Here is a 143,856-nt window from a genome sequence, read left to right as displayed (position 1 = left end):
AGAGTCCCCTTGGGTCTTAAAAAATCTATGAGTGTAGTTAAGAGGACATGTACTTCTAGAGGCTAAGCATGAGGTCCTTAAAATTGTCAGGGATGTGTTTTCCCTCAAGGTTTTTCCTGAAGAAAGACTAAATTATTTCACCTAGAACTGGAAATTAAGCTGCAAAAGTGTCAAGTAACAAGCCCCCAAAAGATCAAATTTCCTCCTGATTTTCTGTTTTCCTTAACTCTAGGTGAAAATGTATACAGCCAATAGATGAACTTTGCTTTTTCAAGAAGGCTGAAAGGCTCCAGAGGCACACGGAAAGGAGGTCAGCACCCTCACAAGCAAATCTTATGAAAGGCAGATGCTGGCCACAGCCAGATTTACATGAGGGCTCTACAGAAATTGATTCTTCCAGGCTTTTCTGCTTTCAATAACCTATGTAGCCCTGTGACAGATGTGGTGTTGCACCACATTTCTGAGGGCTGGAATCTGGAGCAGTCTGTCCTGCTCTGTTCAGCCTCCTTCACTAACTAACTGGAGTTTGTCACTTTGACTGAATGTCAGGAGGTTTTTACAATGCGAGGCTCCAAAATCATGTCTTGTCTAGTCATTCTTGTTTCCTCAGCCAGCTTTCTCCATTCCTGCTGCTAGTCTTATAGCAGCATACAGAACATCAGCAATCCTCACAAAACTCATGCTCTAAGATTCGGTATTGCACATTTTCCAAGTGTATCATTTCAGATGGCAGTTTAAATCACTGGGAATAGAGCTGAGCTTCTTCATGAAATCATACTTGATTTGGTAAAGAGGAATTCCAGTAGAGTGAGGCTAGGATCACCTCTATGTCATTTACAGCAGAATTTCCATCTTCTGCACATCTTTGACAAGTGCCAGGACTTGATGACGAAGACCTTATTTTTCAGGTGGATCAATCCGCAGCTTCATCCTCTAGCTACCAATACCAAGAAGGTCTTCAGCTTGTATCTTTTAAGCACATTTTTGGTTTAGATGGGCAGAAAATATAGTGTGTTTATATGTATGAGCACTGCATAATTACTGAATAAACCTAACAGCAGTTTTTCACAGTACGCTGCCTTTGGGAAACAGTGACTTGATTTTCTTATGCTATCAGTCCTAGAAATCATTGTCCTCTCCCCCTCCCCGCAACAGGTATTTTTTTTGCATTCTTCTCTAACTCAATCTGCATTTAATTGGAACTTTTATCTCACTTTGCACTAATTCCTTACACATACAACTGATATCACCAGCTTTCCAAGTTCTCTCAGTGTTTTCCAGTTAGTCAGTAAAATGCTGTTGTTGAAACTAGCCTGGGAGGTGAATTCGTGGCAGAGAGGATACGACCAGTCTGTTTCAAATCCTGGACTTAGAGTTTTGAAAAACAAATTGTTAGGAAATTGTCAATTAATTCCTGTGCTTTGTTTTTTAATTTTATGATCTTAGAAGGAAATAGAGTTTAGTTTAAACTAAATTGCTGTTACTTTCCAACATACTTGAGTAAAGTCCCTGAGCTACAATAAAAATAATAAACATAAGCAGCTATTGCTAAACGAAAGTGAAGATTAAAGGTCGGATATCCTGACCTCTGCTTTGTGCTGACAAACTACACTGCCTGTGTTTTTTCGTTGTAGCCATCTATTACTCTGTAAAACCTAAGTAACTCTTTACTGTGTTGCAGTATCATTTTTTAGGACAGCCCAGTATATTTTTAGTGCAAAGAAAGATGCTGCCTTTGCCCAAGCCGGGTGATGCTGGGAAGCACGTTATCACATACAGAATGTTCATTAAAAGCGGATTAGGTGAAGATCTCATCAAACATACCGATTCCGCTTAAAATAAACGGCTTCTAAGCAGAGGAATTGTTAGAGGAATGGACGATCAGTACCGACTGGTTCGATCTGCATATTTTTGAGAGTATTATTGAGCTGGTGTGTGTGGAACTAGGCTCTTTACTTCAGCAGTTCTGCTTAGTTTACTCGAACAGAGGAGTAGCCATCCGTAAAAATGTTAGAGGTTATTTGATGATAAAATGTGGAGACTTAATAAAAAGATAACCCAGGCATGAAAAGTTAGAAGAACGCTGCTTAAAAATGAACTAATTAAAAAAAAATTTTAAATGAAATGCAGCTTTCACTGGTAGGTTCTAGATTTCTCTCCCCCAAACATTAGACGAAATTGCATTGTTTACAAAAATTTATTAATACAAACTTTACACACTTTAGATAACAGTTATCAAAGTCCTAGTTATAGATATCATGTGTGTAATAATACTTTAAGTTCTTTTTATATTCATTTGCACACAAAATAAGTTCTCCAAGACTAACATCTACCTACTATGACTGTATCTCAAATCTGCTCAAATTTTGGTAAGGCTGTTGGCGTTTCAAAAAAAAAAAAAAAAAAGACAAAAAACAAACCCAAAAACCATACAGAGGATAATAACCTAGGTGATAACTTCAAAATGCTTGCGAGTAGCCACTGAACTCTAACTGATAAGGTCATAAATAAAACGTCAAGAGAGCCCTATGTCATTATACCACAGCCGACACAAACACAGCCCATTGCCAAAGAACAGAAGTACGACTAAAACGCAAGCCGATGTGTTGCAGCATCGTAGGGCCACTAAATAGCCATCCGTGAACTCGTGGCAATTTACAAGGTGAAGAGAAGGCACGAAAGCTGCAAACTGCGCCCCGCGTCCCTCCGCCCCCGCAGCCCGCGCCGGCGGCAGGGCAGGCAGCGCGAGCTGCCCCGGCAGCCCGGGCGGGCACTGCCGGCGGCGCGGGCGGCCCGGCGGAGTGGTGCCGGCAGCGCGGGCAGCCCAGGCTGCCCGGCGGAGCGGAGCGGAGCAGAGCCGGCAGCGCCTGCCCGCTCCGCCGGGCTCTGCCCGCTCCTCCCGCTCCTCCTCCCCGGCGGCTATTCCCGGCCCGGGAAGGAGGTTTTTACCTGCCACTTTTTTTTTTTTTTTTTTTTAAGGTGGGGGGGGGGTGGTGGTGGTGTTGCTTTCCGACGTCTTGAATGCGGGGCTCGGTTTGTTTCTTTGGAAACACTCCTGTAAGGTTTGTGTGGTGAGCTGGAAGGAAGCAGGTACCTGCGTGTCCTCCTTCGCCACCTGCCCGGGCGGAGGGACGGGGCCAGCCCTCGGGCGGAAGGTAAGATAGGAGTCCGTACATAGAGAGATGAGGTGAAAATGGTTTATCTCGTTAGAAACCGGACCACAGGTGAACACTACACATTCTTTTATGACAAAAGTTTGTTTTATGAAATAAATTTTACTAAGCAATAAGCCAGAATGTAGAAAAATACATTTTACCTCCAAACTCAATAAACAAGGAACAAAAACTTTCGTAGTAGTGCATAATTCTTTAGTGGTAGCTACAACAGGGGTTCCTAAAGTCGTACAATAAGAGCTTGCATAAAACAGAACAAAGGAGTGAGAGAGCGTTCACAATCTTTTTTTTTTTTTTTTTCCCCCCCAAAAGAACACAACCCAAAAAGGTGACTCAGGTGGGTTAAACAGAGCTCGGAAAAGTGCGAAGAGAGGATGAGAGGCGGGAAGGTCTACAAGAAAAAAAAAAAAACAATCAAAGAAAAGAGCAACTCCGACCGAAAAAAGCAAAGGCGAGAACCCTGCTCATTACACATGATGAGAAGCATGGACAGCACTGGAGAGTAACACACTGTACTTTGCATCCAGGTCCAGTACCGAGCTGCCCGGGGCAGTTGGGTAGCGGATCGGAGGTGGGATCGTCTGTCTTCCCTCGACCCTGCCGCACCGGCTCCGGTACCGGCTCTGGCCGCCCCCGCTCACTTCCCCACTCTTCCCAAACGGGTCCTGTCTCCACTTTCGCTTTGTTCTGCAACTCTGCCCAGCCAGCCAGAAGAGCAGTGCACGGGGCTTAGTCCTTACTAAGCTTGCTGCTGGTTCTGGATTTAGGGGTTGGGGGTCGCGGTTTGGCTTTTTTTTGGTTTTGTTTTGATTTTTTGTTGTTGTTGTTATTTTCGTTTGGGGTTTTTTAACTATTTCTCCCTCCAACAGGCAACAGAGATGCACAATTTGGATCGAGCTGTTGTTTTCACATGAGAATTATCCTCTAAGCTCATTGTTTGAGGAGACACTAATACAGATACAACTGGAATCAAAGAAAGCAAGAGAAAAAAAATAATCGAAATCTAGAGGAAGGGGGATGCTGCCCCTTCAGAGAGGCTAGTGGCAAAGGAGCCTGCCTTGAGACTCACCGGGGGAAGAATCTGCTTCACCAATCCTCCCAAATCATTTTCCTCATAATCCCCTGGGAGCACGGCATCCTTCTCTATGTACAGTAGCAAATGGTGAAAATTAATGTCTTTGACCCTGTCGTGGATAAAAATACTATCCTTTTAATTTCCGTTACAAAAATAGGAGTAATATTCAAAACAATGATTGTCTTTTTTTTCTATTTATTTTATATAAAAACATAAACAGCTCAGGCAAATTCTTGTTCTTGTGCAGGCTTTATATGAAGAATTGTTCTTTAGTATTCGTAGTAGTCTTTATATATATATATTTATATATTATATATAACTTAATTATTGGTCCACAAAGTAGATCTGTGCGTTTCTCTAGTGCTTTGTACAAAAGAAAAACAATATTATTATCAAAATATTCATTTAATGGCTTTACTTCATACATAAATACATGTTTAGATAACACAGGAGCGGTGATTGTTCAGTCAGTTTGGAAATTACTTTTGTTTTTGTTTAGATTTTTTGTTGTTGTTGTCTCTCTCTCTCTCTCTCAGGACTTTGTATACACAGGAGTGGCTGGTTACTCATCGCTACAAATACGCTACTCGGCGTCCTTTGTTTTTAACTCTTTGTTTATACCTTTTCCCCAGGACGGCTGCTAAGTATTTCTTGACAGCCATTTGTTTCCGGTAGCGGCTGTAGCTGTCCGTGAAGATCCCGTCTATGTGCCGCTTGGTCAGCGGTTCCGACTCGTCCCCCAGGCCGCCGCTGGCACCGCTGCAAGCACCGAGAAGCACAGCTGCATCAGGGGGGGGGCCGCTCCGCCCCCTTCCGCACCCCTCCGCCCCCACCCCGGCTCCGCGCAGCCCCGCGGCTGCCGCTGTCCCCGGCGCAACACGTTGCGCGGAAGATGCGCGGGGAGACAAAGGCCGCGCCCACGCGGTGCGAGCAAGTGGCGGCGGCGGCGGCGGCGGCGGCGGCGGGAGAGACAATATCTCCCCTCCATGAATTATTCATTGCGGCAGGGAAAGCTGCTCTCCCCGGGGCTTTATTAACGTGTTACCTTCTGCCGAAGGGCGGCGGGTGGCAGCGGGCTCGCCCCTGCTCCGCCGCCGGCGGCGGGGGGGGAGCCCCGCCCGGCGCCTCGGGGTGCGCGGGGTTGCAGCCGAGCAAGCCCTCCTCCCACCCCCGCTTCAGCCGAGCCCTCGGTCATCGCTTCCGACAGACTGCTCCCCCCAGCAAACCGGGGAGGCTGCCCAACTACCTAGTTTTAAATCAGCCGATTGCACAAAATTAGAGACATATATACAAATATACATATACACACATATACATATACATATATATATGCCCGAGCGTCTTAAACCAAACGGACCTCCGTGAGCGCCGGCGCTGACGGCCGGGCTCACGCTGCGCCGGGAGCGAGCTGGGAGCCGCGGCCGGAGGCGGCTGAGGTTTGGGAAGCCGGACTCCCCCCGCCCCGCCGCCGGCACAACAAATTCCCAGCCCCGGCCGGGGCAGCTTTGTTCCCTCCAGCCGCGGCCTTTTAAGCGCCTCCGCTCCAGCAGCACCAACGCCCACCGCGGAAAAGAGCGAGCAGAAACCCTTACCCGACCCGCTTGGCCATCAGGGAGTGCAAATATTTCCTGGCGGATAACTGGCCCAGCAGTTTCCTGTAGGCTTTGTTGAAGATCCCATCGGCGTGCCTGGGCGGAGGAAAGAGCCCGCGGGTGAGCGGCGAGGCCCGGGAGCCGGCTGCGGCGGGGTGCGGCAGCCCGGGCGGCGGCGGTGGCCGTCCCTCCCCGCCGGCGAGCGGAGGGCGGCATCTCCCCGCGTCCCCCGGGACCCCTCTTCCCCACCCAGACCCCTCCCCGCCGCACTTGCTTGGCTCCGCGCTGGCTGGGCATTTCTGCTCCGTTTGCGGGAGCATCGCTAGCCCTCCCCGGCGCGGGCGGCTCCCCCGCTCCCTCCCCCGCGCTGCTGGAGGTAAGGCGGCTTTTCCCTTTCTTCTAGGCTTTGAACTGGGCACCGGGACCCGGGCAGCGTGGTCGTTTGTTTGGGTTCGGGTTTGGGGGTTTGGTTTTTTTTTTTTTTTTTTGGTTGCTGCTGCCTTCTTGGTTATTATTATTATTTTTTTCCCCCAATCGGCTCGGGCAGACCCGTTTTGCTTCCGGTCAAAATTCACGCCTGACACCCCGCGAGTTGCAGTCACCTCTTTTCCGGTGGGTAATACAAGGTGTACATCTCGCCGATCATGGAGGACGGATTCGCTATGCCGAGGGGCTCGTGGTCATAGGCGAAGTCCTGCAGGGTGTTTGCGTCCTCGTCGTAGACTTCATCCCCCAGCCTGGCAACGAGAGCAGCAAGGGGAAGGAGTCAGCCGGGCTCCGCGGGGCGCTCCGCTCCTCTCCCCGCCGCCGGCTCCCGGCTGCCTCGGTGACCACCGCCCGACGGAGCCGACCCGGGCGCCCCGGGAGCCCCGTCCGTCTGCCCCCATCCCCTCTCGGCGCCCGCCCGCTCCCCATCCCCGCCCTCCGCCTCCTCTGCGGGGCAGGACCACAGGGGGAGGGAACACACCACCCGCCGCCAGACGTGCTCCCAGAAAAGCCCCAGACACCCCCCCCCCGCCCCGGCCCAAGCAAGAGCCCCTCTCTGCCATAGCCACGGCTGGTGCCTCCCGAGCGGAGCGCACGCACGCACAGGCGTGCAGGCTGCCGCACACATACACACACGCGTTTGTGTGCCAGGGGCTGGGCGGGAGCCAAGCAGCCTCCCCGGCGGAGACGGGGCGGTGAGCGGCAGCCCCGCCGCCGGGGACGGGGGACGGGCCCCGCTCCTCCCCGCAGCGCCCGTCGGGCCGGGCCGGGGCTGGGCTGGGGCGGGGGGGGCTTCGCCTGTTGTTGTTTTTCGTTGAATGGTGCCTCAGCCCTTTGAGATCTCGCCAGTTTTGTTCCCCCCCCCCCCCTCCCCCCCCATCCCCACCCCCCCGCTCTCTGCCTCCCTCTCTGCAGTACGATGTAGGTCATTGTACGTTACAGGCAGCTATTTTTGTCTGTGAGCTTTAGCGGAGGTATTAATAATAGATGCCGCTAAAGTGTTTCACTCCTGCTAATTCAGGCGCTTGAATGAAGAGAGCCAGCTTGCTGCCGGCTAATGGCCCCGCAGGCCACCGACCCCGCTGCCCCGCAGCCCCGCTGCCCGGGGCGGGGAAAAGGGCTCTCTGAGCCAGCCCCGACGGGCTCCCGGTTCGTGCAAGGACACCTCGGAGCCCCAAAAAGGACACCTTCCTCGGACAGCCTTGCGCGCCCGGCATCGCCCCCCCGCTCACAGCTGAGCCGCACGGCGGTGACCCCGCAGGGCACCCCGGAATAGAGCCGAGCGCCGGTGGGGCAGGACAACAGCACCGAGCCCAAAACTCCCCCCAAGCCAAGCAACACCGGTCACCCAAGGAGCGTGGAACAAGCGGCCGTCCCTGACCAGGTACCCTGCGCCCCCAGCCACGGCCCAGCATGGGAAACTCGCTTGTGCCAACGCCCCTGGGGGTCCCCCAGTCCTGCCCCAAACACAGCGGGGTCCAAATGCCCCCGGCTCGCAGGTGGAAAGGGACAGCATGGGCAACAGCCTGCAGTGGAGCCCAGCAAGACAACTCCGATCAGACCCAGAAAACCAAACCACCTTGTGCCAGCCGCTCTCCCCCTTGAGAAGGGAGGTGGTATACAGACAGGTAAACAGGGGATGACACTGAATCCCCGCCAACTCCAATGCTGCTACACGAACCGTGACAGCTCTCACATGCTTGCAGCCAACGGCGCCCCAGCCCCGCTACCCCCAGGTCCGGACAGGCGATGCTCGCCGTTCACCCTGGGCGAGCTGCGGGCAACTGAAAGCGGCCGGGGCCCGCGCAGGACATGGGGCAGGAGGGGTGGGGGGAGCTTCTGGGCCATCGAGATGCGGCCGGGACCTCGGCCCCCTCCCGCAGCAGAGCAGGTCTCCCCCCTCCCCGGGGACAGGAGGCTGCATGTTAACCGCGCCGGGATCCCGGGGAGCGGCCCTGGGGGAAGCCAGTGCTGCAGCAGGGGGGGACCCCCCTCCCTGCCTGACCATCCCGGCGGCTCCCATCCCGAGGCGGAGAGGGTGGGCACACAGCCGAAGTGCAGGGGGGGGTTCGTTTGATGACTCCCCCCCACGTCCCCTTCCACCTTCCTCCCTGGTAAGATTCCCCTGCCCTTAGCAGATCCGAGGCAGTGGGGGCCTGAAGGAGTCCCGGCGGAGCCCCCGATCGGGGGACGGACCTACCTGAGCGCCGGGTACTGAAGTCCGGCCGCAGGTGAGCAGTAGACGCTGCAGTGCATTATTATGCCATAGATCAGGAGTGCTAGGATCGCTTTGCTACACATTGCCACTCTGTGCGGGAGGGAAAGGAAAACTGCTGTCAAAAAAAAAAAAAAAAAAAAGAAAAAAACCCCAAAATCAAAAAACGACCCCACGACCCACCAAGCCCCCTGCCGATCCTGCGGGGGAGGGAGGCAGCGCGGCCCCTGGGGGCGAGCGCCCTGGGCAGCCGGGTGCCGGCGCGGAGAGGCGCGGAGCGGTGCCCGGTGCAGAGCGCTGCCGCCGCCGCCCTCCAGCCCGCCGGCCCCGGGAGCGCTGCGGAAAGGCCCGGCGAGCCGCCTCGTGTCCTTACCATTAAACTCTAAACACCCGGCACTAAGAGCGTTTGGCTGCGAAACTGAAAGGGCAGGTCTTAAAAAAAAAAAAAAAAGAGGAACTAAAAAAAAAGACCCAAAATGGGAGGAAGGAGGGAATCGAGCTGTCTCCCAAGTTGCGGCCGAAAGGAGTTAAAACGCTCGTGGCATCGCCTCTCCGATGGGCAAAGGACCCGCGGGATGAAGAAGACGCAAAAGCAGCAGTTAGTTGTTTGCTGGTTTTAGGGTAATCCGCTCCAAAAAGAAAAAGAGAGGAGGGAAGGAAAAAAAAAGAAAAATATAAAGGAAAAAAAGTTTGTAGGTAGCAGCACAGATCTGGAGTGGAGTCTGCAAGGGAAAGGAGAAAGAGGGATGGAGCGCGCGATGTCGCCGGAGAAGGGAGCGCAAGGGGAAGGGGGAAGAGAGCGAGCGAGCCCGGCAGGGAGCGGAGGCGGGGAGCCTCGGGCTGGCTGCGTGCGATGTTGTCTTCCCCAGATCTCTCCCCTCACTGAGCGCCTTCAGCCTTCTCCTCTTCTTCTCTTCCCGCTCGGTGTCTCCAAACTTAACAGCCTTTCGCAGCCTTCCGTCTGATACGCAATTAGCAACAAAATCTTTGCAAACACCCCGCTTCAGCAAGAGCCCTCTTCGTAAACATTTGCCAGCTTGTTACCTTAGAAGACGGGCAATATTGTTTGTTGCTCCCGTGATGGTGTCCGGATTTTTATTCATGAATCAAATACCTTTTTTTTTCCCCCAGTCACGTAATAATCGGGTATCAGAAAAGACGTCACCACCCCAATTCCTCAAGGAACATAGTTCTGTGTCGTCCTCAAAGATGAGCTTATCAGGAGTCATAAAGCTTCTCATAAACACCAACTCACACTTCCCCCCCACAAAAAAGGAAAAAAAAAAAAAAAACCAAACCCAAAACCAACAAGCAAACAGCAACACACAGAAAGCCCCACAACCTATCCCACAAACCTAAAAGGATGCTCCCCACGGTCAAGTTTTGCCTGTCGTGGGAAGGGACTGGGAGGAGGAGGAGGGCGGCTTGGGGCGGGGTGGGGGTCCCCGTACTTGGCGGGCTCCCTCGCGGCTTTGCTCCGCGTCTCTCCGCGGGGCCACCTCACCCCGCGCCGGCGCCGGAGTCCGCCGCTGGGCGCGGGCCCCCGCGGAGCCGCCCAGGGCTGAGTGCGCAGGCGGAGCAGCCTTGGCACGGAACCCCCACTTCCACGGAGATTTGGGGATAGGAGTGCCCTTTTTTTTTTTCTTAGCCGCCCCCTTCTTTTCTTTTTCTCTTTATCTTTTTTCTTTTACTTTTTCTTTTTCAAGAATTGTTAGTATCGTTCTCCTTATGCATGCCCCCCCCGCCCCGGGGGACACCAGCAGCGCCGCAACAGCTCCGCGTGTGCCGCAGCCGCGGAGTGGGGGGGACGGTCCCTACTGTACCCCCGCGGGGAGGGTCCCACGCGCGGCCGCTGCGACCCAGGGGTGCTGGGGGCGACTTCCCCCCCCCCGCGTTGGCCCGTCCCTCTCCCCTCCCTGCCTAGTGCAGGGACAGATGTGCGACTCGCAGCGCTTGGCAGAGCGGGAGGGAAGAGGATCGCCATCAGAAAAACAAAGGGAAAAAGGAAAAAAAAAGTTGATTTGCCAGAGGAACTGGGAGGGAAATCCCTTCTCTGGGGACTTCCCCGCCGCCGGGATTATTTTACCCCAAGTAATGCGACAGGCGGCGAGCGCCGGGCGCGGAGCACCGGCGGGCTCCCAGCCGCTGCGCCTGGGCTCGTCTCCGCGCTCTCGTCCCTCAGCGGCCGAAAATCAGCCCTTCATTTCCGAGAATTACTCAAAGAAATACAGGCTGCAGGAGCCATTACCGCACATTTTAATTATTAGGATCATAAGCAGAGAGTTCAGGAAGCAGCAATAATATAGTTCTCCTGTTTCCTATTTGAATGGGTTTGGTGTAACACGCTTAGATGAGTTATTTGAGCCCAAATCGATTTCTCGAAAACAACAACAAAAAACACACCACACAATTACATTCCTATTATGGTCATTTAAGGTTTCAATATTTTCCGGAGAGAAAGGAAATTCAACGTGAATGAATTATTCCCGTACGAACGGCCACCGACGCGGGAAGACAGGACTCGGGATGCAGCAGGACGCTAGCTATCCCAGTCGTCGTCCCGTACCGGGCGTGTAGGACCGGGAAGGGTTCCCCAAGGACGGACACGATGGGCTTCCCCGCCGGCGGCCGCCGGCGCAGCTCCCGGACGCGGAGCGCGGGGAGCGGCGGGAGCTGCGCCAGCGCGGAGCGTCTCCGTGAGCGGACGGCGCCACCGCGCGGACAGCAGCGCGCCTGCGGCCGCCGCCGCGGAGCCACCCTGGAGCGGTGGGTGTCCGTGTGTGCCCAGTCCTCTCGGCTGGGGTGGGCTGGGGAGAACCCCCGCGGTCCTTGCTCCCGGTCCCGGCTGTGAAGGTGGCTTGCCGGGAAGGGTTTGTCCTCTGCCTTCCCTCGCTGCCAGCATCGGGCTTTGGGAGCTGTTGGGTTGTGGGGTTTTGGGTTTGGGGTTTTTTTTTGTTGTTGTTTCCTTTGAAATGACTCTGTGATAGTAGGTGTAAATACGGGCTTTTCTAGTAACTTCGGTTCGCAGGCTTGAACCACACAGCCTAAAGAAGTAAATATTCTGTCTTTCCAGAGAGACCAGAATCGCGGGCAATACGTTTTAAAGCTGTGGCTGGTTTTGCTTTAGAAAAGCCACTTTCAGCTACTTTTTATTTACACTGCCTCGTTTCCTCTCCTCCCTCCGCACTTCCCCAGATCCTTACAGAAAGAACCAGGATGCCTGAAATACTGGGCATCAGCAGCACAGAGACACAGATTCCCGTAAAACAGACCTGAAGCTCCAGACGCCATGTAGGGGCCCGGTGCCACCGCGGTGGTACTGAGCATACAGGCGTGATGTCAGGATGGTTTGCAAAAAATACAATTTCTAAGCTCTCATTTGGGATGAGTGAGTAACTCACACATGATTCATGCCAGTAAAAGTCTCATAGCATCTTAGTCTACTTCATGGGTGTGCATGTGCAACATGAATATGCATATGACATGATTGCGGTTTAGGCTGAATAAGTAAAGGTTTAAATCTGGTCTCCACGTGTAAGTAAATTTCCAGGTAACTCTGTCATGTCAAGGCTGAGAGGATTTAAGGTTTATAATACTTGCCTCTAAGGCAAACTCCTAAGACAGCCTCTGAAGAAAAGTAGGTTTTTTAACTGGCAGAATTTCCTTCATCTGTCTCCTACCAGCTTAAATTAGACCTTTTAATTTACCTGACTATGCTATTTTAAATATCTATTTTATTAACTAGAGCATTATAATTCTATAGATATTTCTAGGGGAGCTTACATCCTCTAAGCCTTGTTAAGCCTGACTGGGACTGGCTGCTTTAAAACCTACTGCCATAAGTTTAATTCAAAGGAACATATTTCATCATGTACCATGATGGGTATCTTTTCCACCGCCCAGAAAACCCCGGTTTTGCATATTTATGCATATTTTATAAAAAAAATGCGATAATCTATCAAACAGTCAGGAACTGTACTGGTCCATAAAGCCAGATGATACCTCATGCACACTTGTCGGATATCCAGCCACCATATTCATATTTTTTCACTATGTCCCACCTTAGCTGCATATTTTAAAAGGAACCTGGAAGATTGATGGACCTGAAATATGTAATTTTATCATGAAAGCGCACATGTTTTTCTGCCTATATAGAAAAGGATGAATACTCCTTTCTGAAAAGCAAACAATCCTGCCAGCCCAGCTGTCTCTCTCTCAGACACACACTATGGGTTTATCATTATCTCTCCCCAGGCCTCCTTTCTTACTGGGATGGCTTGGGGAACCCATTGCAGACCAGTCTGCCCATGAGTACATGTCTGCATTAGCTCTGTGAACGTAACACTATCCCTCATCTTTCCTTGACTTTCCAGCCTCCTCCTCCCCGAGAGCTAGCTCCCTAGGAAGGATGGACTTGTCAGAGGGGAGATTAACACATCCATGTAGCAGTGGTCATCTGATAATGGCTAATTAAGGATCGCCTGGCAGAAGAACAGAAGTTATTAAAGCTCAAGCAGGGGAAGCCAGGGCTTGGCGGACATTTCAGCACTTCCAGCTGAGACATGGCACCTGCAGCAGAGGCGGGAAAGCCCCGCTTTCCTCATGGAAGCTAGATCTCAATCAACTCAAGGACAGAGCTGAAGTTCTTCATTCACAGAGTTTTTCTTTTACTAAACCATCCCCTCTTGTGCTTTCCTTAAGTAAAAGCAGTGAAATGTTTAGGCACACTGTGGAAAACATACACATCTGTGTGCTTTCTCATGTCTGTCGCAGACTGAAGGAGCAGAGCTGTAATCCAGACATCTTGCTCACCCAGGGATGTTCTGGGCAGGAGATACAAACTACGGAAAAAATAGAGAGCAACAACCAGGGACAGTGCTAGGAGTGCAACTCTCTCAAGACATGAGAGAGGCAAGCCATGCCTGGTGGCTGGGACCCTTGCCAGCCTCTTCCCAGGTGACCACCAAGCAGTAGCAAAGTCTTTGTGAGGATTTTCCAGATAATTCCTTGCCACCTTTTATCACCTTAATTATATTTCCAAGCAAAGAGTTAAACAATATTCTTAAGTATATGCACTCTGAGGAAAAGGGCTGGGGTTTTTTTTCTTTTATTTTCTAAAGTGAGGAGGCAGGACAAGATTTTCCCAGGGCAGCAGCATGGGAGAACTAGGAGTGCAGCTCCTGCCCCTTCTTAGAGCTCATGGTGAGAGACAAGGCCAGTGGGTTGCCAGTGTCTTGTGGGATTGCCCACAAAGCAGCTCAGTGTTTGATCTTACGTGGTGGGTGTCCTCCTCCCCCTTTTCAGTAAATGAAGTCAGATGACTACGACAACACAGAGGCAAAGGAAAAGTCATTCCCATCCAAACACAAAGGCAAGAAAAGCACTTTCTAGATGAATGAAAGACCAAACGGTGGACTCGGTTCCTCAAGGAGGTACCTCTGCCCTATGCATGTGATAGATAATTTCCTTGGATCATCAGCATACACACTTATAATCTCCCATCTTTCACCCAAGTAAATTCATATTCTACAAAAGAAGAAAAAAATTTTCCTTGATGCTCTCTGACAATGGTTCTTTGATCAATCATTTTTATATGAAAAGTAGAGAAATAAATTATGAAAGGCAAACAAGAACAACAAAAAAATTACCTTTTGAAGCTTTAATATTCCAAAGGCCTACTCTACACTAAAGCCAGCAACCTAAAAAATGCCACTAAAGATCTTGCTAGTCCGCAGGGCAGAATAAAAGCCTTTAGCACTGGCAGCAGGTCTAGGTCTATTCTGACTCTCATTCCCATTTGGTCCGGTATTCAGGGGAGGGTAAATCCTTAAGCAGGTTGAATATACAAAGTTACACAGAATGCTGCCAAGCTACAATAATTTTTACTGGACAAATAATGGCCACAATATCTTTGTGTTCCAGATTGCTTTAGATGCAGCTGTAACCCAGTGTGAACAGCAAGTACTGGTTTTGTACACAAATATGACAGAATTTTGGGTACACTTTTAGAAACAGTGGGACTGCCATGTGCCTGTGTCCAGAAACTAAAATCCATCTGTAGTTCTGAGGTATTGCTAATGGCATAGCTAAAGTTATTCATAGTTTAGATTTACCAGAAATAGTTGGAACAAATTAATAATGAATTAGAACATTTCTTATCATTGCAGGAGCGAGAGGGAATAAATAGAATCATCTATATTTTCTTATTACAAAACAGTGTGCAGCCTATTACCAAACACTAATTTGGTGTTGCTTGTGCTGGAAAACTGTTGAAGGGTCCCTGGCTTCTAACAGTGCGGCTTAATTCAGTCTGACGGGAGCAAGGCTGCACAGAAGCAGTCCAGGGCGGGCAGGTGAGGACTGTCCCAACAGGGGTGAATCCCAGCCTGACAGAGCCGGGCGCTGCTCAATAATTCCAATTAACCACGCTAAAGACAGCTGAGACGGGTCACGCAGAGCCCAGTAAATAGCAAACAGAACCGCATATTGTGGTGAGAGAATAACAAAGTCTGTCCCATTAAGGAAAAGAGAAAAGACATTTGGGTGGGCGTAGAAGCCTGTTCTCAGTGGCTCGTGCACCCTGCAGTGCAGCATCTACCTCGTGGGGCTGCAGTCCGTGCTGGCCACAGCCAAAATTGTCCTGAGTGTGGAAGCCCTTCATGCCACTTAGCTCCCCATCTCATGTGTAGTGAGCAACAGGGAGAGCTCCCGCATCCCTTTGCAGCACAGGAGGGCCCCTGCTTGGCTAGATATGTAGCTCCAGAAAGACAAAGGGTGTGGAGTGAGACCAGGTAGCTGGGTTTGTTGGCCTCTGTGCCAGGAGTTGACTGGACAGCAGACACTAGGGCCATGAGCCAGACACCGGGGACGGGAGCCAGCACGTGGTTTTTGGTGGCTCTCATAATTGGGCTCGCGGAAAGCACTGGGACATTTGCATGGCAGCTGTCCCCAGCAAGGCCATGGGTTGGATTTCTCTATCAGCAGCCCGCACCGACAGCCACTTCTCTGGCTGTGTGAGACCAGGGGCTATTTTAGCACCCGATTGCTTTTAAATGCCAGTTTCTGGGCTTCCCGGGCTCTGAAACATGCCACAATCAAACAGCATGAAATGAATATCTTACTGCAGACATGACACACTGGGGGATGTTTAAGGTCCAAAGCCTGTAATTATAAGGCAGCGTCACTGTTTTTAAACATTTTTTTATTCATTTAATTTCAATAAAGTACTTGGGTCTACTTAGCCTAAAGGGAAATGGGTGATTCTTAGTTTTTATATTTAGAGATAGCACACAGAATTTCTTGTGTGTGGCCTTATGGCCTGATCCATCTCTATCCTCTAATAAAATGTATTTCTGTAACAGCTGAGGCAATTAATCACTTAAGCAGAATTGGATTACAATCTCCATTACTTGAAAATCTTTAAAGTCAGGCTTCCTGTCTTTCTAAAAGATTCCAAGCTATTGAGCCATTCTTTGCCCTGCTTTATGCAAAGGTCAGACTGGATGTTTGTAATGGTCTCTTGTAATGTCAAGAACTGGTCTCTGACCCTTGTAATGCCACAGGAAAGACTCTCACTGATTTCAGACAGAACTGCACTAGATTTATTGACCTTTCTCATTAGGAATGAAGATTGTCTGCAGAAACTCCTATGTGATCTCATAACTCCAGGTACGTGCCTATTGAGCTCATTATGTAAATACTGCTGCTTTTGGTCCTTTTTGAATTTCATAGATGTTTACAGAGCTCAACATAAGCAGAAGTTGCTAGGACATTGCAAGACTGAACCTCCACTTTTGACTCCCAAATCTGTGTTGAATCTCCAGAGGTAACTGGATTTGTCAAGACTAACAACAAAATAATAAACTATGATACTTTGTAGATATGTTTAAAATCGTAAAACTTTAATACAATATTTTTCCCTGCAGTGAAATTCCCTTTCCTGGGGCTTTCTTGCTACCAAGTGCAAGTATATTATTGACTTTGCATATGGGGTTTTAGAAAAAAGTAGTTAATTACATATAATTTGGGGTTATTCTCTGACATATTTTACTCTACAGCAAAAACCAGTTTTCTTCTAAGTCTCAGCAACACTTGAGATTGTTCTAAAATTTATATATTGGTTTTGTTTTAGCTGTCTGAAATGAATGTTTTACCATTGGGTAAAGAACTTTAGTTAGCTTCTCTCATTTAAAATCTGAGGGTGACAAGAATTTGCTCTGAAACACAATAGGCAAGAATTATGAGCAAGGAATTACAGAAATAACGTTATCTTATTATCTAATGCTAACAATTGAAGATGGCTTGGCTTGGCTTTTGGGTTTGTTTTGATTTTTTTTTTAATAAAGACTCCACAGGGAGATACCTTTATGTGTTTCACTTACCTCTCTGGGAAAATAAAAAAAATTTAATCCTGTTCAAAAGAAAGCCATTGTCAAGAACATAATTTATTCAAACCTTTCTTCTATGGAAAGTAAATAACTCTGTTCTGAATATATCTCCTGACCTTATCGCCTCAGATCAGTTCTACCAGTTCTGTTCTGAGCCAGGGATTGCTTCTGATGTACTGTTCATTTCCACATATCCTCTGTTTCTTTCCTCCCATTCCTAACGTGGAATATTTTTATATAATTACCCCAAAGCCTGAACTACAAGGTAAATACCAGAATATGGGTATAAAGTTCTATTTATGAAAGGGGCAACTATTTGTTCAGTACTGAGAAAAGTATGCTAAAACACCCACATCATAGATTTAGGAAAAAAACTTACCTTTTTTTCTAGATGAAAGATGAGCTGCATGTGGTCTGCTGCTGATATGCCTGTATTTATTGTGGGTTCTTCACATTTATAAAATATGAATAACTTTCAACCAAAAGCATTACTACTAATCTCACAATGCTCTTATAAGGCATATATTTATTAAAATGCTACATTTATTTTACCCAGTACAGTATGAAATACAGTAAATTCAGTGACTACCTTGGGAACACATAGCTAAAAACCAAAATAGATCTAAAATAAATACCTGACCCCATTGATGTCAAAGGCAAAGAACCTAATGACTTTAGTGGGGTTAGATGATCACTTTTAGTAATCTGACTCCAATTTTTTTACCAGTGATGGAGTTTTACTACTTAGGAGCGCCTCCAAACACTCAATGCTGTTAATCTATAAAGTAAATATCTGCTGATGAGTTCTGCCATGGATTCAGGGGGGCTCTAGTATTTAGTCTCTATGAAGAGTGCTTTTAGTTGAAGAAATTCCTGTCCCAGCCCCCCAGATAGTAGTCATTGGGTGATGGTCTCCACCAGTGCATGTAGAAATCAACATCACTTAAATGGCAAATAAAACTATGCTGCCAAAAAAGAAAATGTATAGCGAATGACATGAAACACTAGTGAATTCCTGTAGTTGTTGTTAGTTTGGAGATGATTAATAACATGGAACTAAACTAAAAACAACTAAAAACCCATTACTTATCCTCAGAGAACAAGGTAATCAAAGGAGACTTTGCAACTGAGCAAAAGATGTCTTTCAAAATAAATCTTTCCCCGTCTTCCAGTGTTGATTAGTGAACAATACTGCTAGTCATTACACTCAATATAGCTGGTGTCCTTCCTTGATTTTCCTGGGTGAAGAAGAAGCAGTAAGGAGAGATGAATCACAAGTTTTCCTCATATTTTTTCTTAACGAACAATAGTGTGCACTGCTGTTCTGGAACACAGCACCAGGTAATGTCAGCACGGTCACTGGAGTGCATTGGAAAGTTGACAAAAGTTCCCAAGCATTGAACCACAGACTAAAAGCATAAACTTGCTATTAGGATGTGAAGAGAAGTGTAATGTCTAATGATTCCTCCTGTTTCCAAAGTCTGCATTTGGTTTAAGTAGTTAAACCTTGTATTGGGTTTGTGTTGCAAGGTTTTGGTAGTGGGGGGCGTTACAGGGGTGGCTTCAGTGAGAAGCTGCTGGAAGCTTCCCCTATATCCTATGGAGCCAATGCCAGCCAGCTCCTAGATGGATCCGCTGCTGGCCAAGGCCAAGCCCATCAGCGACAGTGGTAGTGCCTCTAGGATAACATGTTTAAGAAGGGAAAAAAGTTGCTGTGGCACAGAAGCTGCAGCTGGAGAGAGGAGCGAGAACATGTGAGAGGAACAACCCTGCAGACACCAAGGTCAGTGAAGAAGGAGGGGGAGGAGGTGCTCCAGGTGCCAGAGCAGAGATTCCCCTGCAGCCTGTGGGGAAGACCATGGTGAGGCAGACTGTCCCCCTGCAGCCCGTGGAGGTCCACAGTGGAGCAGATATCCACCTGCAGCCCATGGAGGACCCCACGCCAGAGCAGGTGCATGCCTGAAGGATGCTGTAATGCCGTGGGAAGCCCGCGCTGGAGCAGGCTCCTGGCAGGACCTGTGGACCCATGGAGAGAGGAGCCCAGGCAGGAGCAGGTTTTCTGGCAGGACTTGTGACCCTGTGGGGGACCCACGCTGGAGCAGTCTGTGCCTGAAGGACTGCACCCCATGGGAGGGATCCACACTGGAGCAGTTCATGAAGAACTGCAGCCTGTGGGAAGGACCCACGTTGGAGAAGTTCGTGGAGGACTGTCTCCCGTGGGAGGGACCCCACACTGGAGCAGGGGAAGAGTGTGAGGAGTCCTGCCCCTGAGGAGGATGAAGCAGCAGAAATAATGTGTGATGAACTGACCGTAAACCCCATTCCCCATCACGCTGCGCTGCTGGTGGGGGGGGGGAGTTAGGCAGAGAGTCTGGGAGTGAAGTTGTGCCTGGGAAGAAGGGAGGGGTGAAGGGAAGGTGTTTTGAGATTTGGGTTTATTTCTCATTACCCTATTCTGGTTCAATTGGCAATAAATTAAGTTAATTTTCCCTAAGCTGAGTCTGTTTTGCCCATGACCGTAATTGGTGAGTGATCTCTCCCTGTCCTTATCTTGACCCATAAGCCTTTTGTTATATTTTCTCTCCCCTGTCCAGTTGAGGAGGGGGAGTGATAGATCAGCTTTGGTGGGCACCTGGTGTCCAGCTAGGGTCAACCCACCACAAACCTATAGTAAATACTTTCTGGGGATCATTACTCCCCATTTCTATAGATACCACAGGATGGGAGACAAACCACCCCAGAATGCCTGATTCATGGTTATAAAATTTAGGAATGGTTAACTGGGAACAGCACTGCAAAAGATCAAATCCTTGTGGTATTCTGTGCTGTGCTACATTAGTCCTAAGCCTAAATGAGCCTGCAATGAAAAGGAAGCTCATCTTGAAGAAGAAAATAGCTTCTCTGCTCCAGTTAGGTGATATAAAATTGAAAGGTCACAGAGATATTAAACTCAAATTTTTTGAACTAGTAAGAAATGGAGAAAAAGTGAGGGGGTTGTGGGTTTCTCTTGTCAGATGTTTTTGTGGAAGGAGCAAGGTGGAGTGAAGTCAGGTATGGCTCTTTAATTCCACAGAGTTCTGTGAGCAAAGCACTTACAGTTGCTTTAACTCACAGCTACTGCCTTTTGCTGAGCACTGCATACCTGCAACTCCCAGTGAACTATTACATGCTACTAATATCCTCATATGGCCTGGAGACCTCTTTAGAAATGCAGCAAGTTTTTAATATGTAAATACAATGAATGGGAGTGTTGAATGCTTGCCTTCAAGCCTTCTTACACCTTTAGATCGTCTTCTAAGCGAAATGTTAAGGCAGAGGTAAAAGGAAAACTTTCTAGGGGTGAGAGCTTTGCACTACTTTCCCAAGGCAACCAGCAGAAGCTGTACCTCCAACAGAAACTCTTAAACATTATTTGTACAAAGCACCTGAAATTATGTTGTAAGGAAAACCCTGGCTGTGAATGAAGCAGTATTGCACAAAGAACAGTAAAGTTCATATAAATGTATTTCAAAGAAGTCGTGTGATGCACTTATTAACCCAGCCTCAGATTCCCTCTCTTTCTATCACATCCAGCAGGTGCTGGGGCTCTGGCTAACTTAGCCAAGGGCTTGACGTTTTACTGTGTTTGCGAGGCGTCTTCAGGCACCACTGACCCTATAAGACAGAACGTGGTGGCCCTCCTGTAGGGCATCTGAGTGACTACAGGAAGGGAGGATTTGTGCTGGAGCAGGCGCATGCCCAGGCTGGTCTTTATTGAACCAGACTGAGAAATAGCAGCCCCAAGGACATAGCAGCCCCGGCTTTTGCACAACAATCCTTAGAGTCCCCATAAACAGCTCTGCAGATTGGGGGAGATTAGGTCACAGTGGGAGTGCGTGGCCAGATGCTACTTCACGGCAGACATTTCGCAGAGGCGGCGCAAAGCCGTCGTGCCACCTTGTGGCTGCCACATTACAGCAGGCACAGGAGGATGCCACCCTTCCTTCTGCTCCATAGACGTCCTCTTAGAACAAAAGCACTTTGCTTCCCTGCAAAGCACCGGGAGGTCAATCTATCACGTTCGTGCCGGTGTGAGCCCTCACCCCGAGTATGTCCTTCAGGCACATTAAGGGGCCTGAGTCATTCCGAGGAGCACTTGGAAGAAGCAAATGTGTCTCCAAGGTGAGTGGGGGCAGGCACGAGTGCCGATCCCACTGGCTCTGCCTGCGAGCCGCACAGAAAATCTCCTCCTGGTTTGGGTACGAGATGTTCTAAGTGATCTCCAAGGCTGGCCATGGTGAGAAAAACATTTTCTTGTTCTCTCCCGGTGCATTATGAAAACCCACTAAAAGGAGCTTTTCGCACCACAAAACCTTTTAAAAGGATTCTTTTAAAAGCAACAAAAGCAACATTGACAGCACTTGCCTTTAAAAGTACTTGAGTCTTCAAACTCTGAAAGAGCCTTCTTTATTTTTCTAAATTTTTGTTTCTTTTTTTTTCCAGACTTGGTCTACTCACAGGCTTCAGAGAAATGTTTTCTGTAATTGCATGAGTAAGAAAATGTATCGTGAGATTAATTCCCATAACAATTTTTAAAACAATTTGTAAACACATTCTTCACAAAATGGATATTCAGATACATGGATCTTTGCCTCAGCAATAATATAAAATTGCTGTAGCGAAAATTTACCAGAGATATTGAGAGGAGTACAAGTCCCATTAGCACGTGGTGCCCATGGCTTACGTCATGTCACCAAGCGGTCAATACTCTCTGCAGTATTTTCTTTCTCTTCTCCTTTACCCTTCATCCACATGTATCAGCATCCTGGCACTGGATGATAGGATGCACAAAGCTGATTTTTCTAACACAGATTTTCCTCTGCTTTTGATGGTATTAAGAGGCAAGTTGCCACACAGAGAGCAACGTGCCCATCTCATATTTTTCAAGTACAGTGCTACCATTGCTGTCTCTGGGAAAACCTATGGATGGGCCACCACTTTCATCTCTCAGCAATTAGAGAAGTCATTTTCCTAAAAATGGTTGGGTGCTCAGAGTTCTGTCTCCTCAAACTTCTCCCTTGGCTCTCATTCTGATCATCTCATTACCGTAAAACTTGTAATAATGCTTCCTATAGAGCAATTTCAGCACAGGAATTTGCAAGTCAAAAGAGCCAATTAGTTTATAAATTACCAGTCTTCCATATTTTGGAGATTGCTTACAGGTCTGGCCACTGCAGCTTGCAGTTAAGAAAGAAAAAAACTAGAAGATATTAGTGCTGGTACTGCTGAGAAGGAATCATGTGCTACAGTCAGTTTTTGTACAGAGAGAAACTAGTATTCCAGTAGAAAGAGCCCACTGTTTTGGAATAGTTCCAACCACCAGCTTATTTTGTGTTTAAAAAGGTTTTTACTTGTTCATTCAGTAGGAAGCATCAAAGATGTTAATAACTAAAAATTAATCACCCTGCACCAAAATATCCTGCTTCCAGAAATAATCACGCAAGTGATAAAACCATGGGTCAGCTGCTGCTTTGCAAAGAGTTTTTAGTCTCTAACAAGAGGGCAATCCACAGCTCGCACCAATCAGCCTGTAAAGACTTCGGAGCTCAGGTTGACAGCCAACCCTGACACCTGTCAATAACAGTTACTTTGCGACGTTATGCAGTAACAGATCCCAAAAGGGCTTTAATGTTTTGACCTTGTATCATGAACTCAGAGGCAATCACTGGAGAATATCCTTTCGTGAGACAGTTATAAAAAATGCAAAATGCATAATACAAAATTAAACTCTGGTAGTTTGGTGTTTTTTAGGATTAAAACAATGTGTCCAAAGAATAAGCAAAACCACTTCATCCGGTGCAATACTGAAGAACGATACAAGAACTGCAACATACTAACCTTTGAAGACTACAAAGGATCCATATGGAACATTCTGCACCTGAGGAACATTAACTGTGGATCATGTGGAAAAGTCTAAAATAAGGACGTGACTAAGCCGGCCTCTTTAAGGACTAGAAAAAGAAACAAAATATCCACCTTCCAGGCCTCACCCTGTGCAGTGACCTGGAAAGGAAACCCTGTTGGCACCAGCAATCAAGCTTTCCTGTATTATCTTCCCGGGGCGTTGATTACAATGTCCTAAATGTGGGTAACTACTTGATGTCCAAAATTCTTTACACTGTAGCTATTCCTCAGAAATCCAAATGTAATTAGAAAAGCAGAAATACATAGTGGTAGCCAGTATACAGTATGGCATACAGTAACAACAGTACAGAATGGCCCATCAGCAGGGGTAAGAAAACAAGGCTACCAGCATGCCAGCTGTGGTGTTTATGATTTTTAAGGCACCTTTTACAAAAGGAGCAGGAAAGTAGTGCAGAAATCAGAAAAGCACTGCAGTATCAGATCTGCTTATCCCAAATAGGCAATTTTCATAGTTATTTCCAGTGAAAAAAAATGCACATATTCTCAAAGTACCATTCACCGGAACTCATTCTCTTCTAATCTATTTTTAAGAAAAAGTTCTAGTCTTATCTTACACACATGATTTGATCAAAGGATGCTTGAAAAGTAGACTTCTGAAACCAGCAAAAGCCTTTAAGCATTGTAAATAGGTGATGGATATGTTTCATTCTCATTTCTAACTTACATTACTCTAAAACAAATGAAGAACAGCAAATGTTCTTCCAATATTAGCTTATTACACTGACAGAGAGTTTCAATGTTCCCCTCACATTTTTATTCATATTACGATCAAATCACAATGTACCGGCTAGTCCAGGCAGTGTATTATGCCAGGCACTGTATGCACCTGTTTGAAACGGCTCTCATCCAACGGCTTCACAATCTGAACAGAGAGGACAGGCATGAATGAGAAACTGTAGGCACAAGAGAGATTTCTTTCCCTGTGATTATACAGGGAAATTGGTCTCAAAGTGGGAGATAAACTCCACATCTCCAAGTCTGCTGTTCTGTCTCTTTCAGCACACTCCTTTGCAGTACACAACTGTTTTTTTCTCTTCTATTTTTTATGGTTTGGGGGTTTAATAAGGCTTGGTCTCACTGGCAAATTCCAGCTAGAGATCACGGGGAATGTTTTCTGTTAAATGCGAGTCCAATGTCTCTGGCCAAATTTGTGCCTGCCAGCTAACCCGCAATATTACTGTGGTGTTAACTACTTCACTTGCAGTGTTCACATTTGAAACAGAGGTCAAATTTTATGGACATTTTTTCCCTTCAACTTTGATAAACAAGCATTCCTGCTGCTTGCACTCCTGTGGGGAATTCACATTCAGCACTATCATTTCCAATTCCTCAGTCTATCAAGTACTGTTGACGTTTTATTTCATAGCAGGCAAAAGAGCATGAAGTGATTTTTTTTACCTATGAGCTTATAAAGCCTCTCAGAGGTGTTAAGGAGGAAACAATATCAAGCTATGTAAGAAAACAACAGTAAAATTCACATGAAATTTGCATATATCCTTATTTTTATAACTGCAGTGGAGGTCAGTTGGTATTAAAGATGACATATACTTATCCATCTTTCACTTTATATGCTAATTATACACACTTTTTTATTATAAGGTCTGGAAAAAATACTCTTCTGTAACAATATTTTGAACCTTCATCTTAATCACATAACTTTAGTTGGAAATTGTTCTCAGGAAAGGTTGGTTAATATTTATAAAGTGCTTTAAAGATGAAAGGGCTGCATACTTACACATTTCCTTGCATTCATGGCATTATTATAAGCTTAAACCTGAAGTGACCATTTCTTCTGTTGAACTGGAATCTGAAGTGAGAATCTTTTTAGAAGTAGATGTTTTTCTTCACTTCTACTGAACACTTCAGCCCTGAGGTGACGAAATCACCCTGAATGCCACATGGAGAGAATGCCATTCAGTAAGCAGTGATTTTCTAGCTGGAATGACCAAGAAAGTAATTTGTTGCCTTTTACATCTTTAATGCAGGACAGAGTTTAGTCATTTTGGACAGAGATAGATTAGATGTGTCTGGGTGAGTAACCTGAGGGCAATTCATTAATTAGGGACAACATGCAGCTGCGTATGGGTAAAATTAGGAAGGAAACACATTTGCAGATACATGAATGACAGCATCAACAATTCCTTCTCAATGCTCATGGTTATGCTGTCATAAAAGCTTGATATTATTCTGCAAATTGATGATTTATTTTTGGAGATTCTGGAGGTGCCTGTGTAAGTACAGGTGGATGAGCTCCACACAACTGAAATCCTGTTCCAGATTGCTTTTATCCAGCTCCTCACCATTCATTCCAGATCTGCAGTGTATGGTGTTTTGGCCAAGACAAAAAGTGTGGTTAATTGACATTGAAACTAGGTTTCATGGGTAGCTGTACCCAGAGCACAGGTGGTAGCTGATAAGCAAAATAAAAGATCAGACTCAGCAGTGAGAGAGAATAGGAAAGGAAATAACATTTATGAAGCTGTAAATATCTGGTGCTGTCTCTCAATTTGCAAATTTCTGATGAGTAAGAATGCTTAGAGAAATCCTATTTAAGCAAAATAATGAATGCCATTATACCACTCACCATTTCCCTGTTCTCCTGAGAAAATGGTTGTTTAGAGACTATAGATTGAGGCAGTCTGAAATCAGCTGTCCTTAAACATGATGGAAGAGGAGGGCGGGTTGACAGTGCAGTACATTCTCATTTAAAAGAAGATTTTTCTCTATACACTGTGCTTCAAAGATCACACATATAATTTCCATTTGCACTTAATTTCATTACTGACAGAATATACTGACAGAGGGGAAGAGAAAACAGCTAAGCAAGCAGAACTGCAAAATTCCCTGCTTAACATGAGAATTGAGCATATCAGTATTTTCCTCCACATGCTTTACAGATGAAGATGTACCAGTTCTCACATTTAGACCACCTGGAATCTGCTTTGAGGTTCTAAAATATTAAAAAGAAAAAATTATAATATGCTGAATTTTCTACTTGTATTTCATGCCTTGAAAATTTAGCCAAGGTGTATGAACTCAAAAGAATACAGCAAAGACCTTAGACATCAGATGCAGCAAGTGAAGTAGTTTTCTTTGTAGGTAAAGAAAGGAATGTAGCTTGGTGCTATTGGACTATTCTTCCCTAAAGTGATCAGGAGTAGCTCTGTTTGAGATAATTCTTCAATCCCCCACCAGCTCAACTCTCAATTCCCATTCATCCCCAAACAAAACAGTTTACAATGAAGACAGATCATGAAATTTAGAAAGGCAAATAGTGAGATTGACAGTAACACTGAGGAGCCACAACTGAAAAGGTAGGTGTTCTAAAGGCCAGGCTCAGGTCTGTTGCCAGAGTTGGAGTTTAAACAATAGACTCATTTGCCATATCTAGTGAAAGATTAACACTATTAATTTCTGTATTAGAAATCAGTCAGATGTAACACAGGCTTAGACTGTCAGAGCTTCGGGTGATTCCTGTGTATGGGAACAGATTTTTTTAATGGAATCCAGGACTTATTTTTACTGTGTTTAATTTAACATTGTAAGTCAACTTTCATTCAGGATTATACATTGTATTTTAGGAGCCTGATGTCAAAGAAAAGGCACATATGAATAGACTGTCAGAAATACCCATCTCCCACTTGGGCATCAGAAGAGGTACCCAGATTTTCACACACTTGGAATTGGGTGCCAAGTTTATTTGAAAATCTGGACTAACGTACTGCAAAGGTGAGCTCCTAAGGTCTTGAAAATCATTATCTTTTGCAGGTCGGTGCTGAGTCTTTTTGATAATCTGTCTCAGTAAGTAGTTGAAAACCAATACGTTCAATGGCATACAGAAGAAAAAATATGTCAGAAAAGATAAATCATAACACATTATTAGAGAAATAATTTGACATGGTCATGCGCTGAAAGCCTCTGTGACTCTTAAGCATCTGAACTGTCAGAAGTTAGCATTCCTTTTTTTGTACTGTTTTATCTTAATTGCACAATAAAAGCCTATAAAACATCACAGCAGTGTAAGTTAATGTTGGAATGGAAGCTACATATAAAAAAAGATGTAAAGAATCATAAAACAGAAATGCCTAAAAGGAAATCAGACACTATTAACAAATGAATTCTGTACGTGTCTGATGAGAAAAGGCACAAGAGAATTACTTATGTAATTTGTGCACATACTTATGGGAAAACAGATGCTTACAAACATTAAGATAGAAAACCAAGTATAAAATCCTTCAGCTACCATAGTTACTTAGGTACAGTTTGGATGGACCTCGGGTTAGCAATTTTGAATGTGACAGAGTGATAAATAAAATCTTTGGCAGAATGTAAAACTGTGATAGCTTAAAAGAGGAATTCCTTGAGGAAATCTGAAAGGCAGAACAGATGTTCCACTTTTCAGATAAAATGTATTCAGCAAACTCATGTATCCACTGTTGTTTAATTGAAGAACCAACCATACTCCATTTTCACAAGGTGAAGGAGATGTTTTTACTGATGGGAGTTAACAGTTACTCCTTCTTTTTCAATAAATATTTCATTATATAACTACAAAGAGTGACAAATGAAACCTCCAAACACAAGCTAATAGGTCCAAAGCTTAATGGTTCTTTACAAAGCAAAGGACACATGACAGTTCTTTCCCACATTTGCTTAAAATGAATAAGCACCATCATTCCGGGAAAAAAAAAAATCTTATTCTGGTAAATTACTTTCGCAACATCAGGAAAAATATAGACTTCTTTGCAGACATGTAATAGTCTCTAAAGACAAGAAATTTGTTTTCAAGTAAGTGTAAACAACAAGCTTGGAGTTCAGAAAATTCCCAGTTCATTTCAACTAACAAAGCCAGAGATGAGAGCAAAAAATAGTAATTGTCAGCTGACAGTATACCGTGTCTCACCTTGATTTGGAACTTTGGAAATTTAAGAACTAAGTTTTGAGAGAGGTTCTGCTTTCACCCAGGGGGCTGTATCCCTGCAGTCATGAGTGGTTTTTTTCAGCCCCCGCTTTATAAGGGAGCAAAGGACTGTGACACCAGTAGGCAGGAGGAACCACAGCTCTGCTCTCGGCAGTTCTGATCCACGTTTTTTAACACTTTTCATTTCACGCCAGAGGGGACAATTCAGTTGTTTAGTTTCATTTTTTCTGTCTCATTTAGCCAAATATTGAACCAAATAAGTTATGAGTTGACCAAACTTCACTTTGGCTAAAGAAACAGATAAGCCCCTGGGTTTGGTCTGAAGACATTCAGCAACATAAAACTTGCTGCCTTTTTGTCATGGCTTGTCCCAAAGATCCTGGCAAAACCTTGAAAGAAATCTGACACAACCTAAATATTATCCAGGCAACAGAGAGAAATGTGATGAGATTAATTCCTTACTACCTGAAGAACTCCTCATTTGACATTAGTTTCAGCAGTTTTTCATGCAGAGACATGGGGAGGAGACAACATCTGAGCAGTACACAGATAATTTTGAGATGAAGGTGACTGTCATGCCTTCAGATGTGCTTGGGATGTATGCTGCCAAGCCGCTTGCAACTGCCGCTCCGGCATTTTGCATGCTACTGAAATGTGACCCATCTCAAACAAAACATGGCTGTAAAGATATTTTACCAGCATGACATTTTTCAGCTTTCCATATCTTGTGACACATAGAAAGAGCTTTTGAACCAGTGTGCCTCGTGTTTTTCAAAGTTGGATTCACTTATTCATAACTCTGCACTGAAAGGGACCACATTTGCTGTCGACGTAAATCAAGCTCTCTGCCTCACGAAACATAGGTGAAAAGAGTGCACTGGTCATGGTGCTCGTGCCAAAGGATTGTATCAAACTGATTAATCTCAGGAGGCTTATGGTCAACCCCCTGTATCCACCAGATTCTAGTGCAAGAACTGTGACTAGTTGGGAAGGATGGAGAGGTGGGAAAGCTTGAAAATTCAAGTAGTGCCATGGCCCTGAGGCACCACCAGCCCTACCTGTCCCTGCCCACCCCCTCAGGACTCCCCTCACCCTGCCCACAGCCCAGGACCCCATATCAGTCCCGCAGGGCCTTCAGCCACTGCCCCAGCAACACCACAGCAGGACCAGTCTCCAGCTCCCCACAGCCCTGCCCTGCCTGGCCATGGACCTTGCTGACCGAGGCCCACCTGCAGGCTCATGTCCCAACCCAGTCTTGGTCTGTCCCTGTCCCCAGAGAGGTGCCTAATGCCTGGGGCTGGGGTGGCCGTGGTGCCCCCCGGCTGCCCCGATCCTGGCTGGGGCAGTGGGACAGGCCCCGACTGCCTGGCAGACCCCATGGGCAGTCCCCACAGTCCCCACAGTCCCCAGGGAGCCCCTGGCCTCTGCAGTGCCCTGACAGGAAGGGAGATAAACTGTACAGCTCCAGACAGATGAGTTGGACATTCTAACATGGACAAATCGCATTGGATTTTTCAACAGTTTTCCTTGAGGAAAGCTGCAATACACACCCGAGGCAAATGCTTTCAAGGGGTCTCTGTGTTGCCACTTCAGCAGCGTGTGCCGTGGCAGCAGTGCAACATCTGCACAGCCAGAGACCCTCCAAGCCTGCTTCTCCCACCTTTCTAGTTCCTCCCAAGGAAGCTAATGTTGAGCTTTTTCCGGTATCTGCAAGTCTTCTTGAACAATCTGTCTGACTGAAATGAACACACAGGGACCCTGAGGCTACAGCAGGAATGAGAAGCAGTCATGGAGCTCACAGAGATTCTCTGGTCCCCACAGGTGCTTCTGCAAGGGCTGAAGCCTCCCCTGGCTGACGAGCCCTTCACGGTGCTGGGGGCACTGGGGCAGTGTCAGTGTGTTGATGTAAGGTGACCGCAGAGCCTTATTTCTGGACTTACTGACTTTCCAAAGAAGAAAGACTGCATTCGCAGGTGGAGTACAGGGCAAGCTGTGACCTACTGTTCAGTGAAACAAGAGTGCTGTTGACCAGTTCAAAGAAGGTCAACAAGACATCACTTTGATATTCAGGAAAGATTAGCTATGTTAGATATGTGGGGGACCTTCTAACTGGACAGACAATGACTCTCAGGACCAAGGGGCAGAGAAATGCTGAGGGATCTCCTTCGTTCAAGGCATTTACAAATAATTTGACAAACATCTTTGCCAGTGGCCTAGACATACTTGATGCCTTTCACCAAAGAATTAGATTACATGATTTATTGAGGTCCTTAACACTTTAGATTACTATGATTTCTGTTTCTACTACTACTAAGAGCAAGGTATTTTTGTACTATAGAACTATGAACAGTATCTTATCCATATTTCTTACGCAGTATCTAACCACGTGTATTCTGCAGCATAAGCCCCTGGTGGCAGTCTGAAAAAAAAAAAAAACAAAACCCAACCCTGTATTTTGCTTCTGCTACTCCTAAAAGAAAGATTGTCTTTGATACCTTTGCATTAAAACAAAATTGTTAAAAGCAGAAAATTTTGCCAGTGCTTACCTGCAAAAAAAGAAAAACAAAATAAAATTCAGAGTGAGTTTGACTTATTCTTCCATTTAAAAGAAAAATAAAAGGAAGAAGAAATCATCTCTTCTGAAACTGCTAATCCCAGTGGCATTGTAATAGCTGAAAAATATCTTCTTCACGTTCTCTATGCAAATAATCTTTATCCACTTTTAGATAATGACATTTAGGTAGAGAAGAATAGATTTCCTGTGGGAATGCTTTTATGTCACATATGTATTCAGTTCCTGAAAACAGCAATTGATCTGTGGGGGTCAAATCTACTTAAACCATGTTTAATATCACCAGAAATTAGTACCTCAATAGTCTCTTTTTCAGGCAAAATATCAATAATCAGCTGGCTTCTTTTCCGTACACACATAATACATACAATATTGCTGTTACTTTGCAGAGTTTGTATTTAGCATTTTTCCCATTTTTTGATTCACAGTTTTGTTGGTATTAATAGACATAAGCTCATAAAATGAATTTTCACCAAGATTAGTACAATCTACGTGGCCCCAGGCCTTCAGTTTTGGCAGTATTTATGCTACATTAGCAATGGGTCTCTTGTGAGAAAACTGCTGTGCAGAAATTTCACTGTGCTCATGTGATAGCTGTTCACTATGTGTTTGAAAGGAACTATGAGGTGTGTTTGTAATTAAAGTGTTTAAGGAATCATCAACAGAAAAGGGCAACTGTCAAAATCTAGGCTCTCCCCTACTCTAAGGCAAAGTTTTGGTGAGAGGAATTTACTGCAGAAAAGCTAATAGCAGACACTAATAACAGTTTGCTGAGATATAAGTTTGATACTCTGTTCTGGTTTTCTAGGACCACTCTGGTATTTGCTTGGGCAGCCATTGGAGGAGTTGCACAAGACCTTAGAGATGCTATAATTTTCTGTGTTTTCTTATGAAAACTGTTCTGCTTAGAATACTTGTACGAAAATGCATACAGGCCCATGTTTGAGGTGTCTGCAATGCAGGACACTCAGATTGAAGCCCCTGGGACTACAGGACCTAAGAGTTGTAGCGAACAGAGTTGGAGATGTAAGAGCATAAAAACAGCTGTATTGTCTCAGACCAGTGGTCCATCAAACCTGCTTGCTAACAGCAGCAGCTAGCAGATGCTTAGGAAAGAATATAAGAACAGAGCATACCTGTATTGATACCTCCTCCTCATGCACTTACAGCTTTTGGGTGTCCGTGGCTTACAGAATTATTGAGATATTAAGTGTATCCTCATTCTGATGTTCTGTTCTTGTTTGACTTTTCCCTATGAATGTGTCTAATTGCATTTTCAACTGTTTTATACCTTCAACTTGCTCTAGCTACGTGAAACGAGTTTCACAGCTTAATTATGAGTTGTGCCTAATGAAGTGTCTATTCTGGATTGGACTTTATGATTTCCACCTCCCCTGTCATCCCATCTTATTTCAAAGGCATCTTTAGTGTGACTAGAATTGCAAAGTTCAACACTTTTCATAAACCAGAACTTCTGCCCATTTCATCCCTTTGCTGTCATGCTCTGGTATACAGAGCAATACAAAATTTCCCTCTGTGGATGACAACTAAATTCTTCATCTGCATATTATTAGCATTAGCGACTTGTCCCTCAAATATAACCAGAGTCCATGGTGCAGCTTGGAGGCTGGGTATAGCAAAAGCTGGTGCCAGGCTCCCTGCAGGGGTCTAAAGACAAACATGCTCAGAACTTACTGCCAAGCAGGTTTAACTTAAACTACAGTTTTGCTAATGAGGCAGATGGGAAATAACAGAGCAGCTAATGTCCAAGCTTTCCACACTGATCTTGGCTACACTCCCCTTATCAGGCAAGAGGAAGACATAAGCTAGTTGTTTGATCAGGCTTAGCATTCTCAGTTAATACTGTCAGCAATGCCTGTTTATAAGCAATATTCAGTCAATAGTGTAGCTTATCATATTTACATATAAATATTTACAAAATATTAATTTACTCATTAATTACTGCTGTGAAAAAAAGAGGACTATTGTTATTCCACTTATGTACTATACAATATTCACCCTTGATGTTTATCTTACATCTATATAGCTGCGTAGCACAGAAACCAAGTGACTTGATGTAGATTAGCAGAGACTGTAGCAGTGTAGAAAATTGAAGCATAATATCCTGAATCCAAGGAACACATCAGTATTATGTATTTTTGAAGCAATGTAGCAACATAGCTGCAAACCTGCTTTCTTGCCTAGAATGAAGCTGGGCTTGCACTGAGGTGATCAACCACAGTATGAATACCTAAATTGCATTGGTTATAATACCATTTTACATGGAGGAGTGTGTTTCTCTGGCCACTTTGCTGATATTATGACCAAAGTACAAAATCCATCACCTTGACAAGCAGGCATAACTTTTGTATTTAAGTCACAAGTGACATTTTATAGTGGAGCCAAGAGTAAACACTTTTGATATTATTTGTTTCAAGGACTTTTTTATTTAAATATTATTTTTGCAAATGCAATATGGATTTTAAGCATCTTTTTTTTTGGTCTGTTCTTAGAACTTCATGGAGAAGGCTAAGGAAAGGACACTGTTGCACATACTATTTCACTTCATGAAGAAAATTGCGTACTGAAAAATGATACCCATTCTACACAAACGGAGCCAGGAAGAAGAAGGAAAAAAAGTAGTTTGGACTATCAGTGCTTGCCATTTTTATGTTCCTCCTCTGTTCAGTTCTTGACTAGCCAGCGATAGGAATGGCAAAGAGCTACATCTCAGTTTTTACTTCAGAGCAATATATTGTGCCTGCTTTATGCTGACAAGTCTGCCACCCTGGATCACATACAGGCATCTCTGACACACAGAAATTCCCTTCTCACAGTTTATAAGGACTCCTTGGAAGGCCCGGAGTTGATGTGGATCTGTCCACTGTTGTGTAGGTAAGGACAAGGTCTGAACAGCTCTTTCAGATGTATTACACCATTCATTTCAATGTTAGTGCTGGCTAGAAAGAAGATGATGGCCAAGAAGCACAGGGAATGAAACCAAAGAGAAGCCCTCAGGCCACAGCTCATCCTCTGCTGGAGCCCCTAGTACAACTGTTTCAGAACAGACAGATTTTGGTTTGTATGGTCTTTCTCTCTTGTCAGCCATTCCCAGCTGTTTCAGCAACCGAGAGGGGCAAATGCAGCAGACATTTAAAATAACTAAAGAGCCAGTACAGGCTTGGAGCTGTGGAGCTGTGGAGCAGCCTTGCTGAAAGGGACCTGGGGGTTCTAGTGGACAACAAGCCGAACGTGAGTCAGCAGAACACCACTGCAGCAACAAAGGCAAAGCAGATCCTGGGCTGCAACTGCAGGGCCGTTACTAGTGGAGATAGAGATGTGATCATCCCACTCAGCACAGATCAGGCTGCACCTGGAGTACTGTGTCCAGCTGTGGTCCCCACAATTCGAGAAAGACATGGACAGACTGGAGAGGGTCCAAAGGAGGGCCACAAAGATGATCAAAGGGCTGGAGAACCTGCCCCATGAGGAAAGACTGAAGGAGTTAGTTAGGTCTTTTCTCCATGGAGAAGAGAAGGCTCAGGGGGACCTCATCACAGTATTCGAGTACTCTAAGTGCTATAGCTTACAAAGCTACAGCTACAGCTGTAGCAGCTGCAAAGAGGACAGAGGGTTTCTCAGCTACAAAGTGGACAGAGGCTTTCTCTTCACAAGCAGCCACACATAGAAGACAAGGGGCAATGGGTACAAGTTGCACTGGGAGAGGTTTCATCTTGATACAAGAAAGAAATTTTTTACAGTGAGAACAACCAATCACTAGAACAACCTCCTCAGGGATGTGGTCAAGTCCCCATCATTGGGAGGTTTTCAAGACAAGAACAAGGGGCTAGATAATCTCATTGGGGCTTCCTTTCCCATGAAAGGTTGGTCCATATGACCTTTCAAGGTCCCTTCCAACCTGGGCTGTTCTATGGTTCTGTGATTCTATGACTTAAATCAGGGCAGGCTTACCCTGCACGTAGGGCCACAGTAAGCTCCAAGATTAGAAGGACCAGCTCGTGTTTGTGCCATTTCCCCAGTCTTGCTCCAAGAGGCTATCTTGCCAGAGATGTGCTGTCTCCCACATGTGTAGTTTGCATTCAGCTGCAGAAGGGCTGGTCTCTTTTGAGGCGGTGTGTGCAGAGCTGTTAACAGCTGTATACTGCTGAACCAAACATTAATTTTCTCAATTTTCAAGGAAGGGGACAAAATTTAGCTCTGAAATACAAGTGAGAGCTGGTTAATAGAGCTTGTTGGGAAAACAGTGTTGGAATAGAGAATTCACTTTCATGATCATTGACATATCCGCAAAATGGCATAATGTTCTCAGTAATTTCATTCAACAAAGGGGAAAGAAAAGGGAGAGGAGCTGTGAAAATTTTGCAGAATGCCCTTCTGTCACTTCTGAGGTTTGGGTGTTTTGTCTTTTTTTTCCAAAAGGACTGTCCATTTAATTTTATATTTTATTATAAAATCTGAAATGTCCACATCTCAAAATGAAATATCCAGGTAGACCTGACACTAATCCTTCATGAAATACCCTTCTGCATAGAACCTGTGAAGTTATTGGTGCCATAGCTAATGAGGACGAGTGGCCAGTCCTTTGCCAAATGGAACTTCCATCTTCTGCACTGTGACTTCGTGGGGGTCTGGAAAGTCGTGGTTTTTTTCATTGCACACTTGCGAGAATCAGATTTGCTCAGCATGGATAATAGCAGCTTGGGGACAAATGATAACTATACAGGCTCATTACCAGACTGCCTGGCCTGACGCAGCTTCTACTGAATGGTTTCTGTAGTCAGCTTTTGTTACGCATCTTCTAGGAGTTACCTTTGGCTGCTGCTATGGTTCCCAACTCACCTAGCATGGACACTCATTATTTCTCTGCTCTCTCACAAGGTTTTTAATAACACAGCATGGTATAGTGATAAATTTAGCATTGCACCTATCCTTTTATTACTGTTACCACATCTTTCATCACCCCATTACAATCCACTTATTTTTCTCATTCATCTACTCTATCTTGTCTTATAGCTGATAGTCTCTTTGAGGCAAGTACTGTCATTTTCTGTATATCTGAATGGCACCTACCACAGTGAAAGGCCAGGCCAGCTGAGAAATGCTGTTACATAATTGTGTAAAAATTATAATTATCATCAGAGATACCTATTACTAATCATAAAAATGTCTAAAACAGCCTTGTCTTTCTGCTTCCCTGTGGTGTTCTTATCTTCCTTCTTCTTGCTTTTCTTTATGCTTTTTTAATCTACTTTTTTCCTAAACAGATACCTTTACAAAACAGGCTTCCTCAGTGGAATTCCCCTCTGTATTTACCTGGTAGGAGCTCTGGGTAGCACCCTAATTCCACAAAGTTGTAAGTGAGATTTAGGTGATTGCATGAATATTGTCCATCTTCACAGTGTCACAGAAAAAATACTGTGCTGAAGTGAAATATGAATGCGTTCTCATTTGCTGTGCTTCGCTTCGTTTCCCGTGCTCTGCAGCATACTACGTCAGTGCTCCATGCCGGAGAGAGGTGGCTGCAAGTAAGCAGACACACAGTTAGCAAGGCCATCACCTCATCTAAGAAATATCTGACTCCAAGCAAGCTGCACCAGATTTCATAGGTCCTCCCTACAAAGAAGGCTGACAATGTCCCATGCGCTGCCTCCATAGCCTCAAAGCTCCTTTCTGCCCCAGCTCAGCCAGTCTGCCCTAGTTTAAAGAGCCCCTTCAGACAGATGGATAGCTTCCACTTGCCTTATTGCCTGGCAGTGAAAAGAAAACTAAACGCTTGGGAGGCAGTGCAAGTCTGATTACTCTCCTTTTCAGCCTCCACAGAAGACTATGCTCTGCGATTTTGCTTTTTGACCACAAGATGTCTCCTGCAGACCATGGAACTAGCAAAAAGCTGTCAAACTGGGGAGGTGGACACATGCACAATGCGCAGGCGTGGCACTTAGACTCAGTTTGTCGTACACCTGCCTGGTATGAAAATCCACTCAGATTTATCCAATTCGTTCCGGCAATTCCAACAAGAAGTTTGGAGCATGGAAAAGTTTTTTAAATTTTATTTTAACCCTCATACTAGTTTCTTATAAAAGTTTACAAATGTTACAAAAATTTCAGTATCCCCATGCAACAGTGGTAAAAAAAGAGCTTACCACACTAAGCCTGAGAGGAGCTTCCCAATGTCCCATCTCACCACGCAAGAGAATAGCCTCCCAGCGAGCAATGGTCAGCTTTGAAAGAAGAAGGAAAATCTACTTAAACTTCTCCTTGGAGAGACAGACTAACTAAAATAATCTGCAAGCATTCACAGAGACAATTTATAAATACCCCATGTGCAATAAGAGACCAAAAGACTGGCAGACACAAGGTACTGAGAAATGGCTGTGAAATAAATACAATGTGCACAGAAACAAGAACTTCCTTGAATTGCAACATTTCCAGGATAGATGCTTCAAAAACAGGCACAAGTTGGTTTGTGCAAACATAGCAAGTATTAGGCTTTTCTTTTAGCAGAGTTATTTTTAAGCTTGTCCAATACTAGTTATTGTCTTGGTCCACAGTGGAGTGACTGTGTGCACAGCCTGCATTCATTGTTTCCTTTCATGTCCAATGAGGTCCTCAGCATTTAGCCAATGTTTTCATTAATGCATTTCTTCATCCATACTCTAATGCGACATTAAAAAGCAGACTTGCCCTTGGACTGCTCTATTTCTGGTGTAGGTTCTCCTTTTAGAAATGTGAGCGGCCATAACTTGTAACTAGATTGTCCACTTACTGTTAGCAAACTGGAAGCCCTGTAGCTCTAGTCATCATGTTTCTGAAACTGAGCTAAGTCATATACTGACTCTGCACTGAGATAATACAACCAAGAGTCAGCTTGTACCTTTGGCAGAGTAAGCTTATATCTGCCTGTAAAAAGCTGTAGAGTTATCCCTTGAATGTTTTCCTGAAGGCTCTTAGTGTTGACGGCAACCAGGAAGCTAGTCAGGATGTTTGAGAATATTTGTTTCTAAAACTTTTCATTAAAAAAAAATGGGAAAAAACCCACTGTATTTAGAAATTCAGCACATTTATTTAAAAAAAAAAAAAAAAAAAAAAACCAAAAACAAAAACCAAAACCAACAACCAAACGAAAACCCCAAACCAAACATTTTATTTATTGATATTTTTTCAGCTTAAAGTTCGGGGGATTTTTACAAGAAACTGGGCAAATCTTTAGAGATCTTCTGACAAAACATATATTTTTGTCTTCATCAATTATCTTTTGCTGGAAGAAACCCATATTGAAATAAGTTCTTAAAATTGAAAGCGTCTGTTATATTAAATGATACACTCTTTTAAGTGTGTCATTCAATTGATATTTATAATTGCAGCTTGTAAGGCAGAGAGGCATGCAAAAAAAAATTAAGTAATACTAATTGCATCATTCAGATTGACAGAAGACCTCCCGTGACTTAAGCAAATCACAGACATGGAGGCAGGGAGGAAACCCTGCGCTTGGGATTACTGATGCTGTACCAGACCAAAGACCTGCACAGATTTCTGAATCAGGCTTCCCACCTGAAATCAGTGTCAGGGCGGTTGTCGTGGTACTTCCTCAGGCAGAAAGCTCTGCAGCGAAGGAGCCTTAAGGGATAAGTAGACGTTGGGAATGGTGGCCTGCAGTGTAACTCCCGAAGGCTGTGCTTAGAAATAGAGCCACTACAGACAGAAAGGAGGCTAGATTGTTCCCCCTTCCTCACAACCCCTGTTGCCTAGTACTAGAGCACCTATCTTAGCAATAGGCTGCTTCTTACTCCACGCTTAAAGATGTCAAAGGTCCCCCTCTCTCTTATGCATTTGTCTGCTATTTAGCTCTACAGGACAAGCACATGTGATACATGTAATGGTGTATTTGAAGGCAAAAGTACCTGTTGCAGTGAGGAGGAGAAGGGTGTAACTTCACTTCAGTACTTTCCAAGTTACATTCCTTTTCATTAAAGGGTATGCTCTCCTCAACAGCATTTTGTCTCATGAGCAGCTCCACTGAGGTCGGTGATACTGCTTTATAGGCTGTAGGATTTATCCACTGGTGAATGTAAGTCATTACCCCAAAAAGGCAAGTGAAAAATCCTACTGTCTTTTGAATAAAGGTTTTATAAGAAATCTAAATGATACCATGGGCTGTTCTGGGGTATAATACATAAACTGATTTGTGGTCTTCATGTGAAATTGAATATATACCTCCAAAGTGTACTATTAAATATTATAGTATGAAAGAATTGCTCTAAGCAAGTTTTGTAACTTGGTATTCTTGAAATATTGATTCAACAATTTTGAAGGTCCACTAGGATTTTCTATAAGTACCAAACCAAGTTAGCCATTAAATTTGTTGTATAAGTGCATAGGCTACTGCATTCCTCTATGCAATGTGCATTATGCAGTTTATTATTTATGTATGATACTTCTTATCCACCATGAATCATTGTTAAAAGGAGATGTAACTCAGAATACTTAGAAAGATGAGTGAATGTGTTTTAATTTCAAGTTAACTGTGGAAAATGTATAAATAATTTGGTAATTACTACTGTCTGAGTTCTATGATGGTAACTATGGGACTTAATGAGAATTTAATTGAGTAGTAGCCACTGTCTTTGCTAAAATTGGTAGCTAGGCCTTGAGCTGAAATATTCTGATTTTCTGAAACCCTTCCACAGTGATGCCTCAATTCCTCAACTTTCTTGGAGCCCATACAATTAACCATATGTTTGTGTGTAAATACGTGTGTGTATTTCCTGTATGGGACCCTGAGAACACTAGTTCATATTTGATTTGCACAAACACTTTTTATACAGGTGTGTTTGTTTTTCCTGCTGATCTTAGCCAGCATACCTGACATCTGACTAAAACCTTAGAACACTTAAGTGTTATTTATTGGTGGAGCCACAAACTATGTTCACTCAGAACCAGCTCTAGCTTTAAACTCATCAAAATCGGCTTTGTCCAACCTAATCCCTTCTCTCCTCCCCCAAAAATACAATAGCTGAACTCTCATTAGGAGGTCCCTGCTTCCCTTGTCAGAGCCAATATAGAATGAAGCAAACACTAACCAAAATAATCTTAAACTAGTCTAATACTTCTCATCTTAGCATCTACACATATCATGTTTAGCAAGAAACCAAACCCTTTTGTACCAAAGTAGCAAGAAATTAAGCCCTGCTGTACTTAAAGTCAAATGTAACTATAGAACTAAGCATAAATCATTCCTTTGCTTGAAATCAACTGCTGCACTTAACCTGAATTAAACTGAGTGCTTTAGCCCTTGGCGTCCTAATCCTTACACTAAACCATCATCCAGGAACTCCTAACTGACTCTGAATGAGCCATAATTTGCCAATAGAGATCGTGTTTTTCCTGTACATCTTGCAGAAGTCAGCAGTAAACTGAATCCTTCAATTCCTGTTTTCCTGAATCCAAACCTAATCTCAAATCCTTGATATAAGACTAATTTTATTCTACCCCAGAATAGATCAAGCTATCTAGCTTTTGTTACCCTGAACTTAAATCCAGCCTATCCTTGCTTCATGCCTCATCAAAGTCCTACAGCTCTTAGAAGATCCTGAATTTTCCTGAGTTCTTCAGACCACTGTGAACCAAACATTAACCCTAAACTAACAACAGCATTTACATGTATTGTACCAATCCCCTCCAACACCAGCCCAAACAGTGAGCTGTTTCCCCCTGCCAGGATCAGTCCGCAGATTAACTCTGTGTGTCTTTTGGATCCAGCAGTGATCTTTTCAGCCCCCTTAAGCCCTGGGTTAGGGCCAAAATCTAACCCTAGCTTCAATCAGAGCTCAGAATTTAACCTGCTGTTGTGGCTAGCATCTCCATCCCCTGCTACCTTTCTGGATCAGCTCTTTCCTTCTGAACCTCTAGCTGCAACTCCAGCCTTCACTGCAAGGACCCACATCCTATCCAGTCTTGTTACCCTGAAATGTCCCCTACCAGCAGTAGTCCCCATTCTAGCTTTAATGGTCTTGTAGGAATACACAATAAACACAGATTTTCATGCTTTCTTTTTCAAAACCCAAATCTTGTTGTAGTTTAAGCCCAGCCAGCAACAAAGCACCACAAAGCCTCTTGCTCACTCCTCCCCCCCAGCCCTGGGATGGGATGAGGAGGAGAAAATATAAAGAAACGCTCATGGGTTGAGACAAGGACAGGGAGGGATCACTCACCACTTATGGTCACGGGCAAAAGACAGACTCAGCTTGCGGAAAAAACAAAGTCAATTTAATTTACTACCAATCAAATCAAAACAAGGAAACTGAGAAGCGAAACCCAAACCTTAAAACACCTTCTCCCCACTCCTCCCTCCTTCCCGGCTCAACTCTACTTCTGATTTCTCTACCTTCTCTGCCCAAGTGGCGCAGGGGGACGGGGAATGGGGGTTGGGCTCAGTTAATCAAACTGCGTCTCTGCCCCTCCTTCCTCCTCAGGGGGAGGACTCCTCACTCTTCCCCTGCTCCAGCGTGGGGATCCTCCCACAGGAGACAGTCCTCCATGAACTTCTCTGGCATGGGTCCTTCCCATTGGCTGCAGTCCTTCACCAACTTCCCTGGCGTGTGTCCTTTCCACGGGCCAATCTTCAGTCACAGACTGCCCCAGTGCGGGCTTTCCCATGGAGTCACGGCCATCTTCAGGGGCATCCCCCTGCTCCAGCATGGGCTCCTCCCTGGGCTGCAGGTGGGCATCTGCTCCCCTGCTCACCTCCATGGGCTGGGGGGGACAGCCTGCCGTCTCACCACAGGCTGCAGGGGCATGCCCTCCTCCAGTGCACCTCCTCCCCCTCCTTCCTCACTGACCTTGGTGCCTGCAGAGGGGTTGCTCTCACATTCCAACCTCCTCCCCCACTGCAGGTTCCCCTTCTTAAATCTGTTCACCCAGAGGCGCTACCACCGTCGCTGATGGGCTTGGCCTTGGCCAGAGGAGGGTCCGACTTGGAGCCAGGGAAGCTTCTAGCAGCTTCTTACAGGAGCCACCCCTGCAGCCCCTCCCCCACTACCAAAAACTCCACCACACAAACCCAAAATAAATCTTTACCCCAATCCTAACACTAGGATCAGAACTGACCCTTCTCAGTTCACCCCCTATATCCCCAGCCATTGTCCCATTTCTGTGACAGCAAGGAATGAAGAAATTCACCAAGACCCTGCAGCATCCACGATGAGAAGGGCTGGGGTTGCTGTGGGAAAGCACAATGTTTAAATGTAAGGAGTTGGTGATTTTCAGCCCGTGATGCAGCCAAGGTTACAATTAGAACTAAAATTCACCAGCAATGCTGAGACCAATGAGTCACATTCATTCTTAGTCCCTGGAAGGTGCATGGTGCTAGGTAAGAGCTTCTGCTGGGAGGGCTGAGTGATGATGCAAGATTTGGGAAGGCTGCATCTAGCAGAGGATGGTTAATATTCTTAAGTTAGGGTTTCAGAAGAAATGAGCTGAGAAGGAGTTTTGCTGATTGTTGTTTTGCGAAGCTTAATGCCAGGAGCACCCAATTATCTTAACCGGAGCACAAGTGGGGATCCATGGGTAATGTTTAAGTTGGAAGGAGGGATAGGATATTTGGTAGGATTCAAGTCGCCTGTGAATAAAGATCTGAGTTTCTTTGTGGATTTTCCAAGGCCAGAAGGCTTGTGAAGAAGAGTGCCGTGGCCACAGCGAGTTTGTTTAAGATGAGTTGGGAGAAATGGAGGCCACTGCTTTGTAGCCATTCTAGGACTGGGATCGTGGATTCTGGGTGGAAAGGACACATAATTTTTGCTTCCTGCATTTCACAATTTTTTTTTAAATTTTTTGTTTAAAGCTAGGGTTGGAAATGGCATTACATTTGGAGTATGGGATGAGGAGCTGGTGCCAGGGATGTGGGGTTGTATCTGATAGAGATGCTCAGGATTATAAAGTGGTGGATCAATTGTAGGAGTTGAAAATGGCTTCTCATTATTTGTTAGCCACACAGGAACTGTTTTAGATAGTTGAATCTTCTTGTAGATCCTTGGCTTTCAGCAACGGGTTTTTTTAAATGAGACTGGACATGCTCCTTTCCCCAAGGGAGATGGGGAAATCAGCTGAAAGCATGCAGAGACTTGAGGCCTGGCTACAGTGGTGAATTCTGGGTACGTGAGCTTGAAAGAAACTCAGATTACAGAGGACTAGGTAACGTGCCAGGATTTCAGCAGGGAGGTAACCTCTGTGGCAGGCACCCAGGGAAATAGGCAGGCTGGTTCAAGCATGAGGCACTGCAGTGTGGGATCATAGCTGGAGCACTCAGAGTGATAGAATTAACTTGAAAGAGGGATGCAGCTGCATAAACTACACATCTATCCTCACTCTAGAGAAGGAGCAAGCTCCCATGATTGAAGCATGATAAAAGGAGCCCTTCTGAGTTTGGCGGCATGAAGGGATGCACGTTGAGGTCCAAGAAGCAGCTTTCCCATATATGAGGGTGCTCGCAACTCTTTCTGCCCATCCACCTGTGCATACTTGTATGCCCTGTGGAAAGGCGTAACAAAACTATGTCAACAGTCATGAGAGTACTTGACCTGTTTCTTTCTCTTTGCAATAGCCCATGGAGCCCAAAGCCAGCCAGGCCATGTGAGCCACACCCTCCAGAGACCTGCAACCATAGCTGCTCCTCCTGGGTCAGCTGGCATGGTGCCAGGCTTACCGCTGGTCTGCCAGAAATACACAAAGTATAGCATACAGGATGAATGCAAATATCCAACAGAGATACTAAAATGAGGCTCATATCCTCATCTGAGGTAAAGTACCATATTACTGACTGCAGAAACATACACAGTCTGAGGATGGCAAAGAGCCCTTTGAAGCACAGAGCAAAAGTACAACAGAGAAGCAAGAAGAGATACAAATTTTAAACACTGTGATGATCGCTACGGAATTTCAGAAAGCACAGAAGCCGTGCCACAGGTAAGGCAATGTTAGTATAGGACCAGGACTCCTTAAACACGACTTTCAGACTAGCATCTTGAATTCTGTTACCCCACCCAAAGGTGTCGATAAGTTGTATTTCACTGCTCAATGAGACATGCTGGCAGTGCAAGAACGTGTTCAGACATAAAAATGCAAATCAATGCACCTCATTAAATTCTACATAGGGGATCAAATGCTGTATAACAGTTACTTTTTTCTTTTTTTTTTTTAATTAACCATTTGCAGAGAGTAAGACAAATTCTTCCAGCTTTCTAATTGACATCAGAGCAAGCTCTGGGTTACTTCTTTGCTCTGAGAAAGAATAGCAGTGTTGTGGCCCATAGAAAACAGCTGCTGCTTACGTGGGAGTTTAATGCATTTGAATACTTTTTGTATTAAAACTATATAAAATTTCTCAGTATCATTTCTTTAAAATTTACTCATGGAAAGTGATATTTTCACAAATCTTGTTACTTGTGGGGTGGTTTTACCCTTTTATCAGTGAGTGTCTCTGTTTATGGAGTACATGATGAATTATTATTTTAAAAAACAAATCCATATTTCCTTCATTTTACCTTAGTCAGAAAGTCCTTGTGTTTGCACTAACAGTGAAAAAAAAAAAAGTTTGAGGCTTTTTTTCAGGAAAATTAATTCCTGTAAACAAATTGTCTTTTTTTTTTTTTTTTTTAAGGAAGAAAAGTATTGTATGAATCTCTGTCTGCGAGCCCATATACTGCAGAGTTGGACATGCCAATATACTTGCTTCACCAGTAGAAGGAGCTCTTGCTTCCCCTGCCACCACTCCTCAGACACCAGAGTACAAATGCATTAATGAATTTAAATGCACTTATTTTAAATAAAGTGTCCACAGGAGTTGCAGAAAAAAATGTAATGTCAAGATTTACAAGTGTTAGAAGTTAAACCTTTAATGTGCAGCCTAACCTACTCCCTTCACAAGCGTATTTGCTTTCAAGAACATGCACTATTTCCATTAGCGCAACATCTGTGTCCAGGGATTTGCACATATAGAGAATGAACATAAACTATTTTTTAGGTCCATGCTGGATATTCATATTGAATTATTGTCCTCAGACTTAGTTGTAAAAGTACCATTTCTGTGCATATGGCCATACCAATTCTGTTTCTCTTGAAGAATATATTATGATAGGGATTCCCACAAAAGCCAAGGGCAGGAAGGTCTCCCAGGGTGCCTTTGAAAGTCTTCCCCACAGAAGTTTGTCTTCAAAGGCTGTCCGAGTTCAGACATTCTGAAATTGCAGCTTATTTTTTTGAAGTTCTCCAGGAAGCTTTGTTGCTGTGTGGCCTCAGCACACTTCTGTTATTTGTTTTTATTTGACTTGTTCAGAAAAAATAAATCAGGTGGCACCAGGAAACCAAAATAATCTACTTACTAGCTTCCACAAGAGGGTGCAGTTGCATTTTGTTAAATCCAGAGCCAACCACAACTAATAAACGGATTGCAGCAACAGCTGCCTAGCTACCTACAGAAATGACTAACAAAACAATTATAGAACAAAAAAACCCTCATCAAGTGAAAGACGAGAAAAAATACATTGAAATATACTGAATGTATTAATAAACAGCAGTGTTTGTCAGGTGATGTTGACTAAAAAAACCTAATACACTTAAAATACCTTTCAAACCTCATCAGGATCCACTTGTAATTTGTTTTCTTTGAGCTAGTGAAGAGCCACACGTGCTCCAAGGGGAAGCCCTCAGCTATGAAACCCACTCTTCCATTTTAATTTGACTTCCCAGACATTCCCATAAACATCATGCAGCAAGTAGAACATTTTCTGATTTTACCAGCATAAATCTGCAATGACCCTAGGCATTTCAACAGTTCACCCTACATTTCCAGGGGTGTGATGAAGCTCAGAGTTGTTAGTGGCCATTTGGCATGTCGGACTAGCAAGGGCTGTTTATATTACTATAGTTTTTATGAAAGCACCTAACAGACCAGCCATGGGGACTAGCATCCCATTGTGAAAACTATGCACAAAGAACAAAAAAAATTATACACACCTGCAAGAACCAGGTGAAAAATCGTATAACTTAGCTGACCAACAATCCATGTGCCAACAGGCAAGATGCCAACAGTTGTCTTCAAACATCCATCAAACTCCTGATTTGGTTTGTTGCTCTGATCTTCTTGCTTGTTGGTCCCTTATGCCCATGCCACCCAAGGCTGTGCACTCCCCATATCTCAGTGCCTTCTGATCAATATGGGACACTTTGGTCTGGCACAAGTGACTGGGCTCAAGTGTGGGTGAAATCTAAGAGGTGGTGATAGATATTCAAAGCACTTGACACTGGCTGGTCTGTTGGTCAGTTCTACTCTTAAATGCTGTGAATTACCCATTTATTATACTCAGAAAAGCATATGATTAACTTGGGTAATGGGAAATAACAGGCTCTATCTTCTACCCACTATTGTCAAGGTGAAGCTTGCCCTGATACAGAAGAACCCAGGACAAAGTTTGTCACATTTAAAGCAGAAGTTGCCCTGAAAAATAGACATTGAGATGGACACCAGTTCCAGAAAGTCAGTGACTCATGGTCACTTTTACGAGGCTATAAAATGGCCTGGCAGGTTATCCTAACTACCCGTATCCTAAAAATTCAGTAAGAGTACTGCATTCCATATCTTTCCCCAAAATACTTTGCTGTCATTGTTAAAAAGAGGTTTGTGCCCATTTTTTAGAACTGAATTTAGGAGTATGTTTCTAAATATTAAATAACAATGAATTGTGCTGTATGTTTCTAAGGCTAGAAGTATGTTTCTAAACATACAAGCTTTTGCTTTGTGGACAGAGATTTTTCTTTAAAAACCAGGGTTCAGTTTTGTAAAAATGCCCAGTCCTAGCAAAACAGTTGTGAAATCTCAGATGCGATTTTTCACCTCAAAGGCCCAAGCTGTCCACCAGAGCTCTTCCACATTTTTTAAACAAATAGAGTTTTCAAGTGCCTCTGTGAAACATCATATTTAAAATGTGTTGAAACATACTAAGTTGTACCACATGGATTTCATCACATTATGTTTGGTGGCTATGAAATATACTTATCTTCATATAAAATTCATATTGCTAGGTTGGAGCAGTCCTAAGATTCTCTAGGGAGGACATTTTCAAATGCACTTGGTTTTGGCTTGACTGCTTCCCTCTATTGCTGCTCCAGAATTTGCTGTTCATGGTTTTTAACAGGAAAGTGGTTTCTGTAATATTGACTTTTTTCCACAGGAAAAAGTTGGTTATGCCAAAACAATGTAATGCCCCTTTGGGAAAATAAAAAAGAATCCAAAATGTTTTGAACTGTCCAAGTGAATCTAAATGTTTTGCTTCAGGATGGTTTGTCATTACTCGTCACGAGTTTGTCATGGTTTAGGTCCCTCATTTCCCGCCCCGTCATCTGGGGTTCCTGAATGGATTATTTTTTTCCATCAAGAACAATAGAGTCCATTCTAACCATGTTATGATGATGCATCAAAGATGTCCCAAGCCCATATTTTAAAACCAAAACAGTTTTGAACTTTCTATGTTTTATTTTTCTTCCCAATTAGAAAACAAAAAAAAAATATGGGACAATGTAGAACACAGTCTGATTTTTAATAGGCTCTATTTTGAAGGAATGAGGAGTAGGATAAGCAAACTCTTGTGCTTTGGAAAATCCCACTTTAACCAAAAGTGAAAGGAAAAACAAGCAGAAGGAAGCAGCATGTGAGCCATACTAATGTTATCTTTAATGCCATGTATTTTTCTTTAGCTAGTACTTTTCTTCTTTTCTTTAGCTACATTTGTCTGCAAATTATTAACTACCATTGCCCCGTTATTATAAGAATGATAAATGTATCTTTTTATCCCATCATTTACAATTCATTCCATCAGAAACAAAATACCAGATATGCAATGTTATCTGGCTTCCACAAACTGTTTAATGAAATGTGGGAAACATAAGAAAATAGTGAAATATGATGTTACTTTCAAAAAAAAATCAAAATATTTTTATATTCCTCCAAAGTTTTAAAATTCTCTGAAACAACAGGATCAATTACTTGCATATTCAAAGAAGAAGAAAAAAAAAGGAATACTTGCCAGCTCCCTTTCTTAGAATAACTCAAAATTTGGAGAAATGTATGTTGGTAAAAACCTCTCCTTTCTTTAAAAAAAAAAAAAATTGTCCTTTTTACAGCTTCCAGTTCTGAATTCACGGCATGTACTTAGTTCTCCTGAACCTTCATAGCAGCCTTTTTTTCGCCTTTGAAGAATATGAACAAAAAGGTTCCGAGCAGCCATGACGTATGTATCATCACTGGCTTCAGCACTCGTGGAGGGGGGCTCAGGTTGGGTTCTGTTCTGCTCCTTTCCCCCCGAGAGCCGGATACTCAAGAAGTACAGTGATAATGAGCAGGACAAATCAGAAGCCTGAAGAATAAAAAGAGAGCAACTCAGAAGTTCTCCTTATTTATTCATTCCTGTATGTTTTTTTCTTCTTAAACAAGGGGTGGAGAAAGGAAGAGCCACTACCATTTTCCCACAATAGTTGTTGCATGGTGGGAGGTCCATTCCAGCTCTGTGTTCCTACCTAATTGCAAAGAAATGCTGGCTTAGCCTTTGAAGCCTTGGAACGGAGCACCTGCAGCCTCCTTGGCGAGTAGGACTTGTGGGAGGATATGCAGACGAGAGTTTTTTGAGAACTCGCCTTAGATCTACTAAGACCCTACACGCGAAGTGAGACTGTGTAGAGGCTTACTCACTGTCAGGTCAGATGTGGATGTATTATTAATATATATTGCAAAAGGCATATCCCTGACATCTGTATGGGAGTCTTGCTAAATTTCAGATGACTGCGTCCAGTTTGGAAGTAGAGGTGCTTCTCTACAGCTCAGCTAGCAAAGTTGCTTCCTTCTAACATGAGAAAGCAGCAGATTTTCACATTGCAAGTGTCAGAGCACGGAGACAGGCAATTGCCAAGAACAATCTTAGCCTAAGAAGTTGAAGTTGGGTGGTTATAGGCAACTGAAAACTCTTACAAACAGTACTAGCTATCATTAACCACAGGAAAGGCTACTGGCTCTGCTTTTAATAAACCCAGGCTTCTTCTATCTCTTAATGTTTTTTTCAGGTTTTAAAAATCAGGTTTTCCACAAGTGCCTCTTCTTGAGTAGTTGTTACCTCGGCTGCCTCGTTCATGACTCTCTCATTCACCCTGACACAGATTCTCAGGGAAGAGTGGAAGAGACTGCGGCTGCTTCAGGGGAGCAAGACAGATAGTGATAAGGAAACCAAAGGGTATTTATCTGGAGTGGGGTGGGAACTGAGAAAGATGCATGCAGAGCCAAGCAACAGTTAAACATCAGGAAAACAGAGCCATCTAGTCTTTCCTATTCCCCCGCCACCACTGCTCTCTCCTCATCTATCAATGCAATCACATTGGGGTTTCCTAAATTCTGAAATTTCCAAAAATTCAGACTGTTCTGGCTGCAGCTGAGGTGGGATAAGAAGTCACTGGTGTTCACCCTATGTTATTACCTCTTTCCTCAAGTCAGGGAGCACAACTGTATATATGTCACTCCCTAGCAAAGTTGCATCAACATAGTCTCATTTTTTTAGAAAACTATTAGGACACTTAAACTGACTAAAATCACGTTGCCAGAACTGCAAAACTATAGGAAAAAAACTATAGTTGTAGTTATGCCAGCAGACCTGAGGCAACTGTAACCTCCAGTTGAAGGAATTGTGATGAGAAAATGAAAGATGGGAGAGAAACAACAGAGATACAGGGCATGCTGAGAAAAAACCCACACATCTCACAGCTGTCCAGTTTTCCAAGATCTCTAAATGGTGCACAACAATTATGTCCACCTGTGGTGGTGAACAACCATGACAGTGAACAGCCCCATCCTGATCAAAGCTCCACTCTAAGGATTTGTCTGGCATTCCAGACTGAGAGGATGATTTTGTTCCTGGACCTATTCCCAAAGTAATAAACTTCATCACATTCACCTCTAAATTAAGATGGAAGGCTTTCTGGTGTCCAGGGTTGTGACAGACAATTATCCTCAAAACATTAGAGCAAGAATAACAACCTGACATGGAAAATTCAAAGACCTGTTAAGCATTAATGCACAATAAAGAGCACTGACACAGGCCTGAGGAATTTGTCCATTTTTAGTCAGGGTGGGAGCTCAGAGGAAAGGACCATACAGAGTCTTGAGCAAGGCTGAACATAAGAACTAACTACCAATGATGATGATGAGAATAAGATGGGGGAATACGACAGGGACAAGAATGATGGGGTGGATGGAGGAGAGGCTGATTAGGAAAGGCTGGTCCCACAGGGCCACATTAAGACTCTATATACATTTGCTATGTCTTTGTAAAAAGAAAGTTGTTGAATTCTGTTTCACTTGGCTTTGGTTTATGAAGTCATGTATAAAAGCACCGCAACAGCATGTGTGTTCAACAGATAAAATTCAGGGTGCCCTGGAAAAGAGGAGACACTGATGCAGGATCCCCTAGCAGAATGCCCTAAATGCTGTATTAACTTGGGGTTTGCAGCTAATATCATTATTAAGCGTTTCTTTCACAGTAATATCTTAGGCATTCAGCACAAGAATAACAAAATAAGTATAACCAATACATATATGTGCAAGTCCCCCAAAGTCAGCTGAAATTGCTCCTTTATACTGGCTACCAAATGAGGTCAGAAGTCTCTTACATGCTATGAACGACTCTAGCAGTGATGTCAAAAACAAAGTCAGTTCAGGTCAGCTTTACCACACATACTTCTTTTTCTTCTACTATTTGTCCCTTTCCTTTCTAAGAGTACATGACCTGCTTTGTGTGGAGCATACGTTCCAAATCTCTCAGAAGAGCACAGTGGCCCAAGTAAATGCATTAAATTTTTCTGGAGAGGTATGATTTCACAGGTTTCGATTTTTCAAATATGAAATTTAAATGAAAATTAAAAAAATGAATGTATCTGTGCAGCTTCCAAATTAAATCATGCAAGAACCAAAGATACAGGATGTGTAGCTGCTGCGAAAGCAGGCTTGAGTGTTAAGTGTTTATCATATATAGCACTGCCCTTGAAACAAAAGCAGTAGTTATTTTAAGTAACCATAAGCAATACTCATGTGCAATTCAAAGGAGATCAGATACAAAGAGATAAAGATTAGAGTACAGCAATAGAGCTTTCATTATACAATGTAATCCAGCGTGTCTGATATAAATGGATGTGACACAAATGTAAATAGCAACAGGTTTGGAAGTATGGGGTTTTCTGAGATAAAGTCTAGCATGCTTTCAAAAATAACTTTAAATAATTTCAAAACCAATGTTTGAATCAATGTTTTTCAAAAAGAACCCTCCACATACTTGCTAAAAGTATAATATGCATAAGTAATTAAACAAGTTACAGAAGATCAAACAGAAATGCTATTTGAGAAAGAATGGAATATTTAATCTTGCAAATAGAAGTACTCAGCAAACACAAAGATCCTGGCCATTTGGAGATGCAGAAGCATTTTAAGGCAAAATGAGACATTTATGACAAAAACATTTTGAAGTTTAACATAAAGCTTAAATAGAATACTTGCTTTAGAATAGGAAACAATGACAGATCCATCATGCAGTGACTTAGCACTCCATTTCCTTACTGAACTACTATATTCATATGTAATTTGCATTATATCCAAATAAATCTTCCATCCAAGTAAGACATTTCACTTTTAAAAATCAATGATTTTATTAATAGCTTCACTTGAAGAAAGTAACATGACAAAACAAAAACTACCCACTTGTTCAACTAACAGAATATTCAGATTCAAAAGAAATATCTATGCTTTGCTAAACTCCCTATTCTTAAAAATACTGATGCAAGTGCTTAAAAGTAAGCATTTGACTAATACTAATTAATTCCAAGAAGAACTGCTTTTTGTAGTATGATCCCACAGTACAATGAGAAATGGGAATTTGGCCCATGAATTTTAGGAGATGCTGCTATAAAACTAACAGTTTTCCACACTTTTAAAGACTAAGGGATAGCTAGGATGAGGCCTTGGCAAACATAGTTATTTCTCAAAATGAAGGAATTAATTTAGGTCCAGCAAAACTTTTTATTTCTTTTAAAAGAAAAAATTGTTTGCAGGAGACCATGAACCACTACAATATTTTTCTGTTTATTCCAATTTATTGGAAAACAATCCCACCAAGTGTTTTCGAGAATGTCTCAATGTTTCCAAGTTACTACAATGTGTACCACAGATTAACCTTTGGCATGTACTGTTAAAGCTCTTCAGAAAATCAGTGTGCCCATCTCCTTCAAAACCTCAGGATACAAGTCCTGTGTTCTCCAATCACAAATCACTGAACCCACATCAATGCCTGAAATACCTTAGTCTGCCTTCCTCCATCTCTATTCCTCCTTCTTTCCTTCTGCTCTTAAACCTGTATTCACCCTTATAACCCTAAAAACACTTCATTTGTTGTAATATGTACTTGATCCTACCAATCATTGAGTAATTTGAACAAAAAAAAATGTTAAGGATTGTATAAATATAAATTATCACCTTCTTTAGAAATTAATTCAAATATATGAGAATTTTCAAAGATAGCCTACATTTCGGAAGGCATTCTCCATGTACTATTTGCAAAAATCTTTAAAATTATGTTAATGTCAACTAAAAATGCAACGCAGTTGAGGAGTTAGTGAACGCTGAGCCTGTCTGAAGGGCTATTTGGGAAACTGTATCCAGCAAATGGCAGCAATGAACCCCTACAGCAGTAGCATCTTACACCATATTCCAGCCATGCTAAAGCATACAGGGGCAGCTCCTCCCTCCCCTTCCTGGACAAAGTAAAAAATATTAATTTAAACCAAAAGGATAAAAAGGATGGGAAATTCCTAAAAGTGGGCACTGTCCTTGGCTGACTCTCAGTTGAGACTGGTGCCAGTTTCAGCGGGTGCCTTCTGAGTGAATACCAAGCGGTGTCAGTCCATCTGCATGGCTCATAGCACTCACAGCACTGCAACAGATTTGAGACCCCACTCAGTAACAGCAGTGCAGCAGCATAAGGGAGTTTTACCTAGGTAAAACGTGTTGACAGGTTGCAGGCTGGCTCGCAGGCAGAAGATGGCAATGACACCCCGAGCCCCCTCCAGAGCAGGATTAAATGGACTGAACCACCAGCAGTTTGATGGTTTTAAGTCACCTGTTCAACATTTCCTTATAAAAATGAGGAACACTCAGACTATCAGTGACAAGTGCAAGACAATTTAAGAAGCAGCCCATTTTTCCACTGCAATGAAAGCATGTCTAGCTTCCAAGACTCCTGACTCAAACCCCCATCTATTCTTTCATGCCCATATGGTGCGGGTCTTGCTGTCAGCTTGCTGTCAGTTATGGGACTGGTCATCTCATCTTCGCCCCAACTGCTCTGCTATTTTAACCACACTGTGCTTGAAATTAAACATGCTGGTCTCTCCACTATCGACCAAAGTCGATGACTGGTGCAGTCCCAGTACTACCTGTGGCAGCTGATAGCACATGTGCACATAAGACAGCAAGCGGAGGACACAGTTAACGGCTCAGTCTTTCAGAAATCCACCAAATCATTCCTTATATTGGTCCTGAGGAGAGAAAGCAATGGGAGAGGTGTGATGGACTGAGAATCCCAACAAACTTCTTGTTGCTACACGGGCACAGCCAGGCACCAGGAGAAAGGACAGCTATGTAATCCCATCCATTGACCCTGGGCTTGAAACCTAAGAGTCAAATTACAGTGACAGCTGGCAAGAGCCAATACACCTCTAACTGTAAAGCTTTAGCCCACTGCTGAAAAACTTCTTAAGAAAAATAAGTAACTTTGAAACATAATGAAGATGATGACATACTTAGGACTCATTCTGTTTTTCAGATATGCAAGTTTTACCATTGTGCTGTAAATTTAACCATGCAGCAGTGTTTGCCTTGTGTATAAAAACCCCACAACTGATGCTGGAGTTCAAACCTTGCTCTCCCTCAAGACTACTGTAAGCCCAGCCGGTGCCGTGAAGACATGGCAGACCCAGAGCTGTGACAAGTCTGCAAACACTCCTCCTCAGTTAAGTAATTCATTGCCCAGGTCAATTTGTAAAACTCACTGTTGATTTCTAAACTAAAAATCAATTCTGTATAATGTGATTTAGGCTCCTGTCCGGGTTTCAGCTGGGATAGAGTTAATTGTCTTCCTAGTAGCTGGTACAGTGCTATGTTTTGAGTTCAGTATGAGAAGAATGTTGATAACACTGATGTTTTCAGTTGTTGCTAAGTAATGTTTAGTCTAAAGTCAAGGATTTTTCAGTTTCTCATGCCCAGCCAGCGAGAAAGCTGGAGGGGCACAAGAAGTTGGCACAGGACACAGCCAGGGCAGCTGACCCAACGTGGCCAACAGGGTATTCCATACCACGTGACGTCACATCTAGTATAGGAACTGGGGGGAGTTGGGGCAGAGGGAATCGCCGCTTGGGGACTAGCTGGGTGTCGGCTGGCGGGTGGTGAGCAATTGTGCTGTGCATCATTTGTACGTTCCAATCCTTTTACTATTACTGTTGTCATTTTATTAGTGTTATCGTTATCATTATTAGTTTCTTCTTTTCTGTTCTATTAAACCACTCTTATCTCAACCCACGAGTTTTACTTCTTTTCCCGATTTTCTCCCCCATCCCACTGGGGGGGGGGGGAGTGAGTGAGCGGCTGCGTGGTGCTTAGTTGCTGGCTGGGGTTAAACCACGACAGTCCATTTTGGCGCCCAACTTGGGGCCCAAAGGGTTGAGATAACGACAAATCTGACCAGAGCTTGTTAAAACAAATTTGTTACATGCATTCATTATATTGGTCTAATAGTTGCTGGTCACTATGTTGTTTTATGTGTTCTTAGAGTTGTTGCTCTCGTTTTTAAAGTTCTGTTATGTATCACCTTGCTTGCTGTATGTAGTCCCTCTTCTGCTGCTTATCATCCATGGGAGGTGGATTAAGGTTTTTACTTTGATGTATTGTATAACACTGGTTTATGGTACGATAAAGTCATCGGTTGTGGGATTAATCTGGTATTTGCACTCAGCACTGTCACCTCTATACTTTGGGAGCCATCTGTGGGAAACTATTAATAATTACACCATTTACCTTTCCTTCTCGGACAGCCAATCTATGGGTGGGGTCCCCTTCTTCCCCTTTCCCTTCTCCTTCAGTCCCGTTACAATGGCATTTGGGAACTTTGAAAAATTTTAATACCCTTGGGATGTTGAGACCAGCACAGTCCTAGCCCTACTGCTAGGAATTAACATGCTCCTGAATGTGGTTCAGCTCTTGTTTAAGGTTAAACAACTATTTAAGATCACCCAGAGATCTGCCCCAAGGCTGGATAATTAAGGGTGTGTGGGGTAGTATGGGCAAGTACCTAGAACAGTGGACACCTCCAGTGTTTTGGAAATTCACCTCTGAACAAGTGCAGAACCCAGAAGAACTACTGAAATATTTGGAAGAGGTATGCTGTTGCCCTGGCAACTCCAGAGAGATACAAATCACTGCAACGTGCTGGGGCCCGGCCTATGCCTATGGAGCCCTGTTCGACACCACTCAGTACCCTCAAGGGGAAGAGAAGGTCTCTGGATCTAACAACAAGACGACAGGCACTGCAGCTACCTAAACCTCGGCAACGGGCACTGTGGTCACTCCAGCCCCAGCAATGAGAACTGTGGCTATCCAAACCTCGGCGATGGGCACTGCAGTTCCTCCAGCCCCGGTGACGAGCACTGCAGCTACCCAAACCTCAGCAAGCGGAACTGCAACTGAACCAGTGGACCAAACCGCACCAGTATCAGTTGCCCCCATACAGAAGAAGAAATATACAAAAAAATCAGTTTGCTTAGCAAAGGATGAAGATGAGCCACGGTCATCACAGGAACATGAGGAAGAGGCAGAACCAGAACTAATCACCCAATCCCTATCCTTGAGTGAGCTGTGGGATATGCAAAAAGATTTCAGCTGCCATATAGGTGAGCATATTATCACCTGGCTCCTCTGATGCTGGGACAATGGGGCTAATAACTTGGAATTAGAAGGTAGGGAAGCCAAGCAGTGGGATCGCTTGCCAGGGAAGGTGGTATTGACAAGGCAATTGGAAAAGGGACACAAGCCATCAGCCTATGGAGGTGACTCCTGTCAAGCGTGAAGGAAAGGTACCCCTTTAAGGAAGATGTTACATGTCAGTCAAGCAAGTGGACCACCATGGAAAGAGGTATCCAATATCTGAGAGAATTAGCCATTCTAGAGACGATTCATTATGACCCACAATTACCCAAAGATCCACACGAAGTCCCATGTACACAACCCACGTAGCAGAAGTTTGTATGGAGCGCACCATCGTCCTATGCCAACTCACTGGCGATAATGACCTGGAAAGATGAAGAGGCACCGAGAGTGGATGAAGTGGCTTGCCAACTCTGGCAATACGAAGAAAATCTCTCCTCCTCCCTACAAGCTTGGATTTCAGCTGTGGAGAAGCTGTCCCAGGTTGTCCAGCAAATCAAAGAGGATACGTCCTACTCCCCACTTCTAAGGACCAATGTCTCAGCTATTAGGAGTGAGCGCTCTTCTGCCCGAGAGACAGAATATAGAAGGTACACACCATGAGGTGCCCTGTGGTTTTATCTATGTGATCATGGAGAGGACATGAGGAAATGGGATGGAAAACCTACCTCGGTCCTAAATGCATGGGTACGTGAGCTGCGAGGAAAAACCACCACAAAAGGGGATTCTACCAGGAAAAATGCTGCTCCAGTTTCCAAACAGAGTAGAAGGGCTGATCTTATTTCTGATCCTCTTGAAGGGACTTCTGAGCCAATTCTACGAGAAGTGAGTACTGGATACTCTGACCAGAATTTGAGCGGCCCAGCCTCCAGCCAGGTGGAGGAAAGGGATAACCGGGTCTATTGGACTGTGTGGATTTGATGGCCTGGCATGTTAGACCCACAGGAGTATAAGGCTTTAGTAGACACTGGCGCACAGTGCACACTAATGCCATCAAGTTATAAAGGGGCAGAACCCATCTGTATTTCTGGTGTGACAGGGGGATCCCAAGAGTTAACTGTATTGGAAGTTGAAGTAAGTCTAACTGGGAATGAATGGCAGAAACACCCCATTGTGACTGGTCCAGAGGCTCCATGTGTCCTTGGCATAGACTATCTCCGGAGAGGGTATTTTAAGGACCCAAAGGTGTATCGATGGGCTTTCGGTATAGCTGCCTTGGAGACAGAGGGCACTGAACAGCTGTCTACCCTGCCAGGTCTCTCTCAAGATCCTTTGATTGTGGGGTTGCTGAGGGTTGAAGAACAACACGTGCCAATTGCTGCCACAACGGTGCACCGGCGGCAATATCGTACCAACCGAGACTCTCTGATTTCCATCCCTAAGTTGATTCGTCAACTGGAGAGCCATGGAGTGATCAGCAAAACTCGCTCACCTTTTAATAGTCCCATATGGCCAGTGCAAAAGTCTAATGGGGAGGGGAGACTAAACAGTTGACTATCGTGGCCTGAATGAAGTTATGCCACCGCTGAGTACTGCCGTTCCAGATATGCCAGAGCTTCAATATGAACTAGAGTCAAAGGCAGCCAAGTGGTATGCCACAATTGACATTGCTAACGCGTTTTTCTCAATCCCTCTGGCAGCAGAGTGCCATCCACAATTTGCTTTTACTTGGAGGGGCATCCAGCACACTTGGAATCGATTGTCCCAGAGGTGGAAACACAGCCCCACCATTTGCCATGGACTAATCCAGACTGCACTGGAAAAAGGTGAAGCTCCGGAACACCTGCAATACATCAATGACATCATCGTATGGGGTAACACAGCAGAAGAAGTCTTTGAGAAGGGGAAGAAAATAATTGAAATCCTTCTGAAAGCCAGTTTTGCCATAAAAGAAAGTAAGGTCAAGGGACCTGCACAGGAGATCCAGTTTTTAGGAATAAAATGGCAAGATGGACGTCGTCAGATCCCCATGGATGTGATCAACAGAATAGCAGCTATGTCTCCACTGACTAATAAAAAGGAAACACAGGCCTTCTTAGGTGTCGTGGGGTTTTCGAGAATGCATATTCCAAATTACAGTCTGATTGTAAGCCCTCTCTATCAAGTGACCCGGAAGAAGAATGATTTTAAATGGGGCCCTGAGCAACAACAAGCCTTTGAACAAATTAAACGGGAGATTGTTCATGCAGTAGCCCTTGGACCAGTCCAGGCAGTACAAGATGTTAAAAATGTGCTCTGTACTGCAGCTGGAGAGAATGGCCCTACCTGGAGCCTCTGGCAGAAAGCACCTGCAGAGACCCGAGGCCGACCCCTGGGGTTTTGGAGTCGGGGATACAGAGGATCTGAGGCCCACTATACTCCAACTGAAAAAGAGAGATTGGCACAGCATGAAGGAGTTCGAGCTGCCTCAGAAGTGGTTGGTACTGAAACACAGCTCCTCTTAGCACCCTGACTGCCAGTGCTGGGCTGGATGTTCAAAGGGAGGGTCTCCTCTACACATCATGCAACTGATGCCATGTGGAGTAAGTGGGCCGCACTGATCACACAACGGGCTCGCATAGGAAACCCCAGTCACCCAGGAATTTTAGAAGTGATCACAGACTGGCCAGAAGGCAAAGATTTTGGAATGTTGCCAGAGGAGGAGGCGACACATGCTGAAGACGCCCCACTGTACAATATAAAGTGCCAGAAAATGAGAGGCAATATGCGCTGTTCACTGATGGGTCCTGTCGCATTGTGGGAAAACATCGGAGGTGGAAAGCTGCTGTATGGAGTCCTACACGACTAGTCGCAGAAACTGCTGAAGGAGAAGGTGAATCGAGTCAGTTTGCAGAGGTGAAAGCCATCCAGCTAGCGTTAGACATTGCTGAAAGGGAGAAGTGGCCAGTGCTCTATCTCTATACTGACTCATGGATGGTGGCAAATGCGCTGTGGGGGTGGTTACAGCAATGGAAGCAGAGCAACTGGCAGCGCAGAGGTAAACCCATTTGGGCTGCCACACTGTGGCAAGATATTGCGTCCCGGCTAGAGAATCTGGTTGTAAAAGTATGTATGTAGATGCCCATGTACCCAAGCATCAGGCCACTGAAGAACATCAAAATAATCAACAGGTGGATCAGGCTGCCAAGATTGAAGTGGCTCAGGTGGACCTGGACTGGCAACATAAGGGTGAGGTATTTATGGCTCAGTGGGCCCATGACACCTCAGGCCATCAGGGAAGAGATGCAACATATAGATGGGCTTGTGATCGAGGGTGGACTTGACCATGGACACTATTGCACAGGTTATCCATGAATGTGAAACAAGTGCTGCAATTAAGCAAGCCAAGCAGTTAAAGCCCCTGTGGTATGGAGGGCGATGGCTGAAATATAAATATGGGGAAGCCTGGCAGATTGACTATATCACACTCCCACAAACTCGCCAAGGCAAGTGCTATGTGCTTACAATGGTGGAAGCAACCACTGGATGGCTGGAAACATATTCTGTGCCCCATGCCACTGCCCGGAACACTATCCTGGGCCTTGAAAAGCAGGTCTTGTGGTGACATGGAAACCCAGAAAGAATCGAGTCAGACAACAGGACTCACTTCCGAAACAACCTCATAGACACCTGGGCCAAAGAGCATGGCATTGAGTGGGTGTATCATATCCCCTATCATGCACCAGCCTCTGGGAAAATTGAGCGATACAATGGACTGTTAAAGACTACATTGAGAGCAATGGGGCGTGGAACTTTCAAACATTGGGATACACATTTAGCAAAAGCCACCTGGTTAGTCAACACCAGAGGATCTGCCAATCAGGGTGGCCCTGCCCAGTCAGAATTTTTACGTACTGTAGAAGGGGATAAAGTCCCTCTAGTGCACATAAAAAATATGTTAGGGAAGACAGTTTGGGTTACTCCTGCCTAGGCAAAGGTAAACCCATTCGTGGGACTGCTTTTGCTCAAGGGCCTGGGTGCACTTAGTGGGTGATGCGAAAAGATGGGGAAGTCCGATGTGTGCCTCAAGGGGATGTGATTTTAGGTGAGAATAGCCACAATTAAACTGTATGATATTAGTTGCTATATAACCCTGCTACTGTATGTTATCATTACTATAATTGTTATATGCTATATCCATAGTACTATAGTAAGAATCAATTAGATCAAGCAAGAATGAACTGTAATAAAACTGAGCGAAGCGCAGTAGTGATGGAACCAGAACTGACTCCAGCATGCAACAATCCAATGGTGCACACCATCCTCCTGCTGCGTCCAATGTCATCTGCTCGTCACACTGCACTGAAACCTAATTCTGCTCTACTGACTGAGAGGACTTTGCACCATCCCTCCTGCCCAGAAAGACTGGTATAACAGATGAAGCCCAGAGTTGGGAACTAAATGAACTCAACAAACATTTTATGAACACAACCCATAAACTAAAGGAATGATATCTCTGTGTGTGTATACATATATACATATATATATATATGTATCATTGTTTATGTGTCTCAAAGGGACGGAAAAGGTGGTGATGATTGGCCAAGATGTAACTGAAGGTATGGGAACTGAGCATGACGTCAATGGTATAGAATAAGGGGTGGATACTGTCCGGGTTTCAGCTGGGATAGAGTTAATTGTCTTCCTAGTAGCTGGTACAGTGCTATGTTTTGAGTTCAGTATGAGAAGAATGTTGATAACACTGATGTTTTCAGTTGTTGCTAAGTAATGTTTAGTCTAAAGTCAAGGATTTTTCAGTTTCTCATGCCCAGCCAGCGAGAAAGCTGGAGGGGCACAAGAAGTTGGCACAGGACACAGCCAGGGCAGCTGACCCAACGTGGCCAACAGGGTATTCCATACCACGTGACGTCACATCTAGTATAGGAACTGGGGGGAGTTGGGGCAGAGGGAATCGCCGCTTGGGGACTAGCTGGGTGTCGGCTGGCGGGTGGTGAGCAATTGTGCTGTGCATCATTTGTACGTTCCAATCCTTTTACTATTACTGTTGTCATTTTATTAGTGTTATCGTTATCATTATTAGTTTCTTCTTTTCTGTTCTATTAAACCACTCTTATCTCAACCCACGAGTTTTACTTCTTTTCCCGATTTTCCCCCCATCCCACGGGGTGGGGGGGGAGTGAGTGAGCAGCTGCATGGTGCTTAGTTGCTGGCTGGGGTTAAACCACGACAGCTCCTGACAGAACAGGAACATGATAAACTCCACCACTCTAACAGGATTACATGAGTACGATTTATGGTAAGGCATCTCCAAACCTAAAACACTTCGGCTTTTTTGTATTAATGCTTAGTGTATTTATGGCCCTGTAAAAGCAAACACATGTATTTGCTTTATCTTAAATTAAAAAATACAAATGGCTTTACTCCACAGCATTGCCTGGAAGATAAATTGGACATCCTGTTTCAATTTTTTTTTTTAGATTAAAAATATATTATATTAAATTATTATTAGTGATCAATACAATTACTGTTTTATATTCAGCCTTTGAACCAAATAAAGAGGCAAGAGACGTAAATGCTATTCCAGTGCCAAACTTGACTATTAGAGAGCTGAAAGCAATAAAAGATAATGCTGAATGAGGACTGCTGATTTCCCCACGTAAACTTCAATGACTTTGGTTCTTTAGGGTTATTTTTTTTTCTTCTTTTCTTTCGCTTCTTCTTGCAGTCTGGAATTCGGAAGGCTAGATGCACTTGAACGACCTTTCTCCGTGAAGCCCACCTTGACACAAATCCGATATTTTATTTCTTAACATGTGAAACGCTGACTTCTGGAATTGCGATGAGTGGGAAACTCCGAACATAAAATACCACAGAGTTACTGGTGCGTTATTTACAGACTGGTTCTTTGTTCGCTCAGTGTCTGGGCGACAGGTTTACTCTCTGGTGCAGCGCTGGGCTTTTCCGAGCCGCCGGCGCTGCTCCGCGCCCGCCGCCGCAGCGCCTCAGCCCGCTGCAGCGCCCGCACTTCAGAAGGATCGTTTTGCATGTTTGACCCAAAGAAATTAAATTTACCCAGCCTAAGCCGTGGCCCACCTGGAGATGCCTGGTCGAGCAGTTTAAAGTTATTTTTGCTCGCCTTTCCCACACCGCGCCGAAGGGCTCCGCTGCCGAAATCGTTCAGGTTCAGCTTCTCCGTCGAGAGAGGCTTAGCGAGCTCACCCGTCTGACACGTTGGGAAGCGGGGGAAGCAGCTCAGCCGCCCCCCGCCCCCCCTCCCCGTGTTTACCCTGACAAGGGTCCCGCGACCCAACCCCGCGTCCAGTCCGAGCAGATAAGGACAGGGGGAGGCGGCTGTCCTCGGCCGAGCCGCGGGGCAGCGCAGCACAGGGCAGGGTAAGCCAAGCCCCGGCTCCCTCCCCGCCGCCTCCGCACCGCGGGCCCGCCAGGGGGGCAGCTGCTCCGCGCACAGTGGCGCGCTGGAAGGGGCCGGGGCCGCCTCCGCCGCCGCCAGCCCGGCTCCGCGGGGGCCGCCCGGCTCCTCCCCGCGGCCTCCGACTCGGGCGTGGAGACGCTGCCCCGGCCGGCAGGCGCGGCGAGCCTGGCCCCGGGCGCATGGGGCGGCCGCGGGGGCGGGGGGAAGCGCGCAGCGGAGGAGGAGCCGCGGTGCCCGCCGGAGAGCCCGGCCGTAGGGGCGGGGAGTCTCCTCCTCCTCCTCCCGCAGCGAGGCTCCGGCTCCCCGCACGCACCGGAGCGCCCGGCTCCCTCCTCCTGCTCCTCGTCCCTCCTCCCTTCCCCTCCTCCCCCCCTTCCCTCCCCGGGTCGCCTTGGCTCCGGGAGGAGCGGGGGGGGCCCCGCTTCCTTCCCTCCCCCCCTCCTTCTCCCACCCGCCACGCCGAGGAGAGGCAGGTGAGGACCCGGCCGCGTCCCCGCTCCCCCGCCCCGCGGGAGAGGCGGCCGCGATGGCGGCGGCGGCGCCTGCCGAGGCGCTAGGCCCCAGCCGCCCGCCCGCCCCCGGCCTCTCCCCTCCGGGCGGCCCCGGCGCCGCGCCCCGGGGTGCGGGGGCGTCCCTCACCCCCGGCCCCTTCCTCTAGAAAAAGTTCCTCAGCAACTTTCTTCCGGGCCCGAGCCCCCGCCCGCGGGGCCGAGGGGTCGGGCGGCGGCGGGCGGGCGGGTGGGTGAGAGCGAGCCGCGGCGTTCCGCGCCGCCCGGGGCTGGGCCGGCTGCGGGGGGCGGGCGGACGGGAAGTAAGTTTGTGAGGGGAGGCCTCCGCCGCGCCCCTGCCGCCGCTCTTCGTTCGCCTCCCTCCGCCGCCCCTTCCCGCCGGGCTGCCGCGATCGCGGGGCGGTTGCTCGTTGCCCGGTGGTGGCGTCCACCGCCCGCGTTGGTGCTCGGCGTGAGCCGGTCCCGGCTTAGCTCCCGGGCGCGGGCAGCCGAGTGCCGGCACCGCTTGGAACAGCTGGCCGGGGCCGGAGGGTGTAAAAGGGCTAAATTCAGGAAACTTGAGTTTCGAGTCGCCTGTAGCTTGGCCTGCGTGGAATTACCGTCTTTTTTTTTTTTTTTTTTTTTTTTTTTAATTCTGACTGTTCTGGTTCGTATCCCTGCGAACACAACTGCTTTAAATTTCCGAGTCTTTAATTTAAATGTTCAATCATGACACTTTATCAAGGCTCCTTGCCTTCCTTACAGTTAAAACAACCGTATTGGGCACACACAGGCCCCCGTTCCTGCGGAGGCTGCATGTAACTTTCTGCACTGTGTGGACCTGCAGGCTTGCTGTGCGGAAAGTTGTGCACACACATCCCTCAGGCCAAGGGCTAGCACGTCGTCTTCTCCATTATACAGCACTACAAATACATGGGTTTATTACATTCATTTCAGAATGGTCCATTCCAGATGTCTGGTATGCATGTGGGTACGGGCCACTTTGCATTGGGAAAACTAGGTTATAAATATTTCTGAACCTCATGATTGTTAAGAAGGTGTATTCAGGTGTACCTGCTGGATTTGACCCTAAGCAGAGGCTGGTCACTAATTAAAAAATAGATGCTTGGATTTACTTAAACTGGCAGAGTGAACCAAAACCAGTTTAAAACTTGGAGCATGTTGCCCAGGAAGGTGTATAGTCTTTCTCTTCGAAATTAATAGACAGCTGAATGAAATTTCAGGCAAATTTTGCAAGCAAAATTGACCTTTAGTCAGGGAAGCAAGATACGAAAGCTTACCTCAGAGTCTTTTTCTTTCATTTTTGGAAAGTAAGCCCTTGGAGAGGGATTTCTAATAAAATTGCCTTGTCAGTTACACTTGCAGTATCTCTGTCAGTAGTAGGTAGTACAGTTTTGCCATAACTGTATGTTCCTGCAGGCTTTGTAGATGTAAGAACTATTCCTTTCCAAACAACAAAACCTTGCACTTCCGCTTGTGTTTCTGATGCATGTCTGTAAATTTAGCTATAGGAGCTAAACTAAATTCCTGCTGAACATGAGCTTAGAGCAGACGATATGGGTGTATTTTGCACACCAGGGTGTCGCAGTTAATTTCGGGACGAGGTAGCATCTGTGATGGGAACAGAAGGAGAGGAGTACTGGCACTGGGCTGAATATTGAAGAAAAAGATCCAGTGATACACCAGGCATGTGAAAGGGTGACAATAGTTGGTAGCAGCAATTGCCAGTAATTATTCCATGGGTTTCGTTAGCTTTATTTCCTCAGGAGGGGCAGCCCAAATGCAACTGCAGTATCTGTGTGCCATCAGTCCCTCTAATAACTCTTCTGGCTGTTAGCCGATATCAAACAAATTTGGCAGCAGAGGTCTCCCAGGTGAGCAATTTCTACAAAATTTGTGAAAGTAGGGAAGCCAGGTAGAAGAGACCAGAGAGTTCACATCAACACTTATCTTAAGCTGGAAATTGAGGCAGGAAATGGGCCCCCACTGGTTTTGCTGCTTGCAGAGCTACTGGTCCAGTTTTCAGCAACTTTTTAATATCTGGACCCCAGTACCGCTCTTTGAAATCTGAAGAACTTAGTTTGGAATGAGAGTAGTGAGACCAAGGTAGCTTTAATCTGTATTTCATATAATAAAGGAGATTTCCAGGGGAATATTTATTGCCTAACAACAGTTCTTTGGCTATGAAACAAATGAACGGAATTGAAAGTATGTTTAAATTGCTACGTTACTTGAAATCGCTGGAAAAATACTTAATAAATCTTTGGTGTGCTGCATACTGTGTAACAATTACTGAAAAACTGCAGTTCACAATTTAGGGTTTTTATCAAATATTCATGGAGCAGAGCAGAGAACTACACTTCTGCACTAGAGGAATAGTCTTATTTTGAGCTTTGCATCCTTTCTGCAGCTCCCAAAGAATGAAATTGGCACTCTCTTCACTCTGATAAATGATGGCCGTCATGTGACAGTGATGTGAAAGTCTGCAGTGTGGCACATGTCAGTTTATGTGGTCAAAGTTTACTTTATGAACAAAGTAGCTGCATGGTTTTACTTTTCTATATGTGCTGTCTGTGGACAAAAGCTCTATATTTTCAATAGATAAGTCCTTGTGTTGAAACTGTTAGTTAAAAGAAATATCTTCTTTCATCTGTATTCCCGACTTGGATCCAACTGTTTTGGCTCATACTTTGATCACAGTTTGAGTAAGCTACCTAGATGTTAATTTAAAAATTGGTGTCAGCATTAACACAAAGACTACTTTAGGAACGCGTCCTTATTCTGCTGCATCACATCAAGCAGCCTTTTTCAGATAGGACAGCTTCCGTGCATACATACACAGTCTGTGGTTTCTGTGAAGCCCTCGTGAAAGGTTTCAGGCTTCTAGTGCTGGAAGTTCTCTGCTAGTTGATGGAACAGATTGATTAGTGAGGGAGAAATGTAGTTTCTCAAACTACTGTAACAGAATAGTTTAGTTTTTGTCCTGGAGGAACCACCTTCAAATAAAAGTAAATAGCTCATTCTCGGTATTTATTTCCTTTTTGTTCTCCCTGAGAATGCCAATAGGATGCTGTTTTGTAGTGATGGATTTTATGATATGGCAGCCACTATTTTTTTTTAATACAGACTGCTTTACGGTTGCCATATGGTAACTTCTTTCAATCACTACAGTCCCTGGCTGCATTCAAACCAATGACTTAGAGTTGTAGGGTTCCAGATTGTATTATCAATTGCCAGGTTTTGAAGGCAAACCTGGACAAATTCCCATGTGTGTGCTGAATTTAGTAGGGGAAAAGTCATATTGAAAAGATGCTGTCAACTAACTGTAGGACAAGTTTAATTTTAGGTTTTAAGAGGTCATTCTTACTGCCATTTCCACCTATGGGGGTTTGTCCTTAATAGTGCCAGTGCATCAAAGCAGAAACTGGCGCCGGAGCAAGTTATTGAAATGAGGGGGACTGCACCCTTAGGTGAAGTTAACATGCATGGCTGATTGCAGGATCAGAGATCCAGATGATAGTAACGTTAATGCTAGAACTGAAGTAAGTAAACATTATTACTTATGCATGAGTTTTGTTCCCTTTAAACACATATTCTTTAAAAATGTAAAGGATAACTGGAAATAGGATGGGAAATACTCTTTCTGTTGTCGCTTTGGGTAGGCACGTGGACAGAGCACCGAGTTTCACGACATGTCCCAAAAGTCAGTGGATCAAAGTCATGCTCAGCTGAAATGAGCCCTTGAGCTGAGGGTTTCCTGCAAGGACTGCTAGCCCTGGCTTCTATCCGAGCCCCACAGCCCAGCAGGATACTGCCATAGGGATCATCAGTAAGCAGATCCAAGGCTGCATTGACTGTTGTGGCCAAGGCTGGGGTTTTGTTTCTATTTTTCTTGACTGTAGTGTTAGGTAATGTTACAGGGTATGGTCGGAGAGTGCCAAGGAAGTAATAACCACTAAAACCTCAGACTGGTATCATCTGTATTTCAGCTTCTTGAGTACTCTAAGATGTTGCATAGGAAATTGGATAACTTTTTTTGCTAACCTAGCTGTATTTTATCTTTGTATTTTTGGAAGGCAAATGCTATTATCATAGTGTCATATGAGACTCTAATAAGTGTCTATATTGACTACATCTACATCTTAAATGTTTACGTAAATTTTTAATTCTGATGGTGCTGCTGAACTTCAAATAATTTGTCTTTCAAATTGGTACTTCAGGGGGATGAAAAAATTCTAGGGTTAAAGATACTTGTGTCTGTGGCTATCTTCACACCAAAAGTCTAGAGAAGTCTGGGAGAAATAAATGATTCTTCAGAAGTGTTGAGCCACCCCTTCAGTTCAGATTTTAGGATCAGCTAGACCAGGCTTACAAAAGTGAATAACTTCATTTACTTCCATTGACAGTGAAGTTGAGTAAACACACCCACATAAGTAAATCTTAGTAGATCAGGGCCTTTAACTTTGTTTTGGGGAAACTTTCAGGAGCATTTTGTGGCATTAATCAGACATTAAAGTCAGTCTTCATATTAGAAGACTTTGGTTCAATGGGGTTAATTTCCTTTGTTTGCACATGCCCAAAGCACCTTCTAATCTTGCAAAACTGACAGTAATAATGTTTTATTCATGGTGTGAATGACGGAGCATAAATGCAGTCAGGTCTCAGGTACTCTTACCAGGACTGATGGCCCTGTGGCAAAAGAAGGGTCGGAGTGGAGGACGGTGTTCATGTTCAGTCCTGTTCCAAATGTTTGCCCATAGTTCAGGCAAGCTTTTTGATGGTGCACTTAAAGTTCAGCTTCAGAAAGAAAAATACAGTATCTGGGCTAAAGGGTTTGAAATTTTCAACTGTACTTAATGCCCTCATGATTGTAAGAAAGGGCAGTGCTTGTGTGAGGTATTTAAAGAGTAATTAGAGGGTACTATGAATCTCTTGTGTATTGCAATTGTATAGCATTATAACTGTTTTGGCAGTCAGCCAGGAAAAGAAGACTTAAAACAAATTAATAGTGAACAATCTAGTTTTAATAAGTTACTTTAAGTATGGTTAGATAACAAAATTAATATTTATGCTTAAAATGTGACAAAAGACAAACAGGTCTGAGTTGTTATGTGTATCATCTTGCTTTTCAAGAACGTTTTATTTGAACCTAAAATTGTGACCAACACTTGTAACCACAGAAGAATCAAAAAACCCCCTCCAAAGTCCTTCTGTATACCTTGCTCTTCCTTTCTACACTCTTCCTGTTTCTGGTTGGTTTTTACCAGCTTAGCTTATTCAACATAAATACTCTATTTTGCCAGCAACAGTACCCCAAAGTCCAGAAGCTAAAAGACTGTGCCAAGGATAGCCCAGCCACAGGCTTTCCTGGTTCTTAAGGCTCCCTTCCTGAGCATCCAGTATTGCCCAGTATCTCAGACGGCGGGGACCAGTGGTGACCCTCTGGTCGGACTCAAAGGTATTTGGGCTAGATGGACTATATTGGTCTGATTCATAACAGCTGGTCTTTCAGTAGGCTTAGTTTAATGAACACGTGCCTCAAAGATGAGCAACACTGTTAAGGTTTTGGTCAAAGCATGCTCCACTGAAAAATGAAGATAGAATTGATGTCTAGAAAATATTCTTGTTTTCAAACTATACATTTATCCCACGTTTGCCAAACTGTGGGAAAGAAAACATTAATGAAGAGCTGTGGTTGAAGAAAGAAATCTGAACATAAATACAAAAGTTCTGTATTTCATTGTAAAGCATTTAAAACAAATCAGTAAGTTTAGCAGGACATCTTCCGAGTTATTTTTTCAGTTCTCTTGTATCTCCTTTCTTTGTCTTGATTCTGATACTGTTTTTCTTAATGTCTGCAGTTTGAGATTAAAACCTGATTTCCAAACAGAGGTATTCAGAAGCATATTAACAGGCAAAATTTGTAGTCTCTCAGTTACAAGTTTAACCAGGTTAGTCTGTGAGTAAGAGAGAATTAAGTGTGACATGTAGGTCTGAAATTTGTATAAAACAGTGGTTTCCAAACATATTAAAAATAAAAAAGTCTGCACCAAACCTAATAGCAAACTTCACATTTTAAAAAATCGGTTGAGATGTGGCATTTATATTCATGTGAGGACTAGGTGAGGGTGAGATGAAATGGGAGGAAAGCTTATGGTGATAAAAGTGAGTGTTTTGTATCCCCTTTCCCATAACTTCTTGAGCTGAAAACAGAATGTACCAGCAGAATATTTTACTACTTCTGGTGGTTTTGTCGATAGATAGTATTTAGTATTTGTGACTAGCTCTGATTCCAGTAGTTTAGTTGAAGTGCTCCACATTTCCTTAGAGATGTGAACTTATTTTGGTGCTGTTGTGAAGCTGCATACATATGTAATAGTGCATCTTATGCACTTGTGGGTAATTTCTCTTAATAGAAAATCTTGCAATACTTCAGTGATAAGGGAACCTGAAAATATGGATTATTATTTTTTTCTTCTTCCTAATGCAAATTCATGCAAGGCTTAGGTAAGATGTGTAGGGCAAAGACCATTCTCTGCTTTGCATGATGACTAACCCAGGTGAGTTGTGTATCGTTCTTGTGAGAAGGCTGTCCTGTACTGCATGGAGATAGAAGACTTGTGGTTTTCTTGTTTGTTTTTTTTATCCTAAATCTTAACAGTGCTTCTCCTCTTTGATGCACATGTTTATTAAGTAAAGCCTACTGAAAGAACAGCTGTCATGAATTGGATCAGAAGTCCATCTAGGCAAATCTCTCTCTCTTTTTTTATTCTTTTTCCCCTCAATTCAGGAGAAATTCTTAATATCTCAAACAAAAGTTTTTGGAAGTTTAGTTAAAGGGAAAATTTCAGAATGGGTTCTTTCAGCAACAGATGGTAGTTCTGATTCTGCCTGTTTTAAATAAGTATTCAGGTTTTCTTCCAGCAGTAATATCTTAAAATATAAGTGTGCTCTCTGGTTTCTGAGGCATGTGATATTTGCGATTTTTGCCAAAGTATGTTCTTTGGTTTTGTTTTTTGGGTTCCCCCCTGCCATAAGTTCTAGGTAGAAGATGCATTAATAGAATGACAAGTTGTGAAAGCAAAGAGAGGGAGGAGTTTGTTTAACAGATACTGATGTTAAATATTTGTTTGAAGGATTATTAAAGGTTGTAATAGTATTGGCCAGATCACCTCATCCATACCTGACTGAAAAATATGCATTGCAGAGAGAAAAAGAGTATACTAGTCTCACTGTGGACACCCATGTTTAATTCTGTTTTCATAGTAAAGTTAAATACTCTATTCAGGAACACTTAGAGCATGAAGCATACTATTCCTTTTGAAAACAATTACCCATGAAGGAAAGAGAAGAGAAAACCAGGATAATTCCTGAGCTGTTACCACTAGTCAGTTGGGGAAATTTTCCTGAGTAAAATTCCTTTTCTCAGCAGCCACACTTTTTCAAGCCTGAAAAGTAAGTATTGTATTAATATTCTGTAGGGGGTGGAAAAAAAGGGTTATGTTTTTGGGGGGTGGGTTTGGGGTTTTGGGGGGTTTTTGGGGTTGGGGTTTTTTTGTTTTTTTTGTTGTTTTTGTTTTTTTAGTTCTGTGGTTTTCAAATGAGTGAGCAAAATGCAAGTACAGAATTCTCAACTTCAGAAGACACAAAAGTTAAATGCTGACTTGTATATGGCTTTAGAAGCTAACATGCAATAGTAATATGGATACTTTTTTACTTTCAAGTACAGTTCTGTACTGTATTTTAAGTGTAGTTAAACACAATTCATAAATCGTAGTGGTTGAGGTTATTTAAAGTGATAAGCTTTCAAAATAGCTTGCTGAATAATTACATATATTATGTAATTTGTTAAAGATATCAATCTTTTTCATTTTAGGAAATAATTCTTAGCTTGTATGCTGTAGAAACCTGTAGAACTGATTGATTCAGGCTATCACGATGTACGTAAAATGAGACAAGTGAGAGTTTATAGATGAAAAATTATTTCCCTGGAAACGTTTGACTTATTCATACAAAGTAGGTGTATTTAAATATTCTGGCATTAATTTGCATAGGTTATTAAATCTAGGGCTCTTTGATTACCTCCCCCCTGTAGCTTAGGTCTGACATAGCTTCAGAATGCTATTTAAATTTTGTGTATACATGGTGAAACCATAGCCAAGTTAATACAAAGTGACTTACATTAACAAGCACAACACCTTGATTTTATATGGTTATTTTAAATTATTATTTTAACTTAGTTTTACACTTGTGCTGCTTTGTTCTTTTCCCAAAGAAAGAGGTTGAGTCTTACTGGTCAGTAGAATACACTGACTCTAACTATAAGTTAGGTTTACACTAATCTTGTTAGCTTTTTGCCAGGGGCATGGATTTTCTGCATGTATATTTAATGTAATAATAAAGTATCATAATAATTCTTTTAAGCTATATATATAATTATTTAAGCAATGAAAGCCTAATTTATATGCAGGGCATTTTTTTTCTTCCTAATTTGTGTTCAGTAGCATTTGAATGGAAATTCTGATTGAAATTTGTATAAATAACCAGCATTACATTTTAAGGTACAAGTTAATATGTTGCCTTTTAGATAAAGATATAGAAGGCAAAAATTCTAAATGCAAAACACATTTTGTTTTAAATCTGATGGATTTATTTACAAAAGGGAACGTTAGCTTTAATTGTTAATTAATTTTCATCACGAAAACCTCTAAGGTGTTAGAATGAATAGGTCTCATACTTGCAAGTTTTTGTTTTCTTTGAAAACACGAACAAAAATCACTCCTCTGTCTTTTAACCTTATCTTCCCTAAATGTTTCTCAGATTCTAGTGAATCAATATCTAAGTAATATTAATTGGGGGATGGGGGGGTGGGATCCTCTACACTTGTAACAGCTTATGTTACTTTAGGTATTTAGGTGTTAAAATTCTGATTCCAGGTGGTTATGAATGAGCTCTGCCAGTTTGGTGATTTGAATTTGTCTAAAATTTTGGTGGCTAACAACATTGTTTGAATAATTTTTTAATTTAATATACATTATCCTAACAGTAAGAGTAAGTTTGGGTCTTAATATAAATTGATGTTACAATTTTAAAGAAGATTTCTTTCTCCACTTTAAATATTAAAAAAATGCCATCAGAAGGATAACTTTCCTTTATAACATGGCATGTGGTCCATCAGCCTAAGACTTAATTTGACTGTGAGGGTCTGTTGTATTTTATTTTTGCTGTTATACACATACTTAGAAGTAAACATTGTTTACTGCATTATATGTAGTATCGTATAGCTAGGTAAGCAGGTAATTTGGGTGACAGAATCAAATCATATTCAGGCTGACAGAGTAACCTGCCAAAACTTTTGAGCTGGGGGACTGATCACAGTGTAAGATGTTCTTGAAACCCTACCAGCACTGACGGAGAATTTAAAAGTTTGTAAGTGTTATTGCTACATGATTTCTACAGCTTGGAAACCATGCCATTTAAGCTGTTGCTTCTCTTAAAGTATTTCCTAGACTTGTGGGATTGTTACTTCCCCACCCCCCCCAGCCCCAGTTCCTCTGAAACTGAAAAGATGAGGCAGATGCATTAGATAATACAGGTTTACAGTCAGAATATTTGAAAGGGTTTATATTATCTTTTTGAAAACATTGCCGTGTAAGGCAACTTTTCACATGCTTTATACTGAAATGGAAATGAGACTTCCCCCCCCCCTTTTTTTTTTAATTGTTTGTTTCATCGAATCAGTTTTGTGTGTGTGTGTATATATATATTAATTTTTTTTAGCTAATTAGGAAGTGGAAAATCTGAACCTGTTTTTATCACAGATATTTTAGCATTGCTGTTCTAGGACCTGATCCTTTTTCACACTGAAGTCAAGTGCAAAATTCCCCTTGACTTCAGGGAGAGCTCTATTAGCTTCACACAAAAGGACCAAATTGTCCTCTGGGATAAGTGGAGGCAAATCTATTGAAGTAGACTTCATTAAAGTATAAAATGAAGACAAAGAAGTGTTGCCTGCCTTTACAGGCAATGGAATTGGATCTGTTAGCTCAAACAGCTAGGTTAATTTAGCAGTTGAATCAAAGACTTTTTCCTTTTTCCAGTTAGATAGTATAGTTATACTAATTCACTGCATTGAGCAGCGAATAAAATGTCACTTATTTTTGACTACAGATATTTTACAGAATATAATCTGTTTATGAACTCTTTTGTCTATGTGGCATAAGAATTATCACAAGAAAACTCAAACATTTTCTAAACTGTTAGCAAATGTTCAAGCAGTTTATCCTTAAGTAGCTGAAAGGGATCCATGTACTGTTTAAATTTAATAGGCTTTACATTACAAGTTTTTTGGGATTTGGGGGACTTTGTATTTTCAGTATCGGGCTGGTGTCCTGAGTGGCTTTCTGTAGTCTTGCTGAGGTGGGAAGATGGTAATTCATTTACACCAAAAGTTGGACTGCATGTTGTCCCGTGTGTTTGCTGGTGGTATCCGGAGTAATCCCACTGACTTCCACAGTAGACGGTAGCGCCTTTGGCATCTTTTTCCTAGGCTTTACACAATGGTAACTGTATTGTGTACACAAACGATGGAGAAATAGTATTTGAAAAATGAACTCAAAGTGATTACTTATGTAATACTCTGCTACGCTTCTTGTAAAATGTATCGTTTGTCACTCTTGCATATCAAGTTTTTCTTTCAGTGCTTCTGGTATCTGTTGGGATTATGAATTAATTCAGCAGTCTGATGATTTTGACCTAAGCACTGTATGGCTTTCTTGTATTTTCTCTTTGAAGTTTCACAAAGGGAAGGGGGGCTGGAACATTGTAATCTCCTTAGAATAATTTGAGCATGAGTCCTTAAATGCTGCTCTGTGGTTTTTTATTAACATTTCACATGTGAAATAAAATCCACTCCCTGGGAAGAATGCAGATCCACAGAGCTCTTAGCCATTTAGCATACATAGTTCTGCATAAACTCCTCCGCAAATAACTGCTGCTGCAATATTTAGCTGGTGTTAAGGGGTTAAGTAGAAAACTGAAATTCTCTGAAACATTTGAGGTGCTAAATTTACAAAACAAGACACAAGAACTGTTTTAAGATTATTCATAGTTAGGAAGCTTATTGAACCACCAGCATCTTCCCGGAAACATCCTGTACTTTTGTCGTCTTCAGCTAGCTTCATCTATTCATGGTTTTAACTGCTGCTTGGTTTTTAGAAACTCTTGCTGCATCTTCTTTGTGACTAAGGCATTGTCAATCAGTCCCGTCCTCCCCATGCCAGCCAACTGTCCCCTTAATGCAGCAATTCACTTGGATGAATAGTGCTCATACTTTAAGGAGACAATCGCCTACTAGAGAGAGTGCCAAATTGATTTAACTTTGCACAAGTGTGAAAGAGTCCTTAAATGGATGCTGTCAACTAATGTTGGCCCAGGGCTTCGGCTGCCTGGAAATTGTTATAATCTGATTGGGAGTATGTCCAAATTTGTTTAAAATATTTTAGTCAACCACTTGGCTGCAGAGAGCATTAGTACCCCAGAAACTGTTGTCAGACGATCGTGCTTGGTCTGTTGGAACAACAGCAGATGTGTCCTGGCCAAATGTACAACATGGCTTTTAAAATGGACTCTTTTTTGGCAGTACGTCACTAAATTGGCAAAAGAATACAGATTCGTGTTGTAATCTGCTCTTCCAGTTCGGTTTAATGCCACAGCATGTGTTTGAAACACTTAGTTGGATGTATAATACAGTGTAAAACCACAACTGTAGCCTGCCATTACTGTAAGACTTACAGAGCTGAGCTACCGTTTAGCCAAACCAGCTACTGGATTATCCACTACCTGGAAATTTTTAGAACTGCACAGAATTTAGGAAAACTGCATTGCTTCTTTGCTGGCCAAAATTTTTTGATGCATTTTTAGTTTTAGTGGAGGTTGAAAAGATGTTTACCTTCTAGGTACACCATTGCTTGAATGCAAAGGGTTTGGTGCTGTGCATTCTTTCTTCCCCAATAAGTGTAAGCATGCGCCTTTTCTTAGCATAGTTTGGGGTCTGATATGTCTTCACTGCACTTCTGAAAGGAAGAGAGAAGGTGAAAAAAGTTAAGGAAAAAACACGTGGAGAAGATGCTCCCTGAAATTCCTGATGTCTCTGTTTCAGGGAAGCCAGGAAATCTGAGAAAAGGAGCTACTTCTGTCAAAAGCCTTACAAAATATGAGAATTATACTAGGTGTGTAGAAAGTATGCCATCAACAAAATGCTCAGTTTAAAGGAGAGAAAAATTCTTATAGGCATGATGGTTGAATGGTATGCCTGGTAAACTTGTATTTTCCCAACAGTAAGTATATTTGGGGGCAGGGAGGAGGGTGTTTTCCTTGCTGCTCTGAGATCATTAGGCCATTACAGCTGCAACAACATTGCTATTAGTTTGGATACATTTGTGGACAAAAAAGAAGCATTGTTATTTCAGTGCCTGGCTGGAATAAGTAGTTTGTTAAGCAGTGCTGTGAGATTGTTAGTTGTTTTGATGACATCCCAATTAGTAGATGTGCAACTATTAATGAGTGTGTGTATTGTATACATCAGAAAAAAAAATGCTTAGACTGGAAAAGATGAAGAACAGCAGCTAGAATAATTTCCAAATATGAAAGACTAGAAGTTGATTGTGAGCTGTCAGCATAGCATGGATTTATGAAGGGGAAATCAAGCTTAACCACCTTCTGTGATGGGATGACTGGCTCAGTGGATGAGAGCAGAGCAGTGGATGTTGTTTATCTTGACTTTAGTAAGGCTTTCAGCATGGTCTCCCATAGCATCCTCACAGACAAAGTGATAAAGTACACACCAGGTAAGTGAATAGTGAGAGCGACTGGAAACTGGCTGAACTGCCGGGCTCAAAGGTTGTCATCAGTGGCACAAAGTCCAGCTGAAGGCCAGTCTGGTGGTGTACCACAGGGCTCAATACCAGGGCCAGTCCTGTTTAACTCCTTCCTTATTGACCTAGGTGGTCACACAGAGGTGCACCCTCATTAAGTTTGCAGAGGATACAAAACTGTGAGGAGCAGTTGATAGACCGGAGGGTTGTGCTGCCATCCAGAGGAGCCTTGGCAGATCGGAGGAATTAGCTGACAGGAGCCTCATGAAGTTCAATAAGGGGAAATGCCAAGTCCTGCCCCTGGGGAGAAACAACCCCAGGCACCAGTACATGCTGGGGGCCATCTAGCCAGAAAGCATCTTGGCAGAAAAGGACCAGGGGGTCCTGGTGGAAAAGATTTACATGAGCCAGCTATGTGCTCTCGCAGCAAAGAAGGCCGGTGGTGTCCTGGATGCATTAGGAAAAGAGTTACCAGCAGGTCACGGAGGTGATCCTTCCGCTCTACTTAGCACTGGTGAGGCCACACCAGGAGTGCTGTGTCCGCTTCTGGGCTCCCCAGTACAAGTGAGACATGGACATAGTGGAGAGAGTCCAACAAAGGGCCACTAACATGACTAAGGGCCTGGAGCATCTCTCCTATGAGGAAAGCCTGAGAGAGCTGGGACTGCTTAGCCTGGAGAAGAGAAGGAAGGTTCAGGGGTTTCTTATGTGTATAAATACATGATGATGTGGAATAAAGAGGAGAGAGCCAGGCTCCTCTCAGTAGTGTCCAGTGACAGGACAAGAGGTAATGGGCACAAATCGTAATACAGGAAATTCCATTTAAACATAAGAATAAAATGTGGGGTTTCTTATTGTAAGGGTGATGGAACGCTGGAACAGGTGGTCCAGAAAAGTTGTGGAGTCTCCATCCTTGGCAATAACTCAGAACCCAGCTGGACACAGCCCTGAGCAACTTGCTGTTGTTGACATGGCTTTGAGCAGGGGGATTGGAGTAGATGACCTCCAAAAGTCCCTTCCAACTTCAGCTGTTCTGTGATTTTTCATGAAAGGATTTAAGAGGGCCACAACAGTGTGGTGGTTGAAATGAAACAAAACACAGGTGTTGAAAGGCAGAATATTTTTGTTTGTTTGTTTTGGCAGCCACGTTTTTGTTGTTGTTTCTACCAGCTTGCTTATGACAAGTTGGGAAGAGGGGAGATAACTGCAACTGCATTGTTCTCTTGGGTTTCTTTGCTTTCTGCTATTAATATGAAGTCTGTGTATGGCTTTATTGTCCGTTGTGTCCTCTCCCCACCCCCATGGCAGCAGTGGCAAGGAGTTGGGTACTGTTAACTTCTCTGCTGCCTGGAAGAATGAGCAGCACCAGAGTCCAGGAAATGTTTTAATCTCATATTTGGAAAGGTGTTTTTTCAACATCTGTGATAATGTCATTTTTTTTCTTCTTAATGCTGTAAAAACTTAGAATGTGAATGTTACACTTGCTCCAACGGTCTCTTTACCAATGGTGATAAGGTATTGTTTTGGGTTTTTTCCCTACATTTGACTAAACATACTGAATTGATGAATCCATGCTGTTGTTCTGTTAGTGTTAGAACTACAAACTTCCATTAGACTAATACAAAATACAGAGGTGAAAAAGGAGCTGAAACAGTTGCATATGGATTTAAACACACTCTTACGTTTAACAGATTACCGATAGAAATATGGTCACAATGAAACCTGGCATTTGAGTTTGCATCACAGAAAGGCACCTGATCAGTTTAGTAAGGTAGGACTCATTCGTTTTCAACCCTTTGTCTTTGGACTTATAAATAGAAAATAAGATGAAAGTCAACACTATGCCAAAGAAAAAAGTGGGTGAACTTGGTTTAGTCCTTGTCTCAAGTTGCATGGTTGGTGTTTGTAATTTCTGCAGAAGTTCTCAATTCCAGTCTTCTAGCAAGGCGTTAAAAGTTATACTTCCCTTTGAACAGTATCTCATTTGCAAATGAATAACTGTGTTTTGGCAAGCTCATTTGTGTTTTCTGGTAATTAGGACAGCTATTAAATAGTCGTGGCTACTACTGCACAGGAACACATTTATGGAACTATCGTTTACAGACTGGAAAGATAAGAGAGTTCTTTTGATATAACTAAATGTTTGTATTATTACTGTTATAGTAAATCTTTATCATGTCCAGATCTTCCCAAAGATACTGCTTAAACCTTCTAAGGAAAAAAAAGCCAACGCTCACATCTCTTTAGAGAGGCTTGCATGTGCACTTGGAAAACAGCAAGCAAGCAAGGATCATTGCACTGTAGACAGTAAGCAACAAGTACAACATCTAGTTAAGATATAAATTTATTTATGTATGATCTGTAATGTCTTACACTGCATGTGACACCGATTTTATTTAAAAAAAAAAAGGCTTCAGGAGACATCTGGGGAACTACAGACAACTGTACTAAGTAAATCAGTCAAAATAATAAAGACGACAACATGGATAAACATGATATATTGAATAGTTAAGAGCCTGCTATGAAGGCATGTCATGGTTTGCAAACTCACTGGAGGTTTTTTGAAGGCAAGCATGTGAATAAGTAATATCTGACAGAAATAGTTTACTTGGATTTCCAAAGGGCATTTGACAAGGGCCCCCACCAAAGAATTTTGAAGAAACTAAGCAGCAATAGGGTAGGGGAAAAGGACTTTATGTGGTGAAATTAATGACTAAAATATAAGAAATGGAAAATTGGAGTAAATGGGGTAGAGAGGGGTCCCAGGTAATAATTCTCTAGGGTTATGTTAATTGAGAATGTTCAAGTTCATAAAGGATACAGAAGAAAAGTAAGCTCACAGACTTTACTGATGGGTGGTAGATGCAAAGGCAGACCCCAGCATTGCACAAGGACTTGACAGTGCTCAGCAACTGGACGTTAAAATGGCAGATGAAATTTCCCTTAAATAGCTTCATGTAGTGTATTTGAAGGTGGGGAGGAGCAAGCTTACCTTTGCATCTCAAAAGATGAGCTCAAAGCTGACTATTGCCAGTGGAAATGGTTAGAAAAGAAAGGGAGAATAATGATTACACTGTTAAAAAAAAATAAAAATTTGATTATTTGATATAGTTCTGCCCCACTCACCCCTAACCCTGTCATTTTCTCAAAAAAAGCCGTAGTTTTAAGGAAGAGCAAATATGAAACAGTTGCTGTAAGACGAGCAGCATGAATTTGTTAGGGTAGAAATGGTGACCAAAAAGCAGCGTGACAGAATCCTGTAAAGTGTTCAGCAGCTAACAGGACATAAAAATAGGGAGAGTTTATTCGCTGTCTTTTTTTAGTGCACACACACTAAGAGGTATTTAATGAAACTAGCAGCTGATGAATTGAAAACAGACAAAAGGAGGTGGTTCTCCACGGAATGCGTAATTAAGCTATAGAATTTCTTGCCTCAGGAATTTAAGGAGGCTAAACATTACATCAGTGCAGAGGGAAACTGCTGTTTCATGGATGAAGAATCATCAAATGCAAATACCTATTCTACTTCAGGAAATCCTGCTTCTGCAAACTGTTGGGGGCTTAGGGAGTATTCTGGAGAGGTATTACTATATATTTATTGTGTTCTTACACGCTTTGGTTGGTATCTATTATTGGTTGCTGTTAGAGGGTATTTGAATGGGCATGGATCTTTAGGTCTTGCTCAGTACAGCCATTCCTTTGTTGTAAAGCCTGCCCTCCCCGCCCCCCCCCCCCCTTTTTTTTTAATTTCTCTTTCTTGTTTTCCAGAATCCTTTCTACCAGTAGCATTCAAACTTTGGCCCCAAATGGGGTGCTAACCTATTTAGGGAGGTGTTTTAGGGCCACTAGCTACGTATTCTCCTCTTTGTGTGACCTTGTATGTGCCACCAAAATATAAAATCTCCAGGAAGCAAGGGTCATGTTCAGGGCAGGGTTAGTACTGCAGGTACATGTCAGTTGGTGGCTTAATTTCCTAGGATTTTGTCCTGTTACTGCTGAGTAGTACTTTTTTGGTCGTGCAATGAATGCACTTCCAATCACATTTCTCTCATGCACTCCTCACACAATAGAGGACCTTTTGGGGAAAGAGGTGTTTGAAGGAAGAGGCATTTTTGAGTGGGTATTGATCGAACAAGTGCATGGTCTGGGCTGTCTGCAGGCTGGTTATAGACTCCTTTGTGGTGATTTTGTATTGCCCTTACCTCCCCCAGACATGCTAAGCTCCTGTATCTCTCAGTTGTATGTTACCAGTTTAAAGATAAAAGTATACTTCTTTGTGTCTGTAGTGACTATTGAAATAATCAAGGGACCTCTCTACTTGTAAAGGGAGAAGCAATATTAAGAGGACATTGTGCTAGACAGAAATACTGCATTTGAGAAGATTCACAGTATTTGAAACAAGAGGCTGCTATTTAATAGACCTGTCCTGTTCCTTTTGTTAAGGTGGCAGCTGTGCAAATCACAGAAGATTTTTACTGTTTGGTTCAGTCTTAATAGATTATTTTGATTTAGTAGTATACTTTACTGTGTCACTGATTTTTGAATCCTAAGTACCTGCTTTCTGTAGAAACATTCTTAAAGTTTAGGCTGACTTTAGGCAATTAGTAGAGTTAGTAATATATTTTCATCCAGTTACGTTATCATTTTATGAAGTTATGGGCTTCTGGATAGCTTTCTGTATGTGGTTGCATTATTTTAAAATAGTTCTTTCATAGTCAACAGGTGTTAAGTTTTGTACAGAAATGTCAGGTGTGTGGGGGTTTTATTTGAAATGTGTACTTATTTTTCCATGAACAGACCTCTAACTGTTGTGCAAGGGGAAAACAGTGACTGCTGATGTTTACATACAACTTAAGCTAATTCCAGATGCTGATTTAGGGAAGTGCTGCTTCTCACCATGTTGAAAGAAAACTTTTCTAGCCTAATTTTTTGATTCAGTGATAGCAGATGACCATTAGGCATGCTATGCAATGTGAACTTGAGCATTAGCTGTCAGGAGACAGGTTGGTGAACACCAGCTTTGGCTGCCTATACGTGAGCTAGTTCTGTAGGCTCCCTTTATAGTCAGTGGAGAGAAACAAGCACTTTCATTGCATGATTCATCTCACCCTCAGATGGATGTCTAAATTTGGAAAATTGATTCCACCTTAAGTCCATTACTGAATATAAATGTCATTAGTTTAAAATACAGAATTATTTGAAAGGACACTAGCTTGACTGGCACAACAGTTGAGTAGAAGTCTTAGGTTTTCTTCCATGAATTAGGTTTCAGAGATTTGAAATCAGCACTCTGTAGCCTGTTCCATATTTTGTGTTGTTTGAAGCTTCTCTGCTTTTACGGCAGATTTGAAACTTAACAAGCAGGGTATATTCACATTGCCTAATTTCTAAGCATCTAGCTGTGTGAGGCTATCTGACTAGTCTTGTTGCTAACTGATTTGATTTTTGGGGTGGGGGGATGGTGACAGGGACTAGCATAATGAGAAAAGCAGAGCATATAACACAATTTTCTTTCTGCTTTAAACTTTCTGTTAAATGTTAGGGATGAAAAAAAATAAAAAAGTGTTTAGGTGTCCTTAAAATCACTGCTCCTCTAGAGGAGCCTGTGCCTCTCCACTGGTTGTACAGGAAGCCTGTGTAAGGTGATCCAGCCTTCAAATTTTCAGGACCAGAAGGTAGGCAGTGCAGATACCTTCCTTAATTTTTGTTTCTGTTTGTCTGGAGCAGACACTTGGAATGGCTGGTATCCTTTTTAAGTACTTTTCATGCTGTGCCATGCTTGAAAACTCTTCATTTTTCCCCCCCTTTCTTCTTTTTTTCCTGTTTATAGGTCTTGATTCCTGTCAGTGGCAATCTCCTGTTCTTTCCTCTTTCTTTCCTTTTGGGATCTCTGCTTTTTATGTCATAATTTGTGGCAACTTTATCCTCTTGATCACGCTGATCAAGTCCTGCCATCAGACTTTATCCTTATACCTGAATCAAAACCAAGAAGTTATTAACAATCCCACTGCTATTGTACCACTTCTATTTTTCTATCCTATTAATTATACTTATGTTCAGTTATACAGCAAAGGCTGATGGAGCTCCGTCAAGTTTTTTGGGTTTGGGGGTTTTTTACATTAAAGTGAGCATTTGTTTATTTCCTACGTCAGCCTGAACATTCTAGAAAAGTAGTTTGGGATTAGAACAACATTTCACGTTATGTATGTCATAGAAACCTGTATCCTTCGAACATTTTCCTCCACCAGATACAAACATGGTGTGAAGAGGAGCTCCTCACTAGTTGCTTAGGGGAGATCACTGGTTGGAATCTTGGAACTGAAGGGTTATTGGGCTTCCTAACTGGGAGACGTGGATGCTGTACAGGTACCATGTGGACTCCTTACTTGTACCGACACGGATCTAAAATAGTTCTCAGCTCTCTAACAAAAATAGTAGAAGTCAGAAGTCACAGCTATGACATGCTACAGGAAGATATGAGGACAGATGAAGCACATTGCCAGCCCTTAACACTAGCAGAGCATTTGTCAAATAGAAATTGCCAGGCACTCCTAGAAAAAGATACCTTCCCTGCAAGAGGGGATATAAAAAACCCCAGTAGTCTCTTCCAGCTGGGAATGGCTGGATAATTTTCCCCATCCCTAGTCTGGCAGTTTAATGCTGGGTGTTGTATGAGCACAAAATGCAAACCTGTCAGTTTGTGTGTTAAGGAGCAATTGCTGACCTCTTCACTTGATACCGGATAGGACTTTGCTTGAGGACAACATCCCTTCTTCATCTTGAGTTACAATCAGTATTTGGTAGGAATATGAAGTGCTACCTATTCCTTCCCTATAGACTGTTCCAAGGAAGTTATTCCCTTCTGGTTTTTCCTTTCTTCTTACTGTATATTTGGGGTTACGTGCTGTATTGTGCACATCTTACCTGTCTTTAGACCTGTCACCAGTGAACTATGCAGCTCCTCTAGTGGCTGAAGGTACGGGTGTTTACTTCTAATTCTGCTCAGCCTCAGGGTTATCAGTCTTAGTATTATTCTTTGTGAATAGCAGTGGATTCTGACAGCAAGCAGTCCACAAATTGCTCCAAACAGCAGAACCTGTTTTTCAACAGATTCATTTCATGTTTAGTCTAGAAGACTCTTTAAAAATATACAAAATTGATTCTTAAAGCTAACCTGGGATGGTTAGTGGGATGTGGGATGATAGTACTGCATTGCTTCCTGCTTGAAAGATGACATTTAGAAGCATTAAGTTTATAAAACTGGTGAGGACTTAAGGAATTTTCTAAGTTTAGAAGATTTGAGGCTTAGCAAAGAAATCCCATTTCTGCTGGATAGGGAACACCTCTAACTTTCTCTCAGATACAGCTTCCTATTTAAGCTTATGAGAAGTGAGAAATATGAGTTTTTACGTATTTGTAAACCATTAGTTTAGATCAGTATGAGAAGAACCAAAACACTGAAATGAATAAGAAAACCACGTAAAAGGACTTAAAATACCTCTCCCCCACTCTCCAGGAGAGACATGGAACAAGGCTTTCTTCCCTTTCTTTTTTTTTATGGGAACATGATAAAATAGAATTATTTAAAATGTTTGTATCTTTTAAATTTGTTTTCAATAAATACTTGCTTTTATTGACATTTTCAGTTGGAGCTTGTCAAATCTGCAGTGAGGTATGTATTTCAGCTCTTTTAAGCATGCTGCTAATTTTTGAAGATGAGAAGTTCTGTCATTGCAATGTTTTTATCAGGCAGCATTAATTCTTTTTAAATATTGTTAATTTGTTGTTTCCTTCATTATTACTCATAACTTATATCCTTCTGACCTGTGACCAAAATTTGAATAACTCATGGAAGTTACTCAGGAATAAGTTGTTTGACATGCAGTCTTCTGCTGAATCCCTAATATCTTTCCCCCACCCTTCAATGTTTCTACCATTAACATTTAATTAAAATGGAAATTGTCCTTCCTTCTGGCAATATTTTTGGAGTCAAAAGAGTATTGCTAAAAGTTCTGCTTACTGGTTAGGAACAAGAAAATTTGCTACTAAACAGTAGTTATTTAGCCTGAAGAGTATCTTTAAGTATACATTGTGTACTCCTGAAAACAAGGTGCCAGAGTGATTGGGAACACAAAATGGCCAAGGCATTTTACTTAGCTATTTAGAAGAGCGTTATCTGAACCTCTTGATAAAAAACAAAGGATGTCTTTGTGCTGTGGTGTACCCTATTGTAGGTTAACAGTATTTACCTACACGAAATATGTCAAAACTATTTTCTATTGCTCTTTTCTTTGTTCTTTGATTACTAATATTCTCTCTTTTAAAGAGAACTGGTAGCACTCCAGTAGTTGCTGTAGCATCTCTTCAGTCTCCTCTTCACACCGTTTTCTTGTCTATTCCTGTTTTGTTTTGTATCCTGTCCAGTGGCTAACTTATCAAAGTTATCAATTGTGTTCGCTTTGCACATCTTTGGAGAGTAGTAACTGACAACATGTTACATGCTGCTGGCTAGTTCATGCTTGAATTGTATTGCCTGCATGGTAGGGAGTAACCTGAGCTGGAGAATGCTGAATTAGAGGGAAGGCCCATTGCCTAATATGGAAAACCTTTTAAAAAGATGGACAGAAAACTGATGTCATCTTTAACATATCCTTAGAAGATGTCTGAAGACTTGAACGGTTTTTTTGAGCTGTATTTTGATGAAACTCCCCATCACAGGAAATGCTGAGGTGGTTCTCCTTTGTTTCGCTCCATCAAATAAGAACACCCTCAGGAAAAGTTTCTTTGACATCTTTTTCAGAAGGGCTTTTATGAACTGTGTTTAAAGCCCTTTCAACAGTTTTAAGCGGTAGAGGAAAAATCAGCAGAAGATGAATCTAAAGGAAAATCAACAAGGAATAGTAAGTGAACGTTCTGTGGTTTTCCATTACATGCCATCATTGCGGGCTTGGTACACCCGTACATGTCACCCTTAATTGCTAGTCTGGAGCTGGAAAGAGTTGAATATTTTGATTCCTTAAGCAAATGGAACAACATGAACATGAGGGAAAGTAACACCTTGCTTTTGAAAGCAAAGAATTAAAGTGGTTTTTGTTTTGGTTTGGGTTTTTTGGTAGCGGGATCACAAAATCATTAGCAAAATGCCCACATTTGGAATGAAACTTTTCTGTTGAAGACAGAGGATACACCTACTTTGCAGGAGCCGACCCCGACCTAGGACAAGTGACTGTAACCTACAAATAAGCCAGTTTTGCCTCCCAAGACCAGAAGAAGGTGGGTGCTTTCCTTCTGCAGTGTGCTTGCTGAGGCGCAGCAGAAATGTCTTTCTCCTGCAGAAGCAGATGAGCTTGGAAGGTAGAACTGCTGCGTGGCTGAGCTCCATGCATGTTGCAAAACATATTGCCAGGTGCTTGCAGGGTAGATGATGAACAGGGCAATGGAGTATTGGAGATAACTGCAAGAATCCCTGGGCAAGGTAATGGTGAGATTCTTACTGTGTCCTGTTGTCTCTGTTTTCAGAGGAGTGATAGATTTTTTTTTTTTTAATTTTTTTTTTTCCCCCCAAATTTGTCTCACAGCTCCATGATTGGAGTAATCCAGTTGAGCCATGCCTGTTTAATACAGCAAATTATCATACTTGTAGCAAAAAGGATGTGGGCCATGCTTTCAGGATGTGGAAATTTCTGTTCTAGAGCAGTAATGAAAAAGACCTGAGAATCATAAGGGACAGTGGCTGCTGCCAAAATAAGTGCTAGAGTCTCAAATGGGCCCGTGTGAACATCATGAAGTTCAACAAGGTCAAGTGCAAGGTCCTGCACCTTGGTCAGGGCAATCCCCAGTATCAATACGGGCTGGGGGATGAAGGGATTGAGAGCAGCCCTGTGGAGAAGGACTTGGGGGTACTGGTGGATGAAAAGCTGGACATGAGCCAGCAACGTGCGCTCGCAGCCCAGAAAGCCAGCCGTACCCTGGGCTGCATCCAGAGCAGCGTGGCCAGCGGGTCGAGGGAGGGGATTCTGCCCCTCTGCTCCGCTCTGGTGAGACCCCACCTGGAGTGCTGCCTCCAGCTCTGGGGTCCTCAGCACAGGGAAGACATGGGCCTCTTGGAGCGGGTCCAGAGGAGGGCCACAAAAATGATCAGAGGGATGGAACACCTCTCCTGTGAGGACAGGCTGAGAGAGCTGGGGTTGTTCAGCCCGGAGAAGAGAAGGCTCCGGGGAGACCTTACTGCAGCCTTCCAGTATTTAAAAGGGGCTTATAAGAAAGATGGGGACAGGCTTTTTACCAGGGCCTGTAGTGACATGATAAGGGGTAACAGGTAAAAGAGGGTAGATTTAGACTGGACATAAGGAAGAAATTTTTTTAGGATGAGGGTAGCAAGACCCTGGAAGAGGTTGCCCAGAGAAGTTGTGGCTGCCACAATATTGGAAGTGTTCCAAGTCAGGTGAGATGGGACTTTGAGCAACCTGATCTAGTGGAGATGTCCCTGCCCATGGCCATGGGGGCTGGAACTAGATGATCTGTGAAGGTCCCTTCCAACTCAAACCGTTCTGTGATTCTGTGAAAGAAGGGTTAAGAGATATCCCTTACCTGGAATACCATGTCTGTTCCTGGTGATCCCTGTTAATGGGAGGCATTTGGAGAAAATGAGGTTGCTGAGCGACTGGAAAGGCACTTGCTAGACTGGAGTCTAGTGGGACTGCATCAGTCTTGCCAAGGGGAAGGTTAAAGAGAGCCATGATCTGCTTGGTTACACGGGGAACAGAAATGGGGTGGTGGTAGGGCTCCAAGGCAAAGGTGTAACAAGATTGCTGCCTGGATGTTGGCATTAAATTCAGATGGGACATGAGGCATGTACTTTTAGTGATTACTGTGTTTAAAATTTAGGACTTGTCCAGTGTGGGTGAACTTTTCATAACAGGTAACTTTGAATGAATTTGAGCATGTGTGTACATTCAAAACCATAAAAAGAGAAATTAATTTAGGGCAGCCCTATGGCCTCTATTGTGCAAGATGCCTGACAAGCTAATTAAGGTAATTTCTCCTGGTCATCTTGCCTATGAACAATATTACATCTGTCGGTATAGAAAGCAATAGAACAGCAGTCATGATAGCGATTAGGGTAGTAACTCTTGTTTAGTTAAAACTTCATCCAGCTCTTCCCTTTTAATACGGGTGTTATTTAGCAGGTGTCATCTTACTTTTTTTGTTTGTTTAATTTTGAATTTCTTTACAATTTAATTGTACTTTTCACTTGGGTTTTGTGTACAAAGGAAAACACAAGTTATTGAATCATGAAGAACAGTTGTAATAGTTTATACATATTTTTACTTTTTGTTTTAGTCAAAAGGTTGGTATTTTCCAGCTGGCTTCTTGAAATTCTTGTTGTTCAGCAAACAGGTAATTGCTTAAGGAGATCTGGGTATATGGCCCTTGAATAAATGAGTGGCAACATTTTGTCAGAAATTGGATTTAAATACTTTAATTACTGATTTTTTTGTTAACATGCTAATCGTCAATTATATTCAGGTAAAATAGCATTGAGAATTAAGGAGAATTTACTTTCAACTTAGGGTGACATTTGGCAAACAGTAGCTAGGAAAATTCATCTCTACAAAGCAGGTATGTGCAAATGTAAAGTAACAGTGTGTCAAACACACACCAAATAAATTACCTCAAAGTTCCATGAGATTCCCTAGCAGTGTTCCTGTGCTATAATGGGGGTGGATATAACAGTCATTTATTACGGGGTCTTTTTTGATTCATCTTTTAAGTTCCTGTGACTGTTCCTTTCCTTCATATTTTTAAGTTGACTAAATGAAGTTGAAACTGGATTCTGGCTGATATTGAATTCCTCTGTCATCTTAAAATGTAATTGCCACTTCAGCTGTATGCCCAGTTGAGAAGATGAAGAATACTATAGATTCATATGAATTTCAGTATCTCTGAATTTCTGGGAGCTTGCAAATGTTGTAGTTCATTTTTCATATGTAGTTCATAGTTGAACTTTGAAAGAAATTACTTCTTAAATTTTCATAGAATTTTTCAGAACAAAAATGCTGCAAATTGTTCTTCTACTGTGCAAGTTTTACTTTACTTTTTCTGTGATGCAGATGTCCCTTGGGAAGGCAGTTTGCATGCTTCCTGCTGTGAGACCCAGAAAACAGAATGTTAGTTGACTTTACTAAACAATATTTAAAAGTTGCTTTTAAAATAACTTTTGGAGGCATTTTGAGGGGAAATAATGTACTTAAATAGAATGGTTGAAAACTGAACGTGTGAAAATGTTTTATGATACCAGGCATACATTTTGTTGTTTTCCAAATAGGATTTGATGAAAACAAAATCTTTGTATTTATAAATTGGTTTCTAAATCCTGTCTGAAATGGGCTAGATAGCTTTGACAAAGTATGACATGCGTTTTACTGTAATCTGAAGCAATCTTTTGGCCAGACTTCTTGAATATATCAGACTTATAGTTTTTAAGATAATTGTAATTATTTACAAATTAATAAAAATAGCTATTACACTTACACTGAAAAAAAAGAAATTGTCCTCTTCTGCTTGCATTTATTTATCGACTGTGTACTTAAACATTCAAGGCAATGCAGCAGCAGTAATGCTGTCTAGACAAGATATTGGTTGTTTTGTCTGTGGTATCATCTGTTGTCAGATAAAATGTCTCTGTGTGGTAAAGGCTTGAAATTGTATGGCTAGACATTGTAACTCTAAATTTTAAAAATGGTCTCATGTATATGTATTATATATTTCAGCACATAAAATTGCTTTTGTAATTCTGATATTTTAGTTAATCTCTCCCTTATGATCTTGACTGCTGGAATACAGAAAATTAATCCATCAGTGTTGTGTATTTTGCATCATCTGCCTTAGGTTTGTGGGCAGGTTTTTTGTTGGATGTGCAAAAGCACAAATTATTTTTTCCTCTTTCTGGATGTTAACAATATGCTGACTTCACTGAAAGTTCAGAATAGATCCTGAAAACAAACTTTCTTAAAATGGAAATTCTATTTAGCAATTGGTAGGGGTTTTTTAAAATGAAGTTTAAACATTTAAATTTGACATACTTGCTCTACTCTGGAAGTTAGAGCAGCTCCCTCTGGCTGTCAGTCAGGTACCCCCAGCTAGGCTCTGTGCCTACTGCAGGTGGCTTTGCGGTGTTGGGTATTTTTTTGTTTGTTTTTTCCACCCAGCATCTTCTTTCTTTTGTGCTTTCTGTTGCTTTGCACAGGGGGTAGGCAGCTTCCAGCTGAAGTGGAGACTGCTCATGTGAGCAACTGGAATACAAGGAGGTTGATGATGGATGTGTGTTTTTTCAGGTGCTTGAACAGCTTTGATGAGGAAGGCTTGCTCAGGTGTATCAGACTAGAAGTCAGGCCACTACAGTTGCACTTGGAAGATCTCAGTCCAGGTCTTGGCTACAACGCTCACCTCCTGTGGGTTTTCAGAAGCCTTGTCTAGAACAGAAAGTTACAATATTTAAATCTGTATCATTATAGTAATAACTTTTTCTTTTCTTGGATATGATTATTCTGACTTAAAGCAGGCAGCATAAAACAATTCAAGTCAAGACATACTCAGACTGGAATGCAAATCTTGTGCAGATGTTGCATCAACAATAACTACATTAGTTTAAATTCATAAGCTAGGTCCACGTGTAGGACTTTTCTCGTGTGGCTGAGTCCTTAGTCTCCGTCTGACTGTGGACTTTCTGCGCTACAGATTGGTGGAGGTTGGAGCAGTCTGTGCTCATCTTGCTCCTTTCATCTTCCAAGGCGTCTCTTGCTGGTTACTCATTCTGCAAAGGGACAACCCTATCCGTTGTCAGAGTCCATGCCCAGGCCCATGGTGAAGGAAGTGCTCCTTGTTAGAGACAAAGGAGACAGAGACTATTGAAGACAGGATACTGAACTAGATCTTCTTTGATTAGAAAAGTCTTTAAAATTACAGTAGGCTTGCTTTCTTCCACCTCTAGGCTGTCTTTCCTGACCACTTACTAGTCTTAATTGGAAAAGCCACCTTTTGCTATGCTTGCATACAACATCTGGTCAAAGGAAATCTGCACTATCTCAGATAGCATAGGTGAAACTCTGGTTATAAACACACACAATTTTATGAGTGTGTATTTTGTAGAGCCAGCCAGTCATCATCCATGACATGATCATTGTCTCCAATATGCTCCTGCAGCCTTTGCCTGTCTTTCATTTTAAAGACTGCCTCTCCAGATCCAGCTGTCCAAATACAGAGTGAGTGGGAGGAGATCCTACATGTTTGGTCCAGATAAAAGGAAGATGTGACTGAGAGGCAAAACGGAGTGCTCACATCTCTCCTGACTTTGCCTCACTGATAATCCTTAATTCCACTTTTTTTGTTGGAACTTGTTGCAGTAGTTAATTTTTCCTTCAATTTTGTAACCTGGCATCCAATGGGACGTTGCAGTCAGATGGTAGGGCCTGGTGTGGATTGGTACAAGGGTTGTTCTGCCTGCTGGGGCAGCTCCATCTCCTACCTGTTAGTTCCAAAACTGACAGTAGGTGTTTCTTCAGGAGGGAAGCCTTTGTCTGGGACAATTCAAATTGGAGGACTGGAAATCCTCAGTCTCCTTCATAGGTATGGTGTCCAAAGTCTGATACATCTGAGCAAGTTTCCCACGTCCAAGCTGTTCAAACCTCAGAGGAAGCACACTTCCATCAAAATTCTTGTCTTCCACTCCAAAAAAAAAAAAAAAGTCAAGAAATCATGGAAGGACATGAAGGATTGAAGGCCTTTACTCTTTTTTATGCAATTCCTGCTTATCCTAATTTTCCAGGTAGTTTTGGGATCTGGTATTTCTTCAGAGCACAGTTGTTGTAATGATCATGTCAGCCAGGTAACTAGCTCCTACAGTAGAATGATCAGTCTCAATTGTTAATTTAATGCAAATTTAAGGTTCTGGTTCCTGTAAAAAAACATGACCTAGAACAGCAATGTGTAATATTTCCAACAGCTTTTAACTCTGAAATACAAAATATCCAACTAGAAAAGTAACTTCATACTCATTGTTTTTTCTCTCTTTGTACAGAGTCCTCTGTTTGCTACGCAGGGTTTCCTAGCTGTAGCTTTATTAGCAAACAGTCTGGGGTTTGTTCTGCTTCTATGAAATCAAAAGCATTACCATAGCAGCCCCAGAATTTTTCCTTGAATATGTTTGTGTAGTCATGATAAAAGCAGGATTTGGTCTGTAGAAACATTAGGATCAAAATTTCAGATTGCATTGGTCAGTGATAAAGAGGATATTTCTTTATTTTAATATCTATTTTTAGTGTATGGGCAACCTAAGGTCTAATAGTGCTGTTTTATAGTTATTTTTTGGGGTAGAACTGCGTGAAGATGTATGGTAAACATTGAAATTCTAGTAACCAAAATCCTTGCTTCAGTGTCTTTTTTTTTTATGCTTCTTCCTTTATCTTCACTTTTTGCTCCATAATAGATCATTAATTACAAGGTCATGTCAGTTGCACTTTAAATGCGTAATGATACAGACTTTCTAAGGTCTCGTTACACTAATGTTATTGCTAATTATAAAACCGAATCCAGTAGAACATCATTCTTTGAAATGCCATGAGTTGTTCATGGTAAAGTAAGCAAACTCTGCAATTTATGACAGCTCATAAAAGATAAAATATATCATATGATAAAAACTGCATGATTTTTAAAAAATTGCATCTACTCTGCAAAGAACATAGGACAATTCCTTAGTTTATTTTCCTTTACAAACATGGTGGGTTGCTTTGTAGACAAGAAAGCCCACCTATATTTTCATACCAAAGCAGTGACCTGTTAAAGGTGGACTGAATTAGTTGGATGTTATAGTATTGGCCAGAGGAGTTGTTAGCCTCTTTTCTGGTTATCTCCATTTCTTTCAGCCTGTGTCACTTCTAATAAATGAGTTTTTGATACCTTCAGCTGAAACCAGCTGTTTGGCAGATGCTCTGCATTGTTTGCCTAGTGTATGAAAAGCCAGTATAGGTTGCACATCTCCAGTGACATATGGAGTCAGCTCTGCACATTTTTGAGGAAATAGTCAGCTGTCAGCTAATGGATCCATTAGCGAACTTTCCACAGAATATCCTGTCTTCATCAATTGCATGAAATTTTAATAACTTTAAATCATGACTTTAGTTGAAAGAGGACCTTTTTGTAAGACATTTGTTTCACATTTGAGAAGTGAATGCACTTCTTTTCTTGACAGAAACAATTTATTTTTTTGCTAACACTGAGAAGTGAAGGTACAGTAGCAGTGGAAATCTTCAATGGTTTTTTTTTGTCTTTATTACCAATTTGTGAACCTCAAATGAAATTCTTTTTTATGTTATGTAGCATGGGGGGGTGTGTGTTTTTCAGGGGTTTTTTTGTTGTTGTTTTTAGGCAGGAGGATATTTGCAGTCTTATTTTATCCTTCTGGAAAGAGATTTGACTTGCTTGTTCTTCTAAATTCACTTTTTTTCCTTAGTGAAAAATGAGTTATGTGCTGGTTTTGGCTGTATGAAGTGAAATTCAGTAATCAAAAGGAATGGAAGAAAAAAAAACGTTGCAACCCGCCCTTCCCCTTAGTGATTTTTCTTTTGCTCTACCCTTTAGTTCTTGTACGGTTTTAGTACCTGGTTTAGTCTAGAAATTGAAAAGAGAACAACTCCCTAGAGTGTCTTTCCCTTTGCGGTACATCAGAACAGCTATGTGCAGCTGGTCTTACATCATGACGAAGTCTCCAGAAGGCACCTGGGGATATGCTGTATCGTAACAGAAGTGCAAGATCAGAAGAGTACCTCCAGTTGGCCCCAAGAGAAAACGAATTTTTCTTGTTTTTTTCTAGTGAATGGGTTTTGTTATCAAGTCCATTACAGCAAGTGAAACAAATGTGAGGCTCTCCCAGCTTTTGGTCTTCAGGGTTTCAGAGGCTAACATCTAGCCCTTTTGAGTATTTGCAGACTGCTTTGCTCTGAGGCAGGTAGCTGTAATAGATTGTCAGTTTATCCACCTGCGTTAAAATCACCTCTTTCAAAGAGAGCTCTAGCATCTTTCTCCACACCAGTAGGAGACCTTTCTTGAAGCACTCCCAAGAATCTTGTGTCCCAAAGAACCAATGAGTAGATAACTTCTGTAACTATCAACTGGAAAGAGCAAAGATGCATTGGATGAACGAGTGGTTCCCTTGTGACACCTACCTCTCCGGGCTGGATGGATGAGGCCGCAGACACCCCAAGGGAACTGTTTGTCAGTATCCTAGGATATGAAGGCTCTTGAGGAAAAACTCATTTTTCTTGGGCTGGTAGGTCATCTTTCTGAAAGGAAAGCAGGAAAAAAAGAAGCCACAAAGGCTTTACTGACCCCACTTTTCAACTGTTGTTGAGCAAAGCTTTCCTCATAGTCCAGCACTCTGCTATAAAACAGAATTTGGGAAGATAAGAGGGCAGCATTGACTTTCATGGAGCTCTCTTGTTTGGCAGAGGGGTTATTAAGGGTCCTCTGTCATTGTCTGAGGTGTTTGTAGAGTATTGAATGACAATGAACTTTTGCCCTCTGTGGGACTTCTCCAAAATGCCCAAGTCAAATTAGATGTCACTAAAATCTCATTTGATGACTACTTCCTGGAGGAGTCTCATTCTTCTGTTGATTTTTGTGGGTATCCTGCTAACCTTCAGCTGTCCTTCCAGTAATCATTTTAGCTTCTGTTTCTTCTTGAAAACATTCTAACATAGGATTGGTTTCATTTAGAAAGTGGAACAAGACATCTGTGCTTTTAGTCCCTGCCTTTCTGAACATGGTTTCCTGATAGACCTTCAGCAAGCTGACTCCTTACCCCCCATCAAACGTGTGGGCATGCTGATCAGAACCAATAGGAGAGTACTGTTTCAAAGAAAGAACAAGCTGCTGAAGTTACTCAAGTAGTTTGCTTCAGACACCAGTCTAGTTTAAAATAATGAATTAGCTAGTGGGAAGTCAGTGGCTTGTGAATAACGTAACTTAGGCCAGCGTTTCTTTGAATAGATGGACTTCTACAGAGCAGACAGGAACTTCTCATCTGTAGCTATTCCTAAAAAGGGTTCAGTGCTTCAGAAAGAGCGCCATGAATTTTATGACAGAAATGTGTTCCTTAATAGTTGCTAGTCAGACAAAGGGTGATAAAAATAGTGGTAAATTTATTTCAGTTACATACATTTTTGATACCAAATGCAGTACCAGAATAATCAAATCCAACATTGCATACCAGCTGCTTAGGGATTTTTTTTTCTTTATCCAGTAATTTATTACAAGACTAAACAGTAATAGGTCATTGGGTTTTTCCCCCCATACTGTGGGCAATCATTTTTCCCTTCCCTACTACTCACTCTTGGTTTATGTCATCTTCCCTCCCCTCATTCCTCTAATTCCTCCTCATAAATGCATACAGTGTTTTATAGTAATTTCCACCTATGTTTTTGACTTTTAAAAGCTAAGGAGTTTACTTCCTTAATTTTGTTTTGTGGGTATGCAGTTATAAAAGTAGAGCTTTTAAATTTTTGTCTGCTTGTTTCTGAATGTCTTTCTCTTTGAAGTGCTGATTGAATCTCTGTTGTTAATCTCTTTAACCCCTGAAAGAAGATTACCTTAACAGTGAAGTGGCTGGGGAGGGGAGAAGCAAGGGAGAGGCTGACTTTATTTCTTTAGAAAGAATTTAGGTCTTCAATAAGGGCTTTTTTTTTTTTGAGGCACTGAACTGTACCAGTGGTAATTTCTTGCTGCTAACCACAGCTTAAGTGGGTGAGCACGTATGGGTGATAGCAGTTATAACTGCAGTACAGGGTAGCTTTGTCACTGGCCATTTAATCAAATCGGCAATACCATGGGCAGAATCCAGCAGTTTTACCAGACTTGGTAAATTGTTTTTTATCCTTTTTTTTTTTTTTTTTTTAATCTTGAGGTCTTATCAGCCTGTTATAAGTTAACCAAATGCCACAAGTAAGGGAGGAAAAATATTTCTGATGATCATGTAATCGTACAAATGTCCATACATTTCCCTTTTAATCTACTTTATTAACATAAGTAGCGTGCTGGACTTTTGAATCGTGCGTGATGCTTAACTTTCAGCCAAAGGCAAGGAATCAGTGCTATTAGCAAAGACATTTTTGCAAAGGTGATTGGACTTCTATTCAGTGCTAGCAGAAAACTTTGATTGCGGTTTTTTAAAGAGAATCAAAGAAATAGGCCTCAGAGTAAGGCAAGAATTCACAATAGGCAGCCACATGGCCAAAAAGAAGTGATTCAAATTACAGTGTCTATTTGCAGTGGTAGAGAAATTAAAAGGATGTGATTGGCTGCTTGATTGACTTATATTGTGAATTAATAACTGGCTTTTCTACTGTAGCTTGTAAGGCATCTTTTGTAAAGTATTTAGACACACTACGTTCTTCATGTATGTATTTGAGTCTTGCTCTGTTAACATTTGTGCACAATTAATAAGTTGGCAATAATAGTACCAGAAGTAAAAAAAAAAAAAAAGTTAAGGTGTGCTTTTGTGATGGTTCATTATTCTGTGTAAAACTCTTAGACGAGATTTGTAAAAAGGCAGTCATTTGACTTTGTTGCTGCTTGTTTCTGCACCAGTAATTGTATTACATTACAGCATTAGGGCCTGAATTGACAGGGTGAATATTCTTAATCTTTATGAGCAGTAAATTTCATATGGTGTTTCACCAGCTATGGACCACTTTCTTTGCAGGTACTCTTCTGGAGTTCTTGAGGAAATTACAGGATCTTTAGTATTGTAATGGTTAGTTATACAGAGGGCATTAGTTTCTCTCAGTGTGACTATATTAAGGCAGCATTTGTTTAGTAAGATTTACTTTATTCCCTATTTCTGTTTCTAATAGTTAACAAGGTAAGAGAGAACTGAAAAGGAAATAAATAGTTAGGCACACAATGGGAAACACTGTGTTTCCCTAATTGTTAGTTACAGTCCATGAAAATGTTGTTGTAGTTATCAAAAGATGTATTTTTAATGCTTTCAGACTGCTGCTGTTTATTTTTTTTTAACTGATTCCCTATTTCTGTGGAGGTTTCTACTTTTGAAGTTAAAGTAGATTTTAAACTTTTTTTTCCCCCAAGAATACAGGAATTTCCATGCCAGACTAGTGCTGCATCTCATAGAGACTCCTGTTTTCTTCCTGATTTGTTTCCCCACCAGGGTAAGCCAGAAAAGGCCTGCTATCAGTTGTCACCACCTGATAAATGGCAGATGGTGACTTCTTAAGATGCAATCATTTTAATTGTTGATGACACGTCTCCTCTCTGGTTACCTCCATCAGCAGGTAATAGTGTCCCCCTAGTAAACAGCTCTGGCACAGTCTGCCTGTAGTGGGAGCTGGTGGCAATCTTGGGCGTCAGGGCTATAGATTGTAACCTGTCTGGGCACAGTTCAGTTTCTAAACCACTACAGATGTTGTAATTACGCTCCTAATGTTTTTTTCTAGCTCTGGTTAGACTCTAGAGTTTAACCCTATCCTGTGGCCATGAATATGCCAGGTTTGTTTGTGAGTTGTATTTTGGGGGCTGGCAATGGATGAAAACTTCTCTATGTCTTTAAAGATATTATTTGTAATACCACCACCAGGTCATGATCTTATGACACAGGTGCTTAAAAAAGAAAGCAGGAATGCTCCACTCATTTTCTTTGTGTAATTGCTTTGGATTTTTTTCATATGATTGACTCAGGATTTGTCACCTCTGTTTCCCCTTCCATCCTGCTATAGAAGTCTTCAGTGTCTTTTCCTTGTCTGTTGCCTGACTCCCTCTTTTTTTTTTTTCTTTTTTTTCTTCTTCTCTTTTACCATTTACAGTCCACCAAGGAACTGGGATGAAGAATAATCCAAATGTGCTGTTAGTATGTGTTGTTGTAAGGGAAAATAATTCTGTCCTCTCTAGTCTGGGAATGACTTAGATTTTATTCCAGAGCAGTTTTTCATCGGAGTTTATAAACTGCACATGGGAGCAATTGCTTGGGGTTGTTTTGGTTTTTTCAACCAGTAATAAATCAGCATTTTCAGTAACTTTTGGGGAATCTTCTGTGTTAACTATCAAAAGACGCAACATGGAGATGAACTTATTTTTTCCTCTCATTCTCACAGAAGCGACCATGGGGTGTATTAAAAGCAAAGAAGATAAAGGTCCAGCCATGAAATACAGAACTGATAATACTCCAGAACCTGTTATTTCCCACGTCAGCCATTATGGATCAGACTCCAGCCAAGCAACACAGTCACCGTCAATAAAGGGATCAGCAGTTAATTTTAATAGTCATTCCATGACTCCTTTTGGAGGGCCCTCAGGAATGACACCCTTCGGAGGAGCATCATCTTCATTTTCAGCTGTGCCAAGTCCATATCCTAGTACTTTAACAGGTGAGTGTTACATAAGATGCTGCTGCTGCTGCTGGTAGTAGTAGTAGTAGTAGTAGTAGTAGTAAAGCTTGACAGCCATATAAAAAAAAATACTATACCCCTTGCCACACAGAAATAAATTGCAAATTTAAAATAAATTGCCTTTTAGGGATTTCTGATTTCCAATATGTTTACTGCTCAGCTAATAATTCAGCCCATATTCACTAGTGACTGGGGCTTGGGGCTTGGGTGTTTTGGCTTTTGGTGTTGGGGGCAGGGGGTAGGATCACAGCACAGAGAAATTCAAGACTTATTAAAGGCAGTGTCCTGGTTGTGGCTGAGATAGAGTTAATTTTCTTTCTAGTAGCTGGTATAGTGTTATGTTTTGGGCTCAGTATGAGAAGAATGTTGATAACATACTGATGTTTTTGGTTGTTGCTGAGTAGTGTTTAGACTAAGTCAAGGATTTTTCAGCTTCTCATGCACAGCCAGCAAGAAGGCTGGAGGGGCACAAGAAGTTGGGAGGGGACACAGCCAGGACAGCTGACCCAAACTGGCCTAAGGGGCATTCCATACCATGTGACGTCATGTCCAGTATATAAACTGGGGGGAGTTGGCCTGGGAGGGATCGCTGCTCGGGAACTAACTGGGCATCTGTCGGCGAGTGGTGAGCAATTGCATTGTGCATCACTTCGTTTGTGTATTCCAATTCTTTTATTATTATTCTTGTCATTTTATTATTGTTGTTATTATTATCATTATTAGTTTCTTCCTTTCTGTTTTATTAAACTGTTCTTATCTCAACCCACGAGTTTTACCTTTTTCCTTCCGATTCTCTCCTCCATCCCACCTGGTGGAGGGGAGTAAGTGAGCGGCTGCGTGGTGTTTAGTTGCCATCTGGGGTTAAACCATGACAGGCAGTAATGGGAATAGTTGATAAAATTGTGGTAGAAGTTCTAAGCTGTTGAAGGGATGCACATGGGGTAATGGCTTTAAACTTTTGGAGAGAGGTGCAAAATGAAAACTACTTCAAATTCAGGAAATGTATAGTTTAAACTGTTTTTCAGACTTATTTGATTACCTATAAGTTACTTATATTAATGCAACGTTGAACGTTCATTTATAAAGCTAAACAGGATATGCAGTATATTCTGTATACTTTACTATATGAACAATATGTGTGAAACAAAACAGCAAAATTCTGATTGTTGTTGGTCATATTAAAACCAAAGTTGAAAATGTAAAAATAGAATTTACTAGGCGCTGAGATATAGTTTCTGAAGATAGAACATTTTAAAGCAATACACACATTTTATGTTATAAACCCACCTTTATATGAAAATCTTAAAACTTCATTACATACACATGGATTTTGTGCACATGGCTAATCTCAGTAGTTCACTTAGTTTTTCTGGGTATTTTTGAGAGGAAGCCGTAATTCATTCTTTTTTGAGAAAGAAAGGAAAGAGTAATTTATTCTAGAAGCTTTGCACAGACACTTCACAAAACACGGTGAATAATTCCTTATTAGTCTATTTCTAGTCTTCCCACAAACCTCTAATATTAGCACAATTACAGTGCCTAAATATTTGCTTCGTTACAGTGGCATTTAAAAAATCTTTTAAACACAAGAAATTTGAGATCCATGAAAACCCACTGTGGCCTTGACATTAAGCAATTCAGAAAACCAAATATGAATTGTCAGCTAATGATCACCTCGTATTCCCTTTTTGGGAATTCATTAAAAACCAAATAATTAAAATGAGCATCTATCCTATCTCAAAATTTTTGAGCCAGCTCTGAATCCCTGTTTTGGATGAACATATGGAGAAATTAAATAAGGGCAGCATTTCTTTTTATTCATTAGCTCCACTAAAAAAAAGTTTATTGTGCTTAAACAAATCTTCATCTCTTCCAAGAAACTCTGTGTATTTCTTCTTAGTAGATCTGGTTCTTTGTTCATGTGGGAACCTCCAGCAGTGCATGCAGGCACTCCTGGGCATTACCAGACATCAGGGATGTAGGCCCCCCCGCAGGTACCACAAATCCTTTGCTGCAGAGACCAGAAGGGATATTCTCTTGCCTGTCCCTGTTCCCGCTGGTAGTTAAGCATGTTATATCTTGGACCAGAGTCAACAGGAGAGATTTCTCATGAAAAGATAGTCTAATATCTCATCAGTGTGGATTCAGTTATCACCAGGCAAGCTGATTTGGGTGAACACCCCCATCATTTTGCAATCAAGTAAAACGATACTGCATATGTAATAATTTGTCCTCATTTTGTAAAACCAGCCCATCCACAAACACACTTTGTTGTTGTTGTTGTTTTGGGGGTTTTTTTGTTGTTTTAAATAAAAATTGCACCAGCAACTGGTACATTCAGTACCAATTTTCAGATCAGTCAAAATTGGGTGTTTTTGTGAATGTATAAGATGACAAGCTGCTTCTGGCTGTAAGCTTTTTCTATCTGTGACGAATAAAACACTGGATCACATTCTGTGGCCCTTTGTTTTGCAAGAGAGGAGAATAGATGGGCTTGCCAAACAGGACGTAAGTGTCGGTAGTACTTATCCAGTCCATCAGTGATGTCTGACAAGGGATGATATGGTTGTCATTGTGGCCTGTAGTGAGGCTGAGAAGAGTGGAGCCGTCTTTTATTCCTCTAGAGCAGAAAAGGAGAAAAAAAAAAATCTGAGTTAGTCACACTGCTCCTGTATTACACATCCTCAGTCATCAGATACTTGGAATTCATAGACTATTACTGGAAATCAAAACAGAAGAATGGACTGCTGTTCTTGCCTTCCATGAAGCAGTGTAAGCACTAGTGCTCTGTAATCCTCATGCTGAACAAGAAAGTAAAGTCTTCTCTCCAAAACCAGTCCTTGATTAGAGGATGGGAATACTGACCTAATAAAAGGATAACCTTTAAGGGAAGTATTATGACCACAAATAGCTAAACAAGATCACCTTGCAGTGATTCACAAAGTAAACAGCTGCAAGAGACTTCAAAAATCATTTGAGCAGTATCTGTTTGTTTAAAACATTCTGTGCTGATGCTGTTCTCCTTAATTATTTTGTTATCATTTGCTATGAAATAAATAACATTTGTGAGTGAGAATAAAAAGAGGTTTTATGGTAGTTGAATTGCTGAAATCACAACTTTCCAAGGATTATATGTTAGCTTTTACAGTTCTTTCTTTAAAAATAATTAAGAGTACACAAATATTGATAATTACTGATAATTCTTTTATTGCATGGTTTACATTTGAATCCATTACTTTGACTAGTGCTACACTGTCTAGAGGAATTAATCTTTCTCTTGTTCCCACATTAGTATCTTTCTAGATGTACAGTTTATTTTGAAGTTCTTGGAGTCTCCCAGTTTCTTTATATGCAGTTAAAAACTTTTGTGATATTGTGACTTGAGAGTATTGATTTTCTTCATCTGCTGAAGAACTCTCTGGGGATGGTTTATTTCCGTAACATTTGGTTTCTGTTTGTGCAAATACGGTATGTATCCCCACAATTTTCTTGCTCCATGTAGCGGTTTTTGTCATCAAAATAATGCAGTAACGTAGTTATGCAGGCAAAAATTGGTAGAACTGTGTTGATTTTTAACTTAGATTAGGAACTGTTAACTTCTAGGGAATATTCTAATTCATTTTCAGTTCATAAATCACACTTCAGAAAAAAACCCTCAATTACTTTAACCTCCTGTGGGGATTTTTTGTTCTGTTTTTCTTAGAAGAACTGTAAATTCACTTCCATCTGAGGCCTGCTGAGAGACTGTAATCACAGGAAGCCTAAATCAAATGAAAATATTTAAGTGATTAGGAGCTGTTACATCAGAAAGTATACATTGCAAAAGAATATTAGATGTAGACAATACCCGTTGCATTATGTATTCTTCCTTTCTCATCACTGTTGTGTTAAGTATAAGATCTAAAATTAGATGCAACATGTTTCTGTTGGTGGTCTTCCATGTATATTCTGGTACATATACGTGCATGTTAGAGATGTAATATTATACATTTAAAAATAAGTTATTGCTTGGACTATCATTAGGCTTCCTGAATGTCCATTAGACTGTGAAATGGCATTTCTAGAGCTTAAAAAGTCCTTCTGAATTGCCCATCTGCAGTTTTCTATTTTAACTTTCTCCTAGTTATGGTGCACAGTTTTTTATTTTTGCTCATAGCTTGCACATTTCATATAGCCTGTTCTCCTTTCCCTCTTTCTCTTTTAGCCCAGTTTTATAGATTAGTTTTTTTAAGTATAGAAAAAGTTTTCGTACTGTAAGTATAGGAGCCTCCCTACCATCCATCTGTCACACGAGTATCCTGTTTGTGGGACATGTTCAACAATGTGCCCTATACCAGAAGTGGGATGGGGAGGCAAATTCCTTAGGGCTGGTGGAGTGCAGCTGCTGGTCCTGTGACGTATCTCAGTCCTTGTTCTCTAGAATAATGCCCTGATGGATCATCCTCAGCAAGGGTCTGCTTCACTGGTGGGGAGACTTGATGGAATTAAGAAAATCATTAGTCCTAAAGCAGAGAAATGTCTTTGTCCCCAACAGAATACTTTTATTTCTGTTCCAATTCCTTGAGTAGATCTTGATGTGTAACCTCAGAAAGTTCGGAACGCATCAGTTATTTATAGCTAAGTTCAACAGGAAACTACTTCTGATTGTTTACTGTTGTGGTGTTGTAGGATCTTCTAGAATTGCATCTCTTAACAAGAAGCTAGCTTAATAAAGAAGCTAGAATTTTATTTTTTTTTTACTGCTGATATGTTGTGCAGGTTTCTGTATATAAATGCTCTAATTATTAATGTACTTCCAGTGATATATCTAGCTGGCTTTTGTGGTGTGGAAGCGTACTTTTAGGGTGTCTGTTTATAGGCTTTCCGCTGTCTTAAGAAATGAGCTGATTGTTGATCCAGCTTCCAAAATGAGATGCAGCCCAGAGTGTTTAGTTGCTTCCAAATCAAAACTGATGAGTTGTTTCACAGACGAGTCCTTAAATCAAGTGTTGCAATGCTACTGCTCTATCATATGGGGTTTTTTCTTTTTCCTAAGGTGGTGTTACTGTATTTGTGGCCTTATATGATTATGAAGCTAGAACTACAGATGACCTTTCATTTAAGAAAGGTGAACGGTTCCAGATAATAAATAACACGTAAGTGTTCTCATTCACAGACTTGACTTGGTTGTTGTTGGGAATAAATAGATCCTCAACTCTTCTTGAAATCTGTGTATCCTATTTCAGTGAAGAGTAGATTTTATTTTTTTTTCTTTTTCTTTTTCTTGAATGCATGCAATGTTCAACAAGCATGGGGTTAAAATATTGATACTGGTAAGACAATAACTTTCAGGCTGAGCTCATGGTTTGGGTGCAGATACAGAACTGTAGTGACTGGGACAGCTCTAAGCCTCTCGTCCTCAGTTGGTTGGGTGGCATCCTTCCACTCCCTGCTCCAGCAAGGCAGCAGAGGTGGAGACACATACTGTCCCATCCAAGGCTCTGCACCTTGCAGATTCTCTCTGACAGGTTTCCATATCTCACGGGGAGGTGGGTGCAGCGGGCAGCACTGCACTGGCAAATGCTGGAGGTGAGTGCACTGCCTGTAGGCAGGGACATCTCACCGTGGAAGTGCGTCTAGCTGGCCTCCACAGTAAATCCATGCTCAGTTTATTAGTAGTTTGCTGTTCTAGTTCAGTTGCAGCAGCGTTAACAGTATTACAGCCTGATTTCTGGAAGTCTAGTGAAAAGGAAATAATTTGTTCACCCTGGAAATTTCTTTACGTGTAGCTATTGGCTGTGGTAATAGTTCTAATTCATACATGTAGCAGTTTTCATTCGTCCAGTTCTCTAATTTTATTAGCTGACTTCCTGCTTCCTTTATTGCTTACTGTCAGCACACAGGCAGAATGATCTGGGAGAGGCAGATGAAGACTAGAGAACTGGGAAGTTTATTTACACATCTCTGCCATAAAATGTTTTGTTGTAGGTTTGTGTTCTGCATATATTGATAAATTGTTTTTACATTTTAAAAAAGCCCAAAACCCAAATCTTTACTATTCAGACTTCCACTAAGAGGCACTCGTGTTGCTTACAGTGAAAAGAAAAATATATTTAGATGCAGCACAAACTATTTTAGATGCTTTCATATTTAAAATAACACATTACCTAAATTTAACCTGTCTTTCATATGTGAGGATGTTATAGGTGCTCGGGAATGATGTATTATTTATGTGTGGAAGAGATAACTGATGTTTCATTGCAGGGAAGGAGACTGGTGGGAAGCAAGATCCATTGCTACGGGAAAAACAGGCTACATCCCAAGCAATTATGTAGCTCCTGCAGACTCTATTCAAGCAGAAGAGTAAGACATTGTATCCTGTCAATCTGTTCTTATTATGCATTCTACACTTTGTGCCCTGTAGTGACACTATTCCTTTAATTCAGTGTATGTAACATTTAGGGGTAAAGTAGGATAATACTGCAAATTGAAGGATAGCAATGCTACTTGCATGATATCAAAGGTATAATTAGTAGTAAGTGTGAGGTGGGCAGTCATGCAAATGTTTTATGCCTGCTTGCTATATGTAGGGCTAAAGGAGAAAGGATGGGAGAATGCAATAATGAAGATAAGAATTGGGGGACATGCATTGTGTTTCATATAAAGCAAAAGTGGATGGTTTTTAGTTAGAGTTCACACACCATCAATTCTAGGTTTTTATCCTTATTTTTGCTTGCCAAACCCTAATTCAAGATCAGTTATTTCCTTGGTAGCACCTAATCTTACATTCTAAAAAATCATTTGTGTGGACCGTTATTACTAATCTGTTAATCTATAACAACTTTTTGGTGACAAAATTGTTAGGCACACTAAGAACTACTATGAATTGGGAAAATTGTATTGCTTTGGGTACCAGTACTTCCTACATTTATTTACAAAGATCACAGAGTGCTAACAAAATCACACAAAGTAACAGTGGGAACTGAGAGTTGGGGTACAGTTTCAGGTTATATTTATTCCAAGGGATTAGTTGTATTTGTTGTACTAGAAATATAAAGCTCCGCAGCTCTTGCTTCAATATACAGGTATGGTACTGCCAATAAGCAATTCCCTGATATGTGATCTGCACACTTCTGTGTTTGCTACTGCTCTTCTGGGCAAAGTGCCCGATTTCCAAGATGTTTCCTGAATCTCAAGCTGAGACTTTAGCATGTTGCTGCTGCTTTCACCTGGCTCTTTGCTATTAAAAAATGATTGCATCAAAGACAAACTGTTATTTTATGCCCTTGAGTTTCAGCTGCTTTTAAAATCATTGACTTCAGATTTTTTGGAAAAAAGTTGGGCGTTTTTTGTTTGTTTTTTTTTTAAACTATGCAATAAAAGCATATTGTCATTACAGCTGCAGGGGTGGTAAAGTGGAAACAGTAGCCCTTTGCAAACTAAGAATGCAGTGTTTCTGCAAAGAAAGTATTGCTCCTAAAGACTGGCAAAACAGGGTGGTGGGATTTGTCATAAGTTTATGTGATGACTGGAGGTGAGAGTGAGGGGTGATGAGTGAAGAAGCTTTTTTAAACTATTTTAAAGAACTAGTGCTAATTTTATTAAATATCATCACAGCATTCAGAATAGAGTTAATTTGCTTTAGAGTTCATTTGGTAGCCCTGGGCTTTGATAGTGTTTATAGGTTTTCTGTTGTGATTGCAGTTGGAGTTACAAGTGCAAAAGCAATACGCAGCCCCAAGTTGCTAGGATTTTCTTTAAGTGGTCTTTTCGAAGCTGAAGGCATTTATATCACAAACTGCTTGTGATGTGATCCGTGTTGTCCATGTGCCTTTTGAATGATACTATAATATAAATGTTTAATGCTCATAAAAAGAACAAGTAAACCCTACTATTATTTTGTAGGTAATGAAATAAAATAGCACTTTACAATATAGTTTGTAAATTGTTGTAGTAGTCTGGGGAAGAGGCATTTTCATGTGAAGTAATTAACTAGGGTTCAAGTTTGCTTCAATAAGATTATTGGTTACATCCAAATTGTCTCAAGTGTATGTACTCTTATATCCGATTCTAACTTTCCACATCTACTTAAACAGTCAAACTGCAAATACTATACAAAGCAAGAATAAGTTTCAAATTCCCAAGTGATTGCACAGGCCATTCTGTTCACAGGCCAACAAAATGATCCCTTCTTGCCTACATTTTTCCCCCCGCAAAGTGTTTCACCCACAAAACCATTGTTTTGCAGCAGTTTCCAACACTACTTTTCTTCTCCCAACACTCATGAAGCCAGATCTGCTTGATGCTATGATGGTGCCAAATGAAAACGTTTGAGATTTACACTTTGCATCATTTTGTGGCTTCTGAGGCACACAATCAAAATAAAATGTAGTTAGAAATAAGTGTTATTGCAAAGTCTGGGGTTTCACTGGGAGATGGACCTTAAAATTATCACTGGCTCAGGACAGAGCTGTATGTAGTCTGTTCATCAGGATAAGCACACTGTGGGAGCATAGAAGAAGAAATTCCTTTTGTGAAAGAACTTAAGGCAAGAAAAAATGCAGGTGGTGTTTTAAAACATATGCTTACTTTTCAGTATCAGAATGATGCAACAAAGATGGAGTGTTACTCATAGAGAAGTAAATGATACCTACCACAGGGTTGTTTCTAAATGATCAGTAGAAAAAAAGTGCTCCCTCTACTGAGATAGAGAAGGACGGGAGGCAATAGAAGTTGAAACAGGAGATGTTCCACCTGGATGTAAGAACCTTGTTATCCTGAGGACAGCCAGGCAGGGGCAGAGGTTGCCCAAGGTTGGCTGTGCAGGGTCCATCCTTCAAGGATTTCAAGACTGGAGTGAACAACACTATGAGCAACCAGGTCTGATCTCACAGCTGGCCCTGCTTGCAGCAGGAGGCTGGACCAGAGATCTCCCAAGGGCCCCTTCCAACCTGAATAAACCTGTGATCCAATGATATTTATGCACACCCACTGTGCATTAAATATTGTTTTCTAACATACAGCCAAAACTTCTTACGGAAGTTAGTTTCAGCTGCTGCAGTGTTTTGAGTGTGCTACCAAAGTATGCCATCTGATTCAGCTTGACCTGTGAACTCCTTAACCAGAAGTTACTTTCAATGTTAAGTACCATTGATGTCCATTGTTAAACCATCAGAAAAACACAGTATTTGCAGATAGAGGCCTCTTTACATGTATTTTGCAAACAATAGAAATGAGAGTCATATAGAAATAGGTCATCTAAATATTTTGATTATATGGATGTCATTACTTTTGTTGCTCTGTAACTGCTTTGGGATATTGGTAGTCCAGTCAATGCTTGAGATTTCTAAATCTTGTATTTGTATGATTACCAAAGCATAGGAAGCTTTTACTTACACATATTTCCTTTAACATTTTCTAGGTGGTATTTTGGTAAGATGGGCAGGAAGGATGCAGAAAGGCTACTTTTAAATCCTGGGAACCAGCGTGGTATTTTCTTAGTAAGAGAGAGCGAAACCACTAAAGGTATGTATATTTATGTATATCTCTTCTCTCTCCCCACCCCCCACCCCACCAAGGTGGATATAATGAGCATTTTTACATCTATCACATTTTATATATGCATGTGCACGCGTGTATAGTGACAGTGGGGGAGATACATTAAATACGTTTTTTAAATTTTTCGTGAAGAGCAAAGTATGACTTGTTTCCTAGGTGCTTACTCCCTTTCCATACGTGACTGGGACGAGGTCAGAGGTGATAATGTGAAACACTACAAAATCAGAAAACTTGACAATGGTGGATACTATATCACAACTAGAGCACAATTTGAATCTCTGCAGAAGTTGGTGAAACACTACAGAGGTAAGCCCAAGTTCTAGTGTCCCAATGCTACCTTGTGACTATCATGAGGAAAAAACCTTCATATGTAGCTTATTTTTAAAATTCACAATTATAAAATTTCTTCTTTATTTTGACAAACAGTAAATGGACTAGTTCTTTTTATCAACATTAGGATCTTACTTTTGTTATAGCCTTAACCCCTGCTTAATGACAAAGCTTATTTTTTCCATTTTCCAGAACATGCTGATGGGCTGTGTCATAAGCTAACAACCGTGTGTCCCACTGTGAAACCACAAACACAGGGACTAGCAAAAGATGCCTGGGAAATTCCTAGAGAATCCTTGAGGCTGGAAGTTAAGTTGGGCCAAGGATGTTTTGGTGAAGTATGGATGGGTAAGAGCTTAATGTGACACCTTTCAGTTGTTCATGTGAATGTTTTAATAGTATTTTCAGTAAATCAGTATTGGGATCTAAAAAGATAATCTGATAAAGAATTGAACAGAAAAAGTACCAATTACAACCAGTCACATAAAGGTGAAAAATAATATTCAATATAGTTGTAATTTATAATTATACTGTTAGCTAACAAAACGGAAGCAAAAAGCAGTTTCAGCAGAAAATATCTTCAGTATTATAGAGGAGAATAAAATCTAATTTGTTTCTTTAGGAACATGGAATGGAACCACAAAAGTAGCAATCAAGACACTAAAACCTGGTACAATGATGCCAGAAGCTTTCCTGCAGGAGGCTCAGATCATGAAGAAATTACGACATGACAAACTTGTTCCGCTCTATGCCGTCGTTTCTGAGGAACCAATCTACATTGTCACTGAATTCATGACAAAAGGTGTGTGACAGAACAGTTTGAAGATACTACATTTAAAAGATTATTTAAGATCCCAGCAACAAACTAAATGTTTAATTAATGTTAGGTTTAAGCTGACTGGAGTGGAAGTGGTAATTTTGATTAAATTAAAATGAGCAACGCTTGACCTACTTGAAGCAGTTCTGATTTAGATGGTGGGTGGAGGCATGATTTTTTTGCACATCTCTGTCACCCTTGCTAATCTTCCAAGTACAAGATTGGGGTTTTTTCCCCCTCATTTTTTTAGTGTGTACTGCCTGTTTCATTTAAATTGGATGGTATAGCTGGGAATATTATTATGAGAATACACCTGCCTGTAGACAGATCATGCTCACAGCAACAGAATCAGTTGGGTTTGGGTTTGTTGGGTGGTTTGTTTTTTTTTTTTTAGTTTTTCTTTTCCAGGAGTGTAATAGTAAATTTTAAAAAGCTTGAGGTTTTTTTTCCAGACTCCCTCCCTTACCTCCTTGTTTTCAGTCTTTCATCCTTCTTCCCTTGCTCTATATCGTTTCCCCCTCCCCCTGCTGCTGAAACAGATTTAGAGATTTAGGCTGAATGTAGAAATAAACATCATAAGCATATTAGTGTTAAGAAGCAGCAGATTTTCAAGTCAATTATTCCAGTTTTATAAAATGCAGACTTCTGTTCACCTCACAGAGAAATTTTGCTATCCTGATAAGAAATATAAACAGTGTTAAAGTCCAAGAGAGTGGCTGCTTGTGTTCAGTACTCTGCCACAAATATGTGGGTGGGTTTTTTTTTCCTGCTTGGATAGGGTTTTTAGGCATTGTATAAGTTTAAAAAGGTAGAAAGGAGTAGAAAATATAAAAAGTTCCTTCTGTGGTGTTGTTCCTAAATAACACTAGACAGTCTCTCTGTCAGATGTTAAAGCTGCCATGTAAAATCAGTTTTCATTGTTCAGAAATCAGGTTTTGGCCAGGCAGTCAGGAAAAAAAAAAAAAAAAAGCTCTATAGTATTCTGCCTAAGAAAAAGTAAAGATTAAAACCGGAACTGGGATGTTACCTTGCAAAAGCAGACGTGAAGAATTGGAAAAGTAGTTGCATGTTTATCTAAGTTATGGATTCAAAATGCCATTGGAAGCCTCTGTTTTCATTTCAAAAACTTCTCACATTTTACAAAAAACATAAAACCTCTTTGGTGGGTCATACTTGAAAGTTAGTAGAACATTTTTTTTTTTCCTTTTCTTTTTCTTTCTCCTTTTACAAGGGAAAGAGGTGGGTATGAACTGCACAGTACCCAAAATTTTTTTCCAATGTGGACAGGTTACTAGAAGTCAACGTGAAATCTTTGCTCTTCTTCAGTCCTTTGAGCTCATGAACCAAGATGGAGAAAAGTCTGTGCAAACACACCCAGCAAACATCAGCAGCAGTGTGGGTCTGGCCTGCCACACTTCTACTTTCAATGCAAAAATACAGCAAGTGACTAAAACCACATCATAGGTACCTAATTCACAGCTACAGCCATGAATCCACTGCAAGATCTGCAGTTCAGTGTGTTTTTCCCCACCATCATCACACTTGCAATTTTGTCATTGTAATTTTGACTGTGATGAGACTGATTAGTTATCAGTCTTCACAAGTTTCTTAATAAAGAGATCATGTTCCTATACCCTTATGGCTTAATAACACCTGTAAGGAAAGCTCTTACGTCAGAGACAAAGTTTTACCATGCATGTAAAGATTAATGTCTTAAAAGGAGTACAGGTCCTTGGAACTGATTTCAAATACTACTTATGTTGTAATGTTCTGGAAATGATTGCATTATGTAAATGGGAGAAGATAATATATAGTAAAGAATGGAAGAATGCAAGTTTGGTTTTCCCCTGTAAGGAAGACAACGCAACAAAATAAAAGCAACGATTTCAGAATCATTTCTTTAGTATATTATTTGAGCTGGCAGAAAAATTTAAGTAATGGATAGGAGGTTTTTTTGTTCTCTAATTATAAATCTCACTGTGGAAAAAAGTCCAACTAGGAAGTGTGTTGATACCAGGAATATTGGGAAAAATCCTTATGTATTGCCATATAATCATCAAGCAGCAGTCTGGTTTATTAGTGTTTAGTTAGCTGAATTATTGAAATGGATTCCAAAATACTTGAATAAAACTTGCACTAACTAGTTATCAGGGCAGAGTCAACTACAGGTATAGTCATTGAGTCATGTATTTTGTTAAACGACAGGTTTTTCAAACACAGATTTTGAGAGATGAATGTCTAAGTTGTAATGTCTAGGAAAAAAAATTTCATTCATGTTTTCAGGTGAAATTAATGTTTTGGTTTTTTTCCTTCTTTTTTTCCCCAAATGTGTCATCTTATACAGGCAGCTTGCTAGACTTCCTTAAAGAAGGAGAAGGGAAATACTTGAAACTCCCACAGCTTGTGGACATGGCTGCTCAGGTACATTGTATAAACCGAGAAAACTGTATTTATTGCTTAGGAAAGAGATTTAAAAGTATATGAGATATCAACTAAACTAAACTAGACCTTGAACACTCTGGCTATTGTATGCTGTTCTGTCTTTCGTCTTCTGTTGTAGGTTTGTAATTTCTCAAAAAGAAACAGTACAGTTCCCAATTAGCAGATATGGTATAACCAGACACACTCTAATCAGTGCTGTCACAAGCTCTTGCTATGCTATACTTCCTATACTTACACAATGAGAATGGAGTTAAGATAAAGGGGTACAGCTTAATGCTCGGGAGAAATGTATATAGTCATGAAAAATAATCTTTAATAAAACTTTATTTTTAAGATTGCTGATGGCATGGCTTACATTGAAAGAATGAACTACATCCACAGGGATCTCCGGGCAGCTAACATTCTTGTAGGAGACAATCTTGTGTGTAAAATAGCAGACTTTGGTTTAGCAAGGTTAATAGAAGACAATGAGTACACTGCAAGACAAGGTAAGACCGATTTATTTACTGAATAAATAAGACCAGTTACTTTCAAGTTACTTAGAACTATTATATTTAGCAGAATGTGTCTGTGTATTCTGTCCGCATGAATAAAGATTATGCATATAAATATGCTTTCATAGCTATGTTTAACTGGTCCCCTCGCCTAAGTGCAATTTTAGTAAACTTTTTAATGTTCAAAATTGTCTGGCAGTTTGCTTATGTTTTAAAAAATGTTTTTAGTTATTTTTTGGGGGTAAAACTTGCTACAGTTTGAAGAGAGCTGAAATTCCAGAGAGGTTGCTCATCAGATTCTGAAGATCATCCCACTTTTTGAAATATATTTAATTAAGAATCCCAGATGTCTTAGCTGCTTCCAAAAATTGTAGCTGGTAGTCGCTCCCCTAGTTTGAAACTGGTTTCCAGTTTGAAATACTAAAATACTAAACCACCTTGCATTTTGTCAACAAAGCAAAATGTAAAAATTTTTTGAGTACAGTATTCTTTCTAAAATATTTTGAAGTGTAAGCAAATGATGCATAACCAAGGGAAAACTGAGTATCTGTCTTCCCAATGTTTGTAGGAGCTAAATTTCCAATTAAATGGACCGCTCCAGAAGCAGCATTATATGGTCGGTTTACAATCAAGTCAGATGTGTGGTCATTTGGAATTTTACTGACAGAGCTGGTAACAAAGGGGAGAGTGCCATATCCAGGTAAGAGGAAAATATAATAGATTTTTCTTTTCTTTGTTGTATTCTGTGCTTCTGAAGCTACCTTTTGTACTTTTTGACTTCATTCAGAGCCCACAGTTGACAAGCAGAGACAAAAACTTAAGTCATGCTTCACTGGTTCTTTTGTTCACAAAGCTACTTTGTTTTATTTACAGATTAACTATTATATATTTTTTAAAGTGTTTTAAGATAATAGCATTTGTAAATGTGACCAATAGTTCATTTCAGATTAGGTGGTATCCTTATGTTTTCCTATCTGTCTGTTCCTGAAATTTCTACTTTTGACATTTTCCCAGGCTACAGTGAGCATCGGTAGCATGAACCTGCTAGACCAGTTTTTGAAACTAAGCATATATAACATATTTTGTCAGATATTTTGCTGTGACTGGAATTTGTAAGGCGGTTCTGTTAGGCATAAAATGCCTTTTTGTTGGCCTGATTTCAAATTAAGTGGTCCTTGAAGGGAACCTAAGGCAGGCAGAAGGTATTTGTGCTTGAGTCTCCTTTTTGAAAGGACAGGCCCAAGGCAGTGGGAAAGGATATGAATGAGAAAGCGTACAAATGGAAGAAGGACCAGATATTGAGGAATTACCAGTGTAATGAAATAATTTTCAGAAAATGTATTTAATGCAAAATGTAAAAAACTAATTTGTTATAAAGTGCGTTCATTAAAGGTTCTGTTACGGTAGATTCACGTGCATTGCAGCTGGAGAGACACTTGAAAAACTTCGGGAAACTGTTCTTTGTATAATGTCATTCAGAGCTAAAATGCTTTCCTTTTAGGGATGGTGAATCGGGAAGTTCTGGAACAAGTGGAACGTGGATATAGGATGCCTTGCCCACAGGGCTGCCCAGAGTCTCTCCATGAGTTAATGAAACTCTGTTGGAAGAAGGACCCTGATGAAAGACCAACATTTGAATATATACAGTCTTTCCTGGAGGACTACTTTACTGCTACAGAACCACAGTACCAGCCTGGAGACAATTTATAAGCCAATAGTCTATATAACATGCACAAATCTGCCAAATGTAAAAGACTTGCAAAGAATTCCTGACGTCTATAAGGAATCAAAGGAAAGAAAATCTTCGTTACTTTGCATGCTCTTAATGGCAAACTGGAATTTCGTAATGCAGTTGCACAAAACCACTTTTAAAGTGTTATAATCCAACTTACCAATGACGTTGGTTTTTTATTCCTCTTTCCCAACTTATTTTCAGGGTCCAAAGGAAGCTTACCGAAAATACGGGGTAGAAAAATGAGTGTTGGTGTGAACAACAGCAGAAAAACCAATGTTTCAAATCCTTTATTTTCCCAATGTTTGATAATCATTCTACTAAAGAGGGAATTGTCTGGAATTAGTGATCTTGGGGTAAGACATTTTTAAAGCAGAAGAACTTTGTGGGACCAAGCAATTCTATTCCAGTTCTGTAAAACTCCCTGTGTTCAAAATTACATGTGTTTGTGCCCCACCGCTCAAAAAAAAAAAAAAAAAGATGGTACAACTGTATTTGATATATAGTCTTGATCTTTAAGCTTCCTCTTGCATGGACTTAATTAGGGTAGGCAGGTTAAAAGAGAAATTGGAAGAATGAATGACAAACTTGATCTAAATGGTAGACCTCAATAGTGAAATTAGAGAGCATAATGCACTGTGTTAATACTTGTATTAATATAACTGGAAAGTAGCATGAGAGATTTTTCTTTTTCTCTTTCTGCATAGCTAATTAAGAATAATGAAGGTAACTAGGAAATGAGGTAATATTTTATAAAATTGTGTTGATAAAGTATGATGATATTTGAACTTGAAGCTATGTAATACAATCAGGGGGGGAAAGCCTTTAATCTTTTAAGCTCCAATCCAACAGCGAGCTTTTGTATGGGAAGACTACCTGAACAAAGCTCACCAGGAAAGCAAGACTGAAGCTGGTAAATGGCCACTTTTTAGTCCTTTTTCATAGACAGGTTTGGTACTGTTGTATGTGGCTTATATGTGTTAACAAGGGTGGGTGCTGCAAATGCTAGCTGTCACTAGTTCAGGGATTTGATTGCACTTTTGCTTTTCTTGACTATTAAGACACACTTACACGCAGTTGCTCTTCCCACTTCTGCCCTTCCTACAGAATTATTTAACAAAAAATAAACAAAAGAAAATGTGAAAGTTTAAAAACTAAAGGGATAAAATATATTTAATATTGTCCGAATAGTGACATTGAAATTTGCTGGCATTCAGCCCAGCTGACACTACATCTAGATTTATTCTCTTTGGCTACTGACATATCAAGCAATAACATCATGTCTTTTACTCAACAATTTGCATGAGGTTCTTGAATTTCTGATCAACTTACGTACTTTAATTTTGAAACACTAAACTCTTACTTAGCTACCAGGTTGGAATTCATATTATCATTGTAAAGCTATCCAACAAATGAATTTCAGAAAAAATGGTAATATAGTTCTGGTACTAAACTTAACATTCTTCGTGGGTTTACACTACATTGAATCCCAGTTCCAAACAGATCTTTGTAGGAACAGTGCCATCATTTTTCATTTTCCCTCATCATTGCTCATCACCTATACATATGTGGTTATCAGATTTTAAAAGGGCTTTATGTAAGAAAAACAAAAATAAAAAACCACACACAAAAAAATAATAAAAAAAAACCAAAATACAATGGAATTTTAATTTTTCTAAATATTTTAAAATGAATAACACAATCATATGAGTTTATGTATTAATACAGTTATAACAAAAAATGCCAAAAATGACACTGGCATTGTTTGGATTTTTAATTACTGAATGGAACAGTTCATTGTAATAACACTTGTATAGTAAAGGAATAAAACACTAACTTAATGAACGTGTTCATTGTAAATGGTTGTGTATTATAAGACTTCTCCAAAAGAGTTTGTATGTTTATGAAAATGTATTTGTTTCACCTGAAGACCTTGATGTGGTTCTTACCCTAACAGAGTTTAAAATTCACATTCACACCTTTTATATAAATAGTAATAAGTTTAATTATGTAACTAAGTATTTTTATAAAGTATGGCATTGTTGAACTGTTTTGCAGAATTGGTTCAAAATAAATTTCTCCTTGATTGCATCTTCTTATTTGAGCAGGGGGGAAGGCGGTAGGGGGACAAAAGCACAGTAGCCTTCATGTTGAGGGGAAAAGGAGGGGAATTTTTATCCTCTATTTTAATGTATTTTCATACAAGATGCTGAGTTTGTGATGCATTATTGCTGTGAAAAGGGAGACGTTTTCTAGAGCAGTTCAGAAGTCCTTGGCAGGAATGGGCTAGAACAATTCTGTCTGGACTTAAAACTAACTCCCATGACAGACAGACAGACAGACTTGGGATTCTTGTGAGAGCAAGTCCAGTGTAGACTCAGCTGGCAGTCAATGCCATGCTGTAGGGCAAACACATTTCCTCTCTCTTGCTTTATCTGGTATTAGCAGCCACTGTTGGCTTCTGTGCAATTTTTCAGGGAATTTTATACATTTGTTATTGTGATAGCTGATGTTTTCTCAACTTCATTGAATGTTACCTGTCTCAATGACCAGTACAACTCAAACCACAAATCCTGACATGTATGTACAGTGCCACTGTAGATTAAGGAGCTAGTACTGTTTGAGTTTCAATAGTAATTAATACAGCACTAAACCCATTCTTCTTACAGAACCTACAAACTGCAAAGTTTACTGTATTTTTAGTATTTCCGGTAATGTAATTAATGTTTTACTATTTTTAGTAACAACATTCATGTAATTTCTGGTAATCTGTACTCTCCCTGTTGTCCACCAGAACATTGTGATACCCATTCTGCATGCTACACCTGCAGATTTTTTCTGTTATGCGTTGTTTCAAGCTGTAGTATTTTAAGAATATTTTCATACTATTTTTGAGTAAACTTCCAAACATAAAAATGTGTATGATCCTACTATTTAGATAAAATACATCCCTATTTTAGCATAAAGCATTATGAAAAGAACCTTCTGTGTTCTTATTCTTCCAACCACTGAATTGTCATTTCATTAGGTGTGAGTAGCTCTTACCACTGAAAAGTAGCCATGGAAAGTCTCCTAGAGTTTGCTGATGGGTAGAATCAAGCCGGAATGCTACCTTACCCGTAGTCATCTACAATACTGTTTATTCTAAAACACATTAGCCACAGCTGGAATGAGTATAAATTAATATAAACAACTAAACTTAATGAGCCCCCACTTTTGTTATTTATTTTGATCTGTTCAATCCAATAAACTTCTCAGTTTTTAAGTTTTCTGTGGAGATGCTGTAGATGTCTGTATTTGTGCCAACTTTCCCCCAACACACAAGACTTTGCTTAGAGCTACGCAGTCACGTTGGGTTTAAACCACAGGAGCACTCACTTAAGCTAAGCAGTACATTGCAAACAGAGACTCAAATTCTCACACCTTGCTAAGGAATTTAGGACTGAATTTGAATAACTGATTTGGGCACCATAAGCAGGTCTGGGCAGATAACTGCTAAAGTCCAGAACTGTGATTCATCCAACAGCTATTATCTTGTGCAGTAGGTACTTGGACCCTTATTTGTGCAAATGCCTAGCAGTGCAGGTGCCTTCATAGCAGCACATCATGCTCCTACTTCAGCCCAATCCTGATGCAGGAACAGGACTGCTGTTGACCCTCCAGGCCCTGCAGGAGGCTGGCGGTCAGTGCAGGGCTGGGAACCCCCATGATGCGCATCTCTGGCAGACACCTTTTCAAGACAGGGTGGGAAGAGACAGTAGACAGAAAAGGGATGGTTGTATCTATTTTTGATACAACAGCCTCGAGTGTAAAAGCTGGGCTCTGATCAAGAATCCTGGATAACTGGTGGATCTTATACAGGTGGTTGGCAGCTGTGGGAGACTGTTAGGAGGTTGTTGAGAGTGGGGAGCAGAACTCACTGCAGGACTTCACCCGCAGCCACAGGCTTAAGTGCTTGTTCAAGGACCAGGTTCTTTTTTTTTCTCTGCGCTTTCCCCTTCTGACACTTAGAGGGAGAGTGCTAGCTGGAGAAACATAACAGCTTCCCTGCTTCTCCCTTAGCATAGGGGAGGGAAAGGGGAAGAGTGAGGCAGAAGGATGGAGGTGAGCAGCTGAGGTACTACACTTAACTGGGCAGAGGGAAGCAGGTTGAGGTGTGTGGCATAGCAGATGTCACCTGTTTTCCTCTCTGATATTTTGAAAAGGAGGTAGAAATGCAGAGGAACTGAGGGGCATCTGTTCCCTTGTGCACAATGGAAATGGAGCAAAGCTAATGTCAAGTGCTGCTTCTGTTCTCTCTGGTGGTTCTGGTCAGCTCACCCTGACTGGTTCCCAGCAGAGCCCCTTCATATTAGCTGGGGAGTCCCAAGCATCATTCTGCTGTCATTTCTAAGAGTGAACCTTGATCAGCTCTTAGGAAAAAAAAAAAAAAAAAAGATACAGAGAGCATAACCAGAGAGATACTGGTCCCTGCATACCAAAGTGACAGGGATGCTTGCCTCTGGAGCTCAGCCCCGGAGTGATGGCATTTCAGATGCTGGCCAGTAGCTTAGCATTTCTTTCCTAGTAGATGTATGTGGATGTAGGATTTTGTGTTAGGTTTCCCTCCTCCATGTGGGTACAGCATGCCTAGGAACTTAACAGAGTTCAGGCATTACCCATGGGACCCATGTTCTTTACTGGTCCTACTCTTTGAGCTTATTTTCCTTGTTAGTTCTGCATGCAAATGTGCTTCTTGTAGGTAGCACATTGGTTATTTTTTTTTAACATTCTCTTTTAATTTAAAGGCATATTTTTTGTCAAATTGTAATAACCACTGTTGTTGGGGGATCAAAGTATTCATAGCACTGTGTACTTTTACAGAACATTGTCCTTCTCTTAGTGTTTCATTTACTTTAAGTGAGTAGAAACACGTGTTGGCCCTTGTGTTGCTTTTATTTGTTCTTAAAGGAGAGAGGACAGTTACCTAGTTAAACTCAGCAGGGTCTGAGTAACAAACTGGAATTTAAAAGGGAAACCTGAATACAAGCGCACTTGATGAATCAGTCATGTACCAACATTGAAGCTGACTGCTGTGAAAGCATTCCTTTTTTTATCAAAAAGCTACTCCTAGCAGGAGCACTTCACCCCTCTCCTTTGTGCCTTGCTGCTAGGTTATTGAGACTCTAGCTGAAGCTACTGATAGGTACATACTGGGAAATGGATAGATCTGTGCATCTTACATTTGGCCCTGAAAATCAATGCCATGTATGCTAACAACTCACTTTTTTCCTGGACCTCGACAGGTGCCAGCTGCTTCACCATTCATTCAATACCCCCACATCTATTCACATCTGGGGCAGCCTTCCAGGGGCTCCGTGGCTGATGATCCTTCTCTCAGCTTCAGTGTTTGGAAGTGCCAGGGTTGTATTTGCTGGGAAAGGAAGCATTTCTGCTCTTTCAAAGACAAAAAAGGATACATCTCAGTTCAGCGTGACTCCTATGATAAAAGTGCCACAAATTAGGAGAAAATCTAATCATTTGACTGCTTCATCATGAAAACAGTGAGAGTAGCACTCTGCTCCTCCAGCAACTGTGGAATACGCCACCCACAGAGATAGTCAAGGTGTGTTGTCAAACAGTGAACGACTGTGCTAGATTGCAGTCCCTGTTCAGTCCTGGCAAGGTGGCCAAGTCTGTGGTTCTGTCCTTCTGAAGAGTTCCCAAGAAAAGGCAAGAGTGTTGGCTCACATTCTAAGAGTGGAAGCTGGTGACTAGATGACTTCCATCCCTTACATCCCTCTACCCACCTTCCTCTCCTCTCAGTTCTAGCCTAGGTGCTTGCTCTTCACTGCAACTGACTGGCTTTTATTTCTCCATCATGTGGCTGTGCAGTAATAGCATGAACACATATGAGAATTCACAGAATTAAAGACTAGAAGCCTTTAGCAGCCTTATGTACCATCTTTTTTTTTTCTTTTTTAAATGGAAGGTGCCTGGCAAATTGAGCAGCCTTATTAGAGCAAGGTCAGATCCATATCACTTTCACTGGAGTTTTGATTTTGTTCTGTATTACACTCTTCACTTCTGGAATGGCTCTGTCTTTCAAACTGGCTTATGACTAGCATAAATGTATATTCTTTCCTTTGTGCTAGAAGACTGCAAGTACAATAGAAATAGTTTCCATATTGACATTTTAATTTAGTGTTATTTGTTAAGGTGACTCCATCAAAATCTGTGCATTTAATCTTCTTGCCACCTTTGTCAAAGGACTACCAATTGCAAGGGGAGATTTTTTTCCATGTGAAACTGAAGTTCAATCAATAGCTTCAGTGGGTTTAAGGTTATATTAAGTAGATTACTAATAGGCTAAATAAAACCTCTGGCACCACTATCATTAGAATGGCCCCAGCCTTTTCAGACTGCTACTAAGTGTTTTGAAGGCCAAGTGTGTGTATACTTAGCAATAGATATGCCCCCTCAGTTCAATTGATCATTAAGAAGGAATGACCCTCTCTGCAGCTTGGGGATGACCAATGGCATTCAGGAAGATAGTGGGATACACATCCACTTTGACAGGCCAGCCTGCCTTGTGCAAATGCACTTGATTTATCGACAAAATATCACAACCCTCATTTGTTCTTTGTCCCAAGAGAGACACTGTTATGCCAGGCAATAGGCAGAAATCTACTGATACGCAGCATCTCTCTTTGGGGTTTCCAAGGTGTCGTGGTTTCAGCCCAGCTGGTAACAAAGGACCACGCAGCCACTCGCTCACTCCTCCCACCCCCCTCCGGTGGGATAGGGAGGAGACGGAGGAGAGAAAAGAAAAAAAACCTGGAACCTCGAGGGTTGAGATAAGGGCAGTTTACTGGGACAACACAAAAAAAAAGTTACAACAACGGTACTAATGAAAGAGTATACAAAAAGAGTGATGCACAGTGCAACTGCTCACCACTCAGAACCCGACGCTCCGCCACTTCCCCCACCGAAAGTCGAGAGCCCCCTCCCCCCGGCCCGCTCCCCATTTGTATACTGGGTATGATGTCACATGGTATGGAATAGCTCCTTGGCTAGTTCAGGTCAGCTGCCCTGGCTATGCCCCCCCACCTCCCAGGTTCCTGTAAAAATTAACTCTATCCCAGCTGAACCCAGGACATTATCCACCCCTTATTCTATACCATCTACATCATGCCCAGATCTTACATTTTCCAATCAACCACTACCACTTTCCTTGTCTTATGTGTATATATATATATGTGTATATATATATATGTATATGGACTCCCCCCACACACACACACACACAAATAGTATTCCCTTAGTCGATGGGCTATCCCTCCACTGTGTCCATCAATTTTATTTAGTCCATGACTTTGGGGCTCCATCTGTTGTAACAGTTCTTCAGGATAAGAGAGATGGTGTGAGGTGTTAGGTTGTTGTATGCTGCCTCTGGAACTTGTGGCTGGTACATTTGGTGCAACCCACACCCTTGGTCTGCAGGTCGAAGATGTTGATCTTGAGGAAATTGCTGGGTGCCAGTTCAAGTTCTATCACTGTTGTACTTGGCTCAGTTTCAAAGTTCATCCTTCAGTCGTTTGGGTAATTCTTACAGTAATACCCTTGATATGGCATATAGACACTATAGATACAATGACATACATTAGCAGGTTATTTAGCAGTTAAATATCATACAGCCTAATTCACTGGCTATTCTCTCCCAAAATCAAATTTCCCTGAGGTACACATCGAACTTCCCCATCCTTCTACATCACCCACCAGGTGTACTCAGGTCCCTGAGCAAAAACAACCCCTTGGATGGGTTTGTCTCTGCTTGAGGGAGGACTAACCCAGACCGTCTTTCCTAACATACTCCTCATGTGCACTACAGGGACTTTATCCCCTTCTACAGTATGTGGAAGTCTTGGTTGGGTGGGGCCAGCCCGATTGGTGGATGCTCTAGTATTAACTAACCAGGTGGCTTTTGTTAAATGTGTATCCCAATGTTTGAAAGTTCCGCCCCCCATTGCTCTCAATGTAGTCTTTAACAGTCCATTGTATCGCTCAATTTTCCCAGAGGCTGGTGCATGATAGGGGATGTGATACACCCACTCAATGCCATGTCCTTTGGCCCAGGCGTCTATGAGGTTGTTTCGGAAGTGAGTCCCATTGTCTGACTTGATTCTTTCTGGGGTGCCGTGTTGCCATAAAACTTTCTCTTCAAGGCTCAGGATAGTGTTCTGGGCAGTGGCGTGGGACACAGGATATGTTTCCAGCCATCCAGTGGTTGCTTCCACCATTGTAAGCACATGGCACTTGCCTTGGCGGGTTCGTGGGAGTGTGATATAGTCAATCTGCCAGGCCTCCCACTGTTTATATTTCAGCCATCGCCCTCCATACGACAGGGGTTTTAGCCACTTGCCTTGCTTAATTGCAGCACATGTTTCACATTCATGGATAACCTGTGCGATAGCGTCCATGGTTAAGTCCACCCCTTGATCACGAGCCCATCTATATGTTGCATCTCTTCCCTGATGGCCCGAGGTGTCATGGGCCCACTGAGCCATAAATACCTCACCCTTATGTTGCCAGTCCAGGTCCACCTGAGCCACTTCAATCTTGGCGGCCTGATCTGCCTGCTGGTTGTTTTGATGTTCTTAGTGGCCTGACTCTTGGGTACATGAGCATCTACGTGGCGTACTTTTACCACTAGCTTCTCTATCCGAACAGCAATATCTTGCCACAGTGCGGCCGCCCAGATGAGTTTACCTTTGCGCTGCCAGTTGCTCTTCTTCCATTGCTGTAGCCACCCCCATAGGGCATTTGCCACCATCCATGAGTCAGTATAGAGATAGAGCACTGGCCACTTCTCTCTTTCAGCAATGTCTAACACTAGCTGGATGGCTTTCACCTCTGCAAACTGACTCGATTCACCTTCTCCTTCAGCAGTTTCTGCGACTAGTTATGTAGGACTCCATACAGCAGCCTTCCACCTCCGATGTTTTCCCACAATGCGACAGGACCCATCAGTGAACAGGGCATATTGCCTCTCATTTTCTGGCAGTTTATTACACAGCAGGGCTTCTTCAGCATGTGTCGCCTCCTTCTCTGGCAACATTCCAAAATCTTTGCCTTCTGGCCAGTCTGTGATCACTTCCACAATTCCTGGGCGACTGGGGTTTCCTATGTGAGCTCGTTGTGTGATCAGTGCGGCCCACTTACTCCACATGGCATCAGTTGCATGATGTGTAGAGGAGACCCTCCCTTTGAACGTCCAGCCCAGCACTGGCAGTCAGGGTGCTAAGAGGAGCTGTGTTTCAGTACCAACCACTTCTGAGGCAGCTCGAACTCCTTCATATGCTGCCAATATCTCTTTTTCAGTTGGAGTATAGCGAGCCTCGGATCCTCTGTATCCCCGACTCCAAAACCCCAGGGGTCGGCCTCGGGTCTCCCCAGGTGCTTTCTGCCAGAGGCTCCAGGTAGGGCCATTCTCCCCAGCTGCAGTGTAGAGCACATTTTTAACATCTTGTACTGCCCGGACTGGCCCAAGAGCTACTGCATGAACAATCTCCCGCTTAATTTGTTCAAAGGCTTGTCGTTGCTCAGGCCCCCATTTAAAATCATTCTTCTTCCAGGTAACTTGGTAGAGAGGACTTACAATTTGACTGTAATTTGGAATATGCATTCTCCAAAAGCCACAACACCTAAGAAAGCCTGTGTTTCCTTTTTATTAGTTGGTGGAGACATAGCTGCTATTTTGTTGATCACATCCATAGGGATCTGACAACACCCGTCTTGCCATTTTACTCCTAAGAACTGGATCTCCTGTGCAGGTCCCTTGACCTTACTTTCTTTTATGGCAAAACCAGCCTTCAAAAGGATTTGGATTATTTTCTTCCCTTTCTCAAAAACCTCTTCTGCCGTGTTGCCCCATACGATGATGTCATCAATGTACTGCAAGTGCTCTGGAGCTTCACCTTTTTCCAGTGCAGCCTGGATCAGTCCATGGCAAACAGTGGGGCTGTGTTTCCACCCCTGGGGCAGTCGCTTCCAGGTGTACTGGACACCCCTCCAAGTGAAAGCAAACTGTGGCCTGCACTCCGCTGCCAAAGGAATGGAGAAAAATGCATTAGCAATGTCAATTGTGGCATACCACTTGGCTGCCTTTGATTCCAGTTCATATTGAAGCTCTAACATATCTGGCACAGCAGTGCTCAGCGGTGGCATGACTTCATTCAGCCCACGATAATCTACTGTTAGTCTCCATTTCCCATTAGATTTCCGCAGTGGCCATAGGGGACTATTAAAGGGTGAGTGAGTCTTGCTGATCACTCCTTGACTCTCCAATTGGCAAATCAGCTTATGGATGGGGATCAGAGAGTCTCGGTTGGTGCGATATTGCTGCCAGTGCACCGTCGTGGTAGCAACTGGCACCTGTTGTTCTTCAGCCTTCAGCAACCCCACAACCGAAGGGTCTTGAGAGAGACCAGGCAGGGTAGACAGCTGTTCAATCTCCTCCATCTCCAATGCAGCTATACCAAATTCCCAACGGTACCCTTTTGGGTCCTTGAAATACCCCCTCCTGAGATAATCTATACCAAGGATGCACGGGGCCTCTGGGCCAGTTGCAATGGGGTGTTTATGCCACTCATTCCCGGTTAGACTCATTTCAGCTTCCAATACGGTTAGCTCTTGGGATCCCCCTGTCGCACCAGAGATACAGATGGGTTCTGCCCCTTTATAACTTGATAGCATTAGGGTGCATTGTGCACCAGTGTCTACTAGAGCCGTATATTCCTGTGGGTCTGATGTGCCAGGCCATCGAATCCACACTGTCCAGTAGACTCGGTTGTCCCTCTCCTCCACCTGGCTGGAGGCAGGGCCCCTCTAATCCTGGTTAGAATATCCGTTACTCACTTTTCACACACATGAATCAGAAGTCCCTTCAAGAGGATCAGAAATGAGATCAGCCCATCTACTGCATCTGGGGGACTGCTCACGGGAAACTGGAGCAGCAGTTTTCCAAGAAGAATCCTCTTCTCTGGTTGCTTTTTCTTGCAACTCCCGTACGCGTGCATCCAGGACTGAGGTAGGTTTTCCATCCCACTTCCTCATGTCCTCTCCATGGTCACGCAGGTAAAACCACAGGTTAGCCCGTCGTGTGTACTTTCTCTCTCCTCTCTCTTGGGCAGAGGAATGCTTACTCCCAATAGCTGCAACGCGGGCCTGTACAGGTGGGGAGGAGGACATATCCACTTTGAATTGCTGGAACTCTCAGGACAATTCCTCCACAGCTGAGACACAGGCCCGTAGGGAGGAAGAGAGACTTCCTTCGTATTGCCGGAGTTGGACAGCCAATTCATCCACCATTTGTCCATGGCCTTCTTTCCAGGACATTACTGCCAATGAGTTGGCATAGGTTGGTGGTGCACTTCGTAGAAACTTCCGCCACATCGGTTGTGTGCATTGGACTTCATCTGGATCTGTGGGTGACTGCGTATTTTCTGGATCATTATAAATCACCTCCAGCACAGCTAATTCCCTCAGGTACTGGATACCTCTCTCCATGGTGGTCCACTTGCCTTGGTGACATGTAACTTCGTCCTTGAAGGGGTATCTTTCCTTTACACCTAACAGAAGTCGCCTCCAGAGGCTGAGGACTTGTGTTTTTCTCCCAATTGCCTTGTCGATGTCCCCTTCCCTAGACAGAGATCCCAACTGCTTGGTTTCCTTACCCTCTAATTCCATACTGCTAGCCCCCTTATCCCAGCGTCGGAGCAGCCAGGTAACAATGTGCTCACCTGGGTGGCGGCTAAAATCTTTTCGCATGTCACTCAACTCACTCAGGGATAGAGATCGGGTAATTATTTCAGGTTCTGCCTCTTCCTCCTGTTCTCGCGATGACCCTGGTTCATCTTCATCTCTCACTAAGTGAACTGATTTCTTTGTGTGTTTCTTTTTCTGTACAGGGGCAACTGATACTGTCACAGGTTGGTTCTCTGGTCTAGCTGCAGTACCTGTCACCAGGTTTGGGGTAGCCACGGTGCCTGTTGCCCTGTTTTCCATCTTTTCCCCCTTTTCTCCCTGAGGGTGCTGCCTAATATCAAGCAGTGTTTGGTAGATACTGGCCAGGGCCCAGCACAGTGCTGTGAGTTGTACGTCTCTGGAAGAGCCACAGCATTTTCCTTTCAAATATTCTACCACTTCATGAGGGTTCTGTAGTTGTTCGGGAGTGAACTTCCAAGCCACTGGGGGTGAGAAGTTCTCTAGATACCTGCCCATATCCTCCCACATGCCGTGCCACCCATGAATATCCAGCTTTGGGGCAGATCTCTGGGTGGTACTCTTAAAAAGCCTTTTTGTAGCCCTAAACAAGACCTGAAACATATTCAGGAGGCATAGCACTAACAGCACACTGGCTTGCGCATCCCAAGGATATTCAAAGTTCTCAAAAGCTGTTGTAATTAGTCAGAAGGAGAGAAGGGAGGCGAACGGACGGGGGGAAGTATCCCCCCCTAACTTCCCCATGGATTGGGTGTAATTACCAATAAAATCCGATAGAAGGTGCCCAAAGTATGGAAATGATATCACTGCCTCATACAGATACCAGCTTAACCTCATGACCAGTGGTGTAATCATTTCACAAGTCGACATTGCCCAGTACAGCAAAATGATAATCCCAATCACCCTCCCAGAGGTGAGAAACGTAACTACAGGCAATACATAGAGCATATAAGAACTTACAAAACGCCACCATGTAAACAAATGAATCAACATTGTGACTAACATCTATTTATCTAATATAAGGAATGCGTATGACAAATTTGTTTCAACACGCTCTAGCCAGATCTGTCGTTATCTCAACCCTTCCTGCCCCACGTTGGGCGCCAAAACAAGACTGTCGTGGTTTCAGCCCAGCTGGTAACAAAGGACCACGCAGCCGCTCGCTCATTCCTCCCGCCCCGCTCCGGTGGGATAGGGAGGAGACGGAGGAGAGAAAAGAAAAAAAAAAAAAACCGGAACCTCGAGGGTTGAGATAAGGGCAGTTTACTGGGACAACACAAAAAAAAAGAAGTTACAACAACAGTACTAGTGAAAGAGTATACAAAAAGAGTGATGCACAGTGCAACTGCTCACCACCCGGAACCCAACGCTCCGCCACTTCCCCCACCGAAAGTCGAGAGCCCCCTCCCCTCAGCCCGCGCCCCATTTGTATACTGGGTATGATGTCACATGGTATGGAATAGCTCCTTGGCTAGTTCAGGTCAGCTGCCCCGGCTATGCCCTCCCACCTCCCAGGTTCCTGTAAAAATTAACTCTATCCCAGCTGAACCCAGGACACAAGGCATCTGCCATCTTGCCCAACAACCCTTATTATCTAATATATAGCATTTCTCACTCTCAAACGCTTCACAAATGAGATCAGTTTCATTATCTCTGGATGGCAAATTAAGGCAAGGGAAGAAGAGGTATTTTGACTCATCCAGGATCAAGTTGAAGACCATGACCGAGCAGCATCCAGAATCTAGCGTTTGGTCTACTGGGAATTTCCTTTCAGATGGGCATCTTTTAGTATTGCCTACCAACCTCAACTCCTGGTCTTCAGCTTGGAGAGATGATTTGGAGAGGAAGAAATGTCTGCAGTAATTTCCCATTATGCCCCACAATGGACACCTGAGCTACTCCAAAAAAATAGGAAAAACCTGGGTAAAGTCTGTGGGCCTCACACATCAATTTGGCTGCCACAAAGCCAGTGTATCAATCATTATGTACAGACAGCATGGAGCTTGAGCTGAGAACTCCTGCCAAGCCCTGGCATGCTTAACCTGCGGCCAGCCCAGGTGGCCCTGGGGTGCACCTAGCCACCACACAGACAGCCCACATGTGGGTAAGCGCTTGACCTCGGCCTCTGAGGATGGCAGTGACTGTCAGCAGCATCTGCCTTCCCAGCTCACTAGGCTGCCACATCTCGGACACCATGGTACGCACAGCCAGGTAGGCAGGAGGCTTTTGTTAGGCAAAGCAGTTTGCTATGACAGGACATGGCTGCAATGTTGTTCTAAGAGCAGTACGCACTGAGCACATGTACAAGCTCCACTGCGGTTCTCGTTGCTCTCTTCTCATACCAGATGTAACTTCCGTATGTAATTGGTTTGCACCAGTGCTTTAGAAGGGCTTTCTAATGCCCTTTTAGCCAGTCGGTGCCCTAGACCATAGCATGAGCAATTCCTTCTTTGTGTGATAAATGAATTTCGTCTCAAGCAGGATTCCAATCTAAGTTTACAATTTATTACATGAATAAAGGCAAGCTAACAGCGCTCTGTTCATCGCGAGTTTCTGCTCTACCAAGGTGCACACTGTGAAAAACAACCCAGCTTCTTTTATAGTCTAACATTAGTTACATTGTGTCCTTCCAAGACTCGCCTCATTGGCTGAGGGGTCTTCAGTTCTCCTAGAAACTTCTCGAACTCTCCTCATTGGCTGAGGGGTCTTCAGTTCTCCTAGAAACTTCTCGAACTCTCCTCATTGGCTGAGGGGTCTTCTATACAATGTATCTCTTCACTGCTCCTCGCTGCTGGGGCATGACAGCAGACATTCTGCGCAACAGGCGACACCCTGCACAGCACCAGCTGTGGCCTTCAAAACCCAAGCAAGTTTGCAACAGACACCTCCCCCCAACAAATGCGTATAACAAATTGCTTACACACTGCCACTTCAATACACCCTCTATTCATACATACTAAAGATCACCGCGTTCGTAACCTCGCTTAATACTATGATAAATGCCTCAGTTCTCCCCTAGGATCTTTTGTTTAACACTGTGCAGTTAACAACAAAACCGGTTTTGGGCTGGCAAAAAAGAACTATATACATATCATCTGTTTACTCCTGGCCTGTGGTTATACGAGGACCGACAAAATGGTTAAAGATTACATATACAGTGAGGGTCATATTTTATTATGCGGCCCTAGCATTGTTTATATTGACACGAATCAGATGAACACATTTCACATTTGCCACTCAAGTCTAGTGTTTCACTGACACTGCTGAATCTGTCAAAACTCTAAGCAATCAGCTGAACACCCACAAAACTTGTGACTTGATGATATCATGCCTTTTCCTCCTTCAATCTACCTTTGCAATTGTTTCTAACAGAAATGTCTACTTTTTAAAAAAAAAATCACTAAGCAATCTGGCAAGTACATATTCAGTTATTTTAAGCTTCTTTAAGGATAAACCATTATCTTTAGTCAGCCTAAGATTGGAGTCTGTGTATCACCTGGTCTGTTACACCCTTCTGTCATCATGAGTCAAATGTGCTTGGTACAACCTGCCTAGATACATAAATGACCTCAGCCACTGTAGTACATGATTCATCACATCCAAGGAAAGCGGAATGGGATGTTCTTCCCACGGTGCAGGTAGGAACAGCAGAGGAACTGAGACACAGGCAAGTAAATTGTCTTAGCCAGAATTACACAAAAAGGTCCTTACAAAACTGAGGTTCAGACACTGGTTTCTCAGATCTCAAGCAAATACCCTGAACAGGGGAGACCTCACAGAATTGGACTCATGGTCTTATATTTCTTAAGACTCTCTTTATTCCATGCTGCTAAAGAAAATGATGGTTGGCATGAGGCTTCATACCGTCTCTGTCCTTTCTCTGACACTCTGCAGTTTGTTAGACATGATCTGTGTGCAGTTTACCCTAACAAAAACCCTTGCTGGGAATATATGTTGATATTAAGTAGTGGTATGTGGGACTGGAAAAAAACAGAATCCAGCCTCAACCCTGAGTCTTGGGGACTTAGAACAGCTGGACCACAACTGCCATTACCTCCCTGTCAGAAACAGAACGCCTTATGAGGAAATGAGAACTTGAATGTGACTGCAAGTACTGAAACAACTCTGGGAGATGCAGCAGTTGCTTGAAAGAGGTGGTATGTAAAGGCTCTCTCATTTATAGAAACACTGTTTTCCTTAAAGGAGTTGTTATCTGATGGCCTCTGTCTCTTTAAGAGTGTTCTCTGTCTCTTTAAGAGTGTTCTGGGCTGTCGGTTTATGGTGGCTGTTTTCTTCCTTTGTGGAGTGGGAGGTGATACAGGAGCAACTATTCATCTTGAAAGCCCTTTATAATTATTAATTTTTTTGAGGAAGGGATCAGCATCTGGAAACAGGCAAGTATAAGATGAAACATGGCCATGCAACTAAATTGACAGTGGCCACCCAGATCTGGGTGCAAAGTGAATGGTTCGATCCTGATACTTCAAATTCATAGACTGTCAGAAAAGGTTACTTCTCGAAGTATCAGCTGAGGAAAGTGCCCACAGTCATTCTGTTACAGGCATTTGGCTGTAACGAGGTGTCCTGGGTTCAGCTGGGATAGAGTTAATTTTTACAGGAACCTGGGAGGTGGGGGGGCATAGCCGGGGCAGCTGACCTGAACTAGCCAAGGAGCTATTCCATACCATGTGACATCATACCCAGTATATAAATGGGGAGCGGGCTAGAGGGAGTTCTCTCGGCTGTCGGTGGGGGAAGTGGCGGAGCGTCGGGTTCCGGGTGGTGAGCGGTTGCACTGTGCATCACTCGTTTTGTATATTCTTTTATTACTACCGTTGTTGTTGTTGTAACTTCTTTTTTTTTTGTGTTGTCCCAGTAAACTGCCCTTATCTCAACCCTCGAGGTTCCGGTTTTTTTTTTTTCTTTTCTCCTTTCTGATTCTCCTCCCCATCCCACTGGCGGGGGGTGGGAGGAGTGAGAGCGGCTGCGTGGTCCTTTGTTACCGGCTGGGCTGAAACCATGACACGAGGTAGTAAATTTTGCTACACTTTGCAGTCATATGTGCTCTCAGGGCTTTTTTTAGTCACGTGGTCAATAGAGACATGGGAGAAATTGTCAACAACTTTGGAGGCTTGTGCAGAGAGCTCACCAGTGACAGGCAGCTCTGCTGGGTAAGACACGTTGGAGGTGCTGCTGTGAAAAGGATAGTAACAAACATTTAAGTTGTGCATTTTCACAAAGTATTTCTATTTTTATTCTTGGAAATTGGGAACATATCTGGTGCTAAATCAAGCCAGTGTGAAAGTGACCACTCCGAGAGTTCCAGGTGGGTATTTGATGCAAGTTGCACATTTCAGCATCTACTTATTTTGTAATTTTTAACTAATATAGATTCCTCTTTTTGTCCTGTATCAGTGTCTTTTCCTCTTGCTGTGTTATCAAGTGCTGTCTTTTAATCTCTGGTGAACAAAATATCGTTTAACAGAAACTGAGACATCGGTGAGTATCAAACTACTGTGGACACCACTGCTGGATGTACATTTGTTTGCTCAACAGATTGGACCGGAGAAAGGTGCTGTGCACTTGGCCATAGCTGCGGTCCTGAATGCTCTGTGGGACAAGTGAAAGGGAAAGGTAGTGCTCATGGGATCTCCATACAAGAATGCTCATTAATTCAGAGAGATTCCCTGCTCCTGGTTGCTTCTATTTGCACATCTGGTCTTGATTTTGTAGTAATTTATGCATATGTTTAGCTTTAAAATATCAAATAAAGTACAGGCATCACCGAGTTCCTGGAGACTCTGCACATGCTTAATTTTTGCAGGCTGGAAAACTGTAGCAACTGCACAGTGCTTAGTGGTGGAATTGGTCAAAACATTTCAGAGTAATTTTGTCGGAGTTCTGGCATTTCTGAAAGAAAAGATTTTTGCCTAGCCCTGCTTATCAGATGTTTCTTTGTGTGCCCTTCTCTTGATTTAATCTTTCTTACGTGGATATTTTAATCTCAGATTTTAAACTTTTAGCCAATTCCCTACTGAATATGCTGTTGATCTGGGAGCCAAATCTTGTATACTTAGCATGTTACTGGATATTAAAAGTAACCTATTCAGGCAGTGATGTGAGCAACCATAAAGGTGGCCTGGTTAGAAGGGGAAATTACTGAACAAAAGATATTGTCTGCTCAAAGATACTGACAAAGAAAGGGCTGCCAGCCTGGAACTGTGAGCCTGGGGACTAGCCCTGTGAACTATAAAAAAACATCCTTGAAAAGTGCAGCTGGCCTCTTTGAAGTGCAGCCGGGGTACCTAGAAACCAGAGACATCCACAGATACCACTGATAAGTGGAAAACAAGGGACTGTAACACAAATTTTCACCTGAGAAGGTGGAAAACAGTCTGAAAAAAAAAAATTGCTCTGAAGGAACGGAAAACAGCATCATCTATTGGCTGTTACAGGTGAAAAATAGAAATTAACAGCATCTATTGGCTGTTCAATGTCCTACTCCCTCTTATGTCTCTGTGATATAAAAAAGACATAATTTTTATCCAAAATGGAGCCTCTCTCTTTCTGAGAACTTCCCAGTTGAATCCCAGACTAACTTTCTATGAGCTCTTGGGCTGTCCCCAGGGATGCCTGGCTGAAATCAGAGTCTGGGATGCAGATCATTTTGGAAGTGGGACTCTGCCTGCTGTCTTACTGGCTCAGTCTGTCCTCCCCTCTTTTGGGGATGGTTGGTGTCCCACTGGGATCTGAAATCTGTCTAATTCACTTCATAGAGATATTTGATATATTCATATAAGTAATTTATCTTATCAACAATATAACAGCAGATATATTTAAGTTTGCTTCATTAATGATAAGCTGTAGTAATCTGGAATAGTACATAGCTACCTGGCTGCTGCTGTTATTGGTTGTACTACAATACTGATTGATGCTATTATTGATTGATACCATACTATTGAATGATACTATATTATTGATTGCTGATAGTAATTTGTAATAGCTTGATATATGTTCGTTCATATTAATTTTAATCATAGGTATGTTTGCTAATGGCGATTTTTGTGGTAGTATACTTGCTTGTGGTGATTTTTGTGGTATTTGTGGTAATCTGTAATAAAGTAGAGAAATTTAGAGGATAAAACTTCCATGTCCTTGAGTATTACAGAATCCTACAAACCCACGGTCGTGATGTCTCCACACCTGTAAGCCAGGTAACCCTTTAGCTTGTGACAGTCAAATTGGCCTTTTGCTCTGTGAGCTTAAAACCCTTGGTATGGTGGAGTCCTAGTCCAGAACTAGCACGTCAGGCCCCTGCAGGAGGACAAGTAATACCTGGTACAACGTTGCTGTGGCCATATCCTGACAGGCACAGTTGGACAGGCTTGCTGTTTTGCAGACCTTCTGATTTAAGAGGACAAAAACAGCAAAAAGCTGTAGCTAGCACTGACTGGAGTTGCTGCCATGCACACTCATGTAGCATGTGGCTTGGGACATGCCACTGCACTACCCTCACTGTAGAGCTTGCAGGGGAGAGTGGGCTTGAGTCCCACCAGCTCAGACCTGCCAGCATACACTCTTTTTCTTCACTTCTGCTCTATTGGATTGAGCCTTCATGTATCATTGCTTGTGAAAGCAATCAGCAAACTTCAACTTGTCAAAGCCCAAGAGCATAACACAGCCCCAAAAAAAGAGGCTCATCAAAAAAGTCACAAAGAGACATCTTATATGTTGGAAAGGGTGTGATGATGATTTCCAGCAAGGGAGGGGGTCAGAGGGAAGGTCACCATTTCAGATTGCTGGTATGAGGCACTCTTTTTTTCTTTTTTAATAATCACCCCACCAATATTGCTTCCATAATGAAACCAGGTTAAGAAGGATGCTCAATCCTTAATGATTTTGAGGGGAAAGTGTCTAATGTTCTTGCTTGGGGTTGAGAACCACATTGCTTTGGTGTCAGTAATCAATGTTGTGTGCCAAAAGTAAACACACTTGCACTTCATGACACTTCCTTATAAAGAAAAAAGCATCTGTATGTTATCTCTTTTACGGCAGCCATGAGGTTCCAGTTATTTAATTTGTTTTGTTTTCTAGTTTATGTGGAAATTACTAGTTGACATGGTAAGGAAATCTTGTTATATTTCCAGTCTAAAGGCAACTGGATCCTATTATTTTTAACTGTATTAGAAGAGTACATGTTTTAGTTGGTGTCCAAACTAAAATGGTCTTACAGCTCATTTCAGACAAAAGCTGTTTCCCTGGTGGCAGGTGTTACTTTCTGCTCAGATATGTTCTTCCCTCCCAACATTACCTTCATGTGTCTACCCTCATACAGAGATGTAAATGAGCCCCTCTGCTGGGGAAGCTGGACAGGTTGTCTTGTCCAGCTCTGGTGTCATAGCTGGGCAGCGGGAACTGATGTCTAGTGCTAATAGGAAGCTGTGTACTTAAAGATTGTGCTTCAATCTGTAGGTCTTTGTTTATGATTTGGCCAAGGAGCTGCTTTTCGTTAAGTCTGGATAACTGGGTTTTTTTTAATTTTTTTAATTGCTGGGGGCTTTTCCCAAAAATAACTCCTTACTAAAAACTCAGTAATTGAACTGTGTATGCTACCATTGTCTGCTAGCAAATGTTCGGGCCTTGAGTGTTGATCTGTTTGCTGAAGTGGTCAGTCATTTGGGGGAATTCTGTTCAGTATTAAGATCTAAAAGAGCCTGTTCTAAAATAACCTGGCTTTTGCTTTCCAGGAGGTGTGACAACAGGGGTGCTTCTCTGTCTTAATTTGACAGCTGAAAACTGTGACTTGGCTTTCCTTTTTAGTTTTTTTTATCCTGCTTGGATAGAGTTTAAAAGGAAGCTGAAAAGGGCTTATCAACTACTCATAGCCATGAAATTAGGCACACAAATGTTTGGCAGTGCAACGCAGGCTAATGAGGTGGTTGGGAGGGAAGGCTTACAGTATCTACTGTCTCAATTCCCTGCTTGCTTCAGAGAAATAAGGAAAAGATTGACAGCCATTCCTCAAGTGACTAGCACTACTTGATCTCTTTTTCATCATACTATTTTATTATGCTATGCTTTTTTATTTTATATGTCAACCTTGAATCAGGATGCCAAACAATTGCTATTCTGCATGGATTTCAGATATATTACTGATGTTCTAACAGATGAAGAAGCTTATGGTAAGTCATCTTTCCTTCAAAGCTGGACTTTGGTACCCTCCATCTTCCTAATCTTTGAGTTTTCTCATCAGTTTTGATGGGAGTAGCTCCCTCAGGAATACATCACCAGCCTGTGAGACTAAGAGAGGTTGGAGGGACAACTGTAATGATGAAATCTGGAGGGTGAGGAGGGTGTTGTTCAGTGTAATTTGATATTTATGCTTGTTCCCCTCTAGAAATACTCCAAAGTGGCCTGCTTGGGAAAAAGGAAAGGGGTGAGCTTAAACAGTTCTATACCTGATGAAAACTATTACTCTGCATCTCTAGGAGAATGGGAAGGGGACTGTGTGAGATGAAGCCTGTTGTTTGCTTGCACCTTCTCACATGTTCCAGGAATGCAAAGTCAGACATTCAGTTTGTGCTACATTGGTGGCTTTTTGCCATATAACATCTTGTGTTGGGTTAGCAAGGATATTGTGCTGTTCTCTGCTTCCTCCAAGGATTTATCTGTGTTTAACCCCAGCTGGCAACTAAACACCACACAGCCACTTGCTTACTCCCCCCCACCAGGTGGGATAGGGGACAAAATAAAAAAAAAAGTAAAACTTGTGGGTTGATATAAAGACAGTTTAATAGGACAGAAAGGAAGAAAATAATAATAATGATAATTATTATTAATAATAATAAATTGCAGTAATAATAATAAAAGAATACACAAAACAGTGATGCACAATGCAATTGCTCACCACTCGCCGACAGATGCCCAGTTAGTTCCCGAGCAGCGATACCCCCCAGGCCAACTCCCCCCAGTTTATATACTGGACATGATGTCACATGGTATGGAATGCCCCTTAGGCCAGTTTGGCTCAGCTGTCCTGGCTGTGTCCCCTCCCAACTTCTTGTGCCCCTCCAGCCTTCTTGCTGGCTGTGCATGAGAAGCTGAAAAATCCTTGACTTAGTCTAAACACTACTCAGCAACGATCAAAACCATCAGTGTGTTATCAACATTATTCCAATACTAAATCCAAAACATATCACTATACCAGCTACTAGAAAGAAAATTAACTCTATCCCAGCCAAAACCAGGACAATCTGGTTAGGAGTTCTCTTGCAATGAAATATCCAGGGAGAAGAGGGAAGGACTTACTCAGCAAAATCGATCTATTTGATTAAAATTATGGCTTTCAAGGAAAAACAAAGTCAAAACACCTCCAATCCTTCAGTTTCCCCAAAGAACATTCTTTGCTGCACTATTTAACAAAATAATCCTCTGTTGACTAAAACGCAGCCTGACTTGAAACCATCTTCATCCACTTCAGAACAGCAAAACCAGCAGTTAAAACAGGTTTGAATGTTCGATTTTACAATAGTAAGATTTTAAATGGTATGTGAAGTGGGGAAATGCTAACAGATGATGATCAATTCTTACTGCTCGCTCCTAAACACTCTAGAAGTTTTGCTGGAGTGAATAAAAATGTAACATTGCAGATCCATTTGGGGAGGTAAAAAGCAGGCCAAATGCCATTTAAGTAATTTTCCCAGTAAGGCAGAATGTTACAGTCCTGTCTATGATCAAGGATATACCCAAGGAATATGAGTATTGAGAACAAGATATTAAGCTAGAAATGGAAGGCTCTTTATGTTGGTATATTGTATATTACAGCGAGTTTGCATGGGTGCAGCAGTGTTGGTTTAAGCAAGGAGCTTATGCACATAGGGATACTCCAGAGAGTGATATGAATTAACCAAAAGTGTAATCATTAGGAGTGTTAATGAAAACACATAAAATCTGTGCTTGGATAGCTATGTTCAGAAGCACAGATGCCCTTAACCTGCAGTAACTTGATAGATGAGAAATGGGGATGTCTCCTTCACAGACAACGTGAACCTCAAAAGTTGATAATTGCTGGTTTCTTCTAGAACTTCTGGTTGCCTTGGCTTTGAGGGATACTCTGAAACTGTCAGCAGCAGAGGGTCCTTAGCTTCCTTCATAAAACAACATCCTTATTGCCAGAGAGAGTTGCATGTGCTTGGCTTTCTGTGAAATACTGTAAAAGCTTTGGACAGTTTATTGGTGTCAGATTTAGTTAACACAGCTGGGATTTACCTTCTGGGAAATATACACCTTGGTATGCCTAGAAATTGTGTTGCTGAGTCATGGGATGTTCATACCTGGGTTAGAAAAATTTATCACGTGTCACAGTTAGCTGGGTTGAGGAGTTTGCTTCAGCTGGATGTTATTCATATATCTGATCTCATTTTCTGACGGCTTTCTGCTACCTCCCAGGAAGACATAAAAAACTTATTCTTACTCTGAAAATGTGTAAATTAATATTATTCTAGATACAGTGTGATAGAGTTATTTGGAGATGTATAATCAATGTAACTTGGCTTGCAGTTACGCACGTAGGCCTTGAGAGAAGGCTGGACAATGTATAGTAAACATTTGTATTGAGTATTATTCTTCTGTGTTTTATGCTTTGAACAGATGGACTAGACCTAGTCTTAACTCTTCCAGGTCTATGATATGGGCAGTGATGACTTTGCTTCTATATCTGAGAAGATGTCTGAGAGACACTTCCCCCTTCTACTACTGCATAAAGCTGCATTGGAGGAAAACAGTAAAGTTATGGCAAAGCTGAGGGCTGATCACAAATGAAGATAAACGTGTTTCCATTGATTTCTGAAAAAAAACATTGCTTTTTTGTTTTCACAGTAGAATGAAGCTTGCTCACAAGGGAAGAGAAGTAATAAGAAGGTTCTTTCTGTAAGACAGTGATGCTGAAATTGTAAATTCTAGTTTATGGATTCCAGTTTACTGCTGCATTAATCATTAAGTGATCTATATCTTGTTCTAAATATGCATCTAGGTTCAGAGTAAAGGTGGGTGCAGATCTGCAGGATGATATTTGCAGATGCAGATTTGTAGGAGAAATGATTGGCCCAGACAAAATAATGGTGAATATCACTTTTTGCTACTGTACTGTTATTTTGCATTTAAAACCATTTGATGAAATATCTCTCATTATATATGTTTCTTGACAAATATTTTTTTCTTCCTTCTTCAAATCCTGAATAACAATGGCAACAAATGTTTATATCTATCAACAAAGAGCAGTACTGGACATGACCAAAGTAGATGTGGTACTAAGAATTTTATCCTGTATTTCTGTGCTAGAACTTCCATTCAAGACTCTGGGGAACCCCACTTCCAGGATTGTCTTCTAGAAGATTTTAAGTGCCTTTTACATCCAGGGAGGCTTCCAGAGGAAAGCCTGTTAATATTTTTTCACTTATGCTTGGCTGAAAATAAACTGGAAAATAATTTTTTCAAACTAAAATATTTGAATGAAAAGGAGTAATTAGATAGAAGTCACACATTTTGATTTGGAAATGTTACTCTGTTGACTGCTATGGGCTGGATTCTTTGCCCCACGTGTTCCCTAACACTCCAAAGCTGCTGACCTACTCTGGGTGCTGCAGTGTAGCATGGAGCTTTCATGGGATGCCATATATCATGAAATGCCAAACCAGGAACTTCGTGAATACAGGATGGCAAGGACCTGAAGAGGTTGCAGAGGAACTGTAGTGTCATTTTCAGATGTTTCACTTTTTGTAGGGAGAAAAATTCACCCTTGTGTGGGAGAGAGGTGCTGCTTGAGAAACTCATTTAAACTGCTGCATTTTTTTTGTCAAGAAGTTTTTCTGTTGAAAACTTCAGGCAGCCATGTCCATGTTTTAGGGTGCTTTACTTAAGTACATGCTACCAAGAGATACCCATTCCCACAGAAGACTCTGCTGTACTTCCTACAGCTCCTGACCTCCTTGGTTCAAACCTAGTCTGGATATTGCTATAGTCATTGCAACTCAGTGTAAGTGTGGCCAAAAGTACGATAGGAACAGAATGGCAATTCCAGCTTTTCATTTCCTTCCTATTTCCTGAATTTCTACCACTTCATATTGATTTTGCAGCTCTTTATGAGAGTTTGACAGAAAAAAAAGTCAGTAGAATCCTTCAGTGTATTTGATTCTTATTTTCCTTATCCCCAGATGCTGGATGCAAACAAACAATGGGAAATAAAGGAAGCAATAGAGTGGGTCACTAAACCATCTGAGTTGAAACCCTTGTGGATTAAGGAGCCAACTTTTCCAGATGAGGATATGCCTTTCCAGACAGGACATGCAACCATTTCAAAGGCTGGAGAGTTAATTTTTTTATTTCAATAATAATACAGTGACTCCAGTTGGTACTGTAGTGTACTGTTGATACTTCACATATTCAGAGTTCATGTTGAACTAGTTATTCAGAGTACCATTAAATGTATTTGTTACAGGACCTTGACACGCATTCTGCACATGTATTCCCTTAAGTTTAAAGAAATAGTTTGTTTCTAAAAAAAAAATGTAAAAGGACTGTAATGCCTGCATGAGGAAGGCAGCCAACATTTAGTATGAAATGTGAATGGATTTTTTTTTTTTAAATGTGTGGTTTCCAGTGGAATTGGAAGTTTGGTTCAGAATTTGTGCTCCCAACACTCTATACTTAGCAGCACTGTTAAAACCCCAGATGTACAGTATGTGCATTTCTTTACTGATCCATACACTCTGCTATACAATCCTTTACGTGACTTGTGGAGCAGAGAAAGCTGAAAAAAAAATCAATAAAAAAATTTATAACATGTTACATCTTCTATAAAATGAGTAGAAAAGAGTATGCTGAATCATCTGTTATTTCATCCTTTATGCTACTGAGTAACACCATTGGGAATTAAAAACCAGAAGCAAGTCTTGAATGTTTGTTATGTCCTTGCAGGCCTTAGCACTGCTAGAAATTGGTGTGGCAACCAGAGAACGTGTGAGTATATGTATAAGTGCTTTGGGTTTTTTCCTAATTACTACTTGTTTAATGCAACTACTGCATAACCTTTGGAGCTGGTGCCAAAACTCCTCTGCATTTCTCGCTAAAGTTAAATGCTACAGCTGAAAATTACTTGGTATCTATTTCAGCTATTCCCTACCAAGGTTGCCTCCCTTATCTCTCTGGTTCATTCTTCCCACACATGATTTCTGTGAACAACCTGGAAATATCTGATTTTTTTATTATTATTATGAGAGTAACTGCTAAAATTTCATATTCTCACATCAGTGAGAAGTATGAAAGAATGCATCCATGGTTGTGATTGCCCATCTGAAAGGTAGAAAAGCAAGGTACAAAGAGTAAATCCATGCTGCTCTTTGGAGCACACTGCAGCTCCATGAGATAGCTTGCATAACATCTGTGCAGAACGGAGTAGGCTGGACAATGTGGTCTGCAGAGAGCTGCAGGGCTGCTGAAGCTGATATCCCCTGTAGCCCAAAGATAGTTATGACAGCTCCCATTTTGCTCTGTGGGTTTGGTGCTTAAGCAAGTCTTTTGTTCAGCACAGCAGCACATGTGTAGACATGACCTTGCAGTGGCTATATGAAGGTGTGGTTTTTAGAGTGGAGAGGTTCCTGGCTCCTCCTGTTGTATCAACTCTATTTGTGCTGCACTAACTCAACTGTAAAGATCAAAACCAGAAAATCATGCTGTTAGCAAGTTGTAGTTCATCCTCTTGGTGGCACCAGGGGCACTGTGCAGGGAGGGCTGGGGAGCCAGGAGCTGACAGCAGGGCTGGCAGGGCAGGTCTGGGGCCAGCAGCCGTCAGCTGAGAAGGTTGCCAGACAAGGTCATGGTGAGGAGACAGCTCTGAGGGCAGGGTCTGGCCCAGTGACAGGGACCAGGGTCAGATGCAGCCCAGTGACTGCCAGCCTGTCCACGGTGATGAAGTTGGACCTAGGTTGATCGGTGGTTCAGGGTCTGGATCAGTAAGGTCCATGGCTTGGCACAGCTGCAATGTGACAGGAGACAGTAACACCTGGGGGTAGCTCAGGCAGGGACTGGGGGTCATGGCCTGAGCTGAGATGGGTCCCGAGGGCAGGTGTGATGGGGGAAGGCCTCCGATGAGGCTGGACAGGGCCAGCAAGGCCACTCCTGCCCATGTGTCCTCCCACTGACAGAGATCTGGGCTCAGATGGGACTTGCTGAAGAGTGATTTAATTGCTGAGGGGTGTAGGGGGCATTTTAGGGGACACAGAGCCAGGGCAGGGACAGGGAAATGGGAAAGGGATGTGGCAGGGGGGGATTAGGGGATTAGGTGGGGGGCTCAGGCAGACCCTGAATAGCCCCAGAGGCTTGGCAAGCTTACGGGGCAGGGGGTGAAGGGGGAATTCTCAGGTGGCCCCTGAAGCCCCCCCTGTGAGGGGTTCACTCAGAAGCTTGGGTTTAGGCAGGGACTGGTGCTGTGGGAGGGTCAGAGCCCAGAGCCAGGCCAGGTTTGTAGGGCAAGGCCTTGTGCAGCCCTAGCTCTGTGGTGCTAGGCAAGGGCTAGAGACAGCCGGAGATAATGGGCAGGGTGCCACAGGGGCCAGCTGCAACCAGGGGACCGGGAGCTGTGGGAGGTCCCCATGGGGGCAGCAGGATGGAGACCTCCTAGCCAGGCCCATCCCACCTCAAGTCAGGAGCAGGGTTCGCGGGTCACAGGGGGGTAGCCCCAGCCCCAAGCACTGGGCACCTCCCTGGGGACAAGGACGGGGATGGGCTGAGGCCAGGCCAGGCCAGAAGTATGTCAGTGGGGGTCAGAATCAGGCCTAGTGAGTGCAACCAAGGTCAGACACAGCCCAGGGTGTGCCTGGGCAGGGCCATGGCAGAGCAGGACTGTGGTCATGAGGCCAGGCTGTGGGGTTGGTCCCTGGCCAGACACATCCACAGCTGTACCACAGCTGGAAGCAGGTACACCTGCAATGCAGCCCAGGCAGAAACTAAGGCCTATGGGCAGAGGGTGTGGGCCCCAGGTGAGACTGGTCAGGGTGAGGCCTGTCAGTGCACTCAGTGCCCTGTCTGGCCTTAGGAAGAATTTGACCGGTATATATGCAGCTATTTTATAAGGTTGAAACCTTTCCTTTCCCCCAAGGAAACTCATTGCTAGCATTAGTAGTAAGTCACTGCCATCAGCTATATTTAAATGCTTCTCACATGAAATATTTTTAATGTGTCCAAAGACCAGAACTAATTCTCAGATATGTCATAAATTGTGAGGTGTCAATAGAGAGGCTGGTACCTTTTACAATACCAGTCTTCAACTTAAAGGAAATTGTTTTTTATTGCACCCATCTTTTTGCCAAGTCTTGACACCAAATCTACAGAGCCAAACAATGTGAATTAACAAATTCTCGGTTGTCTGCAGCAACTGGAGACAACAGTGACTGTATTAGCATAGTTTTTCTGCTGCCAGTTTCTCGTGCCAAGCCCTGCTATCAACATATTTCACTGTGCTTCTCACTCTCAGCTGTTGTCTACCAGTAGATAGGACACTTAATTTGGGAAGGGGAGTATTTTATAATGAACATGTATTAGGATGGGTTTGAATTACCCATTAGTATAGCCTTGCTTTACAAAGTAAAGGCAAGTCATGAATACTGGCTTTATTTGGTGGTTTGTATAACCTTTTTCTTCTTTTCACCATAACATCTGAGAACCACATAAGCATTTAATGTATTTATCCACAGAATTCCCGTCAATAAGGGGAGTACTATTATCCACACGGGAAATTAATGTGAGGCCTGAACTGACTGAACAGCTCAGCCAAGCTCCAGACAGGAAATCTGTAGCACAGCCAGAAATTGAACCCTGACTCTTATCCAAACGTATCTTGTCTACAAGGCCATCTCTCATTTGGCTGGCCTGGTCTCCAGAAGAAGGAATGATTTCCTACAGCAGAATCACTGCTATATTCACTTTAGCTGTCTCAAAATGGGAATAGCTTCTCATTCACATAGGCAAGCACATGCCAAAGCTATGCAGTCCTGAGCATGCTGGAGTGGGGCTAAGACAGTCCAGTCCCCAGTGTACTCCAAGTCCTTGCCTGGGGACACGGCTGGGTGACCAGACGCGGGTGAGTTGGCTCCTAAAGGAGCCTAAATCCTAAAAAGATTTTGAGGCAGTCTGTGAGGCAATTATCTGGCAGAGCTGCCCAATCAGTTTGTGCGAGCATTACATAATGGTTTCACTACAAACTCAGCCACCTTTGCGTAGGTTAAGCCCCTGTCCTTATCCTGGAATGGAAGAGCCATTTTGACTTGGCATTTTTGTTTCACTTTCACTTACGCAGTTCAACATCCAGTTAAGGGGCAGGAATTTCCAAACTAATTCCAGTACAACTATGCCCTTTGGCAGACAGTAATTTTTTTTTCAGTGTACCTCAGTTCATTGTGTCAGGTGTAGTGCTCTTAACATTACAAGCATAAGCTGATTATTTTTAATATTTGCAACATCCTTGAACTTCACTTCATCCAAATTCTCATGTGATCTCTCATTTAAATGGAGTAATTAAAATAATTTGGTTTTATTGAGACACACAGGAGGGACACTGTACAAATGTTTTTATATGAGTTGCCAGCAGCTCTTGTAATATGTTAACTTGGGAGACTTCAGGTCTTAACTTTTTATTTTTTTCCCTTACACTGCCACAGCAGAGTGATATTTAAACAGCTTCTACAAGCTAACGCATTGAGTTATTTCCAAATTGACAGCTGGAGGCTGGGAAGTGTGAATGAAAACTTGTCTGTGCTGCTGATGGCCAAAAAATTCCAGAGTAAGGCTCTGCAAAATGCAGCAACAATGAGAAAATCTTTCTCTCCCCACCCTCCAAGCTAGTCTGATTATTTTCTTCAGCTGTCATGCTTGTGATTTCTGAGCATAAGCTTGCATGCACTGCTGTAATTTTCTTTGTTTCATGTCATGCATGCTGTAGGTTTGCACCAAAGGGCTTTCGATGTCTTGATATTGGGCACTGCCTTTCTCTAGTATGGACTTGGGGGTCTCTCTGAATTAGTCCAGCACTTGATAATATTTAATTATATCCTAGTATCTGAAAGCCTTGAAAGCAGGTTAGTTATACAAAATACTCCAGTAGCAATTGACTATGGTGATAGTTCTTTTTTTTTTTTTTTTTCTTAAAAAAGGTGTTGCTACACAGTGGTTACAGCATGCATTTGTCTTGTTACCCTACAAGCCCACCTACCTGTGGGCTACAAAAGGAAGTTAGAAGTGTGGATTAAACTTCAAGCAGGTGAAAGTGAACAGTTTGTGGTATTGATAAAAGTACTTGAAACCTGGGCTGTATTCCACATTCAGACACTTCACAGATGCCAGTCACTATGGTGGCAAACTCACGAAGTCAGACTAATTAACAGACTATTGATTTTGATGGCTGATCAGGTAGGTGTTTGCCTCAAAATTCAGAAACAGTTCCTTCTTTTCTGACCCCTCATCTAACATGACCAGATAGATAACTAATATTCTTTCTGGTATTGCAGTAAGGCCAATTTTGCAGTGTATCACAACATGTCAGAAATAATGTGGGTTACAAAAGCTTGACTAAGAAAGTAGAACATAGAGGGAGTTGGTATTTGAGCAAAGTGGTAAGAAATTTCTTTGCTATCTCCAAGTTGATTAAATTGCTCTTGGAAAGTGGGGAAATTATAAAAGGATGCATTTGGAGGGGGAATGACAGGAGAGAGGAAACTCTTCAAGGCCAAATTTTGAGGCAGAATAAGTGTAGCAGTCAGCAGGGCAAATGGCAAGGACTCAGAAATGCTATGGATATGCAGAGCTGCTAAGGACTGACTTCCAATGCCACCTGTACAGCTCTTTAAGTCATCAGCTGGGGAGTGCAAGGGACAGGGAGCTGCTGGGACAGCTTATTCATCAGGAAGTAAGTCCAAGAACACCCCCTTCACTCAGTAAGCCTATGGGCTCCTTTCGTAGCTTCCCAAAAGGATCTAACAATGTCCCGTGTTTTGTCTAAAATACTGCTCTGAATACAGCCTGCAGTCATACTAGTCATCATTGCGGCAGTGAACAGTGTCTATATTCTGCAAATCAAAATTCCTTGAGTAACTCCTGTTTAAGTCTATATATTCAAATTCTTTGAATATTCATATTTTTGCTTGAAATCATGGCAGTCTCATATCTATTAATATAAAATATGTGTATTTTTACTTTTATTCACATTAAAGTCTGCTGTGTAAAGTCTGCTTTTTACAGCTTTCTGATCTTTTGAGCAGCATAAAGCTTCTTGGACTTCAAGGTACAAGCTTTATTTCAACAACTGCTATTGGTTGTAAATTGTGTTGATAAAGGAGAACAGTGAAGTGTAGTAGTTAATTCCTATACTGAAAAGCAGTAGCTCTTCCACAGCTATAGATACTGGTCTGTTTAAGCACACTGTAACTGTCCATACACCTATGTGAGAACAGACCATTTGTCATGTTTCATAAAGGTAATACTTTAAAGGGTTTTTAAAATTTTCCTTCTGATGGACTAACTGCTCTTTAATTTATGAAGGGAAGTAAATGATTCCCATTCTAAATTCTTCTCTTGGCTGGGTATTCCTGTCCTGTTTAACTTCACCAAGACTGCTAATTCCCACTAGTCAAGCCCTGAGGCCAACATTTTGTTTCACATCCTCTCTGGCTACACTTGCTAAAATGCCCTGCAGATTCCACCTTATCTGACATGTCACATAAAGTGGTTTCCAGCAAAAGGAACTTAACTTGCCAAGTGTAGGCAGAACTGTCAAGTGAATTTGCAACCTAAACTGTTTTTCTTGTACTTTAGAAGACTGTAAATACACTCAAGAACCTTTAACTTATAAAAGAATGCATATGGTGAAAAGCTGCTGACAACCTACAGCTGGGAGGCATCATTAAGTGGATGACACCTGCAATATCCAAACTAGGCAACTTTAAAATATAAGACTTGCAGAGCTGAGATGAATTTATTAGAAAGAGCATGTGACATGGCTTTCAGGTCTTGTGACAAGAATA

At 42.3% G+C, this 143,856-nt stretch overlaps 4 protein-coding genes across 15 annotated transcripts; 2 read left to right on the top strand and 2 right to left on the bottom strand.

Moving 5' to 3' along the window:
* Nucleotides 1-2,178: 2,178 nt before the first annotated feature.
* On the bottom strand, nucleotides 2,179-10,174 carry ADCYAP1 (adenylate cyclase activating polypeptide 1). 10 transcript variants are annotated; one of them, XM_030012662.2, is made up of 7 exons: nucleotides 9,897-10,174; nucleotides 8,527-8,634; nucleotides 6,443-6,577; nucleotides 5,841-5,936; nucleotides 4,870-5,007; nucleotides 4,243-4,357; nucleotides 2,179-3,564 (listed from the first exon to the last, which is right to left on the bottom strand). In XM_030012662.2, the coding sequence occupies exons 2-7, from the start codon at nucleotides 8,625-8,627 to the stop codon at nucleotides 3,394-3,396; spliced, it is 756 nt and encodes a 251-aa protein (XP_029868522.1). In that variant the 5' UTR covers nucleotides 8,628-8,634; nucleotides 9,897-10,174; the 3' UTR covers nucleotides 2,179-3,393. The 10 variants fall into 10 exon arrangements, with proteins under 10 accessions (XP_029868522.1, XP_029868512.1, XP_029868511.1 ...); XM_030012652.2 differs by lacking the exon at nucleotides 9,897-10,174 and adding an exon at nucleotides 9,586-9,786 and having other exon boundaries at nucleotides 2,179-3,115; XM_030012651.2 differs by lacking the exon at nucleotides 9,897-10,174 and adding an exon at nucleotides 9,586-9,781.
* A 37,398-nt stretch (nucleotides 10,175-47,572) lies between these two features.
* LOC115340057 (translation initiation factor IF-2-like) lies at nucleotides 47,573-63,643 on the bottom strand. Its single transcript, XM_030010849.1, has 3 exons — nucleotides 63,623-63,643; nucleotides 61,494-62,487; nucleotides 47,573-47,811 (listed from the first exon to the last, which is right to left on the bottom strand). Exons 1-3 carry the CDS (start codon nucleotides 63,641-63,643, stop codon nucleotides 47,804-47,806), a joined length of 1,023 nt encoding a protein of 340 aa, XP_029866709.1. The 3' UTR covers nucleotides 47,573-47,803.
* Nucleotides 62,113-115,289, top strand: YES1 (YES proto-oncogene 1, Src family tyrosine kinase). Of its 3 annotated transcripts, none has more exons than XM_030011747.1 (13): nucleotides 62,193-62,306; nucleotides 95,439-95,562; nucleotides 96,379-96,651; nucleotides 101,708-101,807; nucleotides 102,916-103,014; nucleotides 106,073-106,176; nucleotides 106,366-106,515; nucleotides 106,732-106,887; nucleotides 107,162-107,341; nucleotides 109,701-109,777; nucleotides 110,133-110,286; nucleotides 110,861-110,992; nucleotides 111,794-115,289. In XM_030011747.1, exons 3-13 carry the CDS (start codon nucleotides 96,387-96,389, stop codon nucleotides 112,000-112,002), a joined length of 1,626 nt encoding a protein of 541 aa, XP_029867607.1. In that variant the 5' UTR covers nucleotides 62,193-62,306; nucleotides 95,439-95,562; nucleotides 96,379-96,386; the 3' UTR covers nucleotides 112,003-115,289. The 3 variants fall into 3 exon arrangements, with proteins under 3 accessions (XP_029867606.1, XP_029867607.1, XP_029867608.1); XM_030011748.1 differs by lacking the exon at nucleotides 95,439-95,562 and adding an exon at nucleotides 86,561-86,675 and having other exon boundaries at nucleotides 62,194-62,306; XM_030011746.1 differs by lacking the exon at nucleotides 95,439-95,562 and having other exon boundaries at nucleotides 62,113-62,306.
* A 13,515-nt stretch (nucleotides 115,290-128,804) lies between these two features.
* On the top strand, nucleotides 128,805-142,896 carry ENOSF1 (enolase superfamily member 1). Its single transcript, XM_041122830.1, is given in 10 exon segments — nucleotides 128,805-128,958; nucleotides 129,344-129,421; nucleotides 131,882-131,908; nucleotides 132,897-133,039; nucleotides 135,665-135,715; nucleotides 135,819-135,906; nucleotides 136,999-137,145; nucleotides 137,762-137,802; nucleotides 141,490-141,640; nucleotides 141,833-142,896. Coding segments are annotated over 10 exon segments (948 nt in total). The 5' UTR covers nucleotides 128,805-128,889; the 3' UTR covers nucleotides 141,986-142,896.
* The last annotated feature ends 960 nt before the right edge of the window (nucleotides 142,897-143,856 follow it).

This window comes from Aquila chrysaetos, chromosome 4 (genome assembly GCF_900496995.4).
Source record: "Aquila chrysaetos chrysaetos chromosome 4, bAquChr1.4, whole genome shotgun sequence".
NCBI lineage: Eukaryota > Metazoa > Chordata > Aves > Accipitriformes > Accipitridae > Aquila > Aquila chrysaetos.
This window is presented reverse-complemented; position numbering and strand designations above follow the sequence as displayed.

Coding starts and splice junctions, on each gene's coding strand:
- LOC115340057 (XM_030010849.1), bottom strand. CDS start 63,643: ATGAAAGAAAAAGACTCTGAG. Junction 62,488..63,622: donor TGAAAGAAAAAGACTCTGAG/GTAAGCTTTCGT, acceptor AACTTTTTCTAG/AGGAAGGGGCCGGGGGTGAG.
- YES1 (XM_030011746.1), top strand. CDS start 96,387: ATGGGGTGTATTAAAAGCAAAGAAGATAAAGGTCCAGCCATGAAATAC. Junction 103,015..106,072: donor GACTCTATTCAAGCAGAAGA/GTAAGACATTGT, acceptor AACATTTTCTAG/GTGGTATTTTGGTAAGATGG. Junction 106,177..106,365: donor AGAGAGCGAAACCACTAAAG/GTATGTATATTT, acceptor CTTGTTTCCTAG/GTGCTTACTCCCTTTCCATA.
- ADCYAP1 (XM_030012651.2), bottom strand. CDS start 9,644: ATGAATAAAAATCCGGACACCATCACGGGAGCAACAAACAATATTGCC. Junction 8,635..9,585: donor AATATTGCCCGTCTTCTAAG/GTAACAAGCTGG, acceptor CCTCCCGCACAG/AGTGGCAATGTGTAGCAAAG. Junction 5,008..5,840: donor CTGATGGCCAAGCGGGTCGG/GTAAGGGTTTCT, acceptor CGGTGCTTGCAG/CGGTGCCAGCGGCGGCCTGG.